Here is a 106,225-nt window from a genome sequence, read left to right as displayed (position 1 = left end):
GCCAGCCATCAGCTGCACCAATAAAGGCACCTAGTGTCATGCACTTTCACGTAAAGTTAAACTGCACCAATGCGAATACCAGCTTAGTGTAGACCGACAACTTGGCAACTATTTGCACCAGTGCAACTTTCTCCCTACTTGAAAGTGGTGTACAAATCATGGCTTATAGCATTTTTTCCTGTCTTGAGGAGGTGTTTGCACAAGTGACTGGTCACAGATGGCTGAAATATCCAGTGCAGACAAGACCTTAGTCTGCAAAAAAAGATCAAGGGTGAATTTCCCCTCTCATCTCAGTGAGGTGTCAACATCGAAGCCTAATTCTGATCACAAGTGAGCCATATCATTGGTGGTGGCCATACCAGAAACCTCCAGCTACTCCCCATATGTTTGGGGCTGGACATAAAATCATACAAAATCTAGGACTGTAAAGGACCTCACGAGATCAAGTCCAGCCCCCTGCGCTGAGGCTGGACTATGTAAACTTAGACCATCCTTGACAGATGTTCAACCAGTTCTTAAACACCCCCAATGATGGGGATTCCCCATCCTCCCTGGGAAGCCTGTTCTAGATTGTAATTACCCTTATAGCTAAAAAGTTTCTCCCAAAAATTAACCTAAATCTCCCTTGCTGCAGATTAAGCCCATTACTATTTGTCCTACCATGAGTTGACATGAAGAACAATTGATCACCATCCTCTTTATAATAGCCCTTAACACATTTGGATATCCCCAATCCATTGTAAAAGGGTGAGTACTGAATATGCAGCAGTCAAGTACTCCTCATTTTAGACATTTAGATTACTGGGGGCAAACTGTGAAGTGGATGTCCATGGTGAAGTGTTGGATGTCATGGTGTATTGTATTATGTGGGTTTTCTAGTAAGCTGTTCCACACCAGTGGTGAATATGCATTTCTGAAAGCTAATGATCCCATCTGTCAAAATATTGGAAGTGAAATCCTGGCTCATGGACGTTAGTTGAAAAACTTGCATTGATTTTAATGAAGCCAGGATTTCACCCTAAGTATTTAAAGGGTAAGGCACTCATCTATGAAAAATCAGTAAACTTAAAATTTAAATCCACTACTAGCCATCTTTTTCCCTAGATTTGGAAAGCAGTTCTTCTCCCTGCTGAGGTTCCCTGTGCGATGTGTTAGCAACAGAACCATTCAATGAATGTTGTCTTCTCCCCAGCAGCATAGTCAGAGAAGCGTCACCAATAACACTAGATGACATCTCATAAGCTTCAAAGGAAATATCATCCTACACTGCCTAAAAAGCTGTCACTTTCTGGTAAATTATCTAGGTAGAGATGCTCATTTTACAGTGTTTTTTTTTTATTTTCATCAATTTTGCATCTTCAAGGACAGTGAGCTTATAGCTAAAGCATTTGGTGGTGCTATCCTTCCTGGTGTATGCTGTCTCCAGTAAATAAGATCCCCAGGGCTTTCCTCCTGGTCACTGATGCCTTTGTTCAGTCTATAGAAAATCCACTAATCAGTAGTAGAATCAGCACCGTGACTCTCAATTTTAGAAAGAAAAACGCAGTTTGCATCAAACCAAAAGATAGAACTCTGCAAGAACTAGTGACTTCTCCTGCTGTTCACTTCTTGGATGGGATTGTAAGGTTTGGGGCATTTCAGGTGAATCCTTCTTTCTGAGACCACAGCTAGAACTTACTTGAGTCAGAGATCGGCTCACCTACAGGGTAAGTGAGGCTCCTCAAACATATTTGAAAATATCCATTACTTTCCTTCTCTGGCGTGGCCTGTGGTCTGATCCAGGCAAACAAGGACCAAAGATTCAGCAGTGGCACTTATCCCAGAGTTGTTAAAGCAAACCGTAAGGTAGTCCAGCAGCTGTACTGTGGAGGGGAGTCAGTTGTTTTTGATCAAATAATGTAGAACTAAACACTGGCATTTTAGTCGCTTGGTGCTTTGAAGTTCTCAATATTTTGGGGTTATTAAATGTAACACTCACTACAGCTCAAAGGGGAATTCTGAAGTACCTGATTTGGAGGGGGGCGGGGGCGGACGCAGAGTTTTCTCTTTGAACTCCATCTAGGAAGGCACATTGTTCATTTTAAGACCTGAGCTCACCTTTGTGCTGAAGGACCCTGCTGTTGTGTCTGGGTACAGCTCCACAGTATTTCGGAGTGAGCCTCCCACACCAGCTCAACGCTCACGCTAGCTCTCTGAAAGTAGCTGTGTAGACAGCACTTTGAAGTTACGGCTCAGGCCCTAAAGCCGGGGTGGAGGGGTGGGGTGGGTGGGGGAGGGGGGCAGGGAAGCATCAGAGCCCAAGCTGCGACTTCAGAGTGTTGTTTATACAGCTACTTCTTGAGCACTAGCATGAGCCCTGCAACCCAAGTCTGTTGAGCTGGGCTGGGCGGCTCGCTCCAAAAGTCTGTAGACGTACCCTAGTAGCCTAAATTAACGTCAGAAGTGCCAACTATGAAATTGCTGCAATGGAAAGCGTGCATCATTCCAGGCTTCTGCCTGATTTGGTCATACATGGTAAAGGTCAATGTGGCATAGCTGGTCCACAGCATGTTGAGAACCATGATCTCTTGGCAGCAGACATATAACACTTCATTTCTGCTGTGCTTTTTTCTCCTTCCATTTGGCAAACATTTATTTCCCCCTCCTTCTATTTTGTATGGAGCACAAGTCAACATGACATTAGTTCCTCTGCTTGTGCAACCCACTGATGCTAACTTGGTGTGCGTGACAGGTTAGGGAGCCTGATCTGCCCTGGTATTCAGAACACCCAGTGAAGTCAAAGGCAGTGTTGTCTTGTAAGGTGTGCAGAATCAGATCTAAGGCTTGTAAGTTATGCTACCTGCAACAGAAAAGATTTTAGTGTCCTGGCATAAACAGTGGCCTCTTTAAAGTGATGTTAAGCTGGTTGTACGTAGCCTTGACTTTTAATTGGGCAAGCTACTTACCAATGTACTACTTTTGCATTCTGAAAAACAGGCTAAGTTTCCAACTGCAGTTTTAAGAGCAACAGCTCCTAAATTACACAGTTAGAAACAGGATGATGCAGCTACCTGTGTTTTGCTAAGACATTCACCCATCTGTTTACCAAGAGATCTGTCTAACTTGGAGAGAATAACAGAAGTTATTCTGTTTCCCATATTCGTACCCATCTTTGTCAATCAATGCCAAAGTGAAGCAGCTCTAATAACGAGTGTATCTAAGGCACTGTCTACAGATCTGCCCTCATTTACTGTTGCTCTTTCCTAGTATCTCTATTTTTCTCACTTATAAGAATGTATATTTTGTATAGCATGTGTAACATACTTTTGTCTATTGTAATTTACTTTCATTCAATAAAACACTACATACTGTGTGAGTCTCTGGTGTGGCTTCCATTGCATACAGGCACACAACATTCATAAAAGACTATTTTTAAATCTTCCAGAGAAAATGCAGCAAAACTAGGTCCTTCCACATGAGTGACAGTCAAGGGGGGAGAGGGACTTACTCTTCTCTTACTATGAAAGGTGGATGTTTCTTCATATATGTGACCATCATGAGTATACTCTTGATTTGAACAATTGGAAGGGTGTTGGGTCCTCAGCGGTTCTCATCCCTTCTGTCCCTGGATAAGGGACATAGCCTGGTTCCGGAGCTGGATTCCATATATGGTAGCAGAGTGGCAGCTGGCTGCTCTATTGGGATGAAGCCATATCCTCAATAGATGAGGTATTGATCCTGCCAGTTGCTGATTCATTCTGCAGCCTTACACAGCATTAGAGGGAGCTGAGTGGTTTAATCCACTTCCATCTCTAAGAATGTGGGGATCAGTTGGGAAGAAATGACTGCAAGTGGTAGTCTTCGTGCTCATAGATTAAAACTGCAACATAGCACGAATGCTGTAGGGACAGCCTAACAGGCCATCAGAGAGAGCCTGTTGGCATCAAGGCACAAGGATTCACTTATTCCTAACACAGGATATAGTTAGTGTAGTGGGTTGAAAAAGGATTCATGGACTCTATCGAATATCCTATTGCAGCCCTCCCTCATCTAGAGCCGCTGCACTGGAGTGATGTAGTATATTGCAAGCCCTACTAGTGGGGTAGCTCCTACACATACCCCGTTTAATATAGTCTGTTACAGTATTTCAGTCTTCCATTCTCACCTGTGGAAGCTAAACCAGGGCTGTGTTTTTCCTCTGGTAAGAGGACAGGAATGTACTCTAGGCTAGCAGTGATGCAGGCATTTTCAAGGTGCTCGTTTTCTTGCTGAGCTGCAAGAAAGTAGTCAATACAATAAGCACAACTAATGTTTGCCATCAGTGCTTGGCCAAGGATAACCACTCAAGATAAACCTTTCAAATAGCAAGGACGAACAGGTCAAACACTGAACTGGAATTAGTCTGATATTTCATAATATGTACAACTGCTTACATGATTATACAATCTCTAATGTATTGTTAGCAAATCATAGCTAAAAATCAGATTAGATCTAAGTGTCCAAACAGATACGTAGGCTACTTGTCAGTTGTTAGTGTCCTTGGTCAAACTGAGAGTCCATCTCTTCTAAGAGAATGTGCAGAACCCTTGATGCATGGGAAGTTTTTACTCTTCCTAATGTTTATGGTATCAGTCCTGTGGAAAGAGTTCCTGGAGGAAAAGGTATTTGAGATGATCTAGCTGAAGCTGGCTAGCTAATGGCTTATTCATACAAGGTCCCAAGAGAATTCTGCAGCAAGGTGCCAGTAGCAAGATTCAGACATTGTAACTAGAATGATCTGGTTTTGGAAGATTTGCAGCCTTGTGGCTTGTGTGTCCTTGTGCATGTTGTGGCAGGCATTTAGTATTCATAGCAGATGATTCTTAATTACCAGCTTTGTTCCTGTCTCTTGCCTTCCATCTGGAAAAGTGAATTACTTTCAATTTCAGACCATTTATCTTTTCAGTCTGTTTTTTAAAATTGCTTTTAGTGGAGGAAGAAAACATTTTGTTTGTCATCTTCATTTTGTAACTCCTTTTCTAGTAGGAAACTCCCCCAGCATTACCCTGGGGCGGGAGGCTGTGTGCACAAGGCTCAGGGTACCTGCATGTCTAGGCTACCTGTACAGTGCAAGCCACTCAGCTGCTGTTTTCCAGTCAGACATGCATATCCCACTAGTGACCACAAATGGTTTCCTTTTGGCAGCTCAGCTGATTTGACATGAGCTGGTGTTCTCATTCCAGGTCCTAGTAGCCAGGTGTCCCTACGACTGGTGATGTGAGCAAGCCCCCAGCTGTTCATTACAGAAGGGGGAGATGGGATCTCCCAAAAAGCTGTGCCAGCCTTTCTCTGAGAACTGTGGTAGGTTTTTGTTTTTCTTTGCTTAGTTTACTCATTTTATTTCAATATATTCCTTCTTGCACTGTCCCTTGTTCTGGTAAGGAATGTTTAACCATTCTGTCCCCCTTCCCCATGCTCCATCTTGTACGCTGCTGTTTTCTGTGTTCACTTGCTTTGACATAGCTCTGTGCCGGGCTCTAACTTCATCTGCCCTCATCTTTGTGCTAAAATCCCACCCCCAAATCTAGCCCCTACTCCAAAGCAGGGTGTTGCCAGTTACTGCAGGTCTGCTCTGACCTACAATTGAAGTTTGCAGGAGCAAAGCCCTAGTCGCGAAGAGCAGTGGTTGGTGTGCATGACTGTGTCAGTCACTTGGGATGTCACTGGTTGTGGGAGTGTGACATATGGGAACCTTTGGCCTCTATCATTCCCCCCCACCACACACACAGCTGCTGCTGCTGCAGAGTCACCCAGGGGACTAATGTGGCAGGAGTAAAACCCAGATGCTGAGCTCTGCACTGTGCTTTTCCAGGAGCGCTAGCTGACCCGCGTGGAGGCCCAGCTTGGCTGCCAGCTGTTGAAAGAGGCTTTGCAGCTGTGGAAGGGCGATCAGCTAGCTACTGCTCTTGCCTTGTCACTTTGTGCAGGCTTGTAGTGTATCTGGTAGGCTCTCTGTGTGATTGCTTCGCTGAGCTCTGCTACTTATATACGCCTCATTCAGTCCCCAGGGGTGCCTATAGGACTAATTGGGACTCTAAGGCACAGCTTTCTATTGGGAAGGGAACTAAACATCAGGGTGGATGCACTGGGATAGGTCTGTACAAAGCTGGTGGAGAGAGAAAGGAGAGCAGAATGGGGCCCAAACCCAGAGCAAATAAATGCTGTTAGCTCTGGTGCCTGCTTGCCTTTGTGGACTTGTGCGGCTTTGTGCGGCAGATGAGGGGCAGGCCTCTGCTACAAACCACTAGAGGTCAGAGCAGAGGCCTGGGTGTAGGGATTCCCGATTCTATACCTGACTGCCAGTCCCTCACATGCTCTTGCTGTTTGTGTCTGAAAAATGCGTAGACTTGCTTGGCCGATAGTGCTTTGAGATACTCAGAAGAAAGCAATGCTTGGCATTGGCTCTGAGTGTGGTCCCCACAGTGCCATTTCCAAAGCCTTTATTTCTAACTTCTCTTGGCTGACTTTGCACTGTCCCAGTTGGAGTAGAACTGCCCGACTGTTAGAAGAACTTCCCTGTACTGAGTGTTGTATCCCCAAGCTCCTCGCTTCATAAACCAAGTTCAGTTGGGAAGAGCCCCACCTTAGCACACTTGTAAGGAAAGCCTGAAAAAAATGTGTTCTGATAGTGGCTTCCCTAGCAAGTTAGGAGCTTGCTTGTTCATCATGGTTAGCCCCTGAAGTAGTGACAGAGAACCAAAAATTATCGAAGAGAAGATCATGAATAGTTAATAGTCTGTTATCCAAGCATATTTTAAAATTAACACGGCAGCCTGGTGTGGGTGAGATTAAAAAAACTGGGCCACCAAAGAGGAAAACAATTGCGTCCACCTGGGGTTTTGTTAATGACTATTTCATTTTTTGGATTTTTGTTGCAGCTCCTGTCTCCTCCAGTGGTTGAAAATAATTGGATCTTTTATTAGAACTCCTTCTCTTCTCCCTGATTTCTGGCTGCTAGAGTTTATTTATCCCTACAAAATTTTATGGTCCCTTTCAGAAGCTTCTCTAAATGTAGAAGCTACAGTGCTCGTTAATCCTCTATCTACCCTCCTCCTTGACCACCACATGCCTTTATTTTTGGACATTAATTGTCAGACTTTAGCTCATCTCCATGGGTAAGGGACTTTGTTCTATGCAGGATGACCCCTAGATGGCACATTAGCATTGGGAATGCAATAATTGACTGTGATAGATGATTTAGAGGGGCAGTTCATTACATGGGCTCCATCTTTGCCAAGCACCCCACAGTAAAATAATGTGGGAAGAAAAATCAGTTTAACACTGAGCGGGGCATTTCCAAAGGAGGAAATAGCTGGAAGAGGGGAAAGGACCGAGGCTTAGAGGAACTGTAGTAATGCAGAGGAAAGGGGAATAAGCTCTCATATTTCTCTACAGACACGAGAGTGACCAGATGTCCTGATTTTATAGGGACAGTCCTGATTTTGGGGGCTTTCTTATATAGGCGCCTATTACCCCCAATCCTAATTTTTTACACTTGCTATCTGGTCAACCTAACAGACACTAACCCTAGTTTATGCTTCTGAGCCTCAGCCTGCCTTGGGAAATGCATGTTGCAGCTGTCAGCCTCCTGGTGGGGCAGGTGAGACTGGGGGAGATGCCCCCAGTCTCAGTCAAATCATCTGTAAAGGTTTTGCCCCCTCTTCACCAGCATGTAGCCTATTCTCAGCAGTAGCCAGAGGGCGGGAGGGAGTTGCTGCTGCTGACTGTGGAATCCTTGCAAGTTAGTGATGATTCTTATTGAAAGAATGGAGGAGAAATTTCTTCTTTATGATGACAGCTTTGCCTTTGTACCCAAAACAGTCCAGGTTTCCAAGTCCTTCAGGCCATCTCCTTCATAAAAAAGGTACAAGCGAGTATAATGGAAGGAGAGAAGAAGTAGACTGAATCCAGCCCCTGCCATCTGGGGAGGGAATTTGTTCTTGCATCTTTGTGAGATTCTACATACCGTGCTGGGCTGTGGAGGTGCACTAAAACCCCATGGGCCAGCGCGATTACTCTGCGCATAGGGGAACATAAGAACAGCCCTACTGAGTCAGACCAGTGGTCCATCTAGCCCAGTATCGTGTCTTCAGACAGTGGCCAATGCCAGGTGCCCCAGAGGGAATGAACAGAACAGGTAATCACCAAGTGATCCATCCCCTGTCACTCATTCCCGGCTTCTGGCAAACAGAGGCTAGGGACACCATTCCTGCCCATCCTGACAGGGAAGCTGGGAGGGAGACACAATCCTTTTTCAGAATGAAACTATAGTTCTTAGATAAAAGTGTACTGAACAAATTGAACCAAAAGTTCTCATTTTTATGGCATCTACCCTGAAGCAAGAGCTGCAAAATATGCGAGACCAGATTTCCTCACCCGGGAAAGCATGCAGCTGTTTGAATCCAGATGGCAGCATCATGAAAGCTCCCTGATTTTTGACTGTATCTGTCATGTACATACGTGTCTGTGTTTGAGTGGGTGTACAGGAGTGTGTGGAGCAATGGGATGGCATGAAGTGCATATGCAAGAGCTGGAAACCGGTCAGAGTGCCCAGTGTGAATGGGTTGCACTGCATATCAAGAGGAGACAGCAAGGATCTGTGAGGAGTTGACACAGAGGGTACAGCCATGCCCTGCTATCACAAAGCTAAGAGTGGTACCAGAATCCATCGTATATCTTTGCACTTTTCATCTGTAACTCCCAAGGTGCTTTATCCTGGTGGATGAACTTCATTAGCCCATTTTACAGATGTGGAGACAGAGAGGGTAAGGAATTTGCCCAAGATCACAACAAGGGCATGGCAAAGTCAGGATTAGAACCCAGGAGTCCTGAGTCCCACCAGAATAGTCAGTCCATAGACCACAGCTGCTCCTTTTAGTCCGTGGTTGAAACTTAGCTCTTTGTTGAAGCTGTAATGTTTCTTCCTCTTAGCATCTGAGCAGAATCACAACAGTCCCCGGAAATGGGAGAACATCAAACAGTGTTACAGAGAACTGCTCAAAGTCCAGGTACTTAATTTTTTAAGTCTCATTTCGTCCAGCAGCACAGGGTTGGACCCAGACCAGGGAACAGAAATGCTCTTAAGGCTACTATTTATCTCATTTTCTTCCCAATGAGCAACTATTGATTTGCTCCATAAAGGGATGTATGTTGATTAAACTGTAAATGTTTATTGAAGAGCGCTAACAGGACAGTGTGGTGGATCTGTATGTGCTGGAGAGAGTGCTCTCTTCTCAGCCTCCTCTCCATTCTGCTCAGAGCTGACACTGCTGCAGGGCTCTGAGGCTCATGCTTTCCCTTCTAGCCAATAACATTTTCACAGCTTGGTTTATCTCACAGGCAGATGGCCGCTTTGTCCTGCAGAGAGAGAGAGAATGCAATTCCTCCAGTGATAAATACTGCAGAATCCCAAACACAGAGGACAGGAAGGGCTGCAGCTTCCTTGTGCCCTGATGTGCAGACCACATTGCTGTGCTCCCAACAGCTGGACTTGTAGGATTTCGATAGACCTGGCCACCACAATAGGAGCAGATTTCCCCACTTTGCACCAGAACTGGTGCAATTGTTTTGCACAGGCCAGGGAGAGGATGCAGGGGGTTGCATGCCCTTCTCTGCTGAGCTCTATTGCCATGTGCATCGTTCTGTCCTCCACACACGGAGCAGTTCCACAGCCATTGGGCTGGAGCAATCTCTGCAGTATTTCACTCCCATCCATGCACATCTGCACGGCACCTGGCCCCACTCTTTGAGCTGAGTGCTGGGCAAGTTAGTTGTTCCTTAGTGAGTAATAGTCCAGATAGCTGAGTCACTAGAGATGTGCAGCAGCTGGCAGATTTTACTGCAGAGACTCAGGCCGTCAGCATAGGGGAATTACTTAGCTGGGTGGGATGATTTAGTGGGCACAGCATCTGTCTAGCTACACGCAGGCCTGCATCCCAGCAGAGTATATGGGGCTGAGAATCTGGGCTCTAAGCAGTTTGCTGCATGAGGCCCTCTGAACTACTTGGATATTAAAGATTCCATGACGTTACTTGTCAGGGTCAAGGTTAGCTCTGGTGCCAGTGGCTAATATTTACTTTTCCTTTTTCTGGTTGCTCTCTTCCACCCCAGGGACCGGGGCTTCCCTGCTGCTTCAGGATCCCCTGAGCCAAGAGGCACTCACTGTTATTGCAGGCAGGGAGAGAAGCCACTCAAATAGCATCCAGCAAAGCTCAGCACATTCCCCATGCAGCACTAAAGCACCAGGGCATTTTTGTGGAACCTATTGGGCCCAGGGTCAGCAGGATCCTGTGGCTTCACTGCAACCCATTGGCAGAGGGTGTAGCTGTTGCTCAGTGGAACAGCAGGATACAAGCACTGTCAGTGTATTCTCTTTTGGGATTTCCCCATGGAGAATAAGGAGCAGGCTTTGAACAGCCATGTTCTGCTCTGAGCAGCAGGCATTGAGGTGCATTCACTGAATTTGCAGGCTGAATTCCACCGGGAGTGGTGCCAGATGGCAGCTGTGTAGCATTAGGGGAACCTGGTGCTGGACTGGGGAGGCCCAGAATAGTGAGTTTAAATGACACTGGATACACAGAGACTTCCAATGCTCTGGCCAATGAGAAGTCTGCATGGTCATTCTGTTACGATGTGGCCTGTAACCAGACAGTGACTCCATGGCGGTGGAGCGTGACTATCCCAATGGCTACTTGTTGCTTTTTGTTTTTCCTTGTTCAAGGAATTGTCAAACTGGTCTGCACCCATCTGCCAGTACAGACGCTAACGGATGTTGGCAGCAGGCAGGGTGCAACCCAGGTGATGGGAGCAGGCAAATTGCCTGGGGCTGTTTAGGTGAGTGATGGCACTGTGTCTAGAAAGCTTGTTCTGAGCCGACGAAGTGTCTGTTAGCAAGCAGGTTCCTGGGTTGATGTGTGCTGCGTCTTCGTGCTTAATTACAAAGCCTAGCAGAGCTGGTGACCTCCAGCTGGAGTTCTGAGCTGGCTTTTGCTTTTCTGTATTTAGCAATGCTCCATGAGTTTGCATTAGGGAGGGGAGTGATGTATCATTGTTTCTCCTGTCCACAGCATACATTGGACTTGGTGTGTCCCTTCCCAGCACCAACTTTCTCACAGTTCCAGACTGACCCCTAGCTCAGTATCGCAGCTGTGTGTAACCCACAAGGTGAGCCTGTCTGCTGCATGCTTGCCAGGGCAGGAGAAGGAAACAGCAGAGCAGAAGGATGGTGAGTTAGCCTCTGTCTCGGTGTTTCCCAGCCCCAGGGGGGGACACCTTGTCTTTGCACTGGCTTCTCTCTTATAGTTTGTCTTTTAAGAAGTGTTTTGTGGGAAATATTTAAATTGCAGCAGCTAGAGGCGTGAGATGCTCTAATAGCTGGGATTCTGTGTGGCCCCCTATGTAATATTGTGACTTTGTTGCTTCATCTGCCTGATGCTCCATTAGGTCAGAGCCCTGACGATCCCTTGTTGGATAAGCTGTGAGTTCCTCCAGCTCTTTCGTTCTAGGTGATGCATGTGCGCCGCTCCCCCACTTGTTCGCTGCTTTTATACTGTGGGCAGCGAAGCACAAGTACCAATGCCCTGCAAAGAACCACCATGCTAATCTTTGCCTGCTGCTTCTGCGTCTCTCCCAGGGGGAGAAACTGTGGGTGCTTCACTTGTTCACTCATCCTGTGTTACTGTGAATTCCCCTGAATCTGTGGCCTTGACAATCCGAGTGACCATCTTAGCAGCTGCTGGAGCATGAAGGGGGTTGGACTAGATGACCTCCTGAGGTCCCTTCCAACTCTCGTATTCTATGAAGCAGAACTGACCAAATAGTTAAATCATTACACCAGAGGAATTCTTGCCCTTTGAGGAGCGGTTCTGCCTACATTCTTCTCCCTAAAATCCCAATTTAATTCCCTTCTGGAACAAGACCACTACCGTTCGGCAAGTGCCTGTTGCAAAGCAATAACAGCCTCTGTAGAATTCCAGTTAAAGCAGCTCCTTAAACAGCAAGTACGTATGTAGATTATACCATGGTAAGTGTCCTTGTAAATGAAGGGAACAGCTTGGTGCGAACAGACTAATCCCCTTCCTCACAGCCTAGAGATGGGCTCAGCTGGTCTCTGGTGAAGCTCACTACGGAGCTGTCACTGAAGCAGGAATGCTGCACAAAATACAGGTGTGGCATACCTGATTTTTAGTCAGAATGTGAAAATCTCCATGGGCAGATGACGCTCCCAGCTGTGAGCCTGTGCCTTTTGCAGTTAATTCAGTGCTTGGTGGATTTGCTGGCTTGAGAGCAAAGCCCTCTCTGTATTTTTAGCTACAAAACAAATACAGATTTTGCCCACTCTGCCCCATCAGTGTGTCTGGCCCTGCCCAGGAGCGGGTTCCGCCTCCAGAAGCTAGGCAGTCATTGCACTCCCTGCTGAGGCAGCCCACCGGGGCTGGTGACAGGGTGTCTCCTGATGGAAGCCCTATGGTCCTACTACATCCCACCCCAGGAAAGGAGCAACAGAGGTGGGGCCTGCAGGTCTGACTAGAGGCCTTATGGAAGCAGCCAATGAGAGCCCAGCAGGCTCTGGTAAAAGGAGCTGCAGGGTGATAGCAAGACCGTTCTGAGCTGGCACCAGAGAGTAGGGGTGGGGCAGGGTAGGCCGTGCCTTGCCTCACCTAGCCTCTCTGGCCACAGGTACTCAAGAGACAACCAGAGCTTGGTTCTGTCTGCTTCTGCATAAGGCAGAAAAGCGAGGCCCTAAGAACTTCAGCCCTGAGCTAAGGGTGAAGATGAAGGGCCAGATGGGAAGAGGCAGCAAGAGGTTGCTGTTCATAGGGTCCTTGGGTTGGAACCCAGAGTAGTGGGTGAGCCCAGGTTCCCCCCTCCCCAGCCACCAATGAAGTGGTGTAAACCCCAGGAAAGGGGGGGCAAGCCTAAACCAAGCCCTGAGAAGGGGACAAGGCTGCTTTGGAAGCTTGAGCCAAGGAGTGCAGACAGAGTTGGGGCTCAAGACTCTGGTGATGGTAGATGGTTTTGTTGACCCTTTTGCTACCCTGGAAGGGGTTAATTTTGACTGGGTGACCCAGCCAGAGGGCCGAGTCACTTAAGATCCACCAAGCGAGGTGGTCAACCTGCAGGGGGCACCAGGAGTGGGACGAGGGCCACCGTATTGCATAGGTCAGTGACAGTATTGCCAGGTGGGCAGGTGCTAGAAGCTACCAGCTTTCTCCACACAGGCCAGGAGCCAACTGGGAGGTGGTAACACCACCCAGTCCCTACCCAGGCTGGGCTGGAGTTGATGTCCTGGAGCAGCAGGAGGGTTCAGTATGCAGTCCCCTAAGCCACTCGGTCCCATAACCTGGGTTGTACCTGATGTGTCCCTGAGGTTTCTGGGGTACTGGGCAGCATATGACTAGCAGCTCATCATTATGTGTGTGGTGCAGTATGTCCCTGCTCAGCAGAGCTCATTGCTTGATTCTGCACCGGTGAGAAAGATTAGCAAAGAAATTGAAGCCCAGTGAACCCCCTAGAAAGTGCATATGTCTGGGCTAGGGAGAAGGAGAGCCTGGCTCTGTTGCATGTGGATGAGTTTCTCTCTAATGTGAGACGCTCAAGAACGTTTCAAGATCTCGTCCATCCTACATCCATTACAACTGTCAGATTTATGAACGAGACCCAAATATCCTTCCCTCGTGCTCTAAAGTCATGGGAGTGTAGGGGATGGTGTGGACTCTGCGGCATGTTCAGATTCCCAGCAGAACTTCCCTCCTCAGCCTGTCCCAGGACAAGGTGAATTTCCCAAGCAAATTGGCCTAGGAGAAGAAGCAGAGGGGCAGCCATAGATTATAAAGATGATATATTTGCTTATGCGGTAATTTTACAATCCTTATTACTTCCTTTGGCTTTGAGGCCCTCATGGTAGCACTAAAATGAGCTGCTGTGTGATTTCCAACAGCCATAAACACAAATCTTTTCAGTTCACTGAGTCAGTCCCTTGCCACCCTTTGCCAATGACTCAGATCATTCCTGTAAATATACATTACCTCAGTTGCTTTGCTCGAACTCCACCAGCTGCTTGTTGGCACATGCTTGACAGGCTGGGAGCAGAGTGCTCCTGCAGCCTCTTGGCCGCTATTAATGAGTTCCTCACTGCTTCCCATGCTGCTGGAAGGTCCAGGTGCCTTCAGCAGATGATGGCGGCAGCAGTAAAGCAGAGTTGAACCAGCAAGAAAGAGCTAAACACCATCTGAGGCTTTGTAAGTTCTAGCACGTCCCTGAAGGGCATGGATCATAATGACCCAATTCCAACTCATCTTTCTTGGTACAGAGAGATTTTCTTCAGATGAAATCTCCTTCAAAAGGGTTTTTATTAACTTGCCTATAACTTATGTGCAACCCTAGGAATAACTGCTCTGCTAAACTGGCCTGTTCATCACTTTTAAGGTGCAGTTTCACATTATGTTTAATGTCTCTTTAGAAGACTTATATGTAATTCATCCTAGTATTTAGAAAAGTCTCCCAGAGCCTTACTCAGATTTACTGTCCATAACATTTCATCTGGCACTGACTGTTGCAGGACCCAGGCTGGGAGCTTGTATCGACCACTGGGCTGTGATTGGTGGCTCGCCAAAAGACTTTCCAGGATACAGAAATCATTGTGTCCCGCTCAATTAATATCTAATGGGCTGCTGTGCGTTTGTCCCTGACCCCACTGTTGGCTGGGGGAGGCTTCGCTCAGTGGAGTCAGGAACGTATTTTGCAAAGCAAGACTCATCCCTTTTTGAAAAAAAAATTTAATTAACTTAAAACAAATGCACAGGAAGTGCTGGCCCATTAGCAGTCTTGGCTTCCTGAGATGCAGCCTTGCTAACTGCGCAGCGTGTTGGCATGAGTGACCTGCACACAATGCAGCACCCCATTTGCATTTAAATTAAAAAATATATTTTACAAATAAAGATTTCATTAAGCCCTGTTTGTCTTGCCAGGCATGTGAGCCATTTAACTCTTTGTTGTATTTCATAGACTACATTTCGGACTGGTGTTAACATCTTAAACAACCCTGGGCTAGGCTAACTTTTCCTGCTAGTGGAAATCTTTCTCCTGCAGTGGCTGTCATGCAGAAATTCACCGGGGAATAGTGAAAAGGAGGCAATCAGCTCTGGTTTAGGGTCTGGTAGACAAGACCAAATCTGGCTCGGGAGCTAGGTTCATGCTCAGCAGAACTCTGACTATGTGAGCTGTTCTCAGGAGTGAATTGTTAGCTCGTACCCTGCAGACATCCAGGAAAAAACCTTTTGAGAGTTGCTTCCAACTCCGGCCCAAACCCTTAGAGTCACCTTAACAATCTTGGGTATGTCCCTTAGCCTCTTACTACCTCGCTCCTCCAGCTGTCGTGGGGATGACAGAACTGCCCTGCCTCCCAGTGCTGGGTAGGTAAGTATGTTAACAATTATGAGGCATTCAGCGTGTGCAGTCCTGGGAGCCAGAGAAGCACCTGAGAGAGAAGCATAAACAGGATTTAAATCCAAACTCCCCTTGTTTCCTCACCTACGTTATTTACCACCAAACAGTTACTGGGCTCCAGTATTCACTTGCGTAGCAGAGGACTTGCTGCTGGACTCTCTGGATGAAATTTTCTGGCCTGTGTTAGGCAGCGAGTTGGACAGGGTGACCGAAGCGGGCTCTTCCGGCCTTGCGCTCTGTGAGGCAGAATCTTTATTTTCCGATGTGCCTTCGTTTGGAATTGAGCCAACTCTACGGCACAGAACATAAGAACGATCAGGCCGGGTCAGACCAAAGGTCCATCTAGCTCAGTGTCCTGTCTGCCGACAGTGGCCAGAGCCAGGTGCTTCAGAAGGAATGAACAGAACAGGTAACCGAGTGATCCATCCCCTGTTGCTCTCAGAGAACAGCATCCCGCTGGTTAGGGCACTAGCTTGGGACCAGGACACCCAGGTTCAGTTCCCTGCTCCACCATAGACCTTGGAGAAATCACTTAACCTCTCTGTGCCTCATCTGTGAAATGGGGATCATAGCGCTATCCAGTCCCTCCGAGGTTGTAAGGGTAAATGCTATACGTGTGAGATGTGTATGGCAATGGGACCGACAAGAACCTTGGTCAGATAGACCCCAGCCCCTCCTGGGCAAATTCCAGAGGACATTTCCCTGCTAGCCTCTGCTTCCAGGCAATGAAATAATCTCTGGGCTAATAGAGCCTTGGCTTGTGATGGCCTTGTAAGTGAAACTTGTCTTCTGCCTGGTTTTTCACCCTGGTCATAAAATACAGGAAAGGCACGAATTGCATTTCCCTCTTCGTCTCTTGTGCTCAGACATCTGAACAAACTGCTTTGCATAGTCTACCATTTACCAACAGACTTTCCTGATCATCTCTGGGTTGCAGTGCCTCCTAGCACAGCCTCTCTGACCCACACAGAGCAAGGAGCCTTTGTGCAGGCAGTCCCTGGTCTCCACATGTTCCAGGCCTGAGGCATTGGCTCCTCACTGCGTTCTTTGCAGAGAGGTGCAGATTTTCTCGCTGCTGCTGCTTAGTTCACTGGAGAGTTCCAAAATGACACTAACTAGTAAGTTCTGCCCCATGCCACCGAATATACAGTAGCAGTGAGTGTGCAATGCCAGAGGGCCTTGTATGCCACTTCCGTGGAAGACAGAGGTCCCAGCTCTGTCCAGGCCTGGGCCATGCTATGCAAAAGTCAAACCAATGGCTGTTGGCATTGTATAGCCAAAAGCAACTGGATGGAAGAAACACCTTATTTTATTCAATAAAATAACTGTTAGAGGACCAATAGCACTACTCCCAAGGAGTCGTCCACAGAATGAAGGAGAGAGGAAATTACAGAGTGAGCAGTGAGATGAGTGGCCAAAGGCCAAGGTCACTTCTCCTCCATCCAAGATGTTCCTCTTTTGAAAGATCAGGGAGTAGGTCTCCAGCTGGAACCCTCGTTTAGCTTGTCTTGGCTGGCAGACTGATCCCCTGGAAGGGATGCAGCGTAACTGTGGGCTCTCCTGTTGGCTTTCCCCAGTCCCTGGGACAGCGTTGCTCACTGAATGGGCCTCGCTGACTGAAACCTTAATCTGTGCTCTCTTGAAATGTTAATTATTGAGTTATGTAACTGATGCCATAGTGCTGGAGTAACTCATGTTAAATTCAACATGGTGCAAAGTAAATGAAGGCAACAAGCTGTAGCGTAACCTGACGTGATAGCAAACACTCAAGTGGAACATGTGTGCCCAGCCTAGGAATGAGCCTACCAATCCCACTGGGATCCAATATCTGACTCGCGGGCCATGGAAACTGATTCTCTTGTCTAGCTATCTGCAAACCACTGCTGTGTAGACATGTGTCTGGGAGCTAATATCGTCCTTTACTTTGGCACAGGTCCCTGCCTGAGGAGGCTGTCAGAGCTCCTAAGACCTGTTTCTAACAGCTTGTAACTGGTCTGTCCTGTCTGGGTGCGTTTATCCATGATCACTGAACTGTCCCCTTTTTCACCTGCTGTTCTCTGTGTTGGCACGATTGTGTTGGGGACACTACCTTATCTCTAGACAGCACCTCAGTGTGCTTCTCACAACAGGTGCTCAGATTACTTAAATCCTGTTACACTCCTGAGGCTGAGTTCTCCTGCAGCCTCACTGCTAAGGAGCACCCTGCTCTAAAATACTTGCTCTCGTGTCCAATAACCACTTGTCCCTGTGTGCTGAGCACCTTTCTGTTGCAGTCACAGTGAAAAGAGCAGAGTGATGCACATGAAATGTTAACCAAAGCGTCTCTGGCTTGGATGGTTTCTGCCCGCCCACAGTGATGGCACTCGGTACCTGCAGCCCATCCAGGCTGTCGGGTGTCATCTGCTCTGTCCTGCTCAGTGCTGCCCAGGCCTTGCAATGGCATCCTTCGTACATGTGAGGTCATGCTGAGCTGTATGTGTGAGATCATGAGGAGGGGGCCCAGAATTGCAGGAGCCCCCCCCCATGGGACACCACTGCCTGCTCACTCCACTTAGAAACCTGCCTGTGGTCCTGGAGCGGGTGATGTGGGGAAGCAGTATCGCCTGCCTCCTTATCCACAAGCTTCCTTTAAGCCACTAGACCTATAGTGACCCACATTAGCTTCCAACCTGCCCTTAGCCCACTCAGTGCATACTGTGTATACTGCCATCACCTGTCTCAAAACCCTGTTGCTGCTCTAAAGCTAATCCTGTCTGGTGGAGAACTGAGTCTCTCTATATGGTGCTAGGTTTCTACATTGCCCCTAACTGGGCTCCTGCACCCTCACTGGGGAAAAAGGGGATTTGCTGAAGTCCGATGATGGAAGCATTTTTACCACAATAGCCTAGTGTAGGGATTTTAAAGAAGCTTATGTCATGCAGAAACGCTCCAGCATTTCTTCATGGCAGGGTGCTTACCCAAGGGCTCCGAATCCTTTTTCTCTGGTGTTTGTGCACTAAAGTGGTTCATAAAATGCAGCTGATAGTATTTAAAAAAAAAAAAAGTCTAGTCAGTGCTGGGGCCTCAGTCACTTGCCCTCAGTTTTTAATTATAAATTTTGAGAGACAATAGAATCTTAACGAGATCTTATCTGTCGAGTTCCTTGTAGTGCTTTGTGTGGCGGCAGCCTGCTCATCTGCATTCCAGTGAAGGGGCTAGTTCTCTCAGATGATGAGCTCAGCGCTCTGATTGTGTGATAGATTTCTCCACAGTATGATTATTAACACAACGGTTTTTGTGAGCAAAACTGAATCATTGACATCAGATCAAATTAAAGGTGGGGAATATGCAAACCTCTATAGATGAAGTGATCTTGTTAAAGAGAGAGTGCCCTGCAAGACTGTGTTGGGTCTAATTGGCTTGAGCCCAGCCAGAGTGAGCGGAGGCGTTAACAGTAACAGCATCTGCTCAGACGGAAGGCCAGATGGAAAGGTCACTTTCCAAATGCTGTTTCTCAGTGCTCGGTATTGATCAAAGGCTCTTGCTCCACTCTCATGGCCAGGCCGAGGGATCTGCATCCATTAGCCACTGGCACGCTGCCACGTTGACTTCCCTCGCTTCTGGCATTAGGTGGTGCTAACTGTGCACATTCCCTTAAATGTCTGTATCTAGGGCGTCCCCCACTCCACCGCAAGGTGCTGGGATGCAAGACAACGTTACCAGTGCTGGACTGGATGGCTTAGAGATTGGGCTGCTTAGTCACCAAACTGGCCATGCCTGAATGTTGTTGCCCTTTGAGGATGGCTGTTCTGCAGCGTGGAGGGTCTCAGTTCAGCTCCTTAGTGCCATTCAGACTGATGTACTAGCTGGCACTGTTGACAGTTCCAGCAGAAAGACCAGGGTGGCTGGCTTGAGGTTACTGAGGCACCTGACGGGGCAGTTTGTGGAGGGGGAGGTTTGTGTTGGGGTTGTGCTGGGAAAGTGTCTAGGGCTGTCAAGCCAGCATGAAATCCACACCTGTAGACGAGAACCTACAAAGAGCTCCCTGAGCAGAGCTCATCAGCATTCCTGTCCCTGGCTTGTAAATCCTATAGAAGGTGCCATTCTCTGGTTATGCTGCTGCTTCCTGTGGCCTCTGGCAAATCACTCCCAAAGGTATTAGAAAATACTGGCTCTTTTCCTATGCCATTGCCACTCTCTTCCATAAGGAGCCTGCAGCATGTTCAGCTGTTAACTTCAGGGAGCTCTCCCAGTACAACTGCACATAAGCTATGAAACCCTAGGTCACTCAGGGATGATAGGCTGCTTCTTGCTGAGTGCTCGAACTTGCTGCATTTTGATAATGCAGAGAGGCAGTGTTCCTGGAGCACAGAGCAAGTCAGACACTAAGGTGTAAGTGCAAAACCCCCAAATGCTAAAAACTGGCATAGGAAATCAGACCCCTGGTCTGTGTAGCCAAGTCTCCTGTCCCTGGTCAGTACAGGATGCTTCAGAGGAGGGTGCAAGAAAACACCCTATTGAACGATTACAGAATAACCTTGCCCGTAGAAGTTAGTTCCGACCCCTGTCCAGGCAGTATTTGGATTATACCCTGAGATGGGAAGGTTTATATCCCCATATATACTCTGTCCTTTCTTAAGTGACATACAAAATGTGCAATGACTGCCTAGGAAGGAGTACTGCAGAAAGGGATCTGAGGCCATTGTGGACCACAAACTAAATATGAGTCAACAGTGTAACACTGTTGCAAAAAAAGCGAACATCTTTCTGGGATGTATTAGCAGGAGTGTTGTAAGAAAGACACGAGAAGTGATTCTTCTGCTCTACTCGGTGCTGATTAGGCCTCAACTGGAGTATTGTGTCCAGTTCTGGGCGCCACATTTCAGGAAGGATGTGGACAAACTGGGGAGTCCAAAGAAGAGCAACAAAAATGATTAAAGGTCTAGAAAACATGAGCTACGAGGGAAGACTGAAAAAATTGGGTTTGTTTAGTCTGGAAAAGAAAAGACTGAGAGGGGACATAACAGTTTTCACGTATGTAAAAGGTTATTACAAGGAGGAAGAAGAAAAAATGTTTTTCTTAACCTCTGAGTTTAGGACAAGAAGCAATAGGCTTAAATTGCAGCAAGGGAGGCTTAGGTTGGACACTAGGAAAAATTCCTACCTGCCAGGGTGGTTAAGCACTGGAATAAATTGCCTCAGGGAGGTTGTGGAGTCTCCATCATTGGAGATTTTTAAGAACAAGTTAGATAAACACCTGTCAGGGATGGTAGACAATACTTAATCCTGCCACGAGTGCAGAGGACTGAACTAGATGACCTCTCAAGTTCCCTTCCAGTTCTATGATTGTGTTCTCCTAATCTTGACACCTGCCTATTCTTCTAAAGAATCCTATCAAGTTCCTGGACTCAGTGATACCTTGTGGCAGAGAGTTCCACATGTTCACTGTGTCTGATTCCTCTTACCACTTTTACTGCTGTTGTCTTCCAACATCACTGAATGTCCCATTGCTCTTATATCCTGCAAATGGCTAACCAGATATGGCTAACTTGCTGTTCTTTCCTATGTAATGGAAGTGAAAGTCCTGAGAGAGATGGGAAGGGAATTTTTTCTGTTCCTTCCTCCCTGCCTACCCCTTTTCTACATTGTCTGAGCCACTTCACTTTATAAATCTCCTTCCCATTACACACAATGTTTCCTTGGCATTCTAGGGCCTGTATTGATTTATAATTGCATAAAGTCTGAATGGCATGATTCATGATCCCATAGTCTCTTCTGCACCAGATGGGAATTTCCCATAGAACTCCCATCACAACTTAAAAAAAGAGTGTGTGATGTGAGTTGTTCTTAAATTATCTGGGATCATACGTATCCAACCAATGAGACTGTTCCAAAGAAATCAAGAATATAAAAACAGCTATACTGGATCAGACCAAAGGTCCATCTAGCCCAGTATCCTGTCTTCCAACAGCGGCCAATACCAGGTGCCCCAGAGGGAATGAACAGAACAGGGAATTATAAAGTGATCCATCCCCTGTTGACCATTCCCAGCTTCTGGCAAACAGAGGCTCGGGACACCATACGTGCCCATCCTGGCTAATAGCCACTGATGGACCTATCCTCCATGAACTTATCTAGTTCTTTTTTGAACCCTGTTATAGTCTTCGCTTTCACAACATCCTCTGGCAAGGAATTCCACAGGTTGACTGTGTGTTGTGTGAAGAAACACTTCCTTTTGTTTGTTTTAAACCTGCTGCCTAGTAATTTCTTTTGGTGACCCCTAGTTCTTGTGTTACGAGAAGGAGTCAATAACACTTCCTTATCTACTTTCTCCAGACCCGTCATGATTTTACAGACCTCTACCATATCCCTCCTTAGTCGTCTCTTTTCCAAGCTGAAAAGTTCCAGTCTTATTAAACTCTCCTCATACGGAAGCTGTTCCGTGCCCCTAATAATTTCTGTTGCACTTTATTGATCCTTTTCCAATTCCAATATATCTTTTTTGAGACGGGGTGACCACATCTGCACGCAGTATTCTAGATGTGGGCGTACCATGGATTTATAGAGAGGCAACATTTTCTGTCTTATGATCTATCCCTTTCCTAATGATTCCCAACATTCTGTTTGCTTTTTTGACGGCAGCTGCACATCGAGTGAATGTTTTCAGAGAACTGTCCACAATGACTCCAAGATCTCTCTCGAGTGCTAACAGCTAATTTAGACCCCATCATTTTATATGTATAATTGGGGATGATGTTTTCCAATGTGCATCACTTTGCATTTATCAGCACTGAGTTTCATCTGCCATTTTATTACCAGTCACTCAGTTTAGTGAGATCCCTTTGTAGAAGACAAGGGATGGCTTGCTCAATGAGGGCTTCCCTTGTGAAAGTCTGGAAAAACCATGACTTCCAAAAACATACAAAGATTTGACTGGTAAAAAACTTAATTTTTTCCATAGCAATCCATACATGTGAATCATGGGAAACTGATGCTGCTGGCAAGAAGAAAATTGAAGCTTTGGAGATTTAGTGCTGGTGAAGATGCTTGCTTATCGCCTGGATGGAAAAGTAAACAAATGTATGTTAGAAATACTACTGGAAAGAAGCAGACCCTGCTGTCAGGAATCAACAGGCACAAACTTTAGTTACATCAGGCACAGAGATGGAAATAACTTTCTTGAGAAAATTATCATGGAAGGAATGGTGGCAGGTCATTGTAGGGGACGATCGGTGAGGGAGATGGGTAGATGATGTGTGGTGGGCCACTGGGAGATCAGCTGTTGAGTGCTTGAAGCTACAGATTGGGTCAAGAAGGTTTCCAAAAATTCTGCTGTGATGTCACCGATATTCAGATGTGAATAAACGGATTTTACTTACTTAGCAATAATCTGATCTATAGAGAGATTCTGTGGGAGGAGAAGCATGTTCCATGTGTAATTACCGGCTATGATGATACCCCAGATTCAAGGCCTTAGTTGTGTCTTAGTTGACATCACACGTCTCCCTGACCTCTTCTTCCATCCCACACTTTCTCACTCCCTTCTTCCAGGGTCCAGTGAAGCAGGTGGGAAGTGCTGACTCATTCAACTGGTCTAGTAGCAAATGCTACTGCTGCTAAAGCTCTTTTAAATACAATGACGTCTCTGTCCCTTCAGCCTTGGCTGGTAGCAAGGTGGGATGCAGAGTGATCAGAAACCTGAGTGCTGGACTTTCTTAGCTATATGGCTTCAAGCAACACCCATTAGGAACCCCAGCGTACCAAGAAATGGCTAATGAGGCCCCAATGCCTGTGGTGCTTCAAACACACACCAGCAAAAGCTGCCCTCCTCCCACATGCTTCGCACAGGGTCTAACGTCTAGTTGGCTGAAATTGACAATGGGCCAGAGGCACAGAATTTAGGGCATTTGGAAGAGGTGAGAGGAACGCAGTGGTAGCCAGACTGGGTCAGACCCAAGCCCAGTAACCTGTTTCAGATGGTGAAAGCACCAGATGCTCCAAAGGAAGGTGCACGAACTGTAGAGTGGGGAGATGTGGAATTAAGGGATCCTCCTCATCTGTAGTAGTCAGATTCTTAACCCCGGAATCATGAGGTGTTACAGCTTTTCCAAAATGTTTTTAAACATTAACAGTTACAGCTCAGTCTCTGGATGTTGGTATGATCTATATAAATGTCCAGTCCTTCTGTGAACAAGGCATTAGCTCTCTCAGCTTCATGCTTCACTGCTCCTCTGTTCACTCTTACTCACCAGGTAGTGACACTTGCCTAGGAGGCCAAGCCATAGAGCACCTGTTCCCTGCACAATGTGATGCTTGTGCTGTCTGACTGCTACTCGTCTACCCCAGAGCTGACTGCTTCAGTGGCACTGCGTGTATATCACTGGAACATCCCTTTGGATCTTTGGAGACGAAGGCACTAGAGATGTGAGGGACGTTTTATAGGAAGATTTTTCAGGGTTAGTACACATCAGGGAGAGATTTCCACCGAGCACAGTGGAATTCTCCTGCAGTGTCTCCTGCTGCTAATGCTGTCATGCTAGAGGGAACAGGAATCCTAAGTGCTCTTCTCTTCCTTGCAGTTGGTAGTACCTGGCCTTTCCTGCATGATCTTTCCTTTCCTTTTGGCTGCCCTTCACTCACTACTTAAGCCTGACAGCTGATTTCACTCTCACTGTTACAGAACAGGAAGTTTTTGACAACTGCCTTTGCCATTATTCTTTCCTTAATGTTGTTGTTGTTTTCGTGTTACTGTCAAATCGCATCTTATTAAAGTTCCTTCCCATCCTGTTGGCAACAGCTGAAGAGAATGAATGGACACACATCTCCACCCCCTATATGGGGAAATTGCCTTTTATTATTGATGATAAAATGCTGCTCTGGGAGAATGTGAAACTGCTGCTTATCCAGGTCAAGAGCCAGAGAACCAATCCTCTGGCCATGGACTTCCCGCACTGCAGCAGCTCTTAGTGCAAAGCAGGCTTCAGTGCGGGTACCCCAAACACCAGGCTGGATGTGCATAGTGCGAGTTATGTGCCTGTCCCTCTGTCCTGAGCACCACATGGGAGGGGTGAGGCAAATAAGTTGGTGACTCTGACTTGCTGATTCTGGGCAGTTTGTCAGTCTTCCCACTGCTGGGGAATTTGGCTCTGCATCAGGAAGGACGACTCCTGCAAGAGATGACCAAGCCACGACCAGCTCAGGTTGGGGTAATAGCACCTGTTAGTCAGCCACAGGCAGTGAAGGATGCAGCAAAGGCAAATATTTGCTATGGGAGCTGATGCATTTAAATTGTACTGAACATGGTTACCATGCTGCTGGTGTTTAAACAGGTGGTGAAAGGCATGGCATTGTAAACAGTGAGATGAGAGAGACAGATTAGAGTGCTCTCAGCAGGAGGCCTTTCCTTCTGGAATTAGTCCCCCATGGAAACCTGGCTTAGCCCAAACCTTGCCATATCTAGAATGCATTGAAAGACTCTCCACTCCCTGCCCAGATTCAGCTCTAAGCGCTCTGAAATCGCTGATGTTTCTCCATGTCTGCCCTTTGGGTTCTAGTGCAGGAGGCTGGGGTCATGGTGAATTTGCTCTTTGTTCATTTATTGCTTTGGGGTTCATTGTTCCCAGTCCAGACTGTGTAAAGTGGCACCTACAAACCACTGTGACAAGCACCATACAAATTCCTGCTAATGCAAATGCAATGCAAATGGGTCAGTCTGAAGAGGATCTCTAACTTTAATTGTATGTTCAGAAGGGTTTGGGTTGTTGCTGTTGTCATTAAGGTCATTTATATGGTTTTGAGCACATTTCTGCCCTGAAGACTCTCTGTTGGTCCCAATGTGCTTTCTTGGGACCCGTCAGCTAAAATAAGAGGAACCATTCTCTGAAGGTTAAGTATATATTCCCAGCATGGTCTGGCTTCAAACAGCCGAGGAAGGGCTGGTGTGCTAGGAGAGAGCCTGTTGTGTGTGCTTTTCAGCTCAAGTAGGGGGACTGGAAATCTCTTGAGGGAACTCTTAAGAGCTGCAGCACTCTTCAGGAAACTCAAGAGCTGGAGAAACATTATCTGTCCGTATGAGACGGACCAATGGCAGCGATGCTGCTGTAGAACTGGGTTCTGTGAATGATGGCACTGAGCCTAGGAATGGTTTTGGACTCAGAGGCCAATGTGTGGATTCATTCCACCACAGCCTTTGCTTGTTCTGCCCTTGGTCGTGTTTCTGTTGCAGGCACTTAATGCATTAAAAAAAAAAGTGTACAGTATGAATTGTTTAAAGTTGTGATGGGAGTTCTATGAAATTCCCATCTGGTGCAGAAGAGACTATGGGATCATGAATCATGCCATTCAGACTTTATGCAATTATAAAGAAATCGATACAGGCCCTAGAATGCCAAGGAAACATCATAAAATCTCCTTCCCATTACACACAAAGTGAAGCGGCTCAGACAGTGGAGAAAAGAGGTGGGCTGGGGGGAAGGAACAGATAAAAATCCCTTCCCATCGGTCTCCTCTTTTCATGATCTTGCCTTCATCTCACTGCACCCAAAGTTTCTGGTGCTTTCTCAGTGTGGTATTTTACAGGAAAGCAGCTGGATAGAAGGGAGCTGGGAGCTGCGACTCACATTTCTGTGAGCAAATTGGACTGGCTGGTGTCATAACCTTTTCAGAATGAGAGAATCATCATTGTCATTTTTAATCAAGGGTTTCACTGACAGATCCACTGGGGGAGTTTCTTAGCCCAGGAATCACAATGGTCCCTTCTGGCCTATGGATCTATGAAACTAAACAGAAGGGGCCAGATGTCCCCAGTGAGATAGCAAGTAGGAAGAAAACCACCCAGTCCACAAATGAACTGGGACTGTAAATGTCCAAAGGGGGGAGAAGCAAAGTCTCTTTGCAACCAAGGTCACTTCCCCCACAGCATAGTATAAAAAAAGGGAGCCTGTCTTGTGTTGGCCTCCTCCTTGCAAGTTTCCGTCGGCCCTGAGCACGGGGGGCAATCTGCCATGAACAGAGGCAGAGATGCCATTCCAGGTGTTTAGAAAAGATGGAAGCTCTCCAGGGCAGGGCCTGTCGCATTGTGTGTTTTGTGCAGGGAGGTCCTGATTCAGAGCTGTTAGGCACTGCTGCAATGCCAGCTGTAACTCGTGAGGTGAGGCACAATGTGGCACGGCCTCCCTAAGCTTGCCACAAGGCCCCTTCTTGGAGTACCTATAAGTCTCTGTTGCAGACCCACTACTGACTTGCTGCCCAGAGTGAGTCTTGCTGGCTTCTAGAGTAAATCCCCTTGTGGTGTTCTCTGCCCTGACCTCTCTCTCTCTCTGACTGTGAGCTCCCCAGGGCCAGTGCCATCCCTTCCCTCAGACCTGGAAGGTGCCTGACACAGGGTGGGAGTTATTGCAGGGAATTGACGAGCAGCAATGTATTGTCCGCTCCTGACTGAGTGGTATTGCAGTGGGTGGGAGGGGTATCACATCGCTACTTGGGGAGGAAGGGTGGGTGCTGCACCTTGCCTACGTCCAACAGGCACTGCTCTCTGCAGCTGTTCCCCCCTTGCTGTGCCTGCCTCTGCATAATGCACTAGATTCTGCTTGGGATCGAATGATGGTTGCGATTTATTTTTCTTCATCAGTGCTGAAGAAGGTGAATTAGCCAAGAGGAACTCACAGTAATAGTTTAAATTGCACTTGGCATTCAGTTTTCAGTTTGATTCAGTGCAATTAGATGCATCAGTGTGACCTTGGATATGAATAATGCAGCCATTCTGAATGGACTGTCTTGGATGTGATGACCCCAGGCTTACCTTGTCCAGTAAGTAACGATGACCAATGGTCTGGAAAAGGCTACTGGGGTAAATCACCCCAGATTCCACCCACCCAACCCAAGTACAGGTCAAGAAATCTCAGGCTAGCAGAAGACAAGTGAGGTGGCATTGTTAGCAGAAGGAATCTTCCCAGCTGCAACGATAAGACCCATGGTGGACAGGACCAGCAGGAACTGGGCTACGGGTCACTGCAGGTTGGCTGCTGCTGCTTCCTTTGGCTGAGGAGGAGGAGCTGGTGACACGAGGCTGTTTGACCTTTGGTGGGCATGGGGCTGTGTTGTGCTCCCCATCCTTCTTTAAGGACATTGATAGCTACCCTGCTTTCCTTTTGAGGATGGCCTATGTGATTCCAGGCAAAATAATGCTCTGGGTACAGAGAGTATTGAGGCCACCATGCAGTAATAGCAGCCTGTGTTCCTCAGCAGTCCCTCCTGCAGGGTTCCATGGCTTAGCCCAGCATGCCTGTAGCCTGAGTCTGAGAGAGCTGAGACCTCTGGACCGAGCCCTTCCTGGAGACTCCGCAGCCAGCCTTCCCATCGTGCCCCAGAGCTTTGGAGCTGTTGAAGTAATGTTCTCAGCCTGTCCCTTGAGTCTAAAGTGCTTTGAGCATTCCCACTAGCAAGTAGCCTCTGTCTTAGGGCTAGGAGGACAAGGGGAAAGAGGTGGGAATGAAAATAACTGCAGTGCTCCGGGGCTTCTCTCTTCTCATTCCCAAGGCTGCTAGCTTGCAAAATCTTGACAATTAGCCTAAAACTCTCCACAGACTGCTGTAGCCTGGACATTTTCTTTGAAATGTAAAAGAAAATAACCCCCCACAGGCGTGCTGTGCAGACTCCAGACAACGAGCGGAATAGAATAAGACAGTGTCAGATTCTCACCTCCTCCTCGACTCTCTTCAGACGTGCCGTCCCCCCCTCTCTCCTGGCAGAGAGAGATTTTAAATGTTCAGGCTAGAACAGGTCAGGACTCCGTTGTCAGGGTTTCATTCAGGTCCATTCAGGCTAACGCAGACTGGGTGGTGGGCATGACTAGCAGGCTAGCAATCAGAGCTGGGCATCTTGCTGAGAGGCATTGATTGCCTCACTATGGTGACTCTGTCAGGGACCCTTTAATGAGACCCATTTCAAGGACGTTGGAAGGGCGCACAAGCTCTGTTGTGCCTCTGTTGTATCTACAGCATGGCCAGTGCTGCTGGCTCATGGAGCTGCAGTGCGGGCTGACTCAAGGGGGCTTGTGGAGAAGAGGGTTTTATTCCTCCCTCAAGTAAGGAAGTGTTAACCCAAGCCCCTTGCTTGTGCTGGCAGGGAGGATGTGGGGCTGCGTGTGCAGGCTGCAGTGCAAGGCACAGGCCAGTTCAAGCCAGCGGGAAACTGCCTTTTGCAGCCACCCGCCGGGAGAGATGGAGACTGGCTGTGGTGGGTGGCCATTTTAGCCATAACAGCCCCTGAGGCTGTGACCTGAAAGCAGGGGTTAAAATGAGGGGGGGGGGGGTAAGCCGTAGGCTCCACCCCCACAGCTCCTCCCTTCCTTGGCTTGAGTGTGAGTAAATGCCCACCAACTCCAGCTCCTCCTGGCCTGGTGCAGTGGGATCTGCCCTCCTGTTTCAGCCCCTACTTTAATCACAGTGTAAAAGACTCCATCCTGCCCCTCAGGGAGGTGTGGCCAGATGGGGGGGAGTTATACGTCCAGCAAGGTGGGCCTTTGCTGTCAGGTGGCGGATGTGAGGCACAGCGAGAGGCAGTGACGAAGCCCAGGTCACAGGCAGTCAGTTCTAGGGCTGGGATCAGAACTCAGCAGCCCCGTTTCCCTGTGCCCATGTTTAAGCTGCTCTGCCTAGTCAGCGAGCACATGCTGTGATGCGAAAGGCGAGCAGGGTGAGGAGACTGGCTAATGCTTCTGCTGCCTCGGTGTGAGGGTCACGCCTGAGCCATGTGCACCATTTCCGGTGTGACAGACCCGCGTGCAGACAGGAGCAAGAGCTGCTTGCCACTCGCTGAGCAGAGACATGGAGGAGGCAGGGCGCCCCACAGCCAGTCTTGCTGGGGCTGTTCATTGGGCTTCAGGTTCAGGACGTGCAACGAATGACAGCCCGTTCTGTGGGAGCATGCTGTGGGCAGTGTCCTGCCTCTGTTGGCCAGAAAGAGCTCATCCGTGGTGTGACTTACCAGCTGGGATAGAGCATCTGCTCTATGCCCACTGCTTTTGTTTAGTTCTGAAGTGCCAGGTGCCAGGCCGGTACTTGCCAGTGGGTCTAGTAACTGTGGCTGTCCCTGACATGGTCACTTCCAACTGCATACAAGCATGTACAGCATGCGTCAGTCCATCATCCAGTGCTAGAAATTCAACCCTGTGTGCCTGGACCTAGCTGGGTCTTCCTGTATTGATTCAGATAGCTAGAATAAAGGGCCTGAAGAGTCAGAGGTATCCCTGTAACTGTCCAACATTAAAGAGTGTTAAACAAGGTTCAGGGTTTGGGATACAGAGACCTCAGCCTGCTTAGTATCTCTTTAGCATTCTGTTACAGACACTGAAAAGAAGGAAGAAGTTAAAGCATTTGAAATGTAAAGTATTAAATTAGGCTTTTGGTTTAACAAGAACATCCCCTGTTCCCTTTCCCTCTAGCTGGAGGGAGTTTTGAGAAGGGAAGTCCCCCTTGTTTGACAGTCTCTCAGCGTAAGAACGGTCCTTTTGGGGGAAAGAGAAAACGTTGGTTGAGATGGGCTGGAGCTGTCACTGTTGCTGCTCTTCTTAAAGGCCAGTGCCCTTTACTAGAATGAAGAACAAGACAAACCCACACAAAAAGGGGTGGGGGGGGACAGCAAAGCTAGAAAATGCAGCTTCTGTCTCTGGTGTTCACTCTCATTTGCAGCCTCGCTGCTGGAGAAACACAGGCCCAGCACATGGTCTGATCAGACTCTCCACAGCCTGGCAAACTTGTACTGGCTTAGAGCACTGTTGCAAAATATGCTATCTTGGCCAGCTAAGCCAGACTCTTCTTAGACCAAACCAAAGAGGAGAGGGATAGGAAAGGGACACATGGGGAGGACGGGGAGGCATTCTCGCATTCCAAGTGGTGTATAGGAAAATGGGTTCAGTTACTCCAGGCTGGGTACTGCTCTGCAGTGAGTGATGTGTTGCTAAAACCTTGTCCCTTGGTGAGTGGGGTCTCAGTCTTGGGTTCAGCTCCTCTCATCCTGCCCAGTGGGTGCCATTCCCTTTGGCTCTCCCTGGAGCTGGTCAGGAGTGTTGCCCAAGCTGGACGACTTTCCTTTTCCAGCCAATGCTCATCGCCAGCATTTGGCTTCAGTGGAGGCTGCAGGTTTTGTCAGCCAACAGCTGTTTGTTTGCCTAAAGGAGATTTTTTTATCTTCTTTATCTTTTATTGGTGTTTGACTGCATCTGCCTGGTACATAGCAGATGGCAGCATGAAAGGAGGCAATCAGCAAATCTTTGGGGAAGAGAAGGGGATCACAGCAAGAAAGGATCCTGCTCTGATCTGATAATGCCGCTTCTATTTTTAAGCGAGAAAGATGAATGGTGAAAAGGATTCATGTATGAATGAGAAAAGAATTGGGGTGAGGGGGGGGTCAGCAGATGGGGAAAGGAAGAGGCGAGATGGCACCCCAGTTGGTAGATAGATTTGGATATTTCTTGATGAGCTCTGATTGCATTCAACTCTTTATGCAGAGTGGCCTCTTTTGTAGAATGGCTGACACTCCCTGCTGCATACTAAAAACCTCTTGGCACTAAGACTATATACCTCCAGGGCTGTTCAGTTGAAGGATGTTGTATCTACTGATAACGCATTAAGTACAGGAAACATATTAGCGGTTTCTGAAGTGTTTGCTGACAGGTTGTCATGTGAGGTGGGGGCAGGGGAACCACCTACTGTTAAATGGGAATTGTCCGACTCTGGATTGGTCCTTTGTGTTAGGGGGATAGATAAGGAAGATGGGAACAGATGAATCTTGGTGATGGGGGAAGGCTATGTCTAGGGCCCTACCAAATTCATGGTCCATTTTGGTCAATTTCACGGACATAAGATAAATGTAATGATTTCAGCTATTTAAATCTGAAAATTTACAGTGTTGTAATAGTAGGGGTCCTGACCCCTAAACAAGTTGTGGGGGGAGGTTGCAAGGTTATTGTCGGGGGGTTGCGGTACGGCCACCCTTCCTTCTGCGCTGCTGCCTGCAGAGCTGGGCAGTTGGAGAGCAGCAGCTGCTGACTGAGGGCCCAGCTCCGCAGGCAGCAGCGCTGAAGGAAGGGTGGCGATTACCATCCCAGGCCACCCTTCCTTCTGCGCTGCTGCTGGCAGGGCTCTGCCTTCAGTGCTGGGCTCCTGGCCAGCAGCTGCCGCTCTCCCGTTGCCCAGCTCGGAAGGCAGAGCCCTGCCAGCAGCAGCGCAGAAGGAAGGGTGGCCTGGTAGGGCATCGCTACCCTTCCTTCTGCGCTGCTGCTGCTGGGCCACTGCCTTCAGCGCTGGGTGCTGGGCTAACAGCCACCGTGCTCTGGCCGCCCAGCTCTGTAGGCAGCGTAGAAGTAAGGGTGGCAATATCATGGATCCCCCCCTAAAATAACCTTGTGACCCCCCCAGGCAACTCCCTTTTGGGTCAGGACCCCCAATTTGAGAAATGCTGGTCTCCCCCATGAAATCTGTATAGTATAGGGTAAAAGCACACAAAAGACCAGATTTCGTGGGGGGGACGACACACCAGATTTCATCATCCATGACATGTTTTTCATGGCCGTGAATTTGATGGGGCCCTATCAAATCCTATGTGACATGGATGTATATAAATAACTCCCTGCTACAGCTTTCTGCACAACTGTCTGATGTCATCCAGGTGCATCGTTAATGTCTGTCTTCCCTCTCTTAATAGACAGTTGCTGTGGTTAATGGGCAGCTCACCTTCCCACTGCTCATCCCTCTCTTTCCTCAGAGTTGATGGCAGCTGTGCATAGAAACCCTCTGTGTGGGGGGTCCTGTCATCACAGCCACTGGGGACAGAGGGCACAGTTTAGGTCCTAGCGGGGAAATATTAACTGTTGCCCCCCCATCCCCTACACATGCACACAGATACAGGCTGGGGAGATCTGTTACACTCTGTGGTCATAGCAAAGGAGCCATAGGGCCTGGTGACAAGCTCTCCTTTGTAATGGGGAAGGGGGAATCTACGTTCAGCACGTTAACATAGCTATCAATCGTTAGCATGCAATCTTTCCCCGTAATGGACTTTAACCATGTTGTAAACTCCTCCCAAACTCGGTTCACTGTTCTGTAGATGCGTCATTTGGTTTCCTTTAGAGCACACAGGAGGCAGCATGCCCTAATGGAAGGGGCACTGAAGCGGGACTCAGGAGACCTGGGTTCAGTTCTGCCACTGACCTGGTTGGTGACCTTGGGCAAGTCATGTCCCCTCTCTCTGCTTCGGTTTCCCCGCCTGCCCTTTGCCTGGTTTGCCTGTTGAAGCTGTAAACACTTCGGGGCAGGGCCTGTCTTGTAGTCCATGTGTGTATGTTGCTAGCCCCAGGGGTCCCTGGTCACACATGGGGCTTGCAGGCACTACTGGAATCCAGACAAGAACAGGAGGAGTCAGTAACCATATTTTCAAATTTCCGTGCACTGATGTGCTAGAACATCTGTTGAGGCTTTTGCAGCATGCTGGTGCCTGAATATTCAAGGCCTATGCTGTGTGTTAATGTGGAATTGGTTCCTATGTTGGGAAAATCCCTCCTAAGTCATAAACCTCACACATCTAAGCCTTCCCGCTGCCTTTGTTACGACTCCTCAGATAAATGTGAGTTACCATACCTGGACGCTCCAGTCTGAGAGATACTTCTCTGAGATGGTGCAAACGAAGCTTTATTTCTTCCAGTTTATTAGAACCCCTCTCTTTGGTGTAACTCTATATCCTGGGTCATGAATCTTCCATTCCAAGAGCAGCAGAAATCAAGCCCATGTACTTATTTATGTACAGACTCTCTTGTCACCGTACTGCCAGGGAGCCTCAGGAGGGAGGAATATAACTGAACCTGCTGGAGAGTGTCCTGTTCCCCTGGAGTCTCTGCAGAGGAGTATTTCTCTGACTTTTCAAGGTTCTCCCTCTTCCCCTCTGCATTTCCTACCTTGGAAAAAAATGGATTAAACAACACGTGTGTGTTGTAGGGGGCAGAGCAGCGCAGTGGGTGCTGGTGAAAGGGTTGGGCTGAATTCCCTGGATACTGACTCTGCAGCAAAAGCAGCTGGTGGGCATGGCCCCATTAAGTCACTCCATCCCACCACAGCGGGCGCTGAGAAGGGAGTTCATATTCAGTCCTTGGCAAAAAGTGTCCACATCACATAAAGCCCCTGAGGAGATGCCAAGAATATTAAAAACCTCTGTTTCTCTCCACCTGTGATGAGCGCTAGAGCAAAGATGGTACATTCTCTTGGGCTTGCAAGCCCAGAAAGGAACAGGAGAATGTGGGAGCTTGTGATCAGCCCTTCCCCTGCCAGGGTTGGGGCAAAGTTCCCGCTGACTGTGGGCATGTCTCCATTGGGAGTTGGCATTCCCAGCTCAAGGAGATGTGTCCGCACTAGCTGTGATCAAGTTAGCTCCCTAAAGGTGGAGCATAGCCACAGTGGTATGAGGAGCAGCTAGCCACCCCAGGCACACAGCTGTCCCGGACATTCCCAGTGAGCAACGGGCAGAGGGGGTCTGACTGAGCAGACAGGCTACTCTTCTCCAAAAGTCACATTTGATCTTTTTAATGAGAATTTCCTTCAGACCCAGTGTAGGAGCAGAGGGGGTGAGCAGTGCAGGTCCCCTTCTAGTCAGTTCACAAACCTGATTTTGTACTAGTGCAGCCTCGCCTCTTCTGACTCAGATACAATCTATACTTAGTCTGATTTCAATGCCAAATAGTGATGGACTGGGATAGAATCTGCCTATTCAGCATTCATGCTCTGGAAACATTCTGCTGAACAAGTTGCTCCCTGGCATGGCAAGGAAGCAGTGTGCTTTGCTGATAAATCTGATTTTTAAATTAGCGGCATGTCAAAGCAGTAAATAATGCATCCCATAAATAAAATCAGCATGTGAATCAGGGCTGGAGCAAACATCAGAACTGCAGCTGCCCCTGGTCTCATGCAGCTAGGTAACAAGTGGCAGCAGTGCCGAGGAGATCACCACCTCCTGGATTGCTTTATAAATTCTTTTTGTTAGTTTGCATCCAATGAAGTGAGCTGTAGCTCACGAAAACTTATGCTCAAATAAATTTTAGTCTCTAAGGTGCCACAAGTACTCCTTTTCTTTTTGCAGATACAGACTAACACGGCTGCTACTCTGAAACCTAACAAATACTATGCGCGTCTCACATAAGCACAAATCAGCCAGAGGCTTTAATATGAACATAAAGATTGTGTCTGTCTGAATGCAGAGGAGAAGAGTGCAAAGCTAGGGCTTGTATCTCAAACCCTCTTCCAAAGTCCTGAGAAATTCCCAACTCTGGTAACTGCATTTAAATGTAATTCCTAATTGCCAAAACCCTAGAAACAGGGACCTCTCCCCCAGGCTGGAGAACTGGGCTGAGAGCTCTGCACAGGATGAAGTCTGTGCATGAAAAGGAGAGAGGCCAACCTCACTCATGTCTTCTCTAGGAAGCACTTCCAACTAGGTAACATGCTTTGCTCCAAATCCCATCTGTCAGACCCTAGTAGCCTCTTAGAGATGGAGTCAAGCAAAGCAGATTGTTAATTACTGTACCAGCATATGCCCAAGAAAACCATACTGTACAATGTGCTGTCTTCCTGGGGACAACTGCTGCTGATGCCTGTAATCTGCTCCATGTGACAGCATGCATTAAAGCAGCATTGTTCCCGTGCGGTCTAGCCCAGGAGCACGACATGAGAGGCAGGTTGGATTGCACAGCTTCTGCCTCCCACTTCTATTCTGCATGGGGAAATCCAGTCCTGCATCTGGCAGGTCCAAGAGGGAGCAGAACTGTTCTGAGTGCTAATGACCTCATTGCTTCTTACACCCCTTCTTCAAAGGAGGCCCTGGAGTGCTGGAACCAAGGGTTGAGAGTTGGAATGGCCCTGGATGAAGAGCTGCTGTGCTGATGGGGATGTCGTAGATCGTAAAAGGTGGGAGAAGGGTAGGCACAATCCCCTGTGGAGTTATGGGGTGATTCAATAGGGCTGAGATTTTACCTATGGTGTCTGATTAGAGTTGTGCCTGCAGGCAACGTAGAACTCCTCTGCAGTACGAGACACAGGAATGGTCCTGATGGCTCCAGCTGTGACCAACCCAACAGGATGATTAAATGGAAAGTGTAGTGGTGTCTCCCTCTGCCATGTCTCTGACTTGAAAACCCCAGTAAGAGCTGGTATAAATAGCAACCGAAGGAAGCTATTTGCAGTGCCCATCAACCATGTGTTTTACTGGTCCTACAAACCCCAGGCACTGTGCTCTATATTCTTCAGAGCCATCCAGTGGCAGGTTAGCTGCTTATGTATGTACAGATACAGAGCACTCCTGTAACAAACCCTACAGAAAAGATCCCTAGTCAGAGCATTCCTAGTGCTCAATAAACCCAGTACGCACTGCAGTTTGCTTTGGAATTCCTGTCCCCACAGCATACTCCTTGTGTGCTATAGCTCAGGGGATTCTTCTGCTATCCAGGTATTTCATGGCTGATCCATAGGACATGTGCAATGCTTGGGTAAAAAATGGCTAGATGGTCAGCTGGTAGATTGGATGGCTCTTAAGTGGCAGCACAGTTAAGTAGCAGCAAACCTTTGAGGATTTGGGTTTGTTTGGCAGAAACTCCCTATGAAGGAAACTTGATGACACTGGATCTCTACTTGCCTGTGATCTCTAAATGAGTCTTAATCAGGAGATTTTCATTTGTGAAGAATTAGCTGCCATTATTGCAAGCAATTATCAGCCAGCAAGGTGCTAAGAGCTAATATCAGGAAGTTTGCTAGAAAAGTGTGAACACAGCATCTTAGTCTTTTTGAATATTGCTAAATGGTTAGAGAATACTTAAGGGCTAAGTAGAATTCTGGAAGGATTCCAAAAATAATCAAAAGGGGATAGTCAAGGTATTTGTGAACTGTTAAAAGAAAGACTTAAGATTTGCACTTGTGGGGTTTAGATGAAAAGTTCTAGAAAACACACACTCGGACATATCTGCCTTAAGGGTGCTTGTAGGATTTCCTTCTTAAATCATCTTTAAAATTCTTCTTTTCCCTCCCTCCTCACCTCCTAGGATGTGCTTTATGATTTTTATGCAGTATGTAGTTTCTGCTCGACCTGAAATATCTGTTTTCTTCCTGGAGGACTAAGTAATGACCCCCGTGCTGCCTGTGACAAAGGCTACTGTATAGAATTCAATTCCATTCCAGGAGATTGGAATCAGCCTTTACAGAGAAGGCCTAGCTTAGTTTCTATTTTTACATTTAATTCCACAAATGTCCTAGAGCCCTGCATGTGTGCCTCAGCGTCAGAGGAGATGATTGTATGCTGGGCAGACCCTCATCACAACAAATCTTAAAACCGAGCCTGTCTCCTTCTATCTCCGAGGTACCTAAGCCCTGTGGACATTCTAGCAGAATTACCGCAATGCCGATAGCACTGTCTCTGCCCCTTGTTCAGCACACTTAAGTAGTGGGGTCTCTACACTCTCCCAGTGACTAGATGAAAGCTTGCTTGACTAAAACTCAGGCTGGCTATGTACATTAAGAATTTATAATGCTCTCATCGCCATGGACGTAATGTTCACTCAAGGAGGACCAGGAACCTTGTTCCTCTGTTGATTTTGCTGCTTCTGAAGTGGGTTTTTCATGTCCAACTGTTCTGCCATTGCTGTTAATACAAGAAGGTTTATGCAAATAGGAATGTGATGGAGTTGACTTGGGGCATGAATGGACTGCAGAGGAACTAAAGGAATGTTCCCAGAGAGAGGGATGCCTTGCAATTAATGGGGGTTGCCGAAGAGCCATCTTGTGGGCCGCTCCTGGATCTGTCGTTAGTAGCAGCCGCTCAGAGTGTTCTTTATCTGCACTTGGCAGTGATGTTCTTTCTCGCTTCCCTCTCTCCTCTTTGCCCTTGTCACCTCCAGGTTGGGTCACTGCACTGCCCTCCATGTGGGGCTGCCCGTGGAGGTCACTCACGCTTCACCTCCTGCAGTAGCTGTAAGCCATACTGACATCGTGTGGGTCATTGTCGGGCTCCCTCTGTTGGCTAGGCCACATATAGAGGTTTACGAGTCTGCTGCCCCCTCCTTAGCTCAAGCACCAGAAGCTCCTGCTTCCAGGTCCCTGCAGTGTCCCAGCCAGGGATGTCGTTACACAAAGCAAACAGGGAGCAGGTGACACTTGTGCTCTGGAGGCTGCCCTGGTTTCCAGTTAATTCTGGGTGTGGTTCAAAGTGCTGACTTTGATCTGTGACTCCTTCCGTGCTTTCAGTTGTGGCTGATTGAGAGCGCATCTCGCCCCTTCTGCTCCATCCCGGGAGCCACGGTCAGCCGGGGAGTTTGTAATGACGATCCCTGGGTGCAGTTTCCTCACAATTCTCTCCACCATGCACGGTTCATTGGTCTGGTCGAGCTTGCATTTGTTGGACTTTCAGAGCACAACGCAGGTCTCCAGCTGAAGGGGTGGCCAGGCGGGGTGCTCTGTGGGGTATGTTTCTGTGCGCATTGTCCTTAGCTGACTGCCATTCTAGCTGATCTTCATGTTAATGTGTGTCTGTAAATCAAACCTAGTGCTGAGCAGCTGTCAGACTTCCATCCCTGTAGCATGAAGCCCTGTCTATATCCCCAAAGCCCTCTGCTCACACTACCGAGAAGGGTGCCATCAGTGGAGAGTGGTTATTGGTCTGGACTGAGGTCCCGCTGGAGAAGGCATTACAATGGTGAGCATGCAGATTCCATGGTGATGGGCATGGCATAAGAACCTAGATGCTTGCTGAGATCACCCTGAATCAAATTAAAACCAGAGACCAAAGATAAAATTTCATATCCCTGTCTTCATCCCCTTGCCTGGCACTGGCTGGCTTTTAGCCAGCAGTGACTTAAATGTGGAAAACTAGTGTCCCATGGATTTGAATCTGTACTACAGAAAAGGATAGAATGTCAATCTGATCAGGCTTTAGCAGTGTATTTCTCATGGTGTTAACAGCAGTTGTGTGCCTAATGCCTTGGGCATTGCATTACAAGCACATGCTATTTAGCAGTGCACAGCTAATTAAAAGGGCTGCTGTAAATAACTGCAATGAGGACAGCCTATCCTGTATGCATTCTGCTGTTAAAATGCACTTCCCCAATACTGATAGCAGACAGAGCCCCCTCTGATGCCTTTTTCTTTGTGTCAGCCCAGTCCTTGCAGAGCAGCTGTATATAAGGAAGGGGGGTAGCACTTGAGTCTTTTGCACCACCTAAGCCTGGACTCATAATCCGAGCTCCTGTGGTGAGGGGCGCTCTGTCTACACCTTGAGTAGAGGGGAATAAGAACACAGAACCCTGGCTCACGCTCTGCATGATACGAATTATGTAGCACTTCCCACCAGTCTCCATGGTTTTGAACGAGAGGAGGAAGTGTCGCTCTCCGGAGTGTGTCAGCTGAGGGGCGGGGCACAGAGAGATGCGGGGTCTTGCCCAAGGCCATGCAAGCCACGGGCACGAACCCTGGCCTCCTGAGCTCTTCCCCACTGGGCCCTGCTGTCATGGAACCAGCTCACTTCCTCTGTTCCTTGCCGTAAAAAATATCATCGGTTTTGCTGTGTGGCCAGCTGAGCCATTTAATCTTCGCAAAAGGGCAGTGGTGCTGGAACACTGCGTACGGGGGGGTGCTGAGAGCCACGGAACCAAACTCAATCCTGTGTGTGATGGAAACCACTTCAAGCCAGGGGGTGCCCCCAGCACTCCTAGTTCCAGCACCCATCGCAAAGGGCTGTTTCCACAAGAGCCCAGCCCAGCCATCTGGCTGATACTGAGCATCTGGAGAAGGAAGGAGAGCCTGCTCAGGATCCAGCTGGCTGAAGTACTGGTGAGTGTCGATAGCACTAGGTGGTGGCTCTGGTTTCGTGCCTGTGGCTTTGGCTGGAATTACTCAGTCCTACAAGTTTCAGAGTAGCAGCCGTGTTAGTCTGTATCCGCAAAAAGAACAGGAGGACTTGTGGCACCTTAGAGACTAACCAATTTATTTGAGCATAAGCTTTCGTGAGCTACAGCTCACTTCATCCAGATACATACAAGAATCCCAAATGACCTCATTCAGGAAAGCAGTGGTACATGTTGAGATTAAAGCTGTTCTGTGCTCATGACATGGAAACCCAGCAAGCCCTGCAAAGAGCAACGTACAGATCCAGTGTGAAACAGATTATTAGCAGACCCTGATAGTCTTAGTGGCAGAGGGTGGTAAAGAGTCGCTATCCAAGTGCAGGTTTGAACTACAATCACTTCCATAGGGAGAGAGAGACTGTGCAATTATCTGTATTAGAGACTTGGGGTATTAACATATCTGTGAATGCCCTGTGAGCTGCTGGAGTGGGTATGGCTCAACCAGAAAAAGCAGCTGGTAAGTAGCATCTTTTAAGGCATAAAAGGCCAAATTTGGCTTGGTTCCATTGAAATCAAATGGATTTACACAAATCAAAGCTCTTGGTTCAGTGCTTGTACCAAGAAATAACCAGCAGAAATAGAGTAAATGGGAAAACTTCCCAGATGGGGGATCTCCACAGCGATATGAGTCTGAACGGGGAACCTGACCTTCCTAAAGGTATCCTCCCCCCAACCCCTTTGCAGTTTCATTCCTGCTCCAGAAGAGCAAGAGTTCAGAGTCTTTCTTGTGCTTTCGGTTTTGCTGCTACTGGAAAGAGGGCTGCAAAGCTTCCTGATTCAAAGGCAAAGTCATGAATGAGGTCAGTAAAAGCCAGGAACTCTTTTCTTTCCAGTAGACGTCAAAAGAAGCTGTCGTTACCACAAGAGGTTAGGAATTGGCCTCTTCAGGCTTTTGTTTCAGTGGCACAAAGTGTAAAGAAAAAAACTTTCTCCTTTTAACTTTGCATGCACACAAGCCAGCATTTTTTGACTGTGTTTTCCAGTGAAACCGTAGGCCTGCGACAATCTCACCTGGAAGAAAAGGAGGACTTGTGGCACCTTAGAGACTAACCAATTTATTTGAGCATGAGCTTTCGTGAGCTACAGCTCACTTCATCGGATGCATGCCGTGGAAACTGCAGCAGGCTTTATTTATACACAGAGAATATGAAAAAATACCTCTGTGTATTTTCTCTGTGTATAAATAAAGCCTGCTGCAGTTTCCACGGCATGCATCCGATGAAGTGAGCTGTAGCTCACCAAAGCTCATGCTCAAATTGGTTAGTCTCTAAGGTGCCACAAGTCCTCCTTTTCTTTTTGCGAATACAGACTAACACGGCTGTTACTCTGAAATCTCACCTGGGTTTATACTTCAGGTGATGGCAATGAGGAGGAATGGGAAAACACCTGAGCTAAGTAGATGCCCACAGATATGAGCAGTGAAAATTCACCCCCTTTTTTCCCCACCCCATAAGTATTTTTGCAAACTTAATGAAGAGAGAAATATTAGCATTTCAAATACAGCTTTGGAGGCAGATAACAATTTTTTGTGACTGTCACATACAGAAATATTATCAGCATTCCTGGAGAACTGCTTTCTGCCTACATGTGATGGGTGAAGGCCCCATATTGACACCAGAAGGGTTAAAGAAACCTGAGAGTGCTGGTAACCTCACCGATTATACCTGGGAAGGGTGTGGCCAGGTGAAGGGGATGGGCTTACGAGAGGTGAAACTAGAGGTCAGCTAGGAGGAGGAGACCCAAGCGTGAGGGTGTAGACCAGGGGTTCTCAAACCTCATTGCACCGACCCCCTTTTGACAACAAAAAATTACTACACGACCCCCAGGAGGTGGGGACTGAAACCTGAGCCTCTCCGAGCCCCACTGCCCTGGATGGGGCTCCAAAGCCTGAGGGTGTGGGAGTCAAAGCTGAAGCCCAAGGGCTTCAGCCCCAGGCAGGGAGCCTGTAACCTGAGCCCTGTTGCCCAGGGCTGAAGCCCTCGGGCTTCGGCTTTGGCCCTGGGCAGTGGGGCTCGGGCTTCAGCCCCAGGCCCCAGCAAGTCTAAGCCAGCCCTGGCGACCCCAATAAAACAAGGTTGCTACTCACTTTGGGATCCTGACGCAGTTTGAGAACTGCTGGCGTAGAGTGCCTTTTGTCTGGGAAGGGGCCTGATAGAAGGTAGGAAGGGCAGAGGAGCAGATGGTTTGCTCCTAAGCTGAGTTTCAAGGCTGCAGGAAGATCAGAAACCTCTGAGGGAGAGCAGGCTGGATGAAATCTTGGGAAGGTTGAGCACAGTGCCAGTCCTAGACTATGGGGCGGACTGAGGTATGGAGCCTGACAGAGGTGAGGACATAGGTGAGGCCCGCCTGTAAGACAAAGGAGCAGACAGTTGGGCCCAATTGGGACTGAAGATTCAGTTGACTTTATATTTCCATTGGACCTGGTAAACGACTTTGTGACTCTGGAAGGGCTGGAAACCAATCATGACACTGCCAGAGGGCCAAGTTAGGGAAGGAAAGACCACAGCAGGGCTGAACCAGTAGTTGGCAGGGGCATTAAATGGGAAAAGAGCCTGGAATTCCATGCCTTATCATGAGGGACACGCCAATGGGTGAGTCCTCTGTTCTACGTGCAGAAAAAACAACTTTCATTTTCATTAATTCAAGGCCAGAACAGTCTCTCACAAACAGGTACAGATACGGGTTTGCAGGACTTTTCTTTCAGTGCTGAGAAATGTGTTTCGTATCTCCTCATATCCTGGGCACCTGAACAGAGACAATTGCATGGGGTTCCCTACGCATGGGTGGGAAATCCCCACTTTAGCAAACAGTCTGCAGTGTGGCTAGAACCTGACTGCCTGTGAGCTGTGCTGGTAAGATGCCAGAATGATGACGTGCCCACTAACGAGAGGTGGCTGCAGTGTGACACGCCAGCAAGATGCAACATCTGTTGCAGCCCTTGCTGTTGCCCTGGCTCTGCCTAGATGCAGGCTTATGGCTTTTGTAGCCAATAAATATAAGGAGGTGGGGAGATAGCACTGAATCTCAGTGGTGTCCATGCAGCTGCTGCTGCCTCAGTTTAAACTATTAAGCTGATTTCCCACAAAGGTAATTTTCTGCTTCTCTGACTCAATTCCATTCATCTCTTAGAATGTAATTAGTATCCCTTCAGTGTTCTTTTATGCCCAGCTAATTGCACCTTGGTTCAGGAGTTAGTTAATGCCTATCCATTTAGGCTAGGACAGTAAAATCTAATTAGGGACCAGACCAGACAAATGTGTACTGGGGCTACCGCTGTCTGCTTTGCTGTCTAGGGTCTTTTGGCTTGCACCAAGGAAAACATTTCCCCTTTTATGTTTAAGCTGTTCCTGAGCTTTACATCTGTGTCATAATGGGGCTGTTTGGAATGCTAAAGCCTTTTGCACACTGCCTCATGCAGCATTAGCTGCATCTCAGAGATGGGCTAAAAGCAGAGGGGATTATGCTCCAGCTTTCACATAGGTTAAAATGTATTTGCAAGACTCCTTGTCAGCTGGTTCTGCGTGTACTCAGATAGCAGGACTGCAGTGTTCCTCTGGAAATTAACGTGGTATTGCTCTTTAGGGTGCACTGTAACCGGACACAGTTCATAAATCGAAGTAAAAAATCCCAAATTCCAATCCGTAGGGATGGAAATCCTGGACTCAGCACTGATGCCCAGGCTACGGAGGGCTAAACAGCCAGTCTGTGCCCTGGCCATTCATTCTTAGGTGGCCAGTTCAGACAGGCTCCAGGCTGGTAGCTAATGACCAGAACAGTGTTACTGATGGACAGCAGGAGAGTGAGTTTGTGGGGGGGCGGAGGGTGAGAAAACCTGGATTTGTGCTGGAAATGGCCCAACTTGATTATCATACACATTGTAAGGAGAGTGATCACTTTAGATAAGCTATTATCAGCAGGAGAGTGGGGTGGGAGGAGTTATTGTTTCATGGTCTCTGTGTATATAATGTCTTCTGCAGTTTCCACAGTATGCATACGATGAAGTGAGCTGTAGCTCACGAAAGCTCATGCTCAAATAAATTGGTTGGTCTTTAAGGTGCCACAAGTACTCCTTTTCTTTTTGCGAATACAGACTAGCACGGCTGTTACTCTGAAACCTGATGGACAGGTGTTCACTTCACCACCACAGCTAGCACCAGCGGACTTATTCCTGAACGGTTGGTCAGAAATTGTTCCTCTGAATAGGTTCTTTTAAGAAAAATGCCATTTTTGAGATTCAAAACATTTATTAAAAATGACAATTTCAGGATTTGCCAGAAGCTGGGAATGGGCGACAGGGAACGGATCACTTCATGATTCCCTGTTCTATTCATTCCCCTGGGGCACCTGGTGTTGGCCACTGTCGGAAGACAGGAGACTGGGCTAGATGCTCATTCTTATGTTCATTCTTACGTTCTTAATGAAAGTTAATTTAGAAAAAAACTAAATGAAGTGTTTCAATAATGTTGAAACATCCCATTTCAACGTTCTTGCAATAGAACATTTTGATTTTTAATTTCAAAACTACTTCTCTGAACAAAATTATTTTGTTTTAAATCTATATGAACCTTTTAAAAAGTTTAAAAGGATTAAATTGGAACTAAATATGGTTTTCTCAGTGAAATATTTCCAGTAACTTGAAACAAAACGTTTTCAGAATTTTGTTGTGCATGAAATTTCTATTTGTTTTGGTTTTGTTGTTTTGAAAGGATTAAAAATTGGAAACAGACTGGAATATCTGGTTCCTGCCCGGCTGCACTGTCTTGCTTTAGGTGGCAGTTGCACTGAGGTGCAGCAGCAGAGCAGAGTGGGAAGAGGACACTGGTCTTGTCACTATCCAAATTTTGGCAATATTGACAGGGCTCATCCTCCAGTGCTGCTGGTACCTTTGCCAGCTCTTAGCTCAACCCAGCCAGCGTTCCCTGCCCACTGGAGACTAGGAGGGAAGAGAGGAAGAGCCCAGCCCAGGTCTTGTGAAATCTCTTTAGACCATGGAACAACTTCTTCATGGGGTGAAGGGTCAGACTGTCCCAGCCCAAGAAGCGCAGCCAACAAGTCTGTTGTTCAGGCAGCTTGGCTGGGTGCCGGGGAAAGACGGAAACAGCCTTGGGAGTCGTCAGAGCCTCTCCCATCAGGAGCAATGTGGTGGGCAGGGGGAGCTGGGCTAAGGGAAGGGGCTGGCTACTGTGAGAGGTTGAGGATGACTGGCTTGGAGTGACCATGTGGATGAGGACAGAGATCAGCTAGATAGTGCAGAGGGTGGGATGTGTGGAGTGAGGGGGCAGCTTGCCCCGGAAGGAGACTTTGGGGATGGGATTGGAAATGTGTTCTTTGTACCAAGTCATGTGCATAAGAACTAAAGGACACTTCCCTCCCCACCCCACCCCCCATATCCCCTCTTCATCCTCTTTGTGGTGTTCTCGTGGGTCATTGTTTAGTTGTGAAGCTCTGTGAGGCAGGGAACATGTCACCTGTTCGGTATCTGGCATGCTGAGTGCTGCTGCCATCTTGGTATTACGAAACCCGAACTCCCCACACCTGGGTAGTGGTTTTCTGTAAACCTCTCAGAGCGCAGCTTGCTGCTGGTGCGGGGTGAAGCCAACGGGTCCCAGCCCGACTTCACCTGATGGCAGGGAACAAAGAAAATGTAACTGCAGTTGTCATGTGTTCTGAAACTTGAAGCTTGCTTAGTGCCTTCCATAACACAGAATGCATAGTACCAGCTGTTGCCCAGAAACGCAGCCTCTAACAGGAGCACACATGTGCCCATGTTACTCCCCGGGGGAATTCTGCGCCACTGCACAAGCACAGAATTCATGTGCCCCGCAGATATTTTTTTCTCTGCAGAATAATAGGTTCTGCCAGGGAGGAGTTGCAACTACACCTTTTGCCCACTAAGGGCTGATGTGGTGCCAGAAGAGAAGGCAGCTGCCTCACCACCGGAGCAGCCAGCCGTGGAGAGGGGGAGAGGCTGCCTGCCTGCCTCACAGCACCCTGCCCACAGGGCCAGGTGAGGAGGCATGGAATATGAGGGGGTTGGACAGAGCAGGGCACACGGGGCTGCTGGGGGGATCACATAGGCTGGGGTTCAGAAGGGCTAGTGGGGGGAACAGACTGTGGTGGGGGCACAGGGGCTAGCGGAGTGACAGCATTGAGCCAGGGGCTGAATGGGAGTGGGGATGCAGGAACACATGGGTATGGGGAGAGGAGGTGCAGAGCCACATGGGGACAGGGGGAGGAGGGTGGCTGGGTGGGGTGCAGGGTCATATGGGGACAGGGGCAAATGTTCCTGACTGAGTGGGAGAGGCTAGGGGGTCAGTCACGGTCTGCATGTGGGAGGCTCCCCAACTCCCTAACAATCCCTGCCCCCCCCCCATCTGTTCCATACTTCTCCCACCCACATCCAACAATCCTCCAGGATCACTTCCAGGCAACTTTCCAGCAATTACTTCCCTCTCTATCAGCTCCTCCATTACCGCGGACTCCCCCAAGCCTTTACACTACTTCTGAGGGGTGCGGGAAATAAGTTTCTGTATTGTAGCTTAAATGAATTATTACTCAAAATTCTTTATTAATATGCCTCATAAGGAATCTATTTGTCAAAACATTTCCTGAACCTTTTTTATCTGTATTGTTACAGACATAATTACTGACAGGCATTTTGAAATAACTTACCAAAATAATTGAAATGGCATGATTATATTGTGTTATTTTGACAAATAAAATATGAAGCATTTTAAAGTATTGTGCACAGAATTTTTAGTTTCTTGGCACTGAATTCCCCCAGGAGTACCACAGGCACTGGCATACACACACGTACACACCTGCTTTACTCATATTGATCCACTTCCTTTAAAAAAAAACAGGACTTTAATAAAAGTGAGTTTGTCTCCAGGATTGTTGAAAAGCAAAGGATCTCTGGAGCGCCTTACAAATCCGAGAGGGGAAAAGTGGGAATGAGGAACAGTGTGGGAATTTAGTGGAGGAAATGCCTAATTAGTGGTTAAGTCCCTGCTCTTTGCCAGTAGAAGCAGAAAAGAGACAGGGTGGGTTTTTTTGTTTGTTTTTTAAACTTCAGTGCAGTCAGCAGCTGCAGCCCAGTTAGACTCAGGTGCACAGGTGATGCTGGAGAATTCTTGTTCCTCATTTACCTAAATTGATCCATTTTTCCACAGGCCCTTGGGACTGACTGCCTCACAGGAATGTGTTTCTCCTGAAGGATCTTTGAAATCTTGTTACTGAGAGCAGCCGCTTTGTCTGTGATGGAAAAACCTGGCAGATGAAAATGAAGGCTTTGGTAAACTCCAGTTTGAAAAGAAACCAAAGCACCAGCTTTTAGAATTCTCCAAGAGTCTTTGGTCCTTTGTTATCTCAAATCTATCATGGTCCCTTTCTGAGGAGGGAATGGCACCTAGTGGTTGGAAGAGGACCAAGGACTCTGGGATTCTATTCCCTGCCCTAGGAGGGAGCATGATCTAGTGGTTAAAGCATGGGACAGGGAAATGAGGACTCTTAGATTCCCAGCTCCATTGCTGACTTGTTGTGGGCCTTAGCACAAGTCATATTTTTAACTTTTCTGTCCTCAGTCCTTTGTAAAATAAGGGTGACATTACACTTCCTAGGAAATAGGGATTGGTTCTTATTTCGTGCTTTGGGCCTCTGGAAGGGGTCATGCCCGAGAAGTATAAGTGTCGGGTCTGTTCTCTCTCTGCCAGATTCCTTGGCTTTGGCTATTGTGGGCTCTCCGAAACCAGAGTTCTGCACAGCAGGAGCTTGACTCCTCACCCCTTTTGAAATGGGAATGTTTCAAAGCTGTTTGCAGTGGCCCTTCCTCAGCCAGTTGCTCCTGGCTGGGTTCCTCAGCAGTTCACTCAGGCAGAGGTTGGTAACTTAGCATTTATCCAACCTCATGTTTGATGCAAAGGGAATGAATGTTGCAGCCTCGCAACCCTGCTATGAGAGTTGAAGAGGTTGGTGCGTGTTGCCTTGTTGATTTTTCTGTGGAGGACATCCTTGATAGAATTGAATGCACGCCAACTAGCTTGCTTTCTTCGCGAGACTTTGCCTTCCTGATCATGACGCATGTTAATTTCTTGGCCCAAACAGACACATTGTTCAACTTCTTCTTCTATTTGTTCTCCCTTGACTATTATTTGGGCTTTTGGCAAGGCATCAGACCGCACAAATTTCGTTTAGAGCAGTTCATTTTTGGTGTGACTTGACCACTTTTTTGTGTTGAGTTCTCACAGCATTTTCTGTAGTTGGATAGTGTTTTCTGCAATCAACATGATATCATCCACAAATCTGAGGTGGTTTTAAATGTTCACCGATACCACCCTTCCAGTTCATTCACCTCATTACCATTTCGAGGCAGGCTATGAAGAGTTTCGGTGAAACCCTGTCTCCTTGTTTCACACCTTTTTTTTTTTTTTACTAGGATGTGAAGGGGAGTATCGAATAGAGTTATATCTATAGTGCAGTCAGAGTTTGCTTCCTTTAGTAGTTTGATATTGTTTGTGTCGATGCCCTGCTCTGCAAAAGCTTTCAGCACTGCATTGATCTCCTCTGTCAAATGCTTTTTTATAGTCGACGAGGGCAACTCATAAAGAGAATTTGTATTCCTTTTGAGCGATGTGCTGAAATTCCTTCGAAAGTCTGCCTGCTCTCTCAGCTGCTGCTCGTCCAGATTCTGTGAGAGTCTATTTGTTATTTTGGTAAATAGCTTGTAAATATGTGAGAGCAGACATAAGAATTAGGTGGTATGTCTGTACGTATTTATTTATTTATTATTGGTAAAGAAACAGCAGGCTGCCATTAATCTAGAAGTGACTGTGACATTAAAGGAAGGTTTGCAAAAGAATAAAGTTTCTTGTAGTCATACTAGGATGCAGTTCCTTTTTTCAGGGAATCTCTGTCCTGAACCATAAAGCCTTTCACTTTTATATAATCCGAGCAAACTTCGTCTAGAGCTCATTTAGGAGAAGTACCATTGGAAATTGCTGAGCCTTGACTTTGGGAGCTATTTGAAAGTGAGGGTAGGAATGGCCATTCCTTTATTCTGCGGCCTGTCATAATAAAAAAGAGGGAGGAAGTAACCATCAAATAACCTAGCCTACTGACCTAGATGGAAAAGCTCTGGTGGTGGTGGTGAAAGGTGCCAGTAGTTTGCCCACTGGGGATGGTTGATCTCTGAGCACACACCCCCTTGTTAAGGAAGCTGTGTGGGCTAAAGCACTCTAGCAGGTAAAGCGCTGAGGTTCCTTTGAACAGCACAGTAGCTGCACAAGGGGAGGGCGAGGGGGGGGGGAAATGTGAGGCTTGATACCCAGACTTACCTCTGAAGGCCAAGTGGCCCCAGTAAAGCATTTTGGGCTAGGAATGTTTCCTAGGTGACCAGTTCGGGGGCTGGTGCAGGAAGAAAAGATTGACTTGAGAGACAAAGGCAGGACAGTTGCTTCTGGGAACAGGGCAGTGATGCCTGACTTGAGGTTTCTTCTGCCTTTGCACCATTTGTGACCACCTCTGTATCAGGCAGTAGGGAGACAGACATCTGGGGAATAAACTAATCATACTAAGACAATACCTGGCTCTACATCATCGATTTCTCCCCCAGTGAGCAACTGGCCTGCCAGCCACCAAAACCTTCTACTACTCAGCAAACGGACAGGAGTATAAATCATCCCCCGTCTAGCCAGGGAAGCTCTTCCTTTTTCATGAGTGGAATCGATATTGACAAATGGCTAGCTAGTAAAAATTATTCTTGTCTCTAGTGATTGCTTCATTCTTCTAAATCTAAACAGGTGATGACTCCCTTTTCTGAATGTTCAACTCATTTGTTTGTCTTAAGGGGTTGTTTTATCGATCGACTTGTTTGGTGACATTATGGTCCCATGAGACATGGGACAGCAGCCTCTATGTACAGTACTTAATGCCAGTAGTCTGGGTCCAGTCCAGCAAAGCTTCTTTAACACAAGGAGTCCTACTGACTGGGTCTTTGGGACTCAGTTGACGCCACTGGGACAATTCACTGAGGATTTGCTGTATGAGGTCAAATTAATGATCTAGCTAACCCAGTACCCTGCCTCCGTGAATGGCCAGTACTGGATGCTTCAGGGAACAGTACAAGTTATGGCACCACCCGCCCAGGGGGAAAGCTCCTTCTTAACCCTGGCTAATACTTGAAAGCAGGCAGGTTTATATCCCTTCTGCAAACTTTTTCTTGCTTAACTGAGCCCCTCGTCCTGCTGCTATCCAGCTTAAGTGCCTGCCGGGGGGAAGATGTTACACTGAATCCTGTGCCTGGATTAAAATGTATCTACACCAGTACAGTGGGAGAATGAGCACAGGGATGGTAGTGAGTTTTCACTGCAGCTCCAAACTCTTTTACTTATCTTGCCTTTCTCTCCTCAACTGCCCTCAATTGCACTTTCTCCACAGGAGCACCACACCGGCCGGCTGTACTTGCTCTGCCTTTTTATGGACATGCTATAAAATGTAAGTTATTGTACTGTACAGTTTTGTCTCCACCACATCCCCTAGGTTATTGCAAGTGATTAGGCAGGCACTGTAATGTAACATGATTATATAAAAAAAAAATCAATGAAAGCCTGGCTTACGCGCATTTGACTTCTCATTTTATTTAGTCAGAAGTGAATTGTTTCCCTCAGTAGAGGGCATAACTATCTGTAGTTGTGTCCTATTGCTTCCGAGTAATGTGTTGCTGTCTCTTTGGTCAGCTTTCTCTTGAATATGCACTGGAACCTCCTTATTATAAAGGACTGGAAGGTTAAATTAATATTTCCGATGCCTGACACCTTCCAAGCAAGCCCAGTGTTAGAGAGCAGATATCTGAGTGAACTCTTTGTAGGTGGGGTTGCAGAGGTGATGGATGGCTGAACCAGAATTGAAACCCAGGAGACTGCTGCTTAAAAAATAAAATTGTGAATATTCATTCAGATTGTTAATGAGCTCTGACTGCATTCATGCTCCTCTTGTGTGAGTTTTCCACAAGCTGTCTAATGTATGAGTCTGTTCACAGGACCAAGATAAATTTTAAGTGACTGTTACAAAGCAGCTCTGCAATGGAAACCTGCTCTTAAGAACTATGCACATCAAATCAGATAACAGAAACATATCGTGAACTGTGTCCAGTGAAAAAGTTCACATTTTGAGCATTAAATATTCACAAGTTGCATGTAGACAAATAATTAGCAGAAATTTTATGAATAATGAATAAATATGAGAAGTGCAGTCTGTCAGCGGATCGATGAATGAAAGGAGTTTAAATTCATCTAAGTTATAAATTACTTTGCTCTACTCCTGAGAGGTTGTCAGGTCCCTGTTGTCTGACTAAAGATGACTCTGGTTATGTTGAGCAAAAGAATTGGGCACCATTTGGAATGTGAGTACTTCTAGAACCCACAGTACCTCCTGGAGAACTGTTGGGTTTGTGGTGTAGAATCAGAACCATAGGGTTAGAAGGGACTGCAAGTGTCATCTGGTCTAACCCCCTGCCAAGAAGCAGGATTTGTTGGGTCTAACCCATCCAAGACAGATGGCTCCAGCCTCTCTTTTGAATACCTCCAGTGAAGGAGCTTATGACCTCCCTAGCTAGTCTGTTCCATTGTCCTACTGTTCTTACAATTAAAAAGTCTTCCCCTGAGATTTAATCTAAATTTGCTATGCTATAGTTTGAACCCATTGCCTCTTGTCCTGCCCTCTGTGTAGCAAGAGAAAACAACTTTCCTCCATCTTTTTTTATGGCAGCCTTTCAAGTATTTGAAGATAGATATCATGTCCCCCCTTAATCTCCTCTTTTCCAAACTAAACATACCCAGTTCCTTCAGCCTTTGCTCACCTCTGGATCCTTTCCAGTTTCTCTACATCCTTTCTATAAATTGGTGACCAAAACTGGACACAGTACTCCAGCTGAGGCCTCAACAGCTCCGAGTAGAGCGGTACTATCATCACCTCCCAGGACTTGCATGCTGTGCCTCTGTTAATGCAACCTAAAATTGCCTTTGAATTTTTGGCACAGCATCACAATATTGACTCATTGAGGTTGTGATCCACTGCAATTCCCAGATCCTTTTCAGCAGTGCTGCTGCCAAGCCAGTTAGCCCCCATTCAGTATTTGTGCATTTGGTTTGTCTTCCCTAAGGGTAGCACCTCACATTTGTCTTTGTTGAATTTCATTTTGTTGTCTAGAGTCCAGTTCTCCAATATATCAAGATCCTTTTGAATTTTAGGTCTATCCTCCAATGCATTTGCAACTCTCCCCCTAGCTTTGTGTCACTACAAATTTGATCAGCATGCTCTTTATTCCAACATCCAAGTCATTAATAAAGGTGTTTAAACAACGTAAGACCAAGAACAGATCCTGTGGAACCCCCCTCGAAACCTCCTTCCAATCTGACATCATTCCATTAATAGCTATTCATTGTTTCCAGTTGTTTTACCAATTATGTACCCCCTAATGGTAGTTCTGCCGAGCCCGCATTTCTCCAGCTCACTTATCAGAATGTCATGAGGGACTGTGTCAAAAGCCTTGCTGAAGTCCAAACCAGTTACCCTGTCAAAGAAGGAAATCAAGCTGGTTTGGCAGGATTTATTCTAGGTAAATCCAGGCTGGCTGCTGGTGATCACCCCTCGTCCTTCAGGTGTTCGCACGTGGAATGTTTTATCCATTGCTCTAGTAGCTTCCCAGGTATCGAGGTCAAGCTGACAGGTCTGTAGTTCCCTGGCTCCTCCTTCCCCCCCTTTTAAAGATAGGCCCTGCCTTAGCCCTTCTCCAATATTCCGGGATCTCTCCTGTCTTTCAGAAAACATCCAGGCCATTCTACTCGGCTGTAGCATGGTAAATACTCCAGAATGTATCCGCTTTTGCTAGAGTATCTGTCTTTAGGCACTGGGGAAGTAGCGCTTCAATGCACCTATGTTCAGCAAGCAAGTTTATTGATATTTTTGGGCTTGGGTTGCTTTTTAAAATAAGGTGATTTTTTTGTTTATTTTTACTGCTTGGAGTATTCAAAAAACTTTCAGGTCATGCAGAAAGGCACCTTAACTGCAGAGTGAGCAAAGAGATGACTAGTTTTGTGCTGTTTTAGTAGCTCCTGGGAATGAAAATAGCAGGTTCAGAGGAAAACTTCTCTGCTCTGAAATGCTCCTTTCCTTCACAGATTTGACAGGCTTGTTGAAAAAGTATAAAATCAGGTGGCATCCCCTTGTGTATGGGTGACCTTTCAAAGCCATTGCATGAACTGCAGCAGTGAAGAGTGGCTTTGGGTTCCATGGAAGCGACAGGGCTAGGTATTTTTCTGGGGTTAGTAGCCAGCAGCGGTCCTTAAGTACCCCAAACCATGATGCAACAGAGCATCCCAGCTTCACAGCACTAGGGAAGGGGCTTTTTCTACAGCGTCGCCAGAATCTGTCGGGCAGCAGTAATATATGTTCCTTCTCTCTCAGATGCTGCAAATGCTGAGGCTGCTGGTTGAGGCCTCAGTCTTTCCACTGGAACCTGTTCTCATTTGTTAGTCATTAAAAATGTCTTAGAAAACATACCCTGGGTGAACTGTCATGCATGAAGGAGGCCTCAAGGCTTAAGGGTGACAGGATGGCTCTAGGGAATTGGGTATGGAATGTTTCATCTCTAGGTCTCTGGACAAGGTGGGAAAGACCAACAGCTGTTGCAGTACTGTCTGTTGGTAGGAATTGGGGGCATGGCGCCTTGCAAGCAAGGCGTATTGGTCCCTGCCTGGAGACGCTTGCAATCTGATTTACCACCTGGCAGTTGTTTTGCTATGTTTGGCTTCTAGACAATATCACAGCTGGGCTCTTGTCTGCAGTCTCAGCAGAGAATCCAAAGTCTGAGTTGGCTGCAGAGAGCGGAGTCACAGATGAGGTGTGGTAGGGGTGAGGGAAGCTTATATAACTGCTTCCTTTTTACTCCTGTTTTAGGAATAAAGAGAGAGGATTTTGGTTTCCAGAGCTGTCAGTCGGACTTCTTTCACCAGTGCTAAATTTGCTCTACATCTGAAATAAAACCACAACCTTTGGAGGATGAACACCTTTTTCACAGATAGGTGCCTGTTATATGCTGCAGCTATCCAGTGTCAATACATGTGTATTTAACAATCAATTAGCAGTTTAAAAAAAACAACAAACTCCACATGAGTCTTACAAGAGCTGTGTAGAATGCTTTTTAGGGAGCCTTCATTTAAAGGGCTGCTGATTATGCATCAGTGGCTTTGACAGTGCCGGGGACGAGAAAGTAAATACTTCTAGTGTAAATCTTATCGCCTTTAAAAGTAGGTTATACTTTCAAAGTGGTTTAGTTCTTAGGAGTTTAATATTGTGATGTCCGTGGCAAGACAACTAATTGGGCTGGGGAGGTGGCTGTATTGTATTGAGATTAAAAGAAGAATTTGAACTGGTGGTGGAGGTGCGTGTGTGTGGTTGCATTTTTAGTTTGGTTTTTTAGATTCTCCCCTCCCCCCCCCTTCATTTTGAATGTGACTCGGGAGGTTTCATGGACAGTGACTGTGTTGGAAACTGGTTCTGCCATTCTTAGCAGATTTGTGGAGGGGATTAAGGGGTTCCACACGAAGTGCAGGGGGAGATCATTGGAGGAACCTGGGGAAAAGGAAAAGAAAGATTGTCCCTTTTTCAAAGTGAAAACAATACAATGAACTGTGTGCTGGTTTGGTTTTAATGACCCTCCAAAGGTCCCAGCTCCTGGTGGCTTGGCAGCTTAAGGAAATGGCTGGTTGTGTGGAGAGGGGAGGGGGAATCATGCCAGGCTGCAGCAGAGGAAGGAAAGACAAGGCGGCAATCGGCCAGCCCCGAAATGACAAGCAGGATATTTTTCCACCCATGGGTTTATCGGGTGCTGCTCCTTACAGGAGTGATTCTGTGATGAGGGTTGGGTTTGTTTCTTTATTCCCGACTTGATCTCTGTTCACAGCAAGGGGATGGCCCCATGGAGTGTTGATTCGATGGTAGCTCCTCCCACTGCATGTGTAATGAACTTGCTTGGGCTGGCGCAGGTTTTCAGCTTGGGTCCTTCGGCATGAAAGGCGTGGGCAGGCTGAGACTTCAGTGGTGACTAGAGCACCCTGTAATTTGAATAGGAGTTTGTGTCTGGTTGGCTTTGAAAGTCTCAATAGTGAGAGTACCGCGTGAGCGAAAGAAGTAGCACTCTTTGCTGGCAGCAGCGGCAGTAGACTCGGGTGGTCCGTGTGGGCCCCCTACTAGAACGGACCAAAGACCCCACATGGGTGGCGCAGACACGGCCGCGGGGCCTGAGGATCTCATGCTGTTGGGGAGCCAGACAGATGTGATTGGTTTTTCTGTTTGTTTTGAGCCAGGCTTGCACTTTTGGACCGGGCTTCTCATAGCCTACCCCCCACCCCACCTCTGAGCAGCAGCTATGCTTGGCTTCTCTGCCTCCTGCAGGGAGTGGCCGAGGTGTGGCCTGCAGGGCTCTGTGGGGGGGCCCAAGCACGCCCTCCTCTTCAGCAAGAAGTTGTGGCCTATGGAGACAATTCCCTTCATGAAATGTCCCGCCTTGATCTGGCATAACACCTTGGAAGCATTGCATACTGGGCTCTTCCATCTCCATAGTCCCATGCCACTGGGATAGAAGAGAGCCCACTCCATTTTATGCAAGTTAGACGTGACGTGGTCCTTGGGTCAGCAGTGTTTGTGCATTATCCCGGGACAGCGCTCCACCCCGTGCAGGACGAGCAGAGCCGAAAGGAGGAAGGTGCTTTGCTGGAAGCTGTTTGCAGTGCCCACGTTCTGCTGGTTCTACAAACCCCAGGAACCGTGCTAGGTATTTCTGGCGTGGCCTGCTGTTCCATCTATCTGGACCTCGCTCGTACGGAGCACTCCTGAAGCACCCCCGCTCCACTGTACCCAACAGACACGGGTGCTCTGCCTCTCAGTCCTGACAGAAATCTCTCTTCACTAGGTACTCCCATGTCCCGAATCCTCTCCGGCAGCAGCTGGGAATCTGTGCAGGAGAGAACAACTCTGTTTTTAATCCTGGCCAGTGAGTGGGTTGTCTTAATCCCATTGAGCAGTTTATATTGTTGGTTATTAAATGTGCTCGGCACCCATGCAGGGAGGGAGATGGCCTGCTTTGAAAGCCTCCTGCCCAGACTCCGAGTTTCCTCACAATCACGTGGATGGTTAGTTTCATAGCCCTGTCCCTTTAAGATCTGCAAGCTCTTAGGGATTAAGGGCTGTTTTCTGCAGAGGAAAAACAGGCTTAAATCCTGATGGCATTCCAGGATGACTCCATGTTAGCCTGTGAGAATGGCTTGTTTTACCTTTTTTATAGACGGAGAGTCCTTGGGGGGAGCCAGACCTGCCGAATGTGTTGCTGGCACCAAAACTGCTGTTTAACCAGGAGTAAATGTTCAAAGGGCCAGCCAGTGTTGTGTGCAGAGCCCCCTGTCTGTGGCTAATAATGGGTGCTAATAAGGAGACACACAGCAATGAGTAGGTATGTGTGTGTGTCTGATTGTGAAAGGACCCAATCCCGCAGTCTGATCCGTGCATAGGCAGGGATAGCAGGAGTGGAGAGGGCACGTAAGTGTGGAAACACTTCATGCAGCTGGTCTGTAAAGAGGTGATGCGGTAAGTCTCAGTTAGGAGAATTGTATGTGGCGAGAACCTGGCTCAGCTGGAAAGCGCCCCGTGTGGGCCACGCTTCTATTCTGGATTAAGAGTGCCCACACAGGGCACTATACCAGTAAATTTTCCCTGTGCAGACAAGCCCTTAGAAACTTTTCTCTTTCCCTTTTTCACCAGTCAGGTGAAAAGATTATTTTTCTGGGTAAAGGTGACAAGGGTTTTACATTCCAAGCCCTAACCTCCTAAACCCTTCCATTTATGCATATCCGGAGTGAATATCAAACGGGTGAACTGGTCAACCATGCCTAATGCAGATTAATGGTGAATCAGCTTTCCTATCTTAATTTGCTTATGACCTAGAGTATTAGAGAATGGCATCTGTTATCCTTCCGGTACATTAATGACTCCTCCAGAAGGAAAACTCCCAGGGGAAGGAATGGTATTTACTAACCTTATCCCTAGCACTCTTTACATAATAGCACGCTCCTCCAAACGTCCTTCACATGCTTCATCATTGTTTGCTCTGTATCATATTTTACTTCTGAAATTGCAAGAGTATCGCACAGCATGTGAAGGTGCTGAGTTGTGTTATATTTTGTTTGTCTTGAGTTTCCCTTTAGAGTCTATCCTTAGACGCCTAGTCAGTTTAGGAATTCAGAGCAAGCCAGCTTCCTCTTTCAGGGTCTCCAAAGATTTCCTGTATCCATATGTTGAGAAAGGAGGGGAAAAAAAGCCACCTTCAGATCTGAGGCAGATTTAGAGCAATTTCTGCCCTTCTGCTCTCACCATAGACTAATTATGTTCAGCGTGCATTCCCAAGCCATGTACAGTGCGCAGGGTTTTCAGGGATCTGAGGTACAGCAGAGGAACTTCATTCAACTCTGTTAGGCTCTGTGTGTTTGAAGACTCTCACACATTGTCATTGTTCTGTGCTTGGGGAACAGAGGGATCATTTGCCGTCCAAATTAACAGACGTGCTGGAGCCAGTTACTCTCACATCTCCAGAATGTTGCTTTGTTGTTGTTCTAATGAGACTGAGTTTATTCATTATTTTAAAGAAATTTTTAAAACTTGCCATATTTCAAAAATCCTTTTAAAATAATGACTATCAAAAACTTGTCAGAATTTTTGGGCTGTGGTTTGGTTGCTAGAAACATGTTACCCTGCCAAATAAGTTATCTCTGAAGAAATGAATGATTCACATGTAGCTTACCAAATATTTTAGTTAACTGTTAAGTGCCCCTTCTTCCTACTCACTGCGCGCGCGCACACACACACACACAGACTTTTAAACACAAATCAAGGCACCACCATTTTTGTGGGGGGGAGCATCTTGACTCCTTAATGAATTCTCATTTTTACATAGTACTGAGCACTATCCCTGTTAAAGTTGGGTCCCTTTTTAGGTGTCTCCTCTTGGATACCCAAAATCATTAGTCACTTTTGAAAATCTTGGCCATAAAATGTAACTTGTATGGGCAGATTTAAAGCTTTTCTTTTGTAAAATAAGCATTGCCTAACAGATCTTTATTTTTAGTTTTTCTTCTGTTTTTCTTAGTGTCAACAAAATCAAATGTGATCTAGTTTCCTGATGGACTCCAGTGCTGCTCTCTTGCTACACTGTGTACAGCCACTGAACAATGCAAATAGGATATTAAATGTACCTGGGCAGCTCTGAGTCAAGGCTTCACTGGTATATACTCAGGCTTCTGCTGCAAACATAATCGATTGAACAGTTTGAAGGATGATGCCTAGGAAGTTCCCTTCTCCAACATGACATTGATTGATGACCTGTAGGAACATCTAGCAAGGTTTGTCATATTTCTCTTGAAGCTGAAAATTGTGCCTCCCAGACCCTATGAATGCTGATTGTGCAAGAATTTCAACATGGATTTTTTTAAAAAGCATAGGCTTCACATTTTTACATCTTTTTACTTTAGGAATTGTTCGTTGTTTTGTTTCACAAACTAACATCAACATCGAGCTGAGAAATGTAAATATACAGCACACATTTCTGAATCCATGAGCAATACATTTTTAACTTTAGAATAAATTCAAGCTAGGCCAGGGTAGCTAGTTATCTAGCCTAGTGGAGCCCCAGTAAGTTGGGCCGGATGACCTTTGGCCCTCAGACAAGGCTGAGATCCTTGGATATATCTTGTATTTTAGTCTATCAAGCAGTGCATGTATGTGACTGCTATGAAATATCTACATTAAAGCACTTTGCCATTAATTCTTTTAGTATTTCAAATGCTTGACTGAGCTGCATGTTCCTAGTGCATCAAGGTTAATGGATAGCTGGTGAGCAAGAATTTTCATGCCTGCATAACACTAGAAATAAATAAATAAAACAAATACTCAACATAGGCTTTATTCATACACTGCAGAAACTACATCTGTGCTGCTAACAAAGAGAGAACACTTTTCCCTTTTCATGAAGGAACTACTTGGGTTCCTTAACAAAAAAGTTTTAACTTCTAATCAAGGCTAAGCAGAAAGAGGTACCAGTTAGAACAGCTGTTGCAACAGTGCAACCATTCAAGCTGACTCTCTGTACTCATGTAAACAAACCCCGCTGATTTCTGATGGACATATTATGCAAGTAGTATGAGCAGGATTGGCACTCGATCTTCTTGCAGGCGTTTCTAGCCCAGGAGAGTGCTGCAAGTATCCCTGGGCCTGGCAATATGCAGTGAAGCAAACAATTCTTACCAGTGACTGTACAGCACTTTAGCAGCACTGTCATGTTAACTGTGATACAGAAGACCTGCCCATAAATGAGACCTGTCAAGGTGAGAAATGACATGCAGGAAGACCATGGTCTTAGGCATGTTGCCAGTGCATCCTTCCCTTACTGACCTGCTTTGCAAGAGAGAAGGCTGAGCAAGAGGATCTTGGTAAACCACCTCCATGTTCTAACCTGAGCTTTGAGCTCTCATCAGCACAGGGACAGATTCAAATCCATATACACTATACACAAAAATTCCCATCTGGCCTGGAGACCGTCCCAGATCAGCAGAGATTTTGCTAACCAAGGCCCCAGTCCTGCACAGGCCACACACATACTGATGTTTTTGCGTCTTCTCGTGAGATGGTTGCTTGGTTTTGTGGGCAGCGGTAAATCCCCTTCCTAGCATGCCACTCCCATGTCGGGAATGTAATCTGAGCTCCTAAGGGTATGTCTCCATCGGCAGCTGGGCGTGTGATACCCTGCTTGAGCAGACATGCCTGCGCTCACTCTGACCCAGCTAGAGGGATAAAATAGAGTTTGGGGCAGCAGTAGGCAGGGCGAGCCACCCCAACACTAGGTACATACTCAGGGCATTCAAGACACTAGGTTCGTAGTCAGGACTGCTACCCCCTCACGTTGCCACAGGGACATTCTATTTTTAGCAGGCTAGCTTGGTCAGAGCACAGGTATGTTTCCTGGAGCTGGGAATCACACACCCAGTTCCAAGTGTAAACATACCTGCAGAGGGACTGAGCTGACTTTCCATGGAAGAAGGCAGCAGTGTTGAATATAGTAACCAGTTATACAGCAATGCAAATAAAGAATAATAATAGCAATGGCTCACTTGCTCTTGGCTTACCTTCAGCAGGAGACTGGGACATATGAAGGTCTCATTACCACACTTACTTCCCCTACAAGCTGCATGAAGTTCCAGTTTACCCCATGCTTATCCAGAGTTTGTATAGATCAGTCTTCCTAGTTTCCTCAAGCTTTTTTGTAGGGCTGTTTGGCTGCATCTATTTGCAGAAATTAAACTCTTCGTTCTTGGGGGGAAATTGTTGAATGTGCGTGTGTACATGCAACGTAATGGGGTTCATTTTGTAGCCCTCCCACTGTTGGGAGAGACTGAGCTGTGAACAGGGAGGGACTTTATTCCAGCTAATATTTCTTGTGCTGTTGAGAAATTCTGACTTTCATTAAGCAGAAAGTCTCAGCTGCCAGACCACCACAAATCTGTGCTCTAGTTTCATTTGTAAGAAAGCCTCTGAAATATTAATGGCTTTATCAGGTGCACTGGGAATGAATCTTGCTACCTTCCTGAGCCTAAAAGTACATTATTGTAGTCTTGCTAATGCAGACTAACTGGAAAAGGCACAAGAATACTGTCTTGATGTCTGTAGGATGTAATCGAAGTTAAATATCTACATCATTATTATAACTGAAAAATGAGATTCCCACAAAAGGTTTCAGGGCAATCCTGTTACCAGCTAGAAAATCTGTCAAAGACTGATGAGTATAGAGCAGGGCCATAAACCTTTTATAGGCCAGCTGTAGCCGTGAAAGCATGTACACTGCTTTGCTACCTGGAGCACAGTGTACAGTTGAGCGTGTTATGATCAGCCTGTGTGTCACCCATATCAGGGGAAGTGGCAGTGGAAAGCCGTGCTTAGTTATTAATGACTATTATGATGTTTCGGAGTGGTGTTTGAGTGTGGGTGAGTGTTTTCCCCCACAGGGGTAAAATAACCTAAAACATCAAATATTGCATACACTTTGAATTGGACAGAGGAGCATTTGCCCCTGGTGTGCTGTCAGCCTCCTATTGCCTGGGCGTGAGGCACACTACAGGCACCAGAGCTTGCCAGGGGAATGAGGTGCCAACCAGTGTCCCCTGCCCTTGGTAGTCTTCGTCTCCTGCCCAAACCTCTCACAGTTTCAGGGACATTGTGTGGGAAGCACCCCATCCTGAAGGAACATGGGGAATACAACAGTGCAGGCAGCTCTGAGTCTGTAGGGTTAATTTCTTCAGCACAAATAACCTTTCCTATCCGCCTCGCACTCTCCTGCGTTTTACTCTTTTGGCTGTAGCTCTGGCTGCAGGATAACCATGGGTTTGGTCAGGTGCAGGACATGTAAAGTGAGGGATCTGACATTGCCTGGGTTTGCGTAAGGAGGCCAGTGGTGCAGCTGGCCTGGCTTGACCTGTGTGTGGTGAATAGGTGTCCGATGTGCACTGTGGAGCAGTGAGCAGGGATGGGAGCAAGGCAGAAAGGCTCCTGGGTTGGCAGCTGTAGCCCATCTCTGGCTGTAGGTCAGTGCTGCTGCTCCTCTCCACTAGGCACACATGCAACACCGAAGCTTCCAGCTGGAACGGGGAGGGCCATGTGCAGCTACAGCCATTTGGCTGCTGGTGACTGCTTTGTTTTCTCAGTGCTAGCATAGCTGGTTTGAGGCTCGGCTCTGGGCATATTCTCCTAAGTGAAACCCAGCAACTCTGTGCCAGCCAAGAGCGCTTTGGGTCCACTCCCACAGAGCTGGCAAGGACGCCTGACTGGCTGGTTCCTCTCCATGCGCCCTGCCATCCCAACACCAGAACCCACCTGGATCCTGCACCTGCTGACCCTGGCATGTTTCTCTGCTTTTGAAACCAGCTCCTCTGCAGACAGAATAACTGAGCCCTTGTAACTGATGACTGTCACACTCCAGCACCTTCAGGTAGCGGAGCCATTTATTACAGCAGCAGCCACCTGTGGCATGGTGCTGCTGTCGTCTTCTGGCGTGGTTATTATAACATGATTTAGGGGAAGTTTCTTCACTGCCAATATTAATCTCTGCACACGTGCCTGAGATACCTTTTCCCTTCCGATATTTCTTACACACACAGATGTGGGCGCACGCACACGTGAGTTTTCTACTGGATCCATCCCTGTACACACTCTCTTTAAATATATTCAGCAGCTCTCTATTTCTCTGCTGCTTTATCTTAGTTCTTACCTCTGGCTTCATTTCATAAAGCTTGGTCCCAAACAGCTTCTCATTAGAGCTGCTATTGATAACCTACTTAGGAAGAACCCAACCTCCAGGAGCCCCTGTAGGGATACAGGTTGTGCCCTGTCCAGCGAGTTAACCTGCATTCTGTGACTAGATCACCTGAGTAACGTGGCATTCCCTCCCGTAGTACGTGTAATCGGGAGAGTAGCCCTTGTTGATGGTTTGTTTTAACCCCAAATTGAATTCCTTTTACAGTGCCCCCACCAGCCAGGGCAGTCTGGAATATTTTGTATTTGAATCTTATGTATGTGAATCTTTAAAACCTGCAAGATAAAAACTGCTGTTGAACTCCCAGTGAACCAGACCCTCAGATGGTGCAGATCAGCTTAACTTCAATGGAGCTGCACTGCATTACACCAGCTGGGAATCTTTAATGCCCCTGTGACAATATTTTTCATTTTGGACCATAATGTCCATTTGTCATTAAGTCCTGCTCAGTGACATGCAGGTTTCTGGCTCCTCAGCCTGCAGCCAGCTGGGCTATTTGGGTTTCGTGGATGAGTTGTTCTCCTGTCTGGCATGGTACAGGTTTGCTTTGGAAACACAAAGACATGCCTGCGCTCAACTCTGATCAAGCTAGAGTGCTAAAATAGAGTGTTGGGCACTGCGGTACGCAGGGCGAGCCACCCCAACACTAGGTACATTCTCAGGACTGCTAACCCCTGGCACTGACCAGTCATGTGGCAGGACAGCAAAGCAAGAATAGATTCCTAGGTGGAACTAAAGCTCCCTTTAACTCTCCTAGTTACACTCCAGGAACCTCTGGAGCATGGAGTTGCATTTAAAGCAGAGGGAGGTTCCAGTCTGCAAATAAGGCTTTTTCCATTGCTGTTGTGTGGGGCCATCCAGGCTGCCTGGATATTTATTTATGGCTTTTTTTCTTGTTCTGTGTCTAATGGGAGCCATATTCACCAACTGCGTTGGATGAGGGCAGCTCCACCAATGGGAGCTCTCAAGTAGAAGGGGCTCAGGCATTTTTAACGCAGTGCTTGGAAGGGTTAGTAGATGACTCCAGCCTTGCGCTGCAGCCTGCGCTACTAGCGGTGAAGTCCTGGTCCCAGGTTTTGCCAGTACAGACAGGCTCTAGAGGCTCACTGTAAATTTGTGTGATGCTTCTGTCTGGGAATATTTTTACCTAAAGTGACTAGAACTGAAAGATGAGAGAGAGAGAAAAACTGTTTCATTGAATGACTTTGTTCATTTGACAGCACTTTGTGTCAAGTCTGGCAGCTTGGCCCTTTTCCATTTGGCAGGCAGAGGGATCTTCCTCTGCCCCATTTATCTGATGGAGTTGACGGTAGCATTGCTTCTTTTCTTGGCTTGTTTGGCACTGGCCTCGGCGCTGATGGTGATAGCTGCAATAGTGTGTGTGGTTCTGAGAGCATGGTAGGTAATGGCTTCTGTGGAGCCAGGCAAGGGGGCCCACAGGTTGCTTCAGTGGGTCTAGGATGTAGGTTAAAATATTCCCTAAGTATCGATTTAAAGGTAGGCCTGGGACTTACAGGTGCGTTTTCCAATGGGACTTGTGTTCCTAACTCAATTAGGCCCTTTTGAAAATCACCTCTAGCCTTTCACAGGGCCGTTTGGGGGCTATTGTGTATGAAAAGCAGTTGCTGTTTAACTTTTGCTCTTATAAGGGCCTCGTCCTGGCACTCCGACGTGCACCATCCCTTATTCTCGGTCTGTGCTGCTGCGGCACTTTCAAACCCAGATTGATTTATTGCACTTGGCCACGAGCGCGTACACCCAGGCAGTGTGCGACTCGGGACGGGAAGAGCAGGGTTCAGATCTGAGGAAGGAGGTAGGACAGGAGTAGGTGGAAAGGCTATAGCACAGGCGTGAGGTGAACCTTCAGAGTGGGCAGTGGACACAGGGCTAGAGCAGTCAGGGCTGCTAGTGATTAGGACTGAGGCGCATTGAGAGAGCTAGGGGTGAGGCCCAGGACTGGGACAGGAGGAGGGCCTACACATGAGGACCGTGGTGCATTGGCAGACCTGTGCAAGGGAAGCTGTTGTGGTGCCTGTAGGCATTATCCCTGGCTCTAGCCCACGTCCTCAGCCTTGCACTTTCATTAGCAGTTAAAAAATGATAAAAACGAAAAAAACCAACAACCCACCGATCAGCCAAGTCTTATCCCAAAGTGAGGCCAATCCTGCCTAGCCACGGGGGCAGCAATAGGCTAAAGTCAATGATTACTTTTTGTATTTTCTCTTTCAAAGATAAGAAAAAAGCCTGTGAGAAGCACATAACCCGAAGCCATTTGCAGGCTGAAGCTAAGAGAGTGTGAAGATAAGGAGCTAAAGCGGAGAATAAAATGAAAATTGCACAAGAAAGCACAGACAAATAATCAGGAAATTTTCCAGTATGTCAGACGCAGGTGGTGAATGCAGAAGTCAAAGGCCCCAGAGAGATGGTAGAGGATAATTTAGTTACAAAACAAGAACATGCCACATCAAATGGAAGTGTCCATGTCCCAAGCTGCCTCATTCAGAACTGAACCCACCTAATGGCTACGGGCCCCTGGATAGAAATCCATCTTCCTTCCAAATGAGGAATGTGAATGTTACAGGAGCTCTCTGTTGCACTGGGATGGTGAACAAGACCCCGAGCAGCTGTAAGGTGCCAGGATCTGACAGGCTTCTCTCTGGAATTCGGGTAGAGAGCACGAGTAAGTCGCTCTCCCAACCTGTTCTTAAATGCACTCTGCTCCACTCACTCCGCAGAGCCCAAACTCTGGGCTCTGTCTGAGCTGTTAATACAGGAAGTAACAATATGGCGGATGTCAAGAATGAAGCCAGTAGATCTGCCATGGGGCAGCAGGGACAAAACATAGCTGGGACAAGCAAAAGACCCCCCCCCATCAAACAGTATTCAGAGGGGGAAAACCTTCAGGACTTAACAGCAAAAAGGACCTGCAAAGAGCAGCCCCAGACAGCCTGGGATGGTGGAGCGATGTGTGCCCTAAGCAATGGCCAATGGTGCAAGAAAGATTCAAATTCACAGGGAACACCACCCCAACATGCAGTTAAACGTAAACCTTCTCCCACGTTTGGCTGCTCCTAATGTTCCTCTCAGGACTGCTCAGCCCACACCCGACATCTTCTCTATCCTCCAGGTACTTCCACCTCTTGTGTAGCAGAGTCCCTTAACTTGGTGAGTCAGCAAAACTCACTCAGACATCTCTAAGCACAATCAGCACTTGCTTAACAGGCTGGGGTGTTTTAGGGAAGACGTGGCAGATGGTCATAGGGGGAAAATAAGCCAGAAGAACATTTAGTGACAACTCTATTTCCGAGTCCTGCTTCTTTGCCCCAGGATCTGGAAGCCCTAGCAAGGTGTTGAATGCTTCACCGCATGTTGAAGAATTGGTTTTGCCTTGCTAGACTACTGCTGTCTGATGGTAAAAACTCTAGGAGGTGTGATCTGTGACAGATTGGAGGAGCATTTACAGACAGTTTGTTTATAAGAACCATCTGCCTGGGCTCCCAGGGTGACAATGAGACCATGCAGGTTGGGGACTGATACAAGCAGTGTCCAGGAAAGCTATGAATACAGCACTCAGGTCAGGAAGAGGAGGGGCAAATGGAGCTATCCTGATCCATTCGTTCATCTTTGAGAAACTGCTATGGACCATGTGCTAGGCTCCATCCAACAAGCTGAAATATCATTGGTACAGCATGGGCTGTCAACATTTGCAATGGAGGCCAAAATAACAGAGGGATGGCTTTTTCCTTTGATACTGCACTGGGATGAGGGTACCAGCCAGCACCAAGAACAACAGGAATATCCAAATGGAGACTCCGCCATGGGACGCTTTCTGGGAGAGAATCCCTCACTCACATCTCTGCCTTGGAGCTGACTCACGAGGGAGTTTTATTTACTTCGAGAAATCCATTAATATTCAAGCTTCTTCATAGTCCAAACAGATCTGGCTGCCTCGCTGCACCCTTACGTCCTTATTACTTTGCCACAAACCCCAGATGCAGCCCATGGAGTTGAAATGGTGGCCGGGGGGGGAGGGGGGGGCGACATTTCTACATTACATGGCATGTGTGACAAATCCCCAGCTGAGGCAAATGAGAAGAGCTGACTTGCGATAACTCCTAGAATCAGTGCAGAAAAAGTGACTTTTTACTCAGGACACAGTAACAAGACTGGCAGGGCCCCACTGAGTCCGTGCAGCAATAGGGCAGGGAGGGCATTCAATCTGTACTTAATTCTCAAGCAAAATGACACTTTTCCTCTCTGCTGCCAAAAGGTCACATGGCCTTGTTTCCACCAGGTAGGCTGCGGCATCCATGCCAGGGCACCCGCTAGTCAGGCTGAGATGATGAATTAATTAGCTAATTATAGTAAAATGTTGAGCCCAGTTTATCCTGTCACAGGGGCAAGTGAAAGCTTGTCCCTCTTAGAGAGAGGGGCGGGCGCTTAGTAGCTCTCTGGCATGGTTGCTTATGTTTAAAAAAATAAAACCAAAATGTTTCTAATTTATCAAAACATATTGATCGACCCAAAACAAGAAATTTTCTGGACCTTCATTTTGTGAAAATTTTCAAAATTGGGGGGAGTTTGTCCCAATTTAGAATTTTGAAACCTCAACATATTTTTCACAGGGTGGAAAATCCATTTTCAGATCAGCGCGAACGGTGAATAATGTGGAGAAGCTGTGTGAGTTCAACAGAGGAAAGGAACACGAGGATCTGTCCCTTCAGCTTCTTCCTCCTCTGCAACTTCCCTGCTTTGGGCAATCTGGGAAATGGGGTAGGGAGGGACACGTGCTATTCTGTACACCCTACTGCTGGAATCACCCACAGTACAAAACACAGTATGAGGATGGATAAAGACGTTAAAAGATCAGCGGTGTGCCCAGGGGAAAACGTTGAGGAAGAAACTAATGGAACAGCCTGTTAACTGCTTCCCAATTCACTCCAAGATGGCTGCTCCTGTTTCCTAGTGGCGAGCTCCCCAGGTCTGGACCGCTGTATGCAAAATAGGACATTCAGAAATAAACACCTTTCCAAGACACCAGATTTTCTGCAAAATCAATCAGCTGGTGGGGGAGACAGAGGAGTAACCAAACTGAGTCTTGGGAAAGAATGGAGCGTGCTGGGCAGAAAATAAACCAAGCTTCTGAGGGCAATAGCCCTTGCTGAATGCAGTGTTGTTGTCTGTGTGGGAGAGCTCAGGGCTGGGTCCCTTCACTGCCATCCACCTATCAATCCCTTGTTTCACTGTCGTGCCTATGAGTCCTAGTCACGGCCCTGGACCCCAGTGCATTAGGTGCTGCACAGACATGCAAACAGAGGTGGTTCCCGCCCCAGGAATTTACAATCTAAGTACTGGCAGGGAAAATCTTCTCTGCAGAGACGCATTTACCAGTTACTCTTCCTTTGACTGTTCTTTCTGTACTGGACCCACACTGGATTTCTGAAAACTGCTGGCATAGCAATTTTTTTTATTTTTAATAGCTGGGTGACACGACAGTGGAATCTCCCTGTGGTCCTATCATAGACCTCACATTAGAGGCATGCACACACATACTTGCACTCAGCCTTCCTCTATTCATATACATTATCCCTCCTCCTTCAACAGGAATCAGGACATTAATTAACCCCATCAACTGTGCAGAAGTGCTGCCAGGTGCAGCTATCATTAAAAGCTGCCATTTACATGTTTTTATTTCTACAGCTACTTGCCATTAAAAGCCTGTAATTAAGATAATTAGAGCAAAGAAATTTGCCTTCTAATCAGCCTACATTTCAATAAGGTTTTTTTAATTTACAGAGCAAAGTTAACTTATTTAATCAGTAATGTTATGTATGTATATATATACTGACACTGCATTACTACTGCCAGCCAAGTGTTTATGGATCCAATTAATTTAAGGGATTTATAGTATTATTTTTAATTCCTTCAATTTGGTGATCAGGCTCAACCTTTGAGGAAATGACAATGTCTCTTTTAAAGGAGGCTAGGGTCCTATCTGCTGAAGTTTCCAGACTGAGTTCTGACCTCTGTATGAACCAGTTCTGCTCAGGAAAAAGGGAGCAGTTGTGAAGAGCTGGGCCATTTTCCTGTAGCAGTGCAATTGCTAAGTGCTAAATATCCAGTTGTTGGAGTCTCTCTGATAAAGGCTTTAGAAAGAGTCATTACAGGGCTCAGAGTAGCAGCCGTGTTAGTCTGTATTCACAAAAAGAAAAGGAGGACTTGTGGCACCTTAGAGACTAACAAATTTATTTGAGCATAAGCTTTCGTGAGCTACATACATGAATGCATCCGATGAAGTGAGCTGTAGCTCACGAAAGCTTATGCTCAGATAAATTTGTTAGTCTCTAAGGTGCCACAAGTCCTCCTTTTCTTATTACAGGGCTGTAACTCGGTCAAGGTGTCTTGATATCCTACACCATGAGCATAGCTAGGCTACGACATGTTCAAGAAGCTGGCAATAAAGTTTCTGGCTTTGGGAATGGAATTCTCGCTGTGTATCCAGGTTCAGAGTTAGTAAACAATGTCTTTCTTTTTTTGGCCTATACCAGCAGCAGACCCATCCCTGCCTCCATGTCCCTGGGTTTGCTGCTTGTGGTGCCTGTGTTGTGTGACTAGGTTCCTTTGCAGCCTTGGGGCTCAGTGTTCTCTTTTCCAAGGGCACCCCTGTTCCTTCTTGCACCAGACTCAGGATTTCAGAGGCAATTATAAATGGAGGTTTCTTGGTCAAGTGTGGCATTTCCCAGCATCTTGGTGGGCTGGGCACAGCTCCCAAATGCTAGTTCCTTTAGAGCTGCATCTTATTTAATCCCTCCTTGGAGGAGCATTCGGCCGGTGTTCTAGCATCCAGGAAGACACTGCCCAGAACTACTGGACATTAGTGAAACAAGCCGAGCAGTTTTCTGGCCATAAACTTTTAATACACACCCAGATCTCTCCTAAAGCTGCTGTCGGTCCTGGCCAGCGCCTTTGGGAAGGGAGTTTCGCTGCATCAATAGTTTTCCATTACAGTGAATCAGACTCAGAAGAACTTTCTCATCATAAAGAAAAGGAGTACTTGTGGCACCTTAGAGACTAACCAATTTATTTGAGCATAAGCTTTCGTGAGCTACAGCTCACTTCATCGGATGCATACTGTGGAAAGTGTAGAAGATCTTTTATACACACAAAGCATGAAAAAATACATCCCCCCACCCCAGACTAACACGGCTGTTACTCTGAAATTTCTCATCATAATGGATAATCTTCAAATGCAGTTTATTTGCCTGGCAGGGAAATTCTGGCCCTGACTTTGGAAATGTTCAAGGCAAGGTGAGAGAGAGCTCTGACGTAGGCTCCTTTCTGTTGGATGCAGGAAGCCATGTGTCCACTCTTGTTTGCTCATCTGTGAATATATGCACCTTCCAGGTTTCCTGGGACTTAGCTGCCCTTTATTTTCCTGATTCAAAAATAGTCACAGGCATTATAAAGAGCTGTATAGAGAGCATGACTTCAACCTGCTTCTCCTCCCATCCAGGAATACATACGTAGGAATGAACACTCGTATCTCACCCAACTGTATTTAGTTTATTTCTCCATATGAGAGAGAAATATGAACAAGATGGCTCATCAGACACCTCTCTTCACTGAAAAAAATGCAGTAATTCCCCCCCTCCCTTATTTCCACAATGCTTCAAATTCTTCAAGGAGCACCAGGATGCCCTGGTAGCATAGCTGCCTCTGGAGAACAACTTGGCGCTTGTTACCTAATGGAAATAGCATCCACTTGAAAAGAGACTTCCTAAGCTGCTTACAGAGGAAATACTTCGGCTCTTTCTCAAAAGCTCTCTCCAAATCCAAGGTCTTTCTGACAGGCTCCACATTAATAAACACTCGCACATTAGCAATCAAGAAGTTTTTATCCTCTGCTAAAAAAGGCATGAATTATGCAGCAGTGAAATACATTGGCTAGTGGTGTATAAACTCCTCAGAATCACCAGTGCTGGCTAGCCCAAAGGCATCTTGCATAAAGCTGTAATTTAGCTTTGAATGGTCCTGCCTTTGTGGATCTGAGTCAAGCTGGCTGGCGGTTGGCACACAAACTTTTATTGCTGGGTGCGTTCCTCCTGTTTCCAGCTCACCCATGAGAGCTGCTTGGTCTGAAGTCTGTGGGCGTGTCTCTCTCTTGTAAAAGGAAAAGGAGTACTTGTGGCACCTTAGAGACTAACCAATTTATTTGAGCATGAGCTTTCGTGAAGTGAGCTGTAGCTCACGAAAGCTTATGCTCAAATAAATTGGTTAGTCTCTAAGGTGCCACAAGTACTCCTTTTCTTTTTGAGAATACAGACTAACACGGCTGCTACTCTGAAATCTCTCTCTTGTATTCTCCTGGCACTTAGTGTGGATGAGCCTTGGCTACTTGCCTCACTGAGGTGCTGAATAATGCAGAGGTTGTCTCTATAGCATGCCCGTCATTGTACTTTGCGTTGGCTGTTGCACCTTTTTCCCAACCCAAGATAAAAGTTATAGTCCAAAATTGAATGAATTTTAACAGGACACTGTCAAAGTATTTTTCCCATATGTTATTAAAACCCTTTCATTTCATCGCTGCATACGAGAGCTCTATAGAAGCTAGCTTTAACCTGAAAATGTTCTTTACCAAAACACTTTTTTCTCCAGGACGTGCATGCCTGTTTGTTTATGTAAGGAAGCTGCTACCAACACTGAGTTTTGAATTTTATTTTTAAGGACCAGCTGCCTTCAGCAGATCTGGCACAAAGGGGTTGTTAGCTATTGTTTAACAAAGCGCATAATTACTTGACTGTTACAGCCTAAAGGTTTTGTGCCCTGTTGTTTGTTACAGTAGCTAGTGTCCTAATACAGACCTGAACCCCATTGTGCTAGGTGCTCTACAAACAGGTTGTAGGTTACAGCCCAAGCCCTGAGGAGCTGGCATTCTAAATAGAAAAGACGGATAAAGGCGAGAGAAAGGAAAGATTTATTGTTCCCATTGCATAGATGGAGAACTGAGATCCAGAGAGATTGTGTCTTGCTCAAGGTCATGCAGGACTGGAACCCAGATTTCCTAACTCCCTATCCAGTGTCTTAACAGCAGCCCCTCCTTCTTTGTGTGGTAAATACACCCTGCAAGATTTAATTAATGAATCACATAACTGCAGCCAGCTGGAACCTGTCTGGCTGGTACTCTGAGTCTTGACTTGCATGTGAGGTTTTACAGTGTCTTTGAAGGCTTGGAGACAAGTGAGATGTTAACTGACCAGTGCAATCTTCAACTCCAATTAAAATAATTTTTCCTAGAAGACGAAAAGGTAAAGGAAAGGTGGGGGAGGGGAAGCGTTGCCATTGATGCCCAGCTAGCCCACAGCAGCCTGTGCCGCTGTCTCTTGGTTTGCATGAGCTGTAGGAGAGGGTTATAAATAAGCAACAGGGAAGCAGGTTTACATAGTTTTATTTTCATTTAGTGCCACTGTGATCTATGAGCCGTCACAAGCCGATCTCTTCCAAAGCAGCTGTAATAAATCATAAATATTTATGGTATTTAGTCATGAAACAGCAATAGAGCAGAAGAAATAATTTTCAACCCAGTTAGGATGCACTCCTCATACTTCCCAGGAGTAAGAAAGAGCCCATTCTTTATTTCCAGCGCTGAACAGGCCCCTCGTCCCTCTCTCTCTGCTATCGGCGCCTCGTCCTTCCATGCTGCCTAGAGAGTGTGAGTGGGACAAAGACTGGCATGAGAGCATGCGAGACAGAAGGAGTAAATGTGAGCTGGGTTAGGAGAGAGGCATGGCACTGCAGTTATCAGCAGGGACATCGCAGCCCTGGACCAGGCTGGGGAGAGAGTCGCTGACTCAGCCAAGGAGCATCCTCTGCTGCAAATTCCTTCTTTACAAGAGATGCTAGAATTCAGAGCAGAAGATGCTGAATTTTCCACCACTCGTATCAAAGGGGCCAAAGCGCTAAAAAGAGGGAGATGATGGGTTTGGTCTGTATGCCTGTTAGGCCACAAGAGCTCCTGGCAGCCAGGCAGAGCTGGGACTACTATCAGCAGCCAGATCCCAGTTTGATTTTGTGTTTGTGCATTTTCAGGCTTGGGTATCTATGTGATGTAGGTTATGAACCTGGCTCTCCCACATCCCAGGTGAGTGCCCTGACCAGCTCTAATGGCAACCCCAATGTTCGAAGTGTCTGATGCCCAGGTAAGGAAGGCCCCCTGTGTAGACTCAGCATAACCCAAGGCTTCTTCTGACGAGCCCATGACAGTCACTATGGGCCAGTAAGCAAATCTGTCATCTTAGTTTGTAACCACAACCGCCCCAGAGCAAGAGATGAGGAGGGCAGTGCAGTGCTGAGTGGCAGTGGAAGTGAGGGGTGGAGAGCACCCCTCAGATTCCACTGAGCTCACTGGGAGCTGTGGGTACTCAGCAGTTTTAAAAAAACAGGCTCTTTCATTTAGGTGACTACATATGAACTCTTGGAGCTGGATTTTCAGAGGTGCTGAGTCTATAAGCCTCCTTCCCACTGACTCTAACAGGAGCTGGAGCAGTTTTGAAAATTAGGGCCTAACCCTCAGTACCTATTTCTGAAAATTCTGGTTCACTGTGTCGGAGCAAACCACCCGGGGAATAGTCTGGATTAGTGCTTACTGCGCTGGAAGTCACTTAATGTGATCACTGGATGTGGTGATCAGTCAATTAATTGGATCTAGACTTGTTGGAAGAGACTTAACAAGCTGAGCTTCCTTTTATCTACCTTATCTAATGGTTTTAATTAAACAGTTTTGATTAATCAGGAAACCTCCAGTGCAAGGTTTAGGGCAGCAGCCTCAACAGGGCTCTGGGAAGCTTCTTAGAATTTAGGATGTGCGGTAAAAGCTTGCAGCAAAACTACAGAATATCCCCAAAAGTTGCAGTATGCTCCTGCCCCAGCACAGGCGGGCCCTTCCCCCAGCGACATTGGAACCGCCTGAAAGGTTCGTTCGTTCCAAAGGGTTCATGGACAGTTTGGGCTTTGAATCTGCTATGGCACCATGGTGAGGTATCCATAGCTAATGCTGCAGCTGAGACTGAAACCTTGCCGCGGATGGGAATAATGGCAGGTCTTCTGAAATTAAGATGGCCCCTCCCTCTCTCAGCTGAAGTGACTCGCCAGTAGCTTTAGTTCCTATTGCAGGTATGGTATGGAGAGTCACATGTGCTATGGAGAGAGGACATTTGGACCCTGCCCATGCTGCCTTCTTAGGAAGAGAGCAGAGGTGTGGGAGAGGCAGAGGGCTTGCTTGCAGGAACCTTTCAGACTCGTATCATCTGCGCACACATGCTTTAACTTCCATGGCCCCTCCAGCTCCAGGAGCATGGGCATGGCTCAGTGCTGATTACACATCAGTGCAGAGAACAGCTGTGCTGCTTGGGTTTTCCTTACCTGCAGAAAGTTGCTCTTGAATCCACACTGTGAGCTGGGACTGAAATCTCTTTGTTGGAGTAGTAATTGAGCGGATGTTGTCTGTAAGGGCTGGACTGTCATAGCTAAGAACCTTACTTGCACTAGAGTTTCCAATAATCCTTTTATTCTTTCTTTTCATTTTATGCTTAATTAAAAAGCATTCTCTTTTTGCTTTAAATACCAATTACAGTGAATTATCCCTGTTGCTCATCCCTCCCTCCAGATTGCTATGTACTTGGTCACCCTGCCTTCAGCACTCTAACAACCTTCATGGGCTAGGTCTGAGCCCATAAGCTACCCACAACCGGGGTTTCCAGAAACTCCTCTAAGCATTGTTCCCTTCCCAACACAGCTCTGCCAGTTCGCCTGGCTTCTTTCCCTATCCCCTGCTAGAGGAGGGGAAACCCCAGTAAGAGGCATGCTCCACACACCTCTGGGGTGATTGTTTGCCTCCCAGCTGGGGCAGAACTAGATAATGAGCTGAGAGTCACCTGGGCCTTGGGCTGAGGGAACTCAGTTGGAGGGAGAGTGGTGAGGAAGGTCCAGTAGCTGTGGGCTGGCTGGAGAGCTGAGCCACACGAGTAGAGCCAGCTCTTGTGGTGAGGCCCTGGCACATGGGGCCAGGCATCCAGGGAGGCAGTCCTGGGGCTGTTGGGTCAGAATGGGGACCGGGAACTGCTCCTTTGTGTGAGAGCCCAGAGCTAGGGTCTATAAGGACCAGGGGACTGGAGAGAAGCCCAGAAAGAGCTGTGAGTTGAGCCCAGGAGGGGCAAAAGAAGCATTAGTCTGAGTATTTGTGATGGACATTTTAAGTACCTTGGAAGGGGACTGAACTTTGAACTTGTATGTGATTTGGCTGAAGGGCTTGGCCATGGAGGACCCAGACAGAGGCAGACAGCCTGCAGGACGTGCAGGAGCTGAGGAGGATGCCTGCAATGTAATGGTTACACCTTGGCACTAGGGGGCAGTCTAGTGGTGAGTGTCCCCAAACCCTCTCTCATCAGGGAGGTGATCAAGACAGGTGTTCTGTTCTACATGCCTAAAGCTGCAGGTGTTGCTGGTTGGCTTCTGCCAGGCCAGGCCAGCACCTTCCACTAAAACAAAACCGTCACTCCCTGGCCTGCTATTGTGTTGATCCTGCCTTCCTTCTCCCACCTGGGAGTTTTGGGCTTTCATAAAATAATGCACTCTTCAGAGGACCCTCTGAACCTGATTTGTGGCATCAGGCAGCATTTGAGGTGAACCTTTCATTAATTCCTTGCTAAAAATAATGGGGCAGCCTAAGTTTTGATCACTGTAATTCCATCCTAATGAATTTGTGTCAACTTGTTTCAGAGTAGCAGCCGTGTTAGTCTGTATTCGCAGAACGAACAGGAGGACTTGTGGCACCTTAGAGACTAACCCATTTATCTGAGCATGAGCTTTCGTGAGCTCCATGACTCCCGCTCCAACTTCAACGATAAACATCAAGGTAAGTTCATCGTACGCCTCCAGCTCATGAAGCAGTTACTTCACTGGCTGCTTTGCACAGCTCCTGAATGAACAGATAAGAATGCAGACAAATCACTGGCTGTCCATTGTCTTCCCACTCCGCCTGCAGGTTAGGAAGCAACAGTCTACCTGTCCCCTGAAGAGGGAATGTACTGCCAGCAGCTGGAATGTCAAAGAAACATCCCAAAAGCACCTGGGAAAGGCACTGATACGTCCCTCCTATAAGTTCCAGATAGCCTGCCTATACCCCCACAAGGGAGTGCTGGTTGTTTTCTAAGCCCAATCATTTATTTATGGACTACTAAACTTATCTAACAAGCTCTAAGTACATCTGCAGAAGTTTAAATAAATAACACCTAGCTTATTAACAATGTCAAATTAAATGGTGTCCAGAATTGAAATAGCTCAATGTTAGTAGTACCCTTGCTATGCTCTCTTCACTTCCCTGAGTGTCTGAATGAATAGATAAACAACAAGGAGTCTGGTGGCACCTTTAAAAACTAACAGATATATTTGAGCATAAGCTTTCATGGATAAAAACCTCATTTCTTCAGATGCACAGAGTCTCACGCCATCCTCTGAAAGCCAGTAGATTCAGGCTCTGATGGACTCACAGCAGGAAGCAAGTCCCGGAGCCAGGGGCCCTACTCTGTACCCCGCCTGTTCCCATATGCTAAACTCTTCGGGCTGTCAGTGTAAATGCTCCGCCTGTCGTGCTGGTACGTGGGGGAAGGGAGGTGGTTTCCTGGTTTAGTCAGGATACAAACTATATATTGGGGTTTACAGATCAAAAATGAACACCTTGAAATGAAATGCAGAATCCTATTGACTTGTTAATCATTATTATTTAAGGGGGAAGAGAGCAGATTCCCCGTAAGTGTCCTGTGGGGGAAGAGAGCATCTTCTGCAGAAACTATACAGCTGGTCCCTCCTCTGACTGATCTCTGTAGCACTCCGTTGTTGTTTTTCATGTTAATCACCAAAATACCACCTACAGTGCCCATACAAAACTGTGCGTGTTTGTTAACCTCATTAAATCCTAACGGATTAGTCAGCTGTTCCTCCACCACGGAGCTGCTAGGAAACATCTAAGGTTCAAAGTTATGTGGCTTGGAAAGTGATTTTCTAATTCACAAACTTCAAAGGAATTTTGAAAACCTACAACATAAGGGAGACAGCCTGACGTTAATCCACTGGAGTGCTGCTTAATGGCCTGTTTAACTTTTGTCTTGATAGGTCTTTAATAAGCAGCTAAGCATTAAGGCTGTCTTCAGATAAGCACTGGTTTAGAATTACCTCCAGGCATCACATCCTCCATACACTGTTGGGCTAATCTCCCTCACATACAGGTGTCATCTTTTAAAAGGGCAGCTCTGTCACTTGGGCCTGTAAGATGCTGAGCGTTAAAGCTCAAGGGAGTGGGAAATGCATAGTGCCTTGCAGGAAGGTGCTCAGCTCTGAGCTGAATCAGACCTTCCAAAACAGCAGCAGATTCCCACCTTGCAGCTGGAGTCTTTGCTATTTCTTTTTTTACAGCTTCTGCTATGACATCCCACCTTAACCAAGCATTCCCTTTCAGCCTGACCCACAGGCTTGTCATGCAGAGCTGCTAGCAGGATTTTAACATTTCATTCTCAACAATGCTGGCTGCAGCAAAGTTGGCAGCTTTACTATAAGTATAAAAAGGTGTGTAAAATATGTGTGCTAATTATGTTCTTTGCACAGGGTATCTCTCTGTGTCATGTCAAGAATAGTACATTTCAGTAGCATGGTCATAACCAGCAATTTGGGCCCAAATACAAGAGGACTGGACATATTATTGCCAGCCAGGCCTGGTGGTGTGGATTAAGCCATGCGAATAATGGATTTGTCAGTTAGTTGGCAACTTTTAAAAGGTGGATAGAATCTGTTTGGGTTGGACCATAAATGAAAAATTTTGGTGACTCAGTCACTTTGGGTCAAGCTAAACTTTTATTTTGACCATTTTTTAATGTTTTAAATTTTTTTAAAATAAAATGAAAGGAAAGTTTGAAACAAAGTAATTTCAAACTGAAAAATGTTTTGAAAATGTCAAAATTAAACATTTAGATTTTTGATTGTTTTTGAAATGAACAATTCAGCAAAAGTAATATGAATTTGCAAAATGTTTGGGTTGCCAAATCTGCCTTTTTTCCTCTAGTGTGTGTAGTTTTTTGTTCCCCCCTCCTCCTCTTTTGGAAACAAGTTTCCGACACGTTTGTGCCCCATTCCATGTGTCATCTTCCTAAGTGACAGATTCTCAGTCTGTAGGAGCCACATTGCCTGGAATAGAATGAACAAGTACTACAACTTCTGTTCAGCTTTTGCAAAAGCACAAGGAGTTCATTCACCTGCATGACCTGTGTAGGGAGCAAATGAAGACTGATATCTTTCTTACAGTAGCAGCGATGCTGCAAGCTAACCAATAAAGGTTCTTGTCCCACTCAGTGACTTTTCGCTCTGATATTGCAGAATGAACAATCCGTTGTTAATTCTGAGCAATCACATTCCAGAACGGCTGCTGTGTGCCAACCCAAAGGAAGCTGCTATTCAGTGACGGGTGAGTGATATTTCTGTGAAGTTTGTAAAACACTCTGAGATCCTTTAGAATGAAAGGTGGTGCAGGAATGTCACTGTTTTGTTTTTCATTTTAAAGCTTCTGAAAATGACACAGGACTGAATCAGAATTTGAAAGTGTCCAGAGACACTCTGACCTCCGAGTTAGAATTGCCACAGCATGAGCAATTGTTAGCACCAGCTACAGAGCTTATGAATGGGAATCCCTGTGCAGCATTCAATAAGCAAGGATTCTAAAGCAGTCAGCTCTGATATAGGCAATAGGTTTAACATATTATCGCCTTTAGATGATGATGCCGCAGTTTGATATTCCAGACGCACTCAGAAGGGAGGGCAACCCTCCTATGTTGCAGTCTGTGCTTGGTATAATTACTTAGATTCATAGATGTCAAGGTCTGAAGGGACCATTATGATCATCTAGTCTGACCTCCTGCACAACGCAGGCCACAGAACCTCACGCACCCACTCCTGCAATAAACCTCTCACCTATGTCTGAGCTATTGAAGTCCTCAAATAATTTGAAGTCCTCAAATTTAAAGACTTCAAAGTGCAGAGAATCCTCCAGCGAGTGACCCGTGCCCCATGCTACAGAGGAAGGCAGAAAAACCCCCAGGGCCTCTTCCAATCTGCCCTGGAGGAAAACTCCTTCCCGACCCCAAATAACATCCCACCTATGATGGGATGTTAGATGGGGTGGGATCTGAGTTACTACAGAGAATTCTTTCCTGGGTATCTGGCTGGTGAATCTTGCCCATATGCTCAGGGTTCAGCTGATCGCCATATTTGGGTGAACTGCTCATCCAATTGGCCCCATAGCCACACACTTGTCAGAGGAAGCTGTCAGTTAAATCTAGCAGGCACACTTACTGGACTGTTGACTGCAGGTGTCAGAACCATCCATGCTCTACTCTGAGGGGAAAACAGGTTGTCCTCATATTTGAGAGCTGTGGAATGCAGGGTCTTGCTTATGCCCCATCATCATTTGACTTCACTAGAATGGTGCAGCTATACTCTTCACAACAATAGGGTTTCCCTTCCAGAGGAGGGGAAAATGTTGCAAGTGCCTCTTTAAAGCAAAAGAATGGAAAATTGGGGTGATGGAAACCGTGGTGGAGCAGGGATATGTATGGAGAGTGGGTTCCTGTGCCGGGGACTGAAATGCTGTATGGATTCAGAACAAGGCAGGGCCAGGCTGCTTGTGACTCAGCTGGATTCCTTGCAGAAGGTTGGTGTCTGACACAGACTTTGGCATCGAGCTGTGAGAGGGTGGTGTCATTTAAATGTTTGTTTTTTATAGCTGTAGATTCCACTGCAGAAATACTGCCGAGTTTAAAAACTTCCTGCAAAATCCAGGCAGGGTTGGAGGGGTGAGCTGCCTAAGATACAGTTTGCACAGCTAGAGGTGCCTGATTGGAAACCATTTACCTCTCAGGCCCTACCCATGGTAATGAAGCAAGGTGTGTGTGTGGGGGGGTGCTAGGGGCAGCTGGCTCATTCCATGGCCCCAGAGGCTCAATTCATGGCCAGGGCTATCTCCTGTAGGTGGCAGGCTAGGCACATACTTCACCATCTCCATGTGCACCAGTTTGTTGTTGTCCTTGGCTGATAGGAAGTGATCGGAGGAGCTGAGGGTTTAAGTGCAGGGTTGGTGCTTGCAGTCCTGGCACGCTCTCTGATTCACTGCACTGCCCGGGGCAAGTCGCTGCACCTCTCTGCACCTCTCTGCACCTTAGTTGTCCTGTCTGCAAAATGGGGATGATGAAACCTGCTTGTTTCACAGGGCTGAGGGCGGGTGAATATTTGCAATGCACCTCAGGGTGGTAAAGAGCTCTATTACCAGAAACCCTAGCTGGGGAGATGGGTCTAGTCTCCTGAGGGAAGCAATTAGATCCCTCGTTCCATTTGGGCTCTTTTCTATGGGTAAAGAGCAGCCCTTGTCTCTCCTTGCCAGCTCCTGCTTTGGGAAAGCTACCAAACCTGCCAGCTGGAGAGTTCCAAGAGCACCTCTGACCCTGATCTTCCTGGGGCTAGAATAATACCCAGGGACCTTGGATCAGCTGTGTACACCACCATCTCCAAGTGGCCACTGTAGCTTTAAGCCCGGTGTGGTTCTTCAGAGGGTAGAATTAGACATTCATGGTTTGCATGAGGCCTCAAACGCCCGCTTAGCATTCTGCAGCTCGTTGACACTGACACAGTTTCGCTGCCTCACAGCAGCACTCCTCAGGGCTCTCTTGTGTGATCAAGGGTGAGTTTTCATTGGGGTTTCTATTACTGTAGCACTGAGAGGCTGCAGCCAAGATTGGGGCCCCGTTGTGCTAGGTGCTGCAGGAAGCTGACACCACATAGCAAAAAACAGTCCCTGCCCTGAAGGGTTTACAGTCATAGACAAGATGGGTGAAGGCTGGGAGGGGAAACAGGGACAAAGAAGTGAAGAGACTTCCCTAAGGTCACACAGCAGCTCAGAGGTACAGCCGGATGAACAGGAATGCTCTGGCCCCCCTGCCATGCTTCTGCTCCTGGTCTGCCTTGGTTAGCAAGTGCTTTTTAGTGCATTCCAGGAGCCCCCTTCTTTCCTGCAGCACACGTTAGCACCAGCTGAGGACCTGCAGGACATGATGGGCCAGTCCCTCTTCCACAGGATACCTAGTAGTTTTAGCTTGCGTTTATTATTTTCTTTTCATTGCTGATCTCCTGCATCCTCCCCTTCCATGTGCTAACAGGGCAAATCCTGCATGCTTCTCTATGGTCACACACAGTCCCAGATGCAATGAAACCACAGAAGTAATGCGGCATGAAGGGGCGAAGCAAAAGCTGCAGAGCACACATGGAGAGGCAGTGGTCCATACTCCCTGTGTGTCACCGAGCTCAGCTCTGCATGTATTCTCTGCCTCATGAGAATCAAGGTGGGAGGGCAGAAATTGCTACATGAACCCGCTGGAATTTCTTTCTTACAGAGTAGGGCCATGGGGTGGGACTGGGACTGCTGTACTAGTATCCAAGGGTAGCATGTTGGAGGCTATTTCTTCCTCTGTTTGTTCATCCTCTGCTTATATTCGCTTGGTATGAGGGATGGAATTTAATTCTATATGAAGGAAGCCAGTTGGTTTGGTGGACAGGGCATTGGCTTAGGTCTCATGGGACCGAGATTCTGTTCCCAGTTCTGCCAGTGACCTGGTGTGTGACCTTGGGCAAGTCCCTTCCTCTCTCTCTGCTTCTGTTTTGTCTATTTAACCTAAAAGCTCTTCAGGGCAGGGGCTGTTTCTCACTCTGTGTCTGTGTAATACCAAAACAATGGGGCCCTGCTCTCCTCTGGGCATCTGGGCACTGCTACAGTACAAATAAATAATAATAAGTATATAGTAACGATGCGCTAACATTTGAATTAAATACATTGCACTTTGAGAGCACAAAGCATTTAAAGACATGAGTTAATTAAGCGTCACAACCCCCCTGTGAGGTACAAAGATAATTGCTAGTCTCATCGCACATATCAGGAGACAGAAAGAGGGATTTATTGTGGTGGTGGTGCCAGAAACATGTCTGGTAGTTTAAACTCCTAAGAGGTCCCTGCCCCAGTGGTTCACAGTGAAAACAGAGCAAATCTACATAAAGGATGGGTGAGCTGGGAATAGAACCTGGGAGTCCTGCCTCTAATCACCGGTCTGTACGTCTCTTCATTGTTTAACTTCCTTTGTACCAGAGGCTAACAAGCTCCTGGAGAGAGAATCTTCCATCATTTTCATTCCAGGCAAGAACCTGAAAGGGCAAATTATCAATTGCACTACACTCTGAGCTGGGTGAGTCTCACCTTTGCCTCCCAGAGACAACAGAGAGATACCTTTTAGTAGGCAGCAACCCAAATGCAGAGGCAGGCTAAAGTACTCTGTTTATAAACGTCAGAAGTATGTTAGTGTACTGGAAAAATTAAGGAGTAGAAGTTAGTAAGTTAGGTTAAATAATTTATTACGTGGTATGTTATCAGCTGAAAATCTGTTAGTAATAAAAACACACACGAAGAAGTAAGATGACATGAATATTTGATTTGCTAAGGACATCCTTTGAGATATACTCCCCTACCCTGCCCCCCTCCCCCCCCCCGGCGTGTGGCTTGTGTTTGTTCTCCTTCCTTAGAAGTTTTTAAGGTCAGGCTTGACGAAGCCCTGGCTGGGATGATTTAATTGGGGATCGGTCCTGCTTTGAGCAGGGGGTTGGACTAGATGACCTCCTGAGGTCCCTTCCAACCCTGATATTCTATGATTCTATGATCTCTTACTGGGGCTTTTTAATGCATTTAAGGGTGAAATGCGCCCCTGTGCTGAGGCCTAACCTGAGGCCTGGCACCATTCCAGCTTTATTTTGAGGACATAAGTGGAGCGCAGGCCTCATGCTGTCCCTGTAAACAGCTGTGAATTTCAGTCCTGAAGATTCAGTGTTTGGATCCAGCTTTTTTCTAGCAGGGATCTTCCAGTGGCCACTCTGTAAATAACTTGATTGTTTTCATGGCTAGCTTGAAATGTCTGAGAATTCAACTTGTCTGGGAGAGATGAGTCCCAAGCAGCGCAAGTATCCCAGACTTTAGCTTTAAGTTGGTTTTAAATTTTTTTTTCCAAACCTGAATTTCACAGCTCTGATTTTAGTGGGTTTCCATTTCTTGAAAAAGGAAGAATTGCCCTGGGGAGCTTATTTTTCGCAGAATATAAAATTTAGAACAGGAATCTGTTAAATTTAAAGGCAGAAGGTTAGGAACCAAATCCCATTGTTCCCTCCCCATCACAGACCTGGGTGCAGGGGTTTTCAATGCAGGCAGATTCTGGGAGCTAGCCAGAGGCTCCCTGTGCACCATTCCATAGAGAGCTGACCGTTACTGGAATGTGCAGCAGTCATGTACAGCCTGGTCCACCAGCTATTACCTCTGAAAGAATGGGAGGTTCCCAGTCTTAGCTCTGCTGCTGCACCACAGCCAGGGAAGGGGAGATCTTCATAACTCAGGCCAGTTACTTGTACTCAGTGCAGGGAATTAAAATTGGTCCCTAATGCATATCACCTGCCTGTCGGCCTCCCAAGAGGGGTTAATTTTGTATTTTCAACATAAGCCTATCAGCCTCCTGAGGTCTCCAGATCCTGCTGAGCCGTGCTCAACAACTCAGCTCTTTGCTTCACAGCCTTGCAAGGTTGTCAGGTTACTTTCCTGCCCTTTGCAATGATCACTGATACCTGTCCACCAAAAATATTTTTAGTGAGCAAGTAACAACTGCAGGGCTAGAGATAGACATTCTCTCCTATCTAGGCACAGTTGTTCCTTTTGGAGTGCTGGTTGTTCTCTATCTTTGTTCAGGTTGCTTCTTACGTATAACATACACGTCTGTTTCTCTGTCTGTCTGCACATACAGTACTTTCTCTCTACCATTTTCAGTAAGCTGCTTATCTCCACAAAAAGATTACAATGTCTTCACCATCCAGTGAAACACTGACAGCTCCTCCTAATGTCTTACAATGCAGAATGCATCCTATCCTCTTAACACTTGTTTTCACATGAGGGGGATGAGCTTGGGGAGCTGATTTCAAAAGCTCTTTTGGTAAATGGGAATTGTTCCTTAAGCACTCTGTCTGCTCACATCTGGTCTGCTTGAGCCTAGGTACAACTAGACTTGCCTAGACGGGTAATATCTTGCCACATTCCCACAGGGTATGAGACAGCAGAAAGTAGATTGAAGGAATTAGGTTACTTTGGTGTTTGGACGTCCATATAATAAATTCAGTCTTTAATGGCACAAGATTTTTCCGTCAACTATAATTAAAAAACATACTGAAGGTGATGTATCCTGCTCCCTCCAGGGATTCAGGTTTAAAAATCATCTGGCCACATTACAGATATGTGATCCTAGTGGCCTGTGCTCAGCCCAGACTCGTAAGGCTTGCAGAGGCACAGCTGGAGTCATGAGAATGGCGCTGCTCGGTCACTGTCTAACTGGGGCCAAAAGGTAGGACGAATGGGAAGCAAGAAGTTGAAAGACCGTAAAGGACACAGCAGGGAGTGTTAATGAGGAGAGGCTGGGAAGCTGGATGGCAGCTGTCACTGGAGGCTAGGCATGGTCCTGCAGGGATGAGTGGCTGAAGTGAGCAAGATTTGGCTGCTGCCTCTGCAATGGAGAGTAGTAGCCTGGATGATGCTCTTAAGGGTTGATCTGTTAGCAGCAGCATGAGGCTGTTGGGTGGGGTGGGGACTAGTCAACCCATCTAGATTAGACAAAGGGACCTACCTGGAAAGTGCATGCTAGATTCCAGCTAAGGAAAGACATTACAACACAAAAGCATTTCCTATTCAAAGAGTATCGTTGACCCAGGACTCGGCTGTGCTTTGGGTTTACATAGTTGCTTGTCTCTTTCCCTCCCAGCAAGACTGACAGCGTGACTGTGGTGTACAAAGGGAGATATGTTAAAATGTAATCTCAGAGCTGCCTTTTTCCTTGGAGCACATTTCACACGTTTGCCATGATAGGAAAGGTGCGTGCATGTAGATACATATTAGGTTTCTTCTGTGTCTGTCTAGTCATGCTGTGGAGATATGTCCTTAGTTATAGTGGTCTGCCTTCATGTTCTTCTGTCCATGAGTTACTGCTTCCCCTCGCGCGCCGCATTAGATTATCCAAGCAAACCGATGCTCGCAGAGTATCCGTTCAATAGCTGACCTTCTCTTTTCTTATGGACTTGTAACCACTGGGTCAGCCTTCCTGACCTTAGCAAAATTATGGGCTTCCATTTTGATCTTTACATTACTTTGAAAACAAGCATTGAATGCGGCAGGGAGAAGGGATTTTGAAATGTTAAATTGTTGGGTCTCTTAAAAGACATTTAAGCACTGAACAAATCCAGAACCAAATGCTTAAAAATGCCCTTGGAGAGACAAGATGAGTGAGGACCAACTTCTTCTGGTGGAAGAGACAAACTTTTGAGCTTACACAACTTGTGTCTCTAGAATCCTGGGACCAACACAGCTACAACAACATGGCAGAAATACCCTTGGCTTTGAGTTTTAGATGGGCAAGTGGATTTTTATGTGTCAACTGTTAAGTTTTCTCAGTTGTGTGCATGGACTCCTTTGGTAGATCAGATCAGTTAGGTCTGTCTCTTTCTCCATCTGCTTGTCTTATTTTTTTGTCTTGTTTTAGTGGACTGAGCAACAGAAAGGGATCCAGGAACTCATAGTTCTGCCATTGACTAGCTATGTGGTCCTGAACTCCCTTTGACTTCACAGGGGCTGATCCAAAACTCATTGTATACCTGTATGGCTATAGTAACATTTGTCCCGTTCATGGAGTGTTTTAAGGTCTAGCTAGAAAAACATTTGGACAAAGGAAAATGACAGTAATTGGCTGTTTGGTTAACACTGCTCACAGGGAATTTTCTTTAGCTCTGATATTAAGAACATAAATTGTGATATGTCATGTCATTTGGGACCTCATATTTGACAGAATAAAGAAACTGTGAATGAAAGCTCCCCACTCTGAAAAGGACAGAGGCTTAGTTAGAAGTGTTCAGAGTGCAGTAGTCTGCACTGTTTGAAGGAGTGAATGTTGAGATGAATTCCAAATTCTAGAGGAAAAAATTCACTGATGAACAATTGACCCAGAATGGTGAAGGAGCAGAGATGGAGTTTTTCTGTGAAGTCTGATTCATAGTCAGGATTTTATGGTATAAAGAGAGTTTGTTTTTTCCAGCATTATACAACAAAAGTCATTTCCTTAATAAATGTGTAAGAAAGAGCTAGTAACCTTTCAGGATCACCCAGGGAAATCAAATGACTGAGATTAGCAGAAGTACAGGCGCATAAGAATGTGATTGCACAGTATTTACAATGAAAAGGGTTCATGGCTGCAATTAAGTTAAGGCTATTACATGAGTAGTTTTAAGTAGAATGCAAGTGCTCATAAGAGGAGAGTAGAAAGTGTGCAACCGTATTCTTTTAGTCTGCAACAAAATCATTTAACGTGTCTAAGAAAGTGGAGGTTCTTTGTGTCCTTGTTGATTGCAGATTTTTTCTTTTAACAAGAATGATTTTTTTAAAGGTCTGACATTTTCAGATTGACAACTACATAAATCAAAAGAACAAACAGATCCTTGTTTCCACTCCAATGCTTTGTTCTTTATGGTGAAGATTAGCTGTACAGCTAATGTAGAAGAGCTGAGGATTGATATCTATAAAATTGAGTTTAGAATCAATCAGAAAAAAATCTCAACTTTCTGAGACAAATTAATTCTGACATCTTAATTATAAGCTCAGAGGAAAGGTTGGTTCTAGCATTGTGAGCTTTGAAGATTATTATTATTATTGTCATTATTCATTAATGACTGCAAAAGAAACCAGCTCTAAACGGTAATGGTTTTCACAATGGAAAACCCGTGGAACCACATATTACATCTCATTTGTTCCAAAGCAGTCTTAAAAACAGAGGTAGAAGCAATGTTTTGACATATAACAATACATGTTACTTTACAAACATTAGTTTCGTTATTTCTAACAGTCCAGAAAATCTATTTTCTGTTTGTCATGAGCATAATTATTTTTAAACGAAAAAGTACATGGGGCAATTTATCTGGAGAAAGGATGCAAGTCTAAGAATGGAAAATCTCACTCGATAAGCTGCAGAACTACTTCTGGATTGTGGGTCGAACAGATCCGAATTACTAGGGTAAATCCTATGCCTAAAGAAGGTTCATTGCTCAGCCAAACGTGGTGGAATCTACACAGACATCCTACCTCTTAATTTCAAATCTTCCCTCCTCCATTAATTTACCTTTGCAGCTTTTAATGGAAACTCCCCTCAGTCAGTGAGCTGCCATAGGTTTCCAGCTACATTTTTGCCCTACAAGCTGTAGAGGAAAAGCGTGATTACATTTTATGGAAAGTTGTTGTAAACAAGGGATTTAAAAAAAATTAGGAAAAGATGCTTTGACCATGTTCTTTGATGCTACAGCTGACATTTTCAGATAGTCTCTGAATTTGAGAGAACCTCTTAAACCCACTGAAAATTGACTTCTGTGTTGTTTATAAGCTATCCTATGGCAGTGGGTACTGTTATATCTGAGCACTTCAAAATATGAAGGCTGTCTGTGGCAGATGCACAAAGTCAGTCCAGATCTTGAGTCCATGTCTTTCACCCCAGTCGGATCTATACTGATTTGTACCGTCAAACAAATAATTGAAAGGGTAGTTGGAGATATTTGCCTGAAAAGCAATTGAGGTATAATGGAATGATTCAGATTTTTGTTCGGTACAAATGGACTCTCAGCCATTAGGGCTGCACAGTAAGAGCCTTGAAAATATGCAAAGCTTTCATTTCCTAATTATCCAGTGGTCTGCAGCAAGTAAACATTAATAATTTAAGCACACTTGCCTCTGTTCTTAACTGAAGTATGTCTTTTTTTTTTTTTTTAAACTGCATAAGAACAGCTAGAATCTATGGAGGTCTCCTGAGGGCAGTGCTTGAAGCTCTGTATTAAAAAAACAGGTTTAATTGCGGTTCTAAAACTTTCTTGTAGCGTAGACCACTTCCTAACAGAGCACTGCATTGACGCCTGCCCTCCTACGTGATCATGTTGTGTTCTAGTGGATTGGTATGCTAGCCTAGCACTCATGTACCCACTGAAGTAGGGAAGTATTATCCCCATTCTGTAGATGGGAAAATTGATGTAGAGAGATTAAATGTTAATTTGCTAATGGTCACATAGGAAGCATGCCACTGAGTAAGGAGTTGAACCCAGCCTTCCTGAGTCCAAGTCCAGTGTCCTGTCTGACTTGCCTCCCTGGAGAAAGGTCCCTCATCTACATCACAAATATGAATTACTTCAACACATTTTGACCATATTTTAAGTCACATGGCTTCTACAGCATTTGCCTCTGTGGACAAGCTTAAACATATTATAGAATGGTGTTTTAGCACTCCCAGAAATATGGTTAAACTGTGTTAGAACAATCTTTAAATGTACTACCTCTTTCAGAGATTGCCCTGGTAGAAAATGCACTTTTCTAGAGCTTACAGTGAAATCCAGCATGGTACAATACACCGTTGCCTAGAACGTACTTTATAAGAACCAGCCTCCTTAGTAGCTATGAAAATGGCATCTTTGACTTAGCAAAGCTGGAGCAACTGTGTTTCTACTGTTCTTTTACAGTTAACTCGTGTCACAAATTGGTCCCTTTTTTAAAAGGCTCATTGGGTGCAAATCGCTTGTAAAGTCGAGCAAGGGATTAGAAAATGACTCATTTTGTTGTTGCCTTTCAATATCTCGGCACTATTGCTGAGGTTAGGTGATAGAGCAACATGTGACTAGCTTGTTGAGATACAGTTTAATCTTTCTGAGTGGAACAACCACCCAACTCCTGGGGTTAATTTAGAGCAGCATCATTAATAGGCAAGAGCCTGCACTTTCAGAGAGGTAATTTTGGAAAGTGAATTGGTGCCCTAATTCTTGTACTCCTTTTGCTTTCTGGTGACTTGTTGAGTAGCAAGACAGAACAAACTAAATCTTCCTACAAAGCTTTTTTTCTCTTAAGCAAATTTCTCAACAAGCCTTAAGCTATGATAACATTATCTAGATGTTCCTGCCTTAAGGTGAAGTCAATTCCATCTGTGTTCATTATATAGCTTCTTGTACTAAAATGCAAACTAATTTAAGATGACAGTGCAAGCAGCTTATTTCAATATGAGCTGTAATTATGGCTGGGGAAAGCTTTCTTTAAAAAGTTTTATCATTTATTTTGTGTTCATATTACTTGCTGTGTTGTGTATATCTGGATTTTACTGACAATGTTAGCCTGAAATATCCCACCCTGTTAGCAGGGGTGACTCTGCTGGGAAAGGGTTAAGTGCATTCTCCTGACTCACTAAGGCTCACTTGTAACTTCTTTCAGATATAAAGGAGGAGATACTAGCAAGCTGGAGGGAGAGAAGATCTAGCGTACTTGGGCTGCGCAAGAAGAAAGGAGGGACCCTAGAAACAGCCAAGCCTGCAAGAGAAGACCATGATGAATGTAATGTTAATTTCTTTATTAGTAAAGCCAATCCCCAAGAAGGGGAAGAGTTTGGACTCTATCCAGTCTTTTGAACATGTTTCAAATCAAGTTAGGAAAGGCATCTACTCAAACTATTTATTGTTTATATTATAGTAGCACCGAAAGACCCCAATTGAGCTCAGGTTCTGGCTGTACCATGTATTGTACAGCCATAGAGGTTCTTGCCCCTAAACACTTTTAGTCTAACTTGCAATCCTTCCTATCTTCCCAAATTTCCTGTTTCTCTAGTTTGCCAATTTTTTTTCCAGATTCTAAAAGCTCCTCATTTTAGACCTACAGCAGTACTTTGGGTAGTGATGCAAAAACTATTGGAGCAAGCTTCTCCTCTGATACTGTTCCAAAACTGAGTTTTTCTTTCCCAGAAAACACGTTACAGAAGAACAGCTTGTTTTGGCTCCTGTGTTTTAACTGCACACACATTTCTACAGAATAATTTAAAAAGAACTATCAAATCCGTTTCCTTCAAAAGTTCCTAATGGGTAAAGATTATTTCTTGCGTATTCTTTGTATTAAGATATGTTATTTTGTTTTAAAGTTGTATAAATATAACTCTTTAAATAACAAATCTTAAAAAAAATAGTCTACCCTTACTGACAAGTGCTAGACAGGTCTAAATATGGTAAAAATACTATACTGTTAATCACAGTAGAGGGGACAACTTAACACTTGTACAGTATTACAAAGTAGAATAAGTTAAACAGTACTTATGTTTGTCAAAAGCAAATTCCCTCTCCTAATAAAATGCAATAATTCACTTTTTTCCCTATTCATTAGTTTCACTTAATTTACTGGACTTGTTTCGGTTTATTCGTCCTCTCAGGACAAGAAACTGATCTCTAGAAATAAATAAAATCAATTGGCAAATTATAATTATAGCTCAAATCTTTTCCTCCATTGTCATTCTCCTCTTCCAGTTCCAATTGTACAATCGGAGGGGATTGGACACAGAGTTGCTCAGCTCTGTGCAACTGGTTAAAATCCATCTCTGGTCAGTCGTGGTGGAAAATTGTTTCTCTCTGAAGAGACTGAGTGTGATAGTCTTGTAATTACCTAAAGGACCAAAGCCTGCAAGAGGGGTAGGCAGTAATTATCGGAGTGGGCATCTGGTCTTGGAGAACAGACTTTTCTTTCGGTATTCTGTAAGGAAGTTTAATTCTATACATAAATATGTCTTTTGTAGCTCTGCTCTGTGATCTTAGTCTGCTCCTCTAAATGCTAATTTATTACATTTCTCCAGGCACTTCACTGCTTCTTTAACTGATGTCCAGTTCGGAGTAGTGGAATGATTGGGAAAACACAGTAGCATGGTGGGAATGGGACAGGCTGGCTCTTTAGGAGAATGGAACAGTGGATTACAGTTATTGGGAGGAAACTGGATATACTATGGGGGTATTTGATCCACCCAAATCCATGTGAATAAAACTGGTAAACTTGTCAGGTTTCATGAAGATTGCTCAGATCCCATTAATGATATAAAACCACTTACTGCTAAACTGCTTAAAAATGCAAACCCTGCTTCTCGAGCATGCTGTAGAGAAATAGGCTGATGCTGGAGAAAGGTTAGAGCAGGGGATTTCAGTAAATGATGATCAGGAACTAAAGTAAACTTAAAAAAATACAAGGAAACTATTGAACTTAACAGACAAAGAAAAATATGATAAACTCTGAGACCACTGAAATTAACATTGTATTAACGAACCCATTCTACATCCAGGCCAAGAGTTACGGCTTGCCTCAGTCTTGTTTCAAGTAATTTAAGTGGTTGCAGGACTGCTTTTAGAGGCAGTATTTGTAATAGGAACATCAGCACTCTTTTTATTTGCTTGCTAGATAAAAGAAGGGCTTCTAAGAGTGTTGAGTGCAACCCCAACCTAACTGTACCATGAAAACAATAATCTCTTTCTGATAGGTTTCAGAGTAGCAGCCGAAGTTAGTCTGTATTCGCAAAAAGAAAAGGAGTACTTGTGGCACCTGAGAAACTAACAAATTTATTTGAGCATAAGCTTTCATGAGCTACAGCTCACTTCATCGGATGCATTGTCTCTTTCTGCTACCTCATAACCTCTATTCATAGCTTTTACTCACAATTTCTCAACTAATAATCACCCACCTGGTAGAGCACAGTATAGTAAAAGTCATATCCCAGCCAAAGTGCAGTTCATGCTCTTATTTTTCGATCCAAGAGAAGGTAAGTACTTTCTCTCTACATATTAATAATTTAATGGGTTATAATAGGGCAAAATTCATCCCTGGCATATGCAGGTCCTACTCCATTAACTTAATGGAAGTTTACCTGCTTTTATTCTAGGGCTGGATTTACCTTTTGGTCCCTAAGTATTTTCAAATTAAGACAAAAAAACTCAAGAGAATGTCAAGAAATATAAACAGTGTCAGATATAGAATTTATAAAAAGCTTTGCCTAAATGTGTAAAGTAGTGAGGGAAAAAATCCCAATTCTCTAGCATTTATTGTGTTTCCTGTATTGGGAAAATCTAACCCTCTGAAGTAGAGCTCCATTTTACAGTGGATAAACTCCAAAACCTCAGAAATATAGATTGTTTGTTTTAATGCAAAACAGTTATGGTTCTTCAGCATCTGTTCTGCTAATATATGAAATGCACAGAATTGATGGATGTTCAGCTTCCACTCCTGAATTAACTCTTACTCCAGAAACCATCATGTTGTATTGTAACCTGATATACATAATAAGGATTTTAAATTCTCCGTTCAAAGTCTGTCAAATATCTGAAAATGCAAAACCATTGGATTTCATTACAGATATCAGAGGGTGCTTTTTGAGCTTGCAGTTGCCTGAACAATGCAGAAGGTTGAGGCAACAGCTGTCAGAGGTAAAGATGGGGCCTGTACCATGAGCCCACATCCAAACAACCCTCAAACTATAGGAACATCTGGATCTGTATGCAAACTTTGCAACATAGGCCCATCACTGCTTTAGAGTACTGAGACCTGCAATATATGAAGCAGTAGAGCTCTCCTGTGCTGTGCACTAGCTTGTCCTACTTGCTATTGCTGACACAGCCTCTTTGCAGCTGATGGATACAATACAAGAAATACATCCTCACAGCGGCTTGACATATGCAGATAGAAGAAGAGAACTGCATGTGTATTGATGGGAAAAGAGGATAGGAAGAAGTGACATGATGAAAGCCTTATAGATTTCTGAAAGGTATCAGGGTTGAGAAAGGCAAACACCTGTAAGAATGGCCAAAATGGGTCAGACCAATGGTCCAACTAGCCAGTATCCTGTCTTCTGACAGTGGCTGGTGCCAGATGCTTCAGGGGGAATGAACAGAACAGGGCAATTTATCAAGTGATCCTTCCCCTGTCATCAAGTCGCAGCTTCTGGCAGCCAGGTTTAGGGACACCCAGAACAAGGTTGAATCCCTGCCCATCTTGGCTAGTAGGTGTTGATGGACCAACCAGTCCTCCTGTTCAGGATGGTGAAGGCAAGGAGAATGATGAATAATGAGAAGAAATTCCTTAAGGGGAAATTAATAAGCTGAGATTAGGAAAGTTTTCATAAAGAGTTAGAACATGGACTAGTCTCCTGAAGGCAGCCTTGGAAGCGCCTATATCCTGACTGTAAATATTCAGAAGCAGGCTAGAGAAAGTATTCATGAATATTTACATTTACATCTAGATTTGATTTTGACAAATAGGGAGGAACTGGTTGAGAATTTAAAAGTGAAAGGCAGCTTGGGTGAAAGTTATCATGAAAGTATAGAGTTCATGATTCTAAGGAATGGTAGGAGGGAGAACAGCAAAATAAAGACAATGGATTTCAAGAAGGCTGACTTTAGCAAACTCAGGAAATTGGTACATAAGATTCCATGGGAATCAAGTCTAAGTGGAAAAACAACAGAAAACAGGTGACAGTTTTTCAAAGCGACATTATTAAGGGCACAAGAAGAAACTATTCCACTGCGTAGGAAAGATAGGAAGTATGGCAAGAGACCAGCCTGGCTTAACCAGGAGATCTTCAATTATATGAAATTCAAAGAAGAGTCCTACAAAAAGTGGAAACTAGGTCCAATTACAAAAGATGAATATAAACAACACAAGTTTGTAGGGACAAAATTTGAAAGGCCAAGGCACAAAACTAGCTAGAGACATAAAGGGTAACAAGAAAACATTGTACAAATACATTAGAAGCAAGAGGAAGACCAAGGATAGGGTAGGCCCATTACTCAATGAGAGGGGGAAAATAACAGAAAATGCGGAAATGGCAGAGGTCCTTAATGACTTCTTTGTTTCAGTTTTCACCAAGAAGGTTGGTGGTGATTGGACATCTAACGTAGTGAATGCCACTGAAAATGAGGTAGGACCATAAGAGGCTACAATAAGGAAAGAACAAGTTACAAATTACTTGGACAAATCAGATGTCTTCAAGTCACCAGGGCCTGATGAAATACATCCCAGAATACTCAAGGAGCTGATTGCGGAGATATCTGAGCCATAAGAGATTATCTTTGAGAAGTCATGGAGAGATTCCAGAAGACTGGAAAAGGACAAATATAGTGCTCATCTATAAAAAGGGAAATAAGGACAACCTGGGGAATTACAGACCAGTCATAGAATATCAGGGTTGGAAGGGACCCCTGAAGGCCATCTAGTCCAACCCCCTGCTCGAAGCAGGACCAATTCCCAGTCAAATCATCCCAGCCAGGGCTTTGTCAAGCCTGACCTTAAAAACCTCTAAGGAAGGAGATTTTACCACCTCCCTAGGTAACGCATTCCAGCGTTTCACCACCCTCTTAGTGAAAATTTTTTTCCTAATATCCAATCTAAACCTCCCCCACTGCAACTTGAGACCATTACTCCTCGTTCTGTCATCTGCTACCATTGAAAACAGTCTAGAGCCATCCTCTTTGGAACCCCCTTTCAGGTAGTTGAAAGCAGCTATCAAATCCCCCCTCATTCTTCTCTTCTGCAGGCTAAACAATCCCAGCTCCCTCAGCCTCTCCTCATAACTCATGTGTTCCAGACCCCTAATCATTTTTGTTGCCCTTCGCTGGACTCTCTCCAATTTATCCACATCCTTCTTGTAGTGTGGGGCCCAAAACTGGACATAGTACTCCAGATGAGGCCTCACCAATGTCGAATAGAGGGGAACGATCACGTCCCTCGATCTGCTCGCTATGCCCCTACTTATACATCCCAAAATGCCATTGGCCTTCTTGGCAACAAGGGCACACTGCTGACTCATATCCAGCTTCTCGTCCACTGTCACCCCTAGGTCCTTTTCCGCAGAACTGCTGCCTAGCCATTCGATCCCTAGTCTGTAGCAGTACATTGGATTCTTCCGTCCTAAGTGCAGGACCCTGCACTTATCCTTATTGAACCTCATCAGATTTCTTTTGGCCCAATCCTCCAATTTGTCTAGGTCCTTCTGTATCCTATCCCTGCCCTCCAGCGTATCTACCACTCCTCCCAGTTTAGTATCATCCGCAAATTTGCTGAGTGCAATCCACACCATCCTCCAGATCATTTATGAAGATATTGAACAAAACCGGCCCCAGGACCGACCCCTGGGGCACTCCACTTGATACCGGCTGCCAACTAGACATGGAGCCATTGATCACTACCCGTTGAGCCCGACAATCTAGCCAGCTTTCTACCCACCTTATAGTGCATTCATCCAGCCCATACTTCCTTAACTTGCTGACAAGAATACTGTGGGAGACCGTATCAAAAGCTTTGCTAAAGTCAAGAAACAATACATCCACTGCTTTCCCTTCATCCACAGAACCAGTAATCTCATCATAAAAGGCGATTAGATTAGTCAGGCATGACCTTCCCTTGGAGAATCCATGCTGGCTGTTCCTGATCACTTTCCTCTCATGCAAGTGCATCAGGATTGATTCTTTGAGGACCTGCTCCATGATTTTTCCAGGGACTGAGGTGAGGCTGACTGGCCTGTAGTTCCCAGGATCCTCTTTCTTCCCTTTTTTAAAGATTGGCACTACATTAGCTTTTTTCATCTTAACTTCTGGACCTGGAAAGATAATGGAGCAAATAATTAAGCAATCAGTTTGCAAACATCTAGAAGATAATATGGTGATAAGTAAGTCAGCATGGATTTGTCAAAACAAATAGCGTCAAACCAACCTGATAGCTTTCTTTGACAGGGTAACAAGCCTTGTGGATAGGGGGGAAGCGGTAGACATGGTATATCTTGATTTTAGTAAACCTTTTGATACTGTCCCACATGACCTTCTCATAAATAAACTAGGGAAATCCAACCTAGATGGAGCTACTATAAGGTAGGTGCAAAACTGGTTGGAAAACCATTCCCTGAGAGTAATCATCAGTGGTTCAGAGTCATGCTGGAAGTGCATAATGAGTGGGGTCCCGCAGGGATCTGTTCTGGGTCCAGTTCTATTCAATATCTTCATCAATGATTTAGATAATGGCATAGAGAGTAAACATTAAAAAGTTATAAATTTTGTGGATGATACCAAGCTGGGAGGGGTTGCAAGTGCTTTGGAGGATAGGATTAAAATTCAAAATGATCTGGACAAACTGGAGAAATGGTCTGAAGTAAATAGGATGAAATTCAATACAGACAAATGCAAAGTACTCCATTTAGGAAGGAACAATCAGTTGCACACGTACAAAATGGGAAATGACTGCCTAGGAAGGAGTACTGCAAAAAGGGATCGGGGGATCATAGTGAACCACAAGCTAAATATGAATCAACAGTGTAACGCTGTTGCAAAAAAAAGTGAACATCCTTCTGGGATGTATTAACAGGAGTGTTGTAAGCAAGACACAAAAAGTAATTCTTCTGCTCTGCTCCGCGCTGATTAGGCCTCATCTGGAGTATTGTGTCCAGTTCTGGCCACCACATTTCAGGAAAGATGTGGACAAATTGGAGAAAGTCCAGAGAAGAGCAGCAAAAATGATTAAAGGTCTAGAAAACATGACCTATGAGGGAAGATTGAAAATATTGGGTTTTAGTCTGCAAAAGAGAAGACTGAGAGGGGACATACTTTTTCAAATATGTAAAAGGTTGTTATAAGGAGGAGGAAGAAAAATTGTTTTTCTTAACCTCTGAGCACAGGACAAGAAGCAATGGGCTTAAATTGCAGCAAGGGCGGTTTAGTTTGGACTTTAGGAAAATCCTCCTGTCAGGGTGGTTAAGCACTGGAATAAATTGCGTAGGGTGGTTGTGGGATCTCCATCACTGGAGATTTTTAAGAGCAGGTTAGATAAACACCTGTCAGGGATGGTCTAGATAATTAGTCCAGCCATGAGTGCAGGGGAGTGGACTAGGTAACCTCTCAATGTCCCTTCTGGTTCTATGATTCTATGATTTAGTATGATCCTCTGCATAGAGAGTGCAGCAGAGCCTGTGAGGGAACAGATGACTTACAAGGTTGTTTTCAACTATAAAACTTAAAGTTCTCTAAAAACACATTTTCATTTTGCCTTGGGTGAACTAGGGAGGAAAATCACATTATTGGCCAATTCTAATTATGACACCTCTGCAAAGCACTCAGACACCATGCTGAGGGGGTTAACATAAAGCCCTAGATACAGTAGGCGGAAAGAAAAGATCATTCTGTGATAGCTCTGTACATTTACTAAATAGATTGTCCTTTTGCTTGCATTTGAAATGGTCAGACAACACCCATATGGTGCCAATTGCTGCACCTTACTAGTGTTTTGTTTTTCAAATAATTAAGAGTGTATGCAGGGAATTGTCTGTGCACCTGTGTTTTCACCAAAGACTAAGGGGCTTGACAACTGAAATGTATTGCTCAGGAACTGTACAATGTAAGGGACTTCTGTGCGCAACATGCTTAAGGGTAATTGAGGAGATTTAAGGGTCTGAATCTCTCCATTGTCTTGTATCTTGTGCAGTCATTGATGCCACCGCAACAGGGTATAAGATGCCACCCCATCAGTATGCATTGGGCATTCTGAAGGGTTTCTGTGTAACACTGCTATATCATGGGGTTCTGTATTTGAATCATAAAGTAAGGTTCACCCCTTTGCTGTGAGGTAGTACAAGGCCTGTGCACCTCGTAAGCCATGTTTTCAACACTTAAGTGAGACTTAAGTAGTGCAAGGCTTGTATTATTCTCTGCATGGGGTTGAATTTTGCCCTCAGTGACTCCTTGTTAGATCAATTCACAAGTAAGAACATTTTTTTTGTTCTAAATGCCAGCATCCCCAATTCACTCCAGAATCTGGAAATCAAACTGCTTAGTTTTCTTTTTTCTGGTTTGTGCGTAATCCCCAGAAGCAAACGTTCTGCAACTGGAACTTAGCTAACACTTAGGTGGATGATGGGTGAGTAAGAACAGAATGCAGCCTCCTCTCTCATCCCTATACAGGCTTTGCAAGGCTAAACAGGGAAAAGAGTAGTAAAACCTTATTCTGGCCAGTGAAGTCAGTAGATATGACCTGGACTGTACAGAGGGAATAAGTCTGCCAAGAAAGAAGACTGCACTTTTAGTCAGCCCTCATTTTAGCCACACCTTCACTTAAAGCAAGGAACACAGAGTTGTATCCCACGTGCCCAGCTTTCTGTGATTGCAGAAAGTGGGGTTTTGGTCTGGCATTGCTCCTTCCTGTTTCTTATATTGGAAGCCTGCGGGTTGCATTGGTATCTGTCAGAAGCAAATCTAAAGATCAGCAGTTGATGAGTGAACCGCTTTTTGTTGGGCTTTCAGGAACTCTTAAGCTGCTTACCACCATTATGGCCACCTTGGCTTCAGGAGTTTATTGGCTGAATGGGCCTTTATCTTTCCTTGTATCTATCAGCTTCCAAAAGTATCTGATTATTTCGTCACGTTTCAGACATTTAATGTCTGCCCCAGAATGAATGGCTGAGGGGTATTTGTTTGGGTTTCTCCTTCATTCATTTTGACAAGTAATCTTAGTTCATCTTTTTAACTGTGGTGGAGTGAGAACTACAGCAATCAGTAACTGCCTTTCTAGCAGGCATATGTCAATCAGTTGCAATTACATTTTTAAAAAATCTTTGATTCTTCAGGGTGAGCATTACAGGAATCGGCAAACAGGATCAGAAGTGCTTACAAACATATTGACTGAGCTATTCACAGCAACAGCAGCTGATGAAAAGGATTTTTCCTGTATCTGAGCATACCCTATTTGTTTTTAAATATTTGCAAAGACTGAAGATAGCCAAACACCAGCTGTCTATTGAAAACCTACACAACCCATCAGTTGTCCTGGCTATGTACCTATAACAGGTACCATTCAGGACCACCCATCTCAAAAAAGGTAATCAGCTTTTTTTTTAATGTATCCAATAATACTTTGCCTCTCTACAGCTCTTGTGCTCTTCTGTGAGGCAGAATTGATGCTATTCTTGCTTATATTCGGTGTCTATATGCCATTGTGATGTGTGTAATAAAAACTCAGATTTACTCAGCAGCTTTTCTGAATACGAGATCTGGGTTGATGCTAATATACAGCCTGCTGGGTTTGATGCCTTTTCCATTCCCATGTGATGATTCTAGACACCGCAGCTTAGTCAGTCCAAGTTGACACAGATCTTTACTAATACTTACGTTTATTTTCTCAACTTTCTTACAGCTTGATTAAAATCCCCTGGTAAGATCTTCTTGTGTGGCAGCACATCTTATAATGTAAGCTAATTTATGTTGCACTTAAAAGTTTGCCTTCAAATACCTGTATCCTGGGGTCACACAATGTTCAAACAGACCATCCCAGAAAATTATGGCCACAGAATAGCAAGTGTGTAGCTTTGAACCATTCTCTTCCACCAGTGATTCATTTAGGATTCCTTAGGGGCACTCCATTCACTGAATAATTTGTTCCTACATTTGAGACATAAAGCCTCAAAGTGGAAAAACTGAGCCTGCATTTCTTCTGCCATTTCCAAGTCTCTAACGTCCTGGTCTCTAGACTGTTGTTGTTGTTATCAGTTAGCATCATAGGCCAGGTCTACACTACAAACTTACATGAGTATAACTGCATCACTCAGGGGTGTGAAAAATCCGTTATACTGACCTAACGCTGCCCCATGTAGAAAGTACTACAGGAAAATGACAGGGCTTCTCCTGTCGGCGTAGCTGCTGCCTCTTTTGTGGAGGTGGATTAACTGCGCCGATGGGGGAGAGTCTCCTGTTGGCGTAGGAGCATCTTCACTGAAGTGCTACAGTTGCATGGGTGCAGCTCTGCCACTGCACCAATTTAAGTGTAGACCTGCCCATAGTGTTTCTCCACATCACCAGTTCTTCTAGCACTTTAATAATGTTGCAGGTGGCCCATTGGCCCCTGTAGATCATGCAGGGAACATGTCATAAATCTACATATATAGCCCTGCGCTGGTGTAACCTCTTAATTTTATGCTTAGTGTTTGTTGTTGTTCTTCTAATTGGATTCCATTCCCCACAAGTATCCAGAATTAATGCCCACATTTCACACAATCCATTGAAACATACAACTTTAATGTTTTTCAGCTGTTTTCTTTTCTGGAGGTCCAGTCTTCCTTCTTACCTAAACTGGAAACATATTAGTCTGGCTGTCTTTGAGGTTAAAGCTACATTTTTTCCCTGCATGGCTTGTGCAGAGACAGCATGGCCAGGGACTCGCCCGTTATTGCCACTCTCTTCCCCCACCTCCCCTTTTCACAGTAGCGTGGGGCATAGTGGTGGAATCTATTCCTTTAAATCCTTTTAGAAACGCATGTAATTTGAGCCTGATCCTGCCCGGTGCGCCATGCCTCACAAGTCAGTGGGGAGTTGAGGATGCCAGCACCTTGCAGGATTGGGCCCTTTAAGGGGAAATTTGAGGCTAAGTAATCTGCATGGAACTATCTGAGGATCCTATACTGTGCCAACTGGAGCTGAGGGGAGCTTTGCCATGACTTTAGGAGCAGGATAGACCCTCTCTGTGCACTTATTGACATGTGCTACTAGGCCATGCTATGTCATGCCACGTTAACTTTTGTCAGAAACCGACCAGGGCTTCTCTTTAGAAGTGTTTTACATCAGGAAAATAATTTTGCACTTGTCCTAATGTAACACCCGAATTCCCTCTTCCTTCTCTCTGAAATAGCCTGTCTCTAATTATTATTAGAAATTGATTCGTATGATACACTTTTAATGTTTGGATTGCCTTTGAACATCAGTTGTGCAATAAACAAATTTTGTTTCCCCACCTACCAAAGCATTCCATTGATATGAAACTGTTTCTTCCTTTAGTTAGGAACCAGTACAGGCTTGAGGTCTTGTTTTTGTGAGATTTGTATATGTGCTGAATGCTGATAGCTTAAGGAAGTTTGCAGCAGCCAGTGTGTAATGCACATTGAACTGGATATATTTCTCCACTTTGATGGAGCTTTAGCTCTCTGAGATTTCAAACATTAGCACTCAGTAAATACATTGGCATTGGCACCCTGACAGCAGGATTGTCTGGCTATGTAGACTCCCTCCTCAGGCCCTATGCTACCAGCACTCCCAGCTACCTTCGAGACACCACTGACTTCCTCAGGAAACTACAATCCATCGGTGATCTTCCTGATGACACCATCCCGGCCACTATGGATGTAGAAGCCCTCTACACCAACATTCCACACAAAAATGGACTACAAGCCGTCAAGAACACTATCCCCGATAATGTCACGGCTAACCTGGTGGCTGAACTTTGTGACTTTGTCCTTACCCATAACTACTTCACATTTGGGGACAACGTATACCTTCAAATCAGCGGCACTGCTATGGGTACCCGCATGGCCCCACAGTATGCCAACATTTTTATGGCTGACTTAGAACAACGCTTCCTCAGCTCTCGTCCCCTAACGCTCCTACTCTACTTGCATTATATTGATGACATCTTCATCATCTGGACCCATGGAAAAGAAGCCCTTGAGGAATTCCACCATGATTTCAACAATTTCCATCCCACCATCAACCTCAGCCTGGTCCAGTCCACACAAGAGATCCACTTCCTGGACACTACAGTGCTAATAAACGATGGTCACATAAACACCACTCTATACCGGAAACCTACTGACCGCTATTCCTACCTACATGCCTCCAGCTTTCACCCTGACCACAGCACACGATCCATCGTCCACAGCCAAGCTCTGCAATACAACTGCATTTGCTCCAAGCCCTCAGACAGAGACAAATACCTACAAGATCTCTATCAAGCATTCTTACAACTACAATACCCACCTGCGGAAGTGAAGAAACAGATTGATAGAGCCAGAAGAGTTCCCAGAAGTCACTTACTACAGGACAGGCCTAACAAAGAAAATAACAGAACACCACTAGCTGTCACCTTCAGCCCCCAACTAAAACCCCTCCAACGCATTATTAAGGATCTACAACCTATCCTGAAGGATGACCCAACACTTTCACAAATCTTGGGAGACAGGCCAGTCCTTGCCTACAGACAGCCCCCCAACCTGAAGCAAATACTCACCAGCAACCACATACCACACAACAGAACCACTAACCCAGGAACCCATCATTGCAACAAAGCCCGTTGCCAACTGTACCCACATATCTATTCAGGGGAATAATAACAGGGCCTAATAACATCAGCCACACTATCAGATGCTCGTTCACCTGCACATCCACCAATGTGATATCTACCATGTCAGCAATGCCCCTCTGCCATGTACATTGGTCAAACTGGACAGTCTCTACGTAAAAGAATAAATGGACACAAATCAGATGTCAAGAATTATAACATTCAAAATCCAGTCAGAGAACACTTCAATCTCTCTGGTCACGCGATTACAGACATGAAAGTTGCAATATTACAACAGGAAAACTTCAAACCAGACTCCAGGGAGAGACTGTTGAATTGGAATTCATTTGCAAATTGGATACAATTAACTTAGGCTTAAATAGAGACTGGGAGTGGCTAAGTCATTATGCAAGGTAGCCTATTTCCCCTTGTTTTTTCCTACCACCCCCCCCCCCCGACGTTCTTGTTAAACCCTGGATTTGTGCTGGAAATGGCCCACCTTGATTATCATACACATTGTAAGGAGAGTGATCACTTTAGATAAGCTATTACCAGCAGGAGAGTGGAGTGGGAGGAGAGAAAACCTTTTGTAGTGGTAAACACCCATTTTTTCATGGTTTGTGTGTATAAAAAGATCTTCTGTACTTTCCACAGTATGCATCCGATGAAGTGAGCTGTAGCTCACGAAAGCTCATGCTCAAATAAATTGGTTAGTCTCTAAGGTGCCACAAGTACTCCTTTTCTTTTTGCGAATACAGACTAACAGGGCTGTTACTGTGAAACCTAAATACATAGTGCTTCACACCGCAGTACATTAGGTAAGATCATTGTAAAGAACACATTCCTACTGCTTGTCTGTAGGAGAGCTCAAATACTTAACATGTTTGCAAGCTGAAATAAGTAAATCAGAAGAGGAGGAGGAGGAGGAATGAAAGGTGAACATACTCACTGTCAGCATGGCATAAATTAGAATTAAAGTTGACAACCAGGTCTCTGAATAGACTTCAAAGTTTTCATTACAGTAGTATAGCTTTCCTGAATTCAGCTCCTGTAGTATGCATGAAGTATAAGATACAGGGGCACTAAAGAGACAGGTTTGTTGAGAGCATGAGTCTTGAATAAAGGCTGTTGGTGCTGAAATGTTGACATGTCCTTATGGGTACCTATGCGTAGAACAAAGTTTTCTTAATTCAACAATCTGAAATCACTGAATTCTTTCTGAATATTCTTTTTTTCTATGTTAAGGATTTATTCAACAAATGTCTGTGGCATTTTTACAGATTCATCATAGGTATTACAGAAATGGACACAGATTAGATTAATATGTCCAGAATTTATCTAAATCATACCCTTATTTTTTTAAATGTTAGGCTCTTTGGTCTGTTTATATATATATATATATATATATATATATATATATATATATGTTTATATATATATATATATATATTTTTCCTCTTTCAACTGGGACAAAGGAATTAGACCACTCAGGTTTACTTGGTCCTTATCATAAAAATGAGAAAGCAAGACAAAAAGATAGAAGTCAAAAGTGAGACAACTAAAATCTGCATGGATTAAAATTAGTATGGGAATTACTTTATCACATAAACCAGCTCTTGTGGTATTTGTTTTTGTTTGTTTCTTAAATCCCTGGAGTCACATGAATTCACCAGAATCTCCGCTTCAAGTGTTTTTGGTTTGTTTGTTTTTTGTTTTTTTATTAGTAAATTCCAGGCTTCATGGTTGTATAGATCAGCTTGAAAATGTGAATCCTGAAGTTTCAAAACCCAGCAGGCAAATAAACTCCAAATGTACTTTTATATCCAAAAACTTTTTAAGTCAACCCCTGATTTTCTGAGGGGCCTGACGTGTGTGTGTGTGTGTGTGTGTGTGTATATAAACATTTGGGGCTGGCAGTTCTGCAATCACAGATGGTTTGCACACCTCCAAACAAAATAAGAAAGCAAGATGTTAAGGAAAAAGTCCTCCAGTATAGATATCAGGTGAAACTGAATGCTCACAACTGCAAGATAACGCTGCTCATGCAACTTTTAAGACTCTATTCTTTCCCCTCTGCAAGCAGCTCTTCTGAGTGCAACTAACTTTTTTTGGTAGATTCACTGGTTTTGGTAACAGTTACCGTATGAACTGGGCATATGGGCCTGTAGCGGTGTAGAGGTTTGTACACCTCTGGAAACTACCAGAAAGGTATTATGTATACATTTGTTATAAGCGCATTTCATAGCAATTTCTGAAAGATTAGTCATTTTCTAAATCTGCACAAATATTAACCATGGAAAAGGAGTTCAGAGTTCAAAGCTGTTTTGCTAATAGTCTCTGTTGTACAAACTGATGTGAACATCAGGACATATAGTTCATGAGTGGGTCAGTGAAACAAAACATTGTTTTATAATACAGTGCATGGACCCTTTGGAATCTATAGCTACCTGTTTTTCCTGTTTCATTGTATACAAAGGAATGTAAGTGTTTGAGGAATGTAAGGTCACACCCCTTTATGTTTGCAAACAATGGTATTACTACACCCTCATGGTACCAAAAGTTGAATTACAATGTGTACACTTAAACACAATAATTTTTAAAGATACTTAAGATTCGTATATCTCAGTTGAATGGGGACTTCCATGTAGTCAGCTTAAATGCAAAGCAATACTTTCAAGAAAGGAAACAAATACTCTTAAAATGTTTCAGATAGTGAGAAATATTGCAGTGAAAATATAGTTTCTAATGAAGAAAAAAAATAAATTAAGAGGGGTGAGTCATACCAGTTTGAAATCATGTGACCCAGCAAACTTTCAAATCCATAGATGATAAAACCTATTTTGAATTACCCTTGCAAACTGTAGTTGTTACTAATGTTGTTATTAAACAATTGCTCTAATGCACCCAAACTTTTACTCTAAGAACTTGCAATCTTTTAAAGTCCTGGTCCTGCAAATGTTTGTGTATGTGCTTAACTTTAAGCGTGTGATTAGTCACAGTGAAGTTAGCATATCCATAAGTGCCCCATAAAATTGAGGCCTGAATGGTACAGAGAGAAGATAAATATTACAGATTTATAAAGGAGACTGACTTCTCGTGAGCGGCATTTATATATTTATAAATTCATCTAAACAAGCTGATTGACCTGTTAAAATGCCAGGCACTAAAGAAATTCTACTTTTGGGTAAGGATGCAAGAATATTTAGAGTAGTTATATGTATTCAAGTTGGCCTGATGAAATTAATCCTCAGGGTACTTGGGGAACTAGCAGAAGCAATCTTGGAACCGTTAGCGATTCTCTTTGAGAACTTCTGAAGGATGGGTGGGACCCCAGGGGACTGGAGAAGGACAAACATAATATCTGTCTTTAAAAAGGGGACAGAGGACCTGGGGAATTATAGACCAGCCAGCCCAATTTCGATACCTGGAAAGATGCTGGAACAAATTGTTAAACAATCACTTGGTAAGTGCCTAACGGATAATAGGGTTATAAGTAATAGCCAACAGGAACTTGTTAAGAACTAATCATGCCATATTAATCTAATTTCCTTCTTTGACAGGGTTGCTGACCTAGTGGATAGGAGGCTGGTGGCACCTTAAAGACTAACGGATTTATTTGGGCATAAGATTTCATGGGTAAAAAACCCACTTCTTCGGATGCATGGAGTGAAAATTACAGATGCAGGCATAAATATACTGACACATGAAGAGACGGGAGTTACCTTACAAGTAGAGAACCAGTGCTGATGGGGCCAATTCAATCAGGGTGGATGTGGTCCACTCCCAATAATTGATGAAGAGGTGTCAATACCAAAAGAGGGGAAATTGCTTTTGTAGTGAGCCAGCCACTCCCAGTCCCTATTCAAGCCCAAATTAAGGGTGTTAAATTTGCGAATGAATTGTAGCTCTGCAGTTTCTCTTTGAAGTCTGTTTTTGAAGTTTTTTTGTTGAAGAGTGGTTACTTTTAAATCTGTTATAGAATGTCCAGGGAGATTGAAGTGTTCTACCGGACTCCTCGTTTTTGTGGATACGGACTAACATGGCTAGTGCTCTGATAGTGAATGGGGTGAAGCAGAAAATGATATACCTTGATTTTAGTAAAGCTTTTCACACACACTCATGACATTCTCATTAGCAAACTTGGGAGATGTGGTCTAAATTAAATTATTATAAAATGAATGCACAGTTTGAATATGGTTTTTCAAAGAGTAGTTAATGGTTTACTGTCTAACTGGATGTGTGTGTGTGTATCTATTGGGGTCCTCCAGGGGCCTGTCCTGGGTCTAGTACTAGTCAATATGTTCAATAATGCCTTGGATAACAGAGTGGAGCGTGTGCTTGTAAAATTTGTGGATGACACCAAACTGGGAGGGGATGCAAGTACTTTGGAGGACAGGATTAGAATTCAAAAGAACTTTGACAAATGAGAGGATTGGTTTGAAATCACCAAGATTAAATTCAGTAAAGATAAATGCATTTGATTTTAATTCCTCAGTATAGTAATTTGCACAATTACAAACTGGGGAATAACTGACTAGGTAGTAGTACTGCTGAATAGGCTCTGGGGGTGAGTGGATCGCAAATTGAGTATGAACCAACAGTGTGATGCACTTGTGAAAAGGGCGAATATTATTCAGGAGTGTGGTATGTAATTCACAGGTGCTAATTATCCTGTTTTACTTGGCACTGGTGAGGCTACAGCTGGAGTACTGTATCAGATTGTGGGCACAAGACTTTAGGAAAGATGGCTAAGTTGGAGAGGATCCAGAGGAAAGCAACAAAAATTATAAAAGGTTTAGAAAACCTGACCTATGAGGAAAGGTTTTTTTAAAAAGGGCATGTTTAGTCTTAAGGTAGACCTGATAAGTCTTTTCTTAAGTCATCAACTATGTTACAAAGAAGACTGTGATCAATTGTTCTCTATGTGAACTGAAGATAGAACACAACTAATGGACTTAATTTGCAGCAAGGGAGATTTAGGTTACATATTAGGAAAAATTCTCTAACTATAAGGGTTAACTAAATTCTGAAATAGTCTTCCATGGGAGGTGGTGGAATCCCAATCAGTGAAGGCTTTTTAGAACAGGTTGGACAAACACCTGTCAGGGCTGATCTACATGGTCCTGCCTCAGTGCAGGTGGCTGAATGAGGTTACCTCCATAGGTCCCTTCCAGCTCTACATTTCTAACATTGGTATGTTAGCCAGGAGCATGATGGATATACTAATTTGTACATAAATTCATATACACTTCCAAATAAAATAAATGTAAAAACCCATTATATGTGGCTATATTTCTCTTTTCTGAGCTGGATTAAGAGAGTGTCTTTGACTTTGGCGGCAGCA

The 106,225-nt window shown here is 45.5% G+C and overlaps 1 protein-coding gene across 2 annotated transcripts; it reads left to right on the top strand.

Annotated features, from left to right (window-relative positions):
- The first annotated feature begins 5,207 nt into the window (after positions 1 to 5,207).
- LOC311511128 (uncharacterized protein) lies at positions 5,208 to 104,734 on the top strand. 2 transcript variants are annotated; one of them, XM_084611489.1, is made up of 8 exons: positions 5,208 to 5,319; positions 8,950 to 9,026; positions 11,085 to 11,242; positions 57,567 to 57,819; positions 74,553 to 74,688; positions 77,199 to 77,286; positions 88,219 to 88,338; positions 104,442 to 104,734. In XM_084611489.1, the coding sequence occupies exons 5-8, from the start codon at positions 74,653 to 74,655 to the stop codon at positions 104,453 to 104,455; spliced, it is 258 nt and encodes an 85-aa protein (XP_084467615.1). In that variant the 5' UTR covers positions 5,208 to 5,319; positions 8,950 to 9,026; positions 11,085 to 11,242; positions 57,567 to 57,819; positions 74,553 to 74,652; the 3' UTR covers positions 104,456 to 104,734. The 2 variants fall into 2 exon arrangements, 1 of the variants encoding a protein (XP_084467615.1); XR_014709206.1 differs by lacking the exons at positions 5,208 to 5,319; positions 8,950 to 9,026; positions 11,085 to 11,242; ... (1 more) ...; positions 74,553 to 74,688; positions 104,442 to 104,734 and adding an exon at positions 75,118 to 75,427 and having other exon boundaries at positions 88,219 to 88,849.
- Positions 104,735 to 106,225: the final 1,491 nt, after the last annotated feature.

Source organism: Lepidochelys olivacea (genome assembly GCF_965140295.1).
Source record: "Lepidochelys olivacea isolate rLepOli2 genome assembly, chromosome: 21".
Lineage (NCBI taxonomy): Eukaryota > Metazoa > Chordata > Testudines > Cheloniidae > Lepidochelys > Lepidochelys olivacea.
This window is presented reverse-complemented; position numbering and strand designations above follow the sequence as displayed.

What these genes read in the sequence shown, in the direction of transcription:
- LOC311511128 (XM_084611489.1), top strand. Translation starts at nt 74,653, where the DNA reads ATGACTCCCGCTCCAACTTCAACGATAAACATCAAG. An exon ending in CTTCAACGATAAACATCAAG is followed by an intron (nt 74,689 to 77,198) that starts GTAAGTTCATCG and finishes CTGATATTGCAG; the next exon opens with AATGAACAATCCGTTGTTAA. An exon ending in AAGCTGCTATTCAGTGACGG is followed by an intron (nt 77,287 to 88,218) that starts GTGAGTGATATT and finishes AACTTCTTTCAG; the next exon opens with ATATAAAGGAGGAGATACTA.